Genomic DNA, 141,027 nt, shown 5'->3' with positions numbered 1-141,027 from the left:
CACACACACACACGGAACATACTGAGAAGTACTAAACCAGAATGTTAACGGTGTTGATGGTTGGGCGGTTTTAAGGGTGATTTTTATTTTATTGCTTTTCTGTATATTTTACATTTTCCAGATTGAACACATATTACTTTTTTAACCAGGGCAAAAAAGTGAATACACCTTCCTTTATAAAACTGTCCTCCCCATCTTGCGGATGAGTGAGACCAAGGTAACAGATGGGAAATGACTTGCCTCAGGTCCCACTATGACAAACGTGCAGGAAACTGGAACTTCTAGTTCCGCACCCTCACTTGGGTCTGAGTTCCCCAGTGTTGCAGACAAGAATCTCTTTGGGAATCTGACACGGTTTGAGGGGCCCAGCCCCACACTCTGCAGAAGGGCCCCCTCAGGAGCCCGGGATCACCGCCCGGGGCTCCTCTGCCGGGGCCGACTGCTGGGGTTTGGCAAGCAGAAGCCGGGACCCAGGTCTCAAGGGCCGACGGACGCGCTGTGCATGAGGTGCTGTCGGACCCCGGGCAGGGGCTGGCTGCGGGAGGAAGCCGCGGAGGTCAGCCAGCACAAGATCTTTTCAGTAGGGCTGCTGCTCACAGAGACAACAGGGGCCCCGCTGCATTTCTGCTCCTTTTATCCCCCCTAGCCCCAGCCCGGCCCGCTCCCTCCTGCAAAGGTGTCCGGGGGTGAGCAGGGTGGGGGGCGGGAGGTGAACGCACAGGACGACTCCTGCTCGTGTCTTCCACGTTTGCAGTAACGGAGTCTCTGTGACAACACCCCACTGAGGCGGCTCCTTTATTTCCCACTCCCAGGGGTCTGCGCGGCGGCCACCCCGCACTCGGATTCTCCCTGCTGCGCTTTCTCTTCCCCTGGGGCTCCTCTCGGCAGGTGTCCAGTCAGACCTCTGCTGTCCCCGACAGGCCAGGCACGCCCGCCGCTTTCTCCCCGCGCCATCCAACCCTTCCTCCTCCAAGGACCAAACCTCCTCTGGGCAGCACAGTGAATCTTCAGATGGTATCTTCAGGCCCTGGAGAACTCGCCTCCGGCAGAATTCTCCAGGCTCAGACTCTGGGCTGAGAGACGGAGAGCAGGGGAGGACTCAGCGCGGCAAGCAGCCGGCTGGCGCAGGTGACAGGCGCTGGGAGATGAACGCTGGCCCCTTCTACGCAGTTCTCCTCACTCTGAGCCAGGCTGGCCGCTTGCTTTACACCGTGATCTGATTTACTTTAATCCTCACAATGATCTTTATAAATCCAGCACTACGGCCCTCATTTTCACAGGGGGAAAGGGCACAAGTAACCTGCTCCAGCCCAGCCCGTCAAAACCCACAGGACGCTCTCCGCCAAGAGCGAACCCTAATGCCCACCTCAGACTTTGGGGGATCGTGACATGTGCCGTAGGGTCACTGACGATAACAGACGTCCCACTGTGGCGGCGGGGACGTGGTAGTGCAGGCTTTGCAAGGGGGAGGGGTGTCTATGGGAACTACTCTGCACTGTGTGCCCAATTTGGCTGTGAACCTAAAGCTGCTCTAAAATATAAAGTCTATTAAACACACACACACACACACACAAGTAAACAGCAGGCCCAGGAATCAAACCTAGGTCTGTCTCCTTGGGTGATGGTGAGTTACTGTCTTCAAAAACCTACTGAGCTCCACTGCATGGGTAGCAATAACAAGTGTGTGTGTGTGTGTGTGTGTGTGTGTGTGAGAGAGAGAGAGAGAGAGAGAGAGAGGAGAGAGGAGAGAGGAGAGAGGGAGAGAGGGAGAGAGGGAGAGAGGGAGAGAGGGAGAGAGGGAGAGAGAGAGCGTGAGAGCGAGCCATCCTACTGTAGATCACACTGGTGTGTCTCCATGTAGCAGCAACTGGGGATGGAGAAGAGAGAAAGAACTGGAAAGAAGACGTCTTAAACTGCATCCTGCCTCCATCACCTGGCAGCTGCAGGGTCCTGGCTTGGTCTCTTTGGTTTTAGTTTCCTCACCTGTAAATTGCAATGAGGTCACTGGGAAGGTCAAGTGAAATAAAGTGTGTATGGAGTACTCTGACATCATAAGCCACTCTCCCCACATTAGTTGTCCCCCCTCCACACACACACTCACACACACTCACATGTACACGTCCATGGGATTAAAGGGGTAACCAAGAACCCTGCCCTCCAACTCTCGAATTCCACCTTCACCCCTAAGCTGCCCGCTGTCTGTGAGATGAAGTGGTTGGACTGGTACTTCCATCTCAGTCTCTGAGCTCGGATTCCACACTCAGAGCTCCAGTCCAGCCCTTCCCCCGAGTCATGGGCTGAGCACGCAGCCCTCGTACCCCTTACATCTGTTTCCCGTGGCCCCCACCGGCCTCCACCCTCCCCACACCCCACCCCAAGTCCTGGGTGCTCTTGGGAACCACTCAGATTCTGGGCAGGTAGTGTAGTTTACAAGCCTGTAAAGGCCTCTGGACAATCACAAGTTATACAAAATGGTGTGGAGTTTTTCAAGTTTTGAAATGACATACTAGGGAAAAAAAAATAGGAAGAAGAAGGTGTAAAAAGCAAAGTCAAAATTATGGGTACTTGCCAGCAGAAGGAGGGAGGCTGGTGCACAGAGCCTCTCTGCCCACAGAGTTCCCCAGACAGTGAGTCTGAGTGTCACCGTCACAGGTCCCCAAGGGACTGGAGACACAGAGGGCAGGATGGGTGAGACAGGACCAGGGGGCTCCGGGGTCCTGCCAGCCTCACTTCCATCTGCTTTGTGGTAACTTCTGCACAGGATTCATTTGAGGAAAGACTCCCTTGCCTTGGAAAGTCTGGAAACCACTGATCTCTCTCCTATTACTAAGAAGAGATCTGCTATTACTCTTCCCTAAGTCACCAAGGGAGTGCCAGGCACATTTTAATCACAGAGGTGAGAGGTGAGAAGTGTTTCATACCAACACGAGGAGGCCCTGGTATTACTCACTCACTGAACAGTGAGTCACAGGTAAAATCCCCCTGCCCCGAATGCAAAAGAACACAGGGGAATTTTTCTCACCACAGCCAAGAGCATCCCCGGGCCTCGTGGGGAGTTCCCTTGAGAGCTCTGTGCCCTGAGCACCTATTTATGTCACATCAGGCTTTGCCTGTTGACCGTCCATCAGGAGGTGAGCGTCCAGGATGGGAACATCTAGTGTGTGATGGTCCCTGCCAAGCAAAGCTTTGAAAACATGAATTTTGATTTAGGATTCCGCTGTCCAGGATGGTAGCTACGGGCTAATTAAATGTAAATATATTAAGATTAAGCAAAATTTAAAATTCAGACTCTCAGTCACACTAGCCACACTTCATGCTCAATTCCTACACGTGGCCGACGGCTGCGGCGCTGAACAGTGAAGATGGAACTGTTCTGTCGGGCAGCACCGGAGTCACACAACCGAATTCTTAACTGTCCCTTTGCCTGGCTGGGCCCCTCATCTGACCCTGCCTGGTAGCTCTCTCCACAGACAGCCCCTCCCCCAAAAAAGCTTCCCTTTCCCACCCATCCTGGCCCTAAGATTCCCGGAGTAGTGAGTCCAGAAGTGGCTGAACTGATGTGCAAGTGAGCACAAGTGAGGTTTGAGCAAGCTCTGACGTCGGCCTTTGTTCTCACTTCTGCACCTTGTTTGTTGTCAAGCTGCCCTGCAGAGGTAACCAACAGGGGTGATTTTTCCTAAAAATCTTCTAATTACATCAATACTGCTTTAGGGATCCTTAACTTTTACATCCTAAAATTCAGACCTGGATCGGAGATATGATACTGTTCCACGGGAAGTGTTTAAACTCCACCACCTGAAACGCAAGTTAAAGGCGCGAGGGATCTTAGGGACCATCTCTGCCTTCTGCTCCGCTTTTCACGGAGGAGAAGGCACAACCAGGAGGAGCGCAGAGACTGCCTGAGGACACACAGCGACTCGGCACGGGGATCGCAGGTCCCGGGGTTCACTCGAGGGCTCCTCTCACTATTCGGCATTAAGGGGTCTTCTTCCTGCTGGACCCTCCGCGGCCCTACACCTCTTTGCTCCTCCTGCACAGCAAGACACCCCTCAGGGCCTCACCGCAGGCCCCCATTCCACGACCACCTTCACACTTGTCCTGAGTGTTTACTGATCTGTTAAGTTCAAGCATATTAAAAATATATACATATACTTCCCAAGAGGCGGTTTCCCCAAAAGTGTCCCTGGGCTTCCCCCTGCAGAAGTCACCCTCACAGGAAAGGGAAACAGAACTCTTTGCCATCTAGGCTGAAGAGCCCCCGCGACCTACAGTTTCAGTGTCACAGCCAAAGGTCAGAAGCACTCCTCACTGCAGCCCAGCTTTCCATGCAGTGTCTCACAAGGACACGCATTTTTATCTTATATCATACGATCCTTGCAGTAGGGGCTCGGCTGTCACCTCTCAAGTGGGAATAAGACTTCAGAGACCTGGCCTGGGAGCTTGGTCATGGTTGTGATAATGAGGACTCCAGATCCTCTTTCTGCTGAGAAACAGAAGTCGGTAGACTATGACCTGTGGGGCCAAACCTGGTCCGTTATGTTTTTGTAAATAAAGTTTTATTGGAATGCGGCCTCAGTCCTTTGTTTACGTATTACTGACAGCTGCTTTCAGTCTGCAACAGCAGAGCTGAGTCGTTGCCACAGAAGCTGCGTGGCCTACAAGGCTAAAAAATATTTACCCTCTGTCCCTTTACAGAGCAGGTTTGCTGAGCCCTGGTCCAGAGTCACAGCAGATAAACCGCTTTCCATATCCCACTTGCTACTTACTTCCAAATGATGCTTACGAGGAAAGGTCCAAATCCAGGAAGATGCTGGCAAAGCGAAACCATCATCACAGCCAGTTACAGCTGCTTCCTTTTAAAACCAACGTGCCTGTGAGTAGGGATTTGGGGGGGATACATTCAGGTGCTTTGCTCTTCTGCATTTCTTGCTCTGATTTCCCCTCTGCTCGGCCAGATGCATTCCTATTGTCTAAAGGATGATCGGGGCTGCTACAAACAGAGACGCGAGTTGATATTTTGCTTCTGACATCCAAAATAAGGGTTTCCAACCAGACAGTACTTTTGATAGCCAGGTATTGTCGAGAACGAGGATTTTCTAAATTTATTTCCTTTTTGAATTACTATCACAGAGTTCTACACAAGGCAAGTCCCAACCAAGCAAAGAGAAAGAAGACAAAGCCTACCGTTTCTGACCCCAGATCATTCGAACTACAGGACGAGGGAAAGCGAGCGAGGAGAATGTGGGTATTTGGACGCAGCTGCCGTCTCTGAGCCAAAACCACAGATAAGAGCACGACTCTGAATCCAGACGGCCTGGGTTCAAACCTTGGTTCCACCTTGGACAATTCAGCCTCTTTGTGCTTCTGCTTCCTCGTCTGTAAACAGGGGCAACGGTATCACCCCCCTTGCAGAATTATGAGAACTGAGCGCTGAGGGGCTGAGAACACTGCTTGTCACTTAGTAGCATTGTTTTGGGGGGGAGGGTGTTACCGCAGATTTTGGAACGACTGCTGAAAAGAGGGTGGGCTCTCTCTCTCTCATTCCCATCTTGGGGTCTGGAAGGAGATCACCTGAAAGGCTGCCCCTGCACCAACCTGGAGCAGCCTCAAAGCAAATTCTGCACCAGAAGTGGGGCTAAGCTTGCCCTTCTCCAGAGACCAGGACTGTGAGCCCAGTGCCTGGCGGGAGACATTCCGGAGGGGATCATCTTGGGGTGGGGGGACCACTGAGCTGGGACCACCAAGACAGGAACACATGCAAGTCACAGTCACAGCAGGTCTCAGGTGGTCCAGTCACCACCAGAGCCCAGATGGGCAGAGTCAAAGAGAGAGCCCACTGGGTCCCTAAGAGCAGAGAGAGGAGGACCATGAGTTATCTCGGCTACAGGCATCAGCCACCAATGCCAGCCTCTCTCTGAGCCACTAATGTGGGGGCAGCCCCACCGCCCCCAGCATCTCCATCACAGAAACCAGCAGAACAGAGAGGCCACAGGCTACATCAAAGAGCCACCACCAGCCCTGCAGCCAAGCATCTGGAAGCCACACCCCTCTCCCGTGCACCCAGGTGCCGCACTCGGGGGAGAGGGGTGGACACTGGGAAGACTGCACTCTGCCTAAACTGGACTGCTCACTACTTACACTAAATCCAACCACGTTTACAGACTGACATCTAGTCCTCATCCCGTTGTCCACCCTCCCTCTCACCACCTGCCCAGCAGGGTGGGGACTTAGGACACGAGGTCATTTAACAGAAGTAAATTGTCCTTTTATGGTTGCACACCTGAGGGTGGTGAGAGTCAATCTGGGACTCTGTTACCCTCTGGAGTTGGATTATGCCCCTTTAACAGCACCCCTCATGCCCAGAGGCACTCCCACACTCCGACCCCCACCTGCACAAGCTAGTATCTAAAACCAGCTTCAGGGACAAGCCAGAGGAGGCTTCGGCTGAAAGGCAAACGAGAAAGAAAACCCTTCCAAAAAAGACTCACTCCCAGTAGCTTTATTTTAAACGCAGGGAAAATGCAACTCCTTGCATAAACAGACTTGGAAGGTACGACTTTTTCCTGCTCTCTTTGTAGCTAATCAGGGGAGACAACGAGGGAGTCAAACAGCTCATCAATAAATATGTATTGTTCACACACTTTGTAGAATAAGGCTTATGCTTTGGGACTATTAAGTAAACTACTTTTTTTTTTTTTTTTAACCTTTTAGGGCAGAGGGAACGAAGGGGAGAGGAGGAATCCCCAAGCCTCCGTCCTGGAAATGCGCTGGAGGCTACCCACCCTCGGTGACTGGGGACCCACTCAGCTCCAGCGGCGGGAAGTCAGACGGCATTCATCCTCATGCGGTTTCTAAACTTCCTAAGATAAATCCACCAGGTTTCTCTGCCAATAGTAAAGCTCTCACTCAAAGCAGGCTGGGTGGCCTTCGGGTGGCTCCTCTGGGCTGGAGGGGCGTTGGATTCACCAGGGTAAACGATGCTGTCACCACCAACTCGAAAGGCCACCTATCAACATGCCACGTGCCACGGCCTGGAGCGCGTGCACATACATGCACGTGTGCACCCCTTCCCCCCAAGAGGCTGAGGCCAGGACGGCACCCACATCAGGTGGGTGAAGAGCAGGTCCGTCCTGCCCGCTGAGTGCCGTCTCCACCCACAGAGAGCGCAGAGACCAGACGCGGGCCTGGGCCACCGACGCTGGGAAGGCGCCCGGTGGCAGCGGGGCTGAAGCCGGAAGAGGGATCCTCGACCTTCAGGCGAGTTCTCTCTGGTGGGGGGGGAACGGGAGCAGAGGCCGGGTCGGGGAGAAGGAGGAGTGTCTGGGTCACTGGATAGGCCCCCTCCCCTCCTACTCCTTTCCGTTTCCCTGTCTGGGTCTCCGCTGGTTTTGAACTTTGTGAGAAGTGGCTTGTTCAGATGCCTCCCAGCCTCTGCTTCCTCTTGTCAGTCAGGAGCAAGTTACACCGGTGTTACCAGAAAATGATTTCACGTTCCGAACAGGGCTTCTCCCCAGACCCCAGCACCCATCTAAGAGCCGCGGCCCCAGTCCGGCCTGGGCACTGCGGGAGGAGGCGGTGGGAGGCGCTGGCCGGGCGAGTCGGGGCGCCGGGGCCGGTGCTCTGCGGCCCCGCGGCCCGAACAGTCAGCCTTGCGCGGGGATCACAGCGGTTGCGTGAGGAGCTTTCACAGGTAAACAACTGAAGGCTGGAGAAGGGCTTCTGAGATGGAGAGGTTTTCATCATGGAATCTATTCTTCAAGCAAAATCATAAGCAGCACCCCGTATATGCTCCAGACCAAAGGGGGGCTGCTGTGTGCTGGGCGGGGGGGGGGGCCTGGCGGAGCAGCCCCCCAGGCCCTCAGCCCCTGGGACACAACCAGGGAGGGTCCCCGGTGGCTCAGTCCAAACCACGGCTCTAGTAGGACCGCATCTCAGTGCCCTTTTCCTCCACTGTCATCCAGCCCCAAGCGTGGCCCTAGCCGGGTCTGCCGGCCCCTCGGCTGGAAGCACTCTTCCCCTCCGCTGGCTCCTTCCGACACACGCGGGCCTTGTCTGGAGTGTTACTGCCTTGGGGAGACCTTCCCTCCAGCCTCTGCGGGGAGACCTCTCCCCACGGGTCTCCACCCCCGCCACTGCTCACCACTGCTGGCTGCGGAGTGCTGCCAGCTCATTCCCTCGAGCTGATCCCTCGCAGCAGAATATACGCTCCTGAGGGCAGGACCGCCCTGTTCAGTCCCTGCCCAGTCCCCCAGGGCCAGGCGAGGCCCTGGTACACAGCGGTTCCTCAGAAAACACTCGTTAAGTGAGGGAGTTAAGGAAACCATGAACTGAGGGGGTGGATTACAGGCATCAATCAGGTCACAAAAGGGTCAGGACTCCAGCTGGGGGACACTCACTTTTCACTTGATCGGGTTCAGGCCGCCCCTGGACCCTCAGCAGCAAAGGGAAAAGCCCTGCTCACTTCCAGTCTCTGAGGGATGTTTCCGACGTGAGGACCATCCTGAGTTCAAATATCCTGAGCTACGGGCTCAGGGCTCGCATCTGAAGGGGGTTCAGAAGGAAAGAGGCAGGCCTGAGGAGGAGCCACCGCCAGGCCTCGACAGACGTCTCTGACAGGCGCCTGCAGGTCAAGGTTCCCGTCCCCCTTCACTACAAGGGTTACTCTCTCTCCTAATACACTCTTGCTCTGGAATCTTATTCACGCCTTCCTCTGGTCATTTATCTATGTGGTTGGTCAGAAGGTTATCCAGTAGCTTCCACAACTTCCTGTCCAGCTCTCTGGACCAAATTAAGTTCTGGACCTGGATCCTTTTTGTAAACGGAGACACTGTCATCTTCTGAGAAAGAGGTGAGCTTTGGTCAAGGACCTCGTGGCAGGATCCCCCACTCTCCTCACGTGACAGCTGCCACAGGAAATCCAGCAGAAAGACATACAAAGACCCTAGAATATTATGTATTGAATACGTATTCCTTCCTCCTCCATTCTGGGGGATGGTTTCCCCGAGGTGGGTCTACTCACTGCGGCTCAGCCGTTTCATCCGGGCATCCGGCGAACGTCCGCAGGTCCCTAACCACACAGCTCGCCCCACGCGCACCGGGCGTGCACAGGACACCGCACCTCCGGAGGTCAATGCAGGGGTGGGTCTCCTGCACAAGCCGAGGAACGCTGCTCTGGGCTGCAGCCCAAAGACTAACTCTTAAACCTGTAAACGTGCTATCTACATTTCCAACATAAACGTCCAAGAAGGACAGCCAGTAAGCAGATGAATGGTCTACTGTGCTCCATCCGAACACCTTCACATCCCGGTCCAAGTGGCGATGGCACAGTATTTAACCCAGGGCAACTCTCTTCGCCATAGAAATCCTGCTCTCCCCTTTGTAATCCTGAGTTTGGGGACTGCTTTTATGTTCAGTACTAGATTAACACCTACTGACCAGTCCCCCGTCACCAAAACAAACCAAACCAAAGGAAGAACAAATATTTACTGAGCTTCAGCACTCAATAAAGTGCCAAAGGAACCATGAAACCTGACCTTACACAGCTCGTAATTAAGTGAAAGAGATATACACAATGACCTACACTATAAAGCACCCATTTAGTTGAAACAGTGTTTCAAAACACATGGTACAATCGCCACCAAGTAGCAAAGGTACTACCGATGGCTGATGGCTTTTTACCATCATGATAATCTTTAGAATTTTAGTGTGTATTTACAAAAAATGTAACAAATCCATCAAACCTGCAACTTCAAAATTTTTACTGCTTAGGATGCAGCTAAAGTGAGTGAGTGCTAACACCTAAGGCAGACCTCGCGCACGACATGGGCGCACCCGAACGTGTCCGTCACTGCACCTGTCTCAGCTGTGCAGCAGCGCAGCGCGCTGGACGGAGTGGACCGCATGCGTGTGCGTCTGGGCACACTGCTGCGTTCTTCCCACTAAAACACTGAAATCCTGAACAAGGTACAGCTGAAGTTTGGAAAACTCAGATCTAAAAAACTTTAACTTAAGCCTCTACAATCTGTGTTGCAGGTGTTTTCTGAGGTCAAACACTGTGAGACTGGGATGGCTGGTGAGGGGACAGCTGTGTGTGAAAACAGGGCGCTTTGCTGGGCTCCCCCTACCCTGCCCAACAGACACAGCAGCCCGCCTTTAGCCTCCTTTATGCCAAGGAGCTGGCAGGAACGGCCCTCCCTGCTACCAGCTGGGGCGCGGCCTCCCTCCCTCCCCAGGCAGGTGGAGCCCTGCCGGCCAAGGCTGCTCCCTCCCAGGCTCTGGACTTCACTCGCTCCCCATCCTCCCCCTGCTCCCAGAGGCGGGGTGTAGGAAGGGTTGAGGAAATCCCTTTCCTCCTCTTCAGCCCGTCTTGCACCCCCACCCTGAAGTCTGGGGTCCAGGCCTCTTTCCAAGCTGCTTCCTGGACAGGGCTCTTCTCCTGCGGCGGGGGGGTCCCCCTAAACAGTCAGCCCTCCGCCCCCGGATGTGAAAGGAGACGGGAGATGGCCAGAGATGGTCTCCAGCAGGGGAGCTGGGACTTGCACATACCAGATGCAAATGCAGTGCAGAAGGGGTTAAGGACAGCGAGGCCCGGACAGGACGCACAGGGAGTGGAGGCAAAAGTGACTCATCAACAGGAGGGCTATAGAGAAAGTGCTCGGACGGATTCCAAACGGGAGTTCCAGAAAGCGATTTGGTAGCACGCATCAAGAGACTAAAAACAACCCAGTAACCTCACTTCTAGAATCGGTCTATGACAATTATCAGACAGGTGCTCAGATACGTGAGGGTGTCTACTGAAATACAACAAAAAATGGCGTGTCCGACAATGAAGGAACAGTGAAATACATTTCAGTACATTGTGAATGGACATCAGGGAATTTTTTTCAATATTTGGAAAGAATATTTAAAGGAATATCAAAATGCTAGCTATATCTTAAGTCAAAAAAGTGATTTATACAGAATGTTTATACAGAAGCGTGTAAACATGTATCCCAATTTCCTTTAAACATCATATAAACATGTGCACGAAAACTACTCACAAGAAATACACCCAGGTGATTTCTGGGTTATAAATATTTTTTCTCTTACTTTTATTTTTACTTTTTATTTCCTTTACACATTTTCCACCAACCCATATATTATATTTAGAATAGGAAAAAAAACCCCTGTAGTTTAAAAGAGAAAATCAGAGAAGCAGATGAGCCTATATGCAAATAAACAGATCGTGAATATGGGCCCAGCGGACATACACACACACACACACACATTTACTGCCTGCCTCTGACGACCGTGGGAACAACAGCTGACCAGTCCTCTGTGGAAGCAGGCTTCTCCTGTTAAGCGGCTGTCCCACTTCCAAGAAAACGTTTTACAGAGTATCTCAACTCTCGCTTTCGTATCTGCCTATGCTCCAAGAACAGACTTAGAAGCAAGGAATCCAGGGACAAACCTGCAGACCATCGAGTTTCTACACAGAGGGACAGTGTCAGACAAGCTGGGGGGTTGCACCCCTGATTTAGAGCCTCCTGCTGACAACTTCAGCGACATGTCCTACAACCACCCGACAAACGATATAAAAATCATGTGTATCAAGTGGAGAAATATAGAGGTGACAGCTAACTGGACAGACAAGACAGATGACAGGAAGACCTGGCATGACTTCCTGGAGGAGGCGGTCGCTGGGGGAACTCTGAAGCACGAGCAGGACTCTGACCGGTAGAGGACACTCTAGTGGTGGTGACAGTGTGAACAGAGGCTGGAAGCAGGAAACCGTAGGGCGTATCTGGGCAAAGATGAGCAGCCCAGTTTGTACAGCCCAGCAGGAGCGCTCGGGGGGCGCGGGGAGAGAGACAGCTATAAAGGAAGGTTGGAACCAGGTCGTGACGCTCCTTGAAGGCCGCGTGACTCTCCTCTGGGATGACCTGGCCAGTAACTGGAGGACGGTCTTTGCTCCACAGAAGCACCCGGGCTTCCAGGTGGAGGTCCTGAAAAGGGGTGGGCAAGGAATAAAAAGTGTGGCTGTGCCTCCCAAGACCGAACCCCCCTCCAAGAGCTGGGCTTTGAAATGGGACCCGGCGGGGCCGCTGGTCTAGTGGACCAAAGGCCTTGTTTCATGGAGAAAACTGAGATCCAGAGACAGGTGACGTTTAACTGGGCCTTAGAATCCTCACACACGACCTGCCCAAATCAGCCACCACGCCGGGCAGAGCAGCCGAGGGACAGCGGACAAGCTCCTCAGTACATGCTGTATCTGCTGACTAACCCACACACTCAGCGTGTGCAGAGTGAGAGGGCCTTCTGACCACGGGAAGCCACGGTCCTCCCAGCCACCAGTGGCCATGACTTGGCCTCTCGCGGAGGGGAACTGAGGCTCAGGGAGGCCAAGCACGGCACCCAGGGCGGGGGCGGCGGCGGCGGCCTACAGCCTACCGTCACCTGGGAGCTTGTCAGAAACGCAAATTCTCAGGCCCCACCCCAGAGCTACAGATCAGAGACCCTGGGGACGGGGCCCAGCAATCTGTATCTCGACATGTGTCTTGGTAATTCTGATGCAGAGAAAGTTTCAGAACCACTGCTTAGAGACACAGTTGATTGATGTGTGTTGGGGGCGGGGGGGGGGAGGGTGTGAGGCTCCCAGACTGGCCTCCCCTCTCCCAGGTAACCCTGGAAAAGCCAAGTGGTAGCCCTTGCCCCAGAGCTGGAGGAAGGGGCCAGGCAGGGATGGTGGCCAGGCCGGGGGGCCTGGGCTGGGGCAGATGCCGGGGAGGAGCTGCCTGTGACCTTCCGAGAGCACAAAGGATCTAAGCCGCACGGATCCAAAGTTCTTGTTTGGATACGGGCACCTCTGTGTTGTCACTGCTGCTGCCTGCCACATACTTGTGGGGATTTACACCCACTCTGACGAGAGGTGTTTTGGGGTTACTACCTCCTGGGAAAGAGGAGTGTGAGACAGGCCCACCCCACTGGGGGAGATTAAGTGTGATGAGAGCACCGGTGAGGATGGATGTCTCTCTCCTGTCATCAGCCCCGCCTCCCCTGGGATGGGGGGCAACCACGGGCGAGAGTGGGACCTGCCCACGGGCACCCCACACAGCTGCCCGCAGTGGGGGTGCCCGCTCCTTCTCTTAGGGGGGAAGAGCTCAGGGTCTTGGGGACAGGAGGAGGGAGGGCAGGGGTCAGTGCTGAAACACCAGCGGCGGCTGGGGGTGGGGGGTCCCGCAATCTGGAGCATCTCTGCAAAGAGCTGCGGTGTCCTGGGCGGGGAGCCCCCGGGCTGGGAGCTGGCCTGGCCCTGCAGGAGAATGGAAAACTCCTGGGCCTCTCCGAGGTGAACCTGTTTCCACAGCCTCCATCCAGGAACCAGGATGTTCACCCCCTGTGTAAGGGTCAGGCTCTGGTCTTTGTTTTGTGTGCCTGCCCTGTGCCCAGGCCCAGAGTCCAGGGACCTGGCCACTGCCCGGATACACATGTCCAATCCGTTTGCAGCTGGGCAGGTCTCATTCAGGCCACCGGGACCTCTCCCCTTCAGCAGCCGTTTCCTAGAAAAGCGGTCCCCAGCGTTGATTCCAGCCGCGCTCAGCCCCCCGGAGGGCAGGGCGGGCGGGGCTGGCAGAGCTGGACCTTGTGCCGCGCCCTGTCTGTCTCTGCCGCCCTGGTTTTCCCAGCAATCTACGTGATCTCACGCTCATCCACACCCCTTGTTGTCAACAGCCTTCAAGAGGGTGAGGGGTGGGAGTAGGGAACAGAACTCTTCCAAAACCCGTGACTGCTCTGGTTGCCACAACAGAGGTTCTGTGAACCAGATTCAGGGCAGCTCCAGGCAATCGCTGGATGGCCAAGGCCTTCAGGGCCCCACGGGGCCTCCAGGCTGCAGGCTCCGTGCTCTCTGGCCCTCAAGGAGCCCCTATAAAGGCTGAGATTTCCCTCCCACTTCCTGGTGGTCGTGGGCGTAGCCTGAAGAGGAGGCAGGTTGGGACGGACGGAGCCAAGGGAAGACGAGCTTTCTGCTCAGCGTTGTCCCCGGACCCAACAGTTCAGGACCACCTGTGCTGTCTCCACATGCATTTCATAGTAACAATGGCCAAAGGGGCCTGTCAGTGTAAGAGACGGGGGACAGAGAGGCAGAGAGACAGAGGAAAGCCCACTTACTGCTTTCCATTCCCCATGGGATCTGCAGTGTTTTCCCTCCTCCCTTGCCATCCTGATGTGACCTACTTATCTACTCCCTTTAAAGGGAGGGACCCTGGCAGGCATCCCAGCCCAGGGCAGTTCTGAGTCTCAGAGGCAAGCTCTTTAGCAAGAGAAATCCAGAAGCTGTAAAGTCGGGGACCCAGGCCATAGGGAGGTCGGGCGAGGCCGGGGAAGAATGGAGGAGGAGGTGGCGCCACGGGACAGAGCTCAGCGGTGTCAGGACTCAGGGGGAAGAGGTTCTGGCCCCCGAGCAGTGGTGGGAGCAGCAGACACTGACAGCTGGAGACAGGGCGCCAGCCCGAGCAGAAGCAAACACCCCAGCTCCCGCAGGTTCCCTCCCCACTTTCTGCCCCACGGTCCCTGAGCTGAGGTGGCTCATCTCGGAGCCCCCGTTTCCTGGCCTGCAAAAAGGGGATAATCATTTCTACCTCAGAAGACTGATGGAAAAATTAAATAACTGACCCCACTCTCTGCTCCCTCCTGAAGAAACGCTGAGGTCTCCGGGCAACGGCACACGACACGCTTAGGGAAAGAGCGACCACCTCTACCTATCTCGCAGGAGGGACTGGGGGCGCGGTTCAACCCGCTTAATTCCGTGAGGAGTCCCAAAGGCCCAGCGAGGAATCTGAGGCGCAGAGAAGTCAACACAGAGTCACACGGCATGTAGCAGGGCCAAGGTTCACAACCACGGCTGTCTGCTCCAGGCGCGTGCCCCTCAGCACCTCCTGGATTGTAACGTCACTGGCCTTAGTGAGGAAAGACTTGGCAAAACCCTTGTCCCCAGATCTTCAGTTAGTTTAGAATGCCGAGCCAGAGCGGGGCCGGAGGAATCGAAGTGCGAGTGGGTTGTCTATGGCTGTCCTTTTCGGCTCCTCCTGGCACTGGGGAGAGACTGTCTTGCAGCCTGAAGGCTGTAAATGCCTATCTGGTCTCGGGCCGCTCGGCGTCCAGTCTGGCCTCCCTCCAACCCATTCTCCTCACCGGAGCCACAGAGAACACTTTCCTGCTTTTATCAGTTGTTCGCAGCCACCCTCGGGATTATATCAAAACCCAGTGTGGCCAGGGCCTATCCAACCCTTAGCAGGCCCCAGGCTTGGGAGGTCCTACCCCATTTTTTTTTCCCCAAATGTACTAAGATACACCCAGATCATTCACTGCATATGAATTTTTCATGTAAAAAACGTGAAAGGATTTTTAACAATTTGAACATGGAGATGATTCATTTAAATATTCAATTTTCATACGTAGGGGCCAATGTATTTTTTTCAAGCCTCAAATATTTGGGGCCTTTGGAAAGCTCTTATGCACCAGGCACATGGTGCTTACGGATGAGACGGCCCTCCATGCAGACAGCCCCAGTCCACGTCCCCTGCCTGCTGGGCTTTTGGAACTACTGTCTCCTCCGCCTAGAATTTTGTTTCTCCTTCTGCAGCTCTAAGTGCTCACACCACTCTCCCCTCCCTCGCATCAGTGCCCTGCAGTTTATTCATCTTGACCTAAGTTCACAGATGCTTAACCTCTTCGTTTCTTTGTATGTAAAGTAGGAATAATAGTGATACCTACTTCAGAGGGTTTTTAAGAAGATAAGCTAATACATAGTGTATGATTCATGAACCATCACCTGCAAGCTTGTTAGAAAATGTAGAATCTCAGGCCCCACCCCAGATGTGCTGAGTCAGAATTAACAAGTTCCCATGTGATCCAAATGCACATTTACATTCCAGGGGCACTACGCTAAAGCTCTTACAGCCATGCTGTTACCTAAAACACGTGCAATAAATGACAGACATTTTGGTTACTGTCATAATCATCACTGAAGGTCATTATTAAGTCTTATTATTAAAGATCAAAGTTTTATAGTTGTCTCGTTTCTCCTCTTGACTTACTTTAAAAAAATTTTTTTTTAGTTTCTTTTTTTGTGGGGGAGGGAGGTAATCAGGTTTATTTACTTATTTATATATATTTTTAGAGGAGGTAATTGGGGAATCCAGGACCTCGTGACTATACTCTCCCCACCCCCTCTTGACTTACTTTTAACTTCCAAACTCTAGTTCAGTGGTTTTCCATTGGAGTTCCTAGGGAATGCTGGCATCCAGGGAGCTAGACCACGGCATTCCAGCTCAATGCCCAGGCTACTGTCAAGATGCCTTTTCTGCACTCAGGTAGCTTCCCTCTATCTGCAAAGGGAGAGAAGGAAAGGGGCGATTGCAGTAGGTGGTGTGATAAGGTCTACCAAGAAAAGGATGTAGAGGTGCTAAGGAGGCAGCTGACCCAGGCTTCTGGGGTCAAGGAAAGTGCTAGCTAATCTACGAGTTGAAAGATGAGCTGGTCACTCAAATTTCCCCCTCAAAAGTGGCAACGTGGTTCCAATTTTAAACAGTGAACTGACTGCTCCTGCAGTGTGAGAGGACCTGGATGGGCCCTCAACTCTGCTCTAGGGAGCAATGATCTCCCAAGTAGACTTAAATCTATGGTCCTTGCTGTCTGCTCCCCACGGCAAACAAGGGGGCCATGGGGGTTTGAGTCTGGACCCTACTTGGTATCCTGGTGTGAACCCCGTCACTTAGAGAAAGCTTAAAACTGTTAGTCTGGGCACCTTGGTTCCTCGTTTGCAGGCCGTGAACATACGTCCCTACAGCGTTCTTGTGAGGATCAAGTCAGAGGCCGGAGGTCAAGTCCCAGGCACACAGCAGCGCAGACCAAGGGGGTCCCCAGTTCTGGGCCGTGCAGCCGCACCTGCGCCCGCGGGCTGGACCTCTGAAGCTGCACACATTTCTTCCAGCACGTACTCGCGAAGCCCGCCCCCAGCGCGGGCTGCGGGGCTGCGGGGCTGCGACGCGCCGCAACTGCCCGTCGGAGGGCAGACAGGGTGGTCGCTGGGGTTGGCCGGGGTCGCTGGTTCTGGAGGGAGGAGAAGGCGCGCGGCTTCCCGCGCCGGGGCAGCCCCTGCGGGACGCTCTGAAGGCTCCAGAACAGACTCGGCCCAAGGCGGCCGCTGGAAGAGGCTCCCGTGGAGACGAGAGCGTTCTTCACGCCGAAGTGTCGGCGAAAGCCGGCCTTTCCCTCCCCACGCGCCGTGAGAGGCCGGCGGCGCCGGGACAACACACTGCGCGCCGCGCCGCCGCCGATTGGCTGCGAGGAGGCCCCGCCACCGCCGATTGGCTGCGAGGAGTCCCGCCGGACCACTCCGGCGGGTCGGGACAGCAAAAGCGAGGTCAGCTGACTCGGCCGAGCGGGCGGAGAGGAAGCCTCGGGCCGGGGCTGGGCAAGCGGTGGGCTTGGCCTTGAGCTTTTGTTACGTGGCTTTATCGCTTCCTTCCCCCGCCAAAGGCCGAGGCCCGTTCTGCCCTTTCTAGCGCCGAACACCCCTTCCTCACCCGGGGGCTCGGCCGAGGGCAGAGGGGCGGAGCGGGCGCAGACCGTGGGCGGAGCCGCCCGAGTCCTTGGCTTCCTGCTGACGTTCCCCGGGCTTCCCTGGCGTGGCTATGGCCACAGACACCGCTCTTCGAGCCCTTCCTGTGCATCAGGCAGGCTTTGTGCGTGGTTTGTTTTCCTGCTGTTTCAGGGCCACGCCGTGAGCATCACCAGCCCCCACTTAACAGATGAGAAAACATGCAGTTCGGGGAACTCAGTTTGCTGAATGTCCAGCTAGGGAGCGGTCCAGCGGGGATTGGCAGCAGGCGGCTCCTGCTGTCTGACTCCCACGTTGTGCTCTCCCCCTGCAGTGCCCTCTGGGTGAGTCAGCGCCGGGACCACGCCAGATTGTACCCTGGAGCCACGTTGTCTCCAAAGATATTTGGGGGGCCAGGCCAGGAAATAACCGCAGCTCTAGGGCATTATTAGAAAAGATTTTTCCCTAGAGCCTGTTTGTTTGGCACAGGGATGTAATCAAAGCTAGTGATCTGGAATTCCTTCCTGGCTTCTCCAGGAAGCATCCTGACTTGGGGCACATTCCTCGACTCATCCTTGAGCCCCTTCCCCACTCCTTGACCTTACAGAGAATGAAGGAGGCATTGCATTTCTCCACAGCGTCTCCAATCGGAACTCACCTGCAAATCAGGCATAAACATTATGAGTCTGAGAAAGGGAAAGTGAGACATAGGGAGCTTCAGTGCCATCAGCCTCCCGTGCTCAGAGGGCTTGCGAAGGACAACAGTCTCCCAGGTCCTATCCTGCGTGTCCCCACCGAACAGACACAGCTCACATCCCCGGAGAAACCTCTGCTTGGTGAGAGGGTAGGACTGTTTGGGAAAGTGTAAGTGGCAGGTTTGTAAAGCAGAGACATCCTAAGTGGAAGCCAGGGTTTTTGTTCTGATGAGACATCAGTAAGGCAGTGGCTGGTTTTTATTATTTAAAAATAGTACAAGCAAACTGCCAAGTAACTCCACCTGTAAACAGTTACATAAGAGAAAAGCCAGAAAATCACCTGGAGAACTCGTATCTTCAGGTCCCTAGACAAAGGGTATGCAAACAACTCACAAGGTGTCTCCTACCCCATCTCCCACCTACCGCGCCCATTCATCCAGTACTGAAGTTAGGAGCTGTCTGCAGCATTGGCGCCACGGAGGGGGTGGGGTGGGAATGGTTCTCCTTTTCCATACAAGTAAACAATATGAACACAACATTTAAAAATTAAAAAAATACAGAGAAATGGAGAGGAGTAGAGGTTACCAGGCACCTGAGATGAATTGATGGCTGTAGTTAAAGGCCCTGAAGCCATGGAGGGGGAGGTCTGAGCAGCCCACAGTGCTGTTCCTCCAGGTGTACTGTGTTAAAAACAACAACAAAAAACTGCACTTTCACTTTTCTCAGGCCAGAACCCTTCTTAAAGCCTCAGTCTCCACATTTGTAAAATAAAGACTTTGGTTAAGATGGTTCCTAAGCTGCCCCCCGGAGTTTGGAACCTCCTGATTCTGCGTAGCCTGGATATTTTCATTAAATGATGCTCAAGTCCGCCGTCTCAACAACGTGTTAATCGTCTGACCAACTGCTCAGCTTCCCTGCTTTATGAGGTCATCACCACCAGTTCCAAGTGCATTTGGCTGCCAGAGGGCAAGCATTCCACGTATGAACTGGGGGTACATGTTGTGATGATAGGGCTGGCAAATTTGAGGTGTGCTAGAGAGCACTAAACACAGTGCAGTCCTCAACACACTCTGTTGGAGGCTTGGGCCTAGGGCAAAGCCTCCTGCCTCACTTTTACATAGCGTTGGTCTTCATGCCTCCGGGCTTGGAGGAGCCAAGAATCAGAGTCCTAGAAATCTGACGCCTGCTGACGATCCTCAAAAAGTTATCAGGTCTACCCACCCCCCACCTGCCATCAGGTGGGGGTCTCTGTGCCTGGACCATCATCGGCCTTGTCTGTCAAGCTCACGTTCTACTCGGTAGGATCCACAGCCGGGGCTAAAACCGTCCTCAGGCGGAAAGTCTGCCGCAGAATCTATGTATATCACATGACTAAACACAGTCGTGGCGAATGTCATGATCTCTCGGTAACAACCGCACATAGTTTCCGGAAGGCATCAGTAGCTCCTTACAGGTACCACAAACCTTCAAATCTACAGATAAAGCCATAGGTGAGGGAGGGAAACAGGATTCTTTTTTCTTTTCAGTTAATTGTCTCACAGGGTTCTGAGTGCCATCACGGAGGCATACGACGGAGAAGGAAGGAAAGGGTGGGGAGGGGCACATTGTGGGACACCTCCCTCATAGTGGTGAAGCATCCAGGCTCTGGAGCTCGGCTGCTTGGGCTTGCATCCTGGGTCTTCCATTTCCATGCTGTGCTAACTGGCAAATTACTGAACCTCTCTGTGCCTCAGTTTCTTATAGGACTCTTCTGAGAGTGCAATGAACTAATTCATGTGAAGCACTAAGAGCAATGGATGCCCCACGTAAGGGCCGTATGAGCCTGATTATTATTGTGGCAAGTCCTCTGCTCACTGCCTTACACACATTATTTACTTAACACTAACAACAAGTCCTTTTGGAAAGGAAAATACAGGAAATCACTGAGTTCTCCACGAGTTATAACAATGTCTGTGACTGGGGGTCTACCCCAGATATTCTGACAAAGCCCTTGTTTCTTCTGTTAGTCCTTTCTGCATACAGGGGTTCATACTCTGCCTGATTGCTTTTTTTTTTTTTTGACACAGTAATATGAACTGGAAATCTCTCCATGTCAGAATATGCGGACGCATCTCATGCTTTTTTAACCACTGCCTAGTATTACATAATAAGGACATACAATAGACTATTTACATGTCTCCATGTATTTACTGTGCACCCACTGTTTATTGTGTCCAACAGGATGTGGGGCAAAGCAGCACAGAATATGTTCCCCAAGGAGCTTGTAATTTTGTGGAGGGATTCAGGGCTTAGATGAAACAATCAGAGACCAAGACAAGAAGATATGTAATAAAATATTCAGTGGAATTTTAAACTAAGTGCCAATGCTACTGATTTAATAGGAATAACAGATTGTATATAGCAGTGGAGCCCAGGGCCTGCCTCCTGGAAGGCCTGGCTGGGATAGAGAGGAAATTTACCCGTAAGTTCTTCCCGCCTCACTGAAAAATTACTCAAGACAAGAAGGACAAGTCTGCACTCCCTTGACAAGCTGCAACACAGCAGCACTGGTGCCCCAGCAGGAGGAGGAATGCAGCCAGCCTGGCTGTCTCCTGCAGCCCAGGAGGCTTGGAGGCAGCGCCCCCTTCTCACCTCCATCTTCCCGGAGGGGCCTAGCTGCTCGGCCTGAATCTCAGGCGATGCAGATCCCTCAAGACCCAGCAACTCTGTTCCAGGAGCCAGAGTGAGAACTGAGAACTCCCTTTTCTGAGGTCCTCAGCCCTTTGGCCCTGCTTCCTTGGGAAGAAGTCACTGGGCTGTGAGGGCGGTTGCCCCGTCGGCCCAGCTGGGGACACTCCGTGGGGAGGCAGGCACAAGCTTCTGCCAAGGCCGTACTTCTCTGACCCCACCCCTGCGCACGAATCACGACCTAAATCAGCAACACCTGGCTGCCTCAGAGAATTAGCTGGTGTCAAAGCCCACACTTGACATTCCTTCTGCAAGGCCCCTCCCAGCAGCACATGAATACCTCAGCTGGGGTAAATCTGCCTTAGCCTCCACCACTTACGCTCCCGCACGTGCCTCAGCATTGGCATGGTCGACAGTCGACGCACAGAAGAACGTTGACTAGGCTCTTACTATGCCTCAGCTCTGCACGAGGCATGGGGGTGGCGATGCTGGGGAGGGTGGGTCTAAGAAAAGTGAGACACGGCCCTGCCTGAGGGGCTTAAGACCTTGATACGCACGGGAAGGCCACACGTTAGGGCCTCCAGTGGTGGAGGCAGGTGGCGTGGACGGTACGTGCTGAGAGAGCCCAGAAGCAGCAGGAAGGGAGCGGAGGGCCCAGTAAGGAGCATCCATTCTCACCCCCAAAGAATGCACGTCAGCCCCACCGGGGAGTGAGTTCATTAAGACAGGATGACCTAGTGCCACATTCCCCTCACGGATTCACAGAAAGTCAGTGTTTCCCTGGGCATTTGAGTGGCTATCCCATTTTCCCCTCTAACTTCTAATTTTCCAATACAGAAAAGTGGAAAACACTTTGTACGATGAATGTCCTTAAACTCTTCACCTACATTCATCAATGTTGCCATATTTAGTCTCTATCTATAGACATACATTTCCCCCTTCACATGAAAGTCCGGTGCAGATACCATCCCTGAGTACTTCAGCATAGATGCTCTGAAAAAAAGTATTTTCCCAAAGAACCCAGTATCACGTGCACTCTGAAGACATTTAACATTGACATACAATTCATGTTCACTTTCCCCGACTGCCCGCACCATGGCCTCTGTAGCTTTTCTCTTTTTTGTTTCATTTATTTGTGAATTGAAGTACAGTCAGTTACAATGTGTCAATTTCTGGTGTACAGCATAATGTCCCAGTCATGCATGTATATACATATATTCGTCTCTTTGTTTTCAATTAAAATATAATCAAGGATTAGTCATGGCGTTTGGGTGTCCTGTCTCTCAAGCCTCTTTTAATCTGGAACAGGACCCTATTCCGCTTTTTTCTTTTTCATAGTCTTGACAGTTTTGAAGAGTGCAGATAGTCATTCTGAGAATGACCCACAATTTGGATTTATCTGATTGTTTCCTCATGACTGAATTTGGTTCTATTTCTTTTTCTTAAAACTTTGGTGGTAAAGTATCTGTACTACAAAACTCACCATTCTTTTAACTATACCTAAGTGTCAATTCAGTGGCATGAAGTACGTTCATAATATGGTACAACTATCACCACTATCTATTTCCAGGATGTTTTCATCATCTCGAACAGAAATTCCACACCCACTGAACAGTCGCCTCCCGCTTCCCACACCCCCAGCTCCTGACATCCACTAGTCTACTTCCTGCCTCTCTGAATTTGCTTGTTTTAGGTACCTCATTTAAGGAGAATCATACAGTACCTATCCTTTGTGACTGGCATTTCACTGGGCATAATGTTTTCAAGGTTCATCCCTGTTGTAGCATGGTCAGGATTTCCTTCCTTTTTTAAGGCTGAATAATATTCCATTGTATGGATGGACCGCACTTTATCCGTTCATCTGTCACCAGATAACTTGGGTTGTCTCCACCTTTGGGCTGTGGTGAATACTGTTGCTGTGAACACTGGGTTACAAGTACCTGAGTCCCTGTTTTCAGTTCTTCGGAGTGTACACCTGGCAATGGGATTGCTGGACCATATGGTAACTCTGTTTAACTTTCTGAGGAACTGCTGGACTCTTCCACAGCAGCTGCATCATTTTATATTCTGACCAGCTTCTGATTCTCAGGGGGCTTCCAATTTTTCCAGTGCTTAAAAAAATTTTTTTTTTTTTTTTTTAATAATAGTCATCCTAATGGGAAAGAGGTGGTATCCCATTGTGGTTTTGATTTGTATTTCCTTAATGACTGATCACGTTGAGTATCTTTTTATGTGCTTATTGGCCATTTGTACATCTTCTTTGGAGCTAAGTATCTGTTGAAGTCATTTGTCCACTTTTGAATCATGTTCTTTGTGTTTTGTTTTGCTTGTTTGTCTTCCTTTAAGGTAGAGGAGTTCTTTTCATATTCTAGGCATTAGTCCCTCATCAGAGGTAGAATTTTCTAGTATTTTCTCCCCTTCGGTGGGTTGTTCTTTCAGTCTCTTCATAGTGTCCTTTCGTGCAGAAAAGTTTTTAATTTTGATGAAGTTGAAATTACCTATTTTTCTTTTGTTTGTGCTTCTGTAGTCATATCTTAGAAATCATTGTCACAAAGATTTTCCTCTCTGTTTTCTTCATAGAGTTTTATAGTTTTAGCTCTTCAGTTTAGGTCTTTGATCCATTCTGAGTTAACGTTTGTATATGGTGTAAGATGAGGGTCCAGTTTCATTCCTTTGCATGTGGGGATATCCAGTTCTCCAGTTTGTTGAAAAGACCGCCCTTTCCCCATTGACTGGTCTTGGCACCTTTGTCAAAAATCAGTGATTTCCAGGCTCTCTATTCCATTGGTCTACATGCCTGCTTTGTTCCATTTTAAGAAGTATATGGTTTCCTCCAACCTCCTCCTCCTACTTGTACCCACAAAAAACTCACATTCATGGTGGCCTACGGTGTAGCTGGAGAGGCAGAGTATGCATGTGTACATATGTGTGTGACTTGATAAGTACTTGGAGATGGGAGACATGAAAACTGAAATCGTTGGCAAAAGCTCCAAAGGTAGGGCCTTTGGGGGATTGGTAAAGGGAAAGAGTACATTAAGATTCAGGGTTGAAAATGAAGAATCCTGGGTACTGAAACGCAAAGGCAGGGATGAGTGAGCTATCCGGGCACAGTGAGAAGGCCCCCCGGACCAGAGGAGCGGGCATGTGTGGGAACGTGCTGGTGGAGAGCTGGGGTGGGGCTAAATGAGGCAGGATTTCAAATAACCAGGCAAAGGAATGTGCACATGATTTATTAGACAGTAGGTCACCCTTAAAAGTTCTTAAATGATAGGATTAACTTTTTTAACAGAAGATGGGGCACTGCTTAGGTAGGGTGGTCCAGGAGGGGCCGGAGGTGGATGATGAGAGAGGAGGAACCGATCAGTTCTCATGGGACCTCCCTGGAAAGAAAAGCCGTAGGTCTTTGCCCCAAGTCAAGCACCAGGCTGCAGTGCACACACAACCCTCCTCATTGAAATCTGCTGTTAGAAGATGCACTGGATCTAAGATCCTGTGAGATCTTGCCCACAGTCAACCCAGCCCACTAACCTTTTGTGTTACTGGCATAAAATTTCCCCTCTCAGTTCTGGTTTGGTCGGGCGCTCTCCTCAGATTGCCTCATCGTGGTGCCATGGTTTCAAAGCTTCCAAGCTGCAGGTAGGGCTGTAGTTTTTGTTTCTTCATTTTTACAAAAGGTCAAGTTTCCTAAAGCTGTTAGTGGATCAGCTGGAATGTGTCTTGTGTCGAGAAGGTGCATGAAAGCTGGGGGACACGAAACTTGACCTCCAGAGCCTTCGCCCCGCTTCTTCCCCCCCGCGCCCCCCCCCCCACTCCCGAGATGCTAAGCCACAGCGGGAGTTAGTCCTTCCTCCTAACCCCCACGCTTTCCCACCACAGCTGAAAACTACCTGTGACACACACAGGGGTTCGAGCCACTCGGTCCCAGACAGGAGCGTTCAGCCTTGCCTGCTGATATGAGAGGCTAAGCAGGAAGTGTCCTGCGGGCTGGAATCAGGGAGATTCAAGGACATCAGTGCACATTCCAGAGCCCAGTCTGGACGACGGCCCCTGAGGAACCATGAGGCTGACTTCCCCTGTGGTCAGAGGCTGGCTGCATTTTTTTTACCCTCCCTTCTCTGCCTGAACACTCCCGACTCTGGAATTTCTTCAGATGGCTACCGTGTTTGGTTTTCAACCAGGACAAACAAAGAAGAGAGATTTGTTTTCCTGTCTGCTTTTGCTGAATGGAATCTCTGATTCTATTTACCGGTCATGCCTCAGACACCCTGGGGCTGCTGAGGACTTTAAACCCTGAGCACACACGACTCCGAGCTTCACTGAGTCCTTTTCCATGTCCCGAGCCTGGGACAGACTTCATCTTCCTCTTGCCCACAACGTCCCTTCACTCTGCGGTGAGTCTGCTGCCAGCTCCTGGCTACTATTTCACCCACAAACTGCGGTTTCAGCTGAACTCCCCCCAGCTTGAGCATCCTTACCAAATATGTTGGGCTTCCGCACAATGTAATTATCTTCAAATCTGCATGCCTTTCTGGTATAATTGTGAAGTGGTGAAAAAGTCTCCGCAAATTCTAAAGGGGGCACAGTAGGCTCAGCCCCCTGCGGGGTGCTGCAGGAATCTGGGGTTCTCCCCTACTCACGCCGCACTGCAGCCCTCCAGGAGCTTCGGACAAAATTTCCTAGAAACCTTTGTGTTTGGGAGTTATACTTTTTTCACGTCCTTTTCCCTCTAATTGAAAATGGGGCGAGGGGGCAGGAAAAGGGGCTGTGAATCCGAATGATGGAAAACAGCACACACAATGTGACAGGAGTCTTTACACTTCCCACTCCTGCTCCCGGGGGTCAGGAGGTAAAGGCAACTGTCAGGTAAGTAAATCTGCAGGCGCCCACGCACGTCCAGAACATTCCCCAAGGTCATTAGAGACTGGCCGGCGGGGGCGTGGGGGCCAGCCTTCTGTCTGGGGTTCTTCCAGAACTTTTGTCCCGAGAGCATCCTGTTCTGTTACAGACGTCCCCACTGCCGCCTCCAAATTGCCAGGCTGAGCCCAACGACACTCAAGGGCCTGGCCTCGGCTGAGAAACAGAACCTGAGCTGCAAGGCCCGGTCCCAGGCCTGAGACGGGAGCTGTCGCCGAGCCCTCCCCACAAGCCTGGCCTCCCTCCTTGTCCTCCAGACCCCGAGCTTCACCCCTTCCTCATGCAACACTCGAAGGCATTTTAAAATGGTTTCCAATGCACCCCTGATCCCTGCACGTGTTTGAGAGGAGCTCTTTCCCATCCAGAGCATCAGGCGTGAAGCTGACCCCCTTCGCTCTCCCCTCCTCACAGGCTGCCGCCGGCCCCCCGGGTCTCTGGGATGGGATCCCCCGCGCCGGCGCACGCCCTGAGCAAGGCAAGGTCAGCGTTCCACTATATGTAGAACCAGCTTCCTGCTTGCAGGGGGCAAATGGCCCTCTCTGGCTATAATTATGCCTGGAGAGTCACTCTCCTTCAAAAACTCTATTTTCAGATGTTTACCATTTTTTTTTTAAGTGGAACAAAACGTTGCCTCTCAGGCAGGTGGCTCCCAGTGCACTTGGTCTCCCAGGGAAGGAGCCATCTGGTCAAATTTCACTCTGCTGCCTTGATGTTACCCGAGGTCGGGGACCAAGGGCGTCCTGTAGCGACAGCGGGGACTAAAGAGTCTTATTTCCATCACCTCGACACGTGGACGGGCCGGGAAGATAGGATTCCTGGCCTGTGTTCCTACGTCTCCCTTTTCAGCCCCTGCTGCCCGCATGCAGGCTCCACAGCATCGCTGTGCTGCCCCTTAGCTCACACTGCCTCCTTGCGAACCCGGTTCTCTCCCCGGGCCCAGGCAGGCGAACAGCTCAGTCTTAGGAGGGCTTTTGTGATGTAGGCCCACAGGGAAAAGACCCAGAAGCTTTGGCTACTTCACATAAATGCTTGCCAGGACCAGGGAGACCCAAACAGTGCCCGGAACTGAGACTGTCCCGTCTCGAGGACAGACACCCATCCCCAGACACACCGGCCTCCGGCAGCCTCAGGGTCTCTCACCGTATCTGCCAAGTTAGAGCGACGGTCTGTCTGAGAACAGGGAACACTTCAGGCAAGAAAATTCCCACGCCCGTGCCAGGCGGGCCGAGTCTCTGAAGTTCAGTGAACAGCTTGCTCGCGTGCCATCGCTCACCCATCACGTCGCCTGTTTCCTTCCCATCCACCGACCCCCTGCTTTGTATAAGACGCTGCGAAGCACCGAGGATGCACACACATCTGGTTTCCTGCCCTCCATTTAATCAGGGAGACAGTTTGAGCGCTACACACCCACCCACAGGGGGCCGTGTGGTAACCGTGGTCACAGGAGCCTCCCACTGACTGCTCACCCCGTCCCTCTGTGCTAACTCGTGTTTTAATAGACTTTATCTCACTGAATCTTTACAACAAATCTGAACACAGTTTTCCCCACCTCACACATGGTGGGCAGAGCTCTGAGAGGCTACCCTGTGGCAGAGCTATGATGCAAGCCAAGGTTCGTCGGACCTCGGAGTCTGCTGTTCCCTGGAGAGACCCTGATACTCAGCACCAGCGAAACCAGAGGCCAGGTGGCTTCCGGCCGCTGACCAGAGCAGCTTGGTGGGAAAGGCTTCTGCAGAGTCTCCTCCAGATGAGTCTCCCCACGGCCGCCACCCAATCCTTCCTCTTCTTCTTTTTCTTTTCTTTTTTTTTTTTTAAAGTTTTTTCCCCCAAGCTAGCTTCCACAGAACTACCACATGAATCTAAGATATAGTTGTGATCATCATGAGCTCCTCTGCTCAGAAACCTTCAGTGATGTCCCTAAAAATCCCAAACTGCTCTTAAGCTTGACATTCAAGGTCCTCCAGGGCCAAGCCCACCCTCGCTGTCCGGCTTCCTCTTTCTGCTCCCTTCCCAGTGTTCCTGCCAAACAGAGCTTGCTTCCTTTTTTGAATGGAGGTACTGGGGATTGAACCCAGGACCACTGAGCTTCAACACCACCCCCGACCCAATAGAACTTACTGCCCTTCCACATGGGCCCCCGCCACTGCTGCCGAATCTCCTTTCAACCACTCCTTCCACCTAGAATGCCTTCCCTCCAGCGCTTACCCTCCCTTCTGTGTCCAGCTGAAACGTACATCACCCACTATGTGACAGTCACTAAGCTAGATTATACATGTGTATATTTTTAAACCTCGTATTTATTTATGCATTTTATCTCCTCCAGGAGACAGCAAGTCCTTAGAAGGCAGAATCCAAATCTCACTGACTCATACTTCCCACATCCTAATACATCTCCACGTCCCCATGCCTGCCATACTCTTGTCATCCTAAGCTAATTAGGGTTCCATAAATATTTACTGGATAAATTAATTTTTAAAACCAAAGAATAAAATAGTCAAGTGGGCAGAGCTGAATGCATAGGGCCCTCCGCTGCCAGTCTGCCTTCGAGGTGCGCATACTGTTACACAGCTTGCACAGGTAACTTGCACGGGTATCCAGACAACCAGACGTCTGGGGTCCTGGAAAGCCGAGAGGGACGTGACCCCAGCAGGGCAGGACTGTGGAAGGCAACGCATCATTTGCACAGTTCATCGCGGAGGAAAAGGACAGGATCCAGAATTCAGGGTATGGGGAGAGGAAGGGCTGCTACAGCAGTGAATTTCACTCTCTGAAATATGCCCAACATCCTGGTATTTGGGGAATTTATCTCCTTGCCTGGTGGGAGCTGTGGCTCCCTGGCCAGGCCTGGCAGCCCAGACTTGCCCCGGTGGACCTGCTGGTGTCCCCTGGCCCCTCCAGACCTCCTGCCCTCTCAGTCATCCCAGGGCACAGGATGCATATGAGCCGAGTCTAAGGATGGATGCCCTGAGCTCGAGCCCAAGCTGGGAAATGGCCACTGGGCTTTTCCATTCAGAGCGCTGTCTTGTGTGATGGGAAAAAGCCCTCCCTGCTTTTGGCTGGTTCCTTCGGGGCCTCGCAGTACTGACTGAGCAGGCTGAGTGGGCTGTCCCGGCAGGCAGGAGAGCCCAGAGCAGCTGTCTTCACACAGGACCCAGAGGGGAACGGACAGCTGCACTGGGAGGTGGGTGGGAGCTGGGGGTCCTTCCCAGCAATGAGACCTGCTTTTCACGTCAGGGACCACAGGGCTGCAGGCCCACAGGTTTTAAGATGGGGAGATTCTTGCCCCTCAGCTGGACTCTGCTCCTAAGCCCCTTTCTTGGCTCCACTCCCCTGGCACCAGCCACCCAGAGAGCCTGGCCCCCAGGTGAGGGCTGCAGGTGTCATACTGCCCTTAGGGCCTGCAGCCTGGGTCTGAGCGGTCTTCCAAGCCTAGGGAGCCTGTAGGGGCAGTTTGGGAAATGGGACACCTGGAGGTCCCATTCACAGCCCTGTGGGACTTCAGAGCTTAGAGCTGTGGAAAACAAAGAGAAGGTAAATCTAAACTTCTTTTTCTGTTGGAACTTTTTTCTTTTCTTTTTTCATTCTTTCTTTTTTTTTTTTTTTTTTTTTGATTAGCTGATTTACAATGCTGTGTTAAATTTAAATTTACTGAAAGCAGCCCACAGGAGAGCAGGATTCCCCACGGGTCCCTGAAGGCCCAGGGAGGTCCACGGAGACCTCAGGGGGCGGTGGACCCGCTGAAATAGTGTGTGGAAATCACACGTGTAGGTGTGGCTCCTTTTTTTTCTGGAACAAGAGTCTGTAACCTTTATCAGATTCTTAATGGGTCTGTGACCTCCCGAAAAGTTAAACAGAACAACACAAAGCATTTTCCTGGCGGATAAAGGTGGGGCCTGGGTGTTGGGGCCCCTAGGACATTCCAGCCCCGCCCACTGCCCACATGCGGCAAGCATGTGCGAGGCGGGAAACAATGGCAAACGCAGGGAAGTGACAGGTCACCGATTCCAGCAGGACTGCACACGGGTGGAATCCTCAGCCCTTCCCAGGTTTTCCTACGAAAGCTGTCCTTCCTCAAGTAACCCTACCCTTCTCACCTGTCCTCCCTGCCACTTTGTCTTCACCGCTGCAGGAGAGCCCATCCCAGACTCTGCTCTCTGTCCCCGGGGACTGAGGCTGGGCAGCGAGAGGGCTGCGTGGTCAGGATGGAGCAGGGGCCGGTCCAGGGAATGCTGAGTGTGCCTCCCATCTGATCCCGCAGGGGCCAAACTCTACAAGCTTGTGCCTCTTTAAAACTTCAGAAGCGCTCCTGGATTCCTCCAAGTCACCGTAACTGTACTGTTAGCGCCTGTGAATGAAAAACTACACGCTGAGAGAAAGCTACATGCATTCAATAATCCTTTTTAAATGTATTTTTTTAATTACAGCAGTAACAGCAGTCACTTTAAATGTTAATTATAAAAATTACAGCTGTGTGCTAGAGAAACAGCACAGCGCCTGCGCGTGAGGTGACTTCTTTATCTGGGCTAGAGGCAGCGTCTAGCATGCCTCTGGTTTTAAGGACCCCATGCTGTAACTGAGGACCCTCTGCCCTCCCGCAAAGTGGGAATCGCTGGTTGGATGTAAGCCCTTCACTTCACAAATGAGGAGGCTGTGGTCTAGAAAATGCAGCTCCTGGTGGGTGCTTCATCCCAGAACGCAGGTCGTCTCCCTCTGGGATCTTTGTAGGATGCTCTTGGGGCGTCCAGTCTCCCATTAGCGCCGGGACTGCCCCTCTCCCACACCCACACCCATCCTCTCTCTCACTATGGCGCCTCCAGAGGGCACCTGAAGGAAGGAATGACTTCATTATCACCTTCATTTTACACAAGAGGAGACTGCAGCTTGGAGAGCTAATGCCAAGGCCACACAGTCACTAATGGCCTCAGAGAGAAGATTCACAGCCAAGTCTGAATCCATACCCTGAGGTGGGGACTGCTTTGCAAAATCAGGCCCCAGGAGGCCAGCTGGGCTCAGGACGCTCGGGTCCACGTCAGGACGACATTCTTCTGCTAGCCCTGCACGCTAGGGGTCCCCGTAAACCCAGGCACAGCCCGGCAGTTAGGGTTAGCAGGAGCCCGGGAGCATCTTTGCCACACCTTCCAGGGACAACACTCCGCCCGTGAGGGCAGGGACACTTGTCCCTTCAAACTGGAGTCTAGCTTACAGCCTGAGTACCAAGGAGGCTGGAGAGGGTCAGTTCCTCTTCTCATTCCCTTCTCTGCCCAGCCGCTCTCCATCCTAACATGCTCCCGCCCCAACTCGCCTCCTAACCCAAGAGGACTCCCTTCAGGTAGGGCTCCCTTCTCCACGCCGCCCTCCCCAACCCAGCGGTTCCACACGGACTCTCCATTCCTTCCAAGCATCTCTTCTGTGGCCTCAAGCACAGCTTCTGCCTTGTCTCTTCCAACTCCCACGTGGGAGTCGTACACCCCCAGCAAGCAGGGGCCAATGAATCTCAGATGCTGTTGGTCCCCTCCACCCCAAGTGCCCGGCTCCAGGCTGGACTCGTCGTGGACTGCGAACAAGAACTTGTGAGTTAAATCCAATGGTCCTGAGAACAGGTGTCCTCCCTCCAGAACGAAATGTCATTCTCCCTCCAAAGACATTGTTGGCCCCCCTCCACTCCCTACCTGGACCCCGGTGGGGCTCATGAACAAGCTGGGGTTTGCATTTGCCCCCTCGTTGGAAAGAAGCCTGACTTTTCGGTGGACCTTTAGTCCATGGGGCCCACGTGACTCTGCCCAGAAGACATGAGACCTGATTTTCTGCACCGAGCAGGGCTCTCTAAGAGCTTGGCAGCTTGGGAGTCTGGGCTCGAGGCAAGAGACGAGGAAGGCGCGTTCTTCCCCACCCTATCACTTTCTCAAGGGCTCCCCTGAACCAAGTATGTTTGCCTTCTGCTCCCGGGAGGCTGAGAGCCTCTCTTCTCTGCAGACTGTGACGGAACGTCTGGGGTGAGAGGCAGTTCAGCTCCTGATCCAACACCACTGTCCCCCCAGAGCCCAGTGCTGTGACCGAGCAGGGCTTCAGGCCACAGCGCTGTCCCTCTGACTTTCTTGGGGTCAACCTAGACTGCGAACCCAAGCCTGCGGGAGTCTTGAGCAAGCCACACCCCGCCCTGAACCTCAGTTTCTCCATCTGTAAGATGGAGGGGTTGGGCCCCACTGAGCACTAAATTCCTTCCTGCAGGAATATTCTAGAGTCGAAGAATAGCACAGCCTTCTCAACGCTTCCCACCGCTACCCCCCCCCCCCCCCCGCCGCTGACTTCCCACAGGACTTGTAACCACGCTGCAGTCGTTGCCCCGCAGGGACTTCCTATGCCCGGGACAGGCCTGCTGACAGCAGAGGGGTGCCGCCCTCCAGCACCTTAGAAAACTGTGAGGTGGGGGGGGTGGGGGCCTTTACTCAGCGCAGCACTGAGTCAGTAAGTCAGATTCTCCCCAGTCACCTTTGGAAAATGCTTTATCCCTCAGGCTGCTGTTCACCGAATAATCTTAGTAACATTACCATCTAGGGGTGGGGGCCGCAGCTCAGTGGCAGAGCGTGTGCTCCGCGCTCGGTGCGCACGAGGCGTGGGCTCACTCCCCAGCGCCTCTGTTAAGGGGAAAGGAAAAATAAACAGGAAATAAAAAATAGAAACAAGTAACAGCTGAAATGTCCACCTCTTCCTCACAGTTTATGAAGTGCCTTTGCAGCTAACATCTCAATTTTAAATCCTCACGATAAGCCCGCGCAGAGGACGGGATTATTACTCCCATTTCACAAATCAGATCAATGGCAGGATTCACCTACACGACCCAGCCATGATGACGGAGCGGAGAAGGAATGTCCCGGATGGAAACCATGGAGACCTAGAAGCCGGGGGCAAAACACGCCCCGTGCTGAGGATGCTTCTTCCCACTCAGTGGAGCTTTTCGAGGAACCATCTCACTAATGTGTAAATCACATGCAAATCATATGCAAGCGTGGCTCTGGAGGTTTTGAAACAAGGGCCTGGAGGCGTTTTGCAAAGGGACGTGGTGGCTCCCACCCTGCTGCCTCTCACCCTACTCCCTCCCACAGGCCGGAGGCGGAGGCAGCAGAGGAGAGGATGGAGCAGAGGAGCAGAGGAGGAGGCAGTGAGAGGAGAGGATGTTGGCCATTTCTAGCAGCTTTGTTCTTTCTTCTGATAGTGGGAAAGGAGGGGGGTGGGAAGGGGGCAGGGATTTGGAAAAGAGAAGTGAGCTCCTGTGTGGGGTCCCTCCCCTTCCTTTTCTCATCCCGAAGCTCTGCCCTGAACTGGGCAGGACAAGATAAAGGAGGAGGCCCAGCTGTGCATTTCCATCCCTGAGGACGGCAGTGAGGGAGGGAGGCTCAGGCCACAACCCCCGCCCCACCCCGCCCCAAGCCCAGTTTTCTGATGCACTTGGGTCACGCCTCCTGGCCAGAAAGTGGCAGCGTCTAATTCTTCTCTCCAGAAAGGAAAAGACCTTGAAGACGGTGACCGACTTAAACTACCTAATCACTTAAACTGGGCAAAGGAAAACAAAGTGGTCCTTAAGAAGGTGAGGCCAGACCTTCAGGCCCTCAGCAGTCCTGTCTGGAGAGGCAAATCAGGTGAACTCGGGGCACTTCTGCACCTTTATACCCTGTCCCCTAGGCCCAGGCAGGAAAGGCGCGGGCCTTGGCTATCGGAGGAAGACTCACTGCCCGCCGTGCACAGGGTGAGCGCAGGGCTACAGTGGACACTGGCTCTCAGAAAAGAACCACGGTGCTCGCACTGACTGAAGGCTGGCCCTTTAAACGAACTACCTTATTTAATCCCTGCAGCATCTCTGCGAGGGAGGAACTGTTCTAGCCCTCATTTTATTGGGGTAAAGGTCAAGGTCGCTGACCCAGCACAGCACTGCCTCCCCATGGGAGGTCTGTGTGCAGGAGCCTCCTGACTGGCCACGCCCAGAGCTGAAGTGACCAGAGCCAGGGTAAGGCCGGGCTTGGTGGTGACCAAGGCCTCTCTCCGGCAGTGGCTGCAGATAAATTTGTGAAGCAGAAGCCCTTCCCTCGGCCCTGCGGCCCCACAGTAGTTGCCCAACCTCTGCAGCTCAACAGAGAGCCGAGATGAAGAAATCGGAACACCCTGGGGAGACAGCAGAGGACAGAGAACCCACCGGTGCCCCCGGGGCCGGGGACCCCGTGAGCCTCTGACTGCAGCCACCTCCTTGGAGACTCAGGGAGCTGTGAGAAAAAGCACAGGGGCCAGACGGGTCCTTTCATCCCAAGGAGCCTGAGAGCTTCACAGACAGCCCTTAACTACACACCCGGGGTGGGGTGGTGGGGGTGAACGGCGGTGCTTCGGCCGGGACACCCGCCCTGGCAGGTGAAGACAGGGCTGGAGCAGGGGGACTCTGGGTGGTGGGTGTGGAGAGGCAGTTGTTAGAGAGGGTTCCCCAGCTCGGGCTGGGGCTTTGACTTGGAAAGAAGGAGCCTGGGGAGCCTTTGCCAGGGACACGCCTGTCCCCAGCATCTTCGGACGCCACCTAGGCATGGACCAGTCTTCACGACAACCCTCCTAGGTTAGGGGGCCCAGGACAGCAGCAGGGCTGACCACACTCTTCATGGAATGCGGGCAGTTTTAGCGCTGCAAGTGCCAGAGACATGCTGCATTTATTTTGGTAAGCATCCGGGGCTTTTTCATCCTTCATTGGCATGACTAGGGGTTCTTATCTCCACAAAGGGGTCACAGAAGAGGCTGCTGTAAGGGAGGTATCCATTTTGGACAAATCTCAAAGGTATGAGGGAGGAGGGTACCATGCAGTTTCCTTACACTGTCCAGAAGTCTTGCTTCTAATCGAGAAGTCAGGAGAAAGGCCCACATCACAGCCAAGAAGCCCCTGATCTCAGCACCTTGGCCTCCTTCCTATTTGGAGACGGGATGGGGGTGGGTTTCCTGGTGAAATCGTAGCCCTGTCGTTGTCACTGGCCCTGAGACCAGAGCCTACATGGTCACCGTCCAGAAGAGAGCACGCACACGGATGACTTTCTGGAGTTCCGTCCCTGAAAACTTGGTGTTGCTGCCACCCAAGGCTGCAGACACGGGTCCTCTCAAGGTCAAGCCCTTGAACCGACACACAGCCCTCTTCTCTTTTATGCAATCCATAATTAATCAGCAGAACGCAAGGCGTCTGGAGGGAGGCTAGTACTGCACAGGCACACAGCCTGGTTGCTCAGTGCAGCCAGCAGAGCTGACCCCAGCCATCAGGGCATCGTCACTGCCCCTGTTTCCCACTTCCCTCCAGCTTCAGTTCCCGGAGGAGTTCAAGTCTGTTCCCAGAGCTACTCTCTCTGGAGAACTTCATCTCCCATTCCGGCAGGGCAACCACTCAGAATGGCAGCGTGCTTCGGGTTTCCACACCCAGAAATCCCCTTGAACCAATCCTTTTCCTTCCTGAGACCTTTCCTCTGCCCCCACGAAACCTCGTCAGCTTCTTCTGACCAGTCCACCTTTAGCCCATCCCCTGAAAAGAACTCTGCGGCCCTTCACCCTGGATACAGCCTGTGATGGACACCCGTCTCTCGGAGAGCCTGCCTCCCTTTCCAGTCCTTCCCCCCACACCACCTCCCAACCCGTATGCACTGCCCGCCAGCGGATCCTGAAACGCGCAGAGGAGGTCATGTGGGGCACGTTTTCTCTGCAGCCCGTGGGCTGTCTCCACGTGGCCCTCTGCAATACCCCATGGTACACGCTGTGCTGGCAGGTGAACCCAATGCTTCGGGGGGATTGAGAAAGAGGGATAAACTTAGCCCACGGGGCTGAGGAAGGCTTCCCAGTCGAGCTGGGCTTTGAAGGGTAAGAATTTCTTCAGGGAGAGTAAAGAACTGGAAACAGGTACAGCCTTTTCAAGGGTAGAGTCAGTCCTGTTAAAACATGATGCCTCTGGAGTGGGAGGTACAGACGAGTGGGTGTAAGACAGGCTCAAGGAGGTACTGTTCGACCTGGGGAAGACAGCCAGTGTTTTGTAATAACCGTAACTGGAAAGCAACCTTTCAAAATTGTATGAAAATTAAAAAAAAAATTTAAATCATGCTTCTTTTGATAAATACACGTTTGCATTTATCACTTTGACCCCTGAGAGTCCGACATGCCTTCCTGGTCTCCTTTGAGAATCACTCGTTTATCAGAAGAGAGCAACAACCACGGATCATCATCTCTATTATCGCGATGAAACCAGAAAGGGCTGCTTCCTCCATGCGCGCACACACACACACACACACACCCTCCTGCACAGCTGCTCACCCCTGACTCTTCAAAGAATCTCCCTGGAGCCCCTGCATGGCCCCGTGGTACCATCAGGGAGTGTGTGCTGCATGGCAGAGGTCAAGGCCCCAGGCTCAGGACCACAGCCTCCCCTAACCAGGCGGATTCCAGCCTTTGCAGGAGAGTGTTTGTTTTCCTGTGGGCGCTGACAGTGCCTGCCTCCCTCCCGCCGAGTGCCCAGCGTGTGAAGACACAGTCCTGCCCTCAGGCCGCTGGGAACCCGAGTGAGAGACACTCAGCTCTGGGTGCAAACTCAGCCCGAAAAGCAGGCAGGCTGGGCCCTGAGGTCTGAGGCCCGCTTCCTCCTCGGAGGAAGCAACGCGCTAACTCAAGGACTTCTCTGAAGAAGGCAGCCCTCGGGAGGGGTAAGCAAGATGCCCTCTGTTATGGATAAGAGGGAGGCAGAAATCCAGTCTGGGGTCTGGGCACTAAAGAAGCTCTGGGGGTGGAGGAGGTCGCGTGGCCGCGGGCGAGGGGGAGGCAGGCCTGAGGGAGGAAAGGCGGGGCAGGACCTCGAGGGAAGAGTGCCACCTGCTGAGCTGAGCCTCCCGGGGCACCTCCCTCCTCACCGCCCTGGCCCACAGCCCGGCCCTGGAGCATGTGCCCTTGGAGAAGGCTGGGAAGTAAAGGCAAAAAGATGGGGAGGGGTGGACTTCAGGAGGAGTACGATATGGCATCAGAGACCTGGGCTCTCCAGCCAGACCGGCGATGCCTGCCCTGGTCCCACCCTCACCGCCCGTGCATCTTGGGCCAGTTGCTGCTCATCCCTAACCACCCTTTCCTCTCCTGGAAAATGGGTTCTTGGAGGGTATAAATGGGACAGCACCTTGGAAAGTGCCATGCGCCAAGCCTGGCACGCAGTGGAGGCTCACTCGCTCCCCCTTCCGCAGAAGAAAAGCCATCTATGCTTTCAAATACAAGGTGAAATTACAAGTAGAGAGAGTGACCCGGAAACAAGAGAAGAGGGTCCGTCTGCCTTTTTCTCGGAGCCGCAGAAACGGCAGGCTTGACACAGCTGTCATGGGGCATTTGTTTGCCAGCAGGTGGGAGCTGCTCCTGGTGGCTCAGCACCCCAAGTCAGGCCAGCCAGGGGTGGCAGGGGAGAGGGGGTGAGGAGGAACCCTGGGGGGCCCAGGCCAGGGCCAGGGTCCCGTCTGGGCTCTGCCACCGGACTGCGTGGTGCTGGGTGCGTCACTAACTTCCATGACCACCTTTCGTCTCTTCCACCTCGATTCTGCAGTTCCATGAGGCCTGCCTGGTAACTCTTGGAAAGCCCATGGATTGGTTTGCTAGCGATCAGTCTATCCATCCGTTCAGTTCACCTCTGATGCGTCTATCATCACAGTGATGAAAGGATTGGGGGGCTGCATTGGCGCAGGTCCCCCCGGTTTATGAGGATGCACAGAGCTTTACAAGGATCAGAGGAGACTCAGCATTTTTGGTTACAGGTACAGAAATGAGCCTTAAGCACCTAAGCCCAGCAGAGGGGATTTATTACAGGGTGGCAGGGTGGCTCCTAGCAGCCGTGGGCAGGGTGGTCAGGGAGCCCACACAAAGGCCCGGAAGCAGGAACCAGGACGCCAGTGCCGACCCGGACAGCCCCCTGCCCTCTGCCTCTCCCGGGCCGCCTGGCCTGCCTCTCACGTCTGCTCCTGCGTGTGCGTCTTGGTTCGTGTAATCAGCATGGGCTGAAAAGCAACAGTGATCTCATTTCCAAAGCCAGGGGAGAGGGAATCTGACTGGTCCTGCCTGGATGGGATGCTGGCCCCGAGTCCGCTCAGCCACAGCCAGATGGGCTGGGCATCCTTAGGCCACTTGACAATCTCATAAATACAATCTCACTCACTTCCAGGGTGAGTGGAGCAGGGGGATCTCGGAGAAGGGGAACCTGTGACTGCCCTGACAGCCCAGAGGGGCCGTGTGAGTCAGGACACACGTTTGGCTGCTGTAACCAGACCCCAGAGAGTAAAGACTGAGGCAGGATGGTAGTTTCTCTCCACGTGTAGCAGTTTCGGTGCAAACAGAGCAGGAGGGACATGGTGGCTCCTGCGTGTTGGGGATCCAGGCTCTTTCGAGCTGCTGCTTCTCCCCAAGGATGTTGCCTTGTGCACGTGGTTAAAGATGACTCCTTACAACGTCCGCACTCCAGTCAAACGTGGAGTCAACAACTCCACCGCTCTGCAAGGCCAAGTAGATGTCAGGGGACAACGACCTACATGGAGCCATATGGCCTTGGTTCCTGGGGACTTACGGAGGCGTCTGTCTGTCTTGCCTGTGGCTTTGGAAGGTTATCACCGAGGAAGAGCTGTAGCAGGCCTGAGGGGAACGCGACGTGGGCACAGCTGAGGAAGACAGGCTGGGCCAGTTCACACCAGTGACAGCTGAAACCCCCTGCTCTCTGCCACCACATCCGGGAAGTGCCTCTTCCCCTCTCTGCACTCAGGGTGCAGAACAGGAAGTTCTTGAGACAGATTGCAGAAGTGAGCGTTATGACACCGAGTTCTCGAAAGGGGTGATTTTCAGGGCTGCGGTTCTTGGAGCCAAAGTGCAGGCTGCCAAAGAGGGGAGCTGACGTCATTTCCTTTGGCGCTGGACCCACGTGTGCCCCTGCCTAGCAACCCCGGCCCGGGGAGCAGCTAATCCAGCTGCAGCCAGCGTGGAGCACCGACTGCATGTGGCGCAGGAGCCCATGACGGGCTGTGCTCACTGATCCCTCCTCTCTGCCACTGGCTTGGCCTTATCTTCAGCCGCGGGCATCCGGCTCACCAGTAATTCCTTGCCAGTCAAGAGGCTTGGTTGGCGTCAGCGGATGGGGTAGTGAGTCACTGTGCAATGGCAGCTGTGGCTTTGCTGGAGGAGCACTCGCCACCGTCCCAGCACCACGCTTTGGGCAAGAAAGGAGCTGCCAGAGGGGCCAATGCCAGTCACTCAACAGCACTGACTCTGTGCCTTCCAGTGTTGGAATAGGGGAGGCAGGAGGGTATGTAAAATGACCGTGGGGAGTTAGAAACGCAAGGTGGACTTTGGAGCTGATGTCTAAGGTGAGGCAGGAGAGCTGGGAGCAGAAAGAGCTGAGCTAGGGGTCCACTGGGGCCTCAGACTCTTTGGCTACAACTGAACTGAGTGATCTTCCAGGTTCAAACAGCATTTCCCCCATTAAAAAAAAAAAAAAACAAACCAGGGTAATAGTGGCCTTGCTGAATTCTAAAGGGGACCGGGGACTCTATCGTGCAAATTATCAAAAGGCTGGGGTGCTTCTCTGATCACCTGCCGGGGCTGAGTGCGGTGCCGCACAATTGCTGGACAAGAGAGCAATGACCAGTAACTCCACGGACAGACGGACCTGGGATGATGGTCTTCCATCTGCACACACGAGGGCCGAGATGGGACACCGGCTTTCTACAAGCACATCTCCTCTTCCTTTAAACTTCCTTAAAACCCCAGCTTTTACTCAAACTTGCTCAGCGTTGGAAAGTCAACGGAACCCCCCACACAGAGAAGGTGGCTGCAAGTCAAAAGGCCTGGAGCCGGGAAAACTGTGCGAGAGGCAGCCTCGCTCCTGCCAAGAGTGGGCTGCGATTTCCTACCCCGACCCCCACAGGGGGCCCCCAGCCTCCTCCTGTTCCCATTCCCCTTCCGCTCCCCCCAACCCCCGGGTCCTATGGGCCACAGGTTCCTGTCTGAAAAAGCACTTAGGAGCTGCTCTCTCGGGCCACTTCCTCCCGCCCTGCTTCCTGAGAGCTGGGGCGGGCGCCTGCTCGGCTGAAAAGGCAGCGTTAGCTCAGCACCCCCACCCCACGCCGGCGTCACCCCGGGTGCTGAGTGTCTGTCACTCACTCACAGCCAACTGCCACACCTGAGAGGTGCTTTTCTCCCGTTTCCCATGTCGACACCTGGGCTGACTGACCTGACAGGTTCTGGGAGGACAGCTGAAACCCGTTCCCCCGTATAAACGTGCTTTCCACCTTTTCCGCTGTGTGCCTGTCTTTGCCGTTTGGTTCAGAGCCGCCATTTGCCACGATCCCAGGAACTCTTCCTGAGACCGTCATCCCAAAGTCCTCCCAGTTCTCCCCCATCACCACCACCAGCTATGGAGCAACCTACAGAGCACTCACTGTGGGCTCAGGGATTTCGCGCGTTGTCTTTGACCCACCCAGCGCCCAGCCTTGCGTGGCTCTCATGTCAGGACAGTGCTTCCCGGACGCAAGTGTGCATATCCACCGCCTGGGTTCTGCTTAAAATGCAGGTTCTGCTGAGTAGGTCTGGGCGGGGCCTGAGAGCCTGCATTTCTAGCAAGCTCCCAGGTGTTCCTGAAGCCACTGGTTCTAACTGTTTGAGGAGTGAAGGTACCAGGAGGAACAATCGGGTTGCAAGCGACTGAAATCCAATGTGAACTGGTTAAGCAGGAAGAGGAACTGATCACAAGGATGTCACACGTCTCACAAAGCCACTAAGAAACGGGCGTCAGGAGGAGTTAGAGCCAAGGAGGACCCTCCCGGTGTCTTGACTGCTTCCTCCTGCGCCTGTGTCACTGCTTCATTTTCCCTGCATCCCTTCTGCTCTTACTGGTGCCAAGCAACTCTCCCCACGGTGCTGAGGACCCCGTGCCCTCGTCTTCCCCGCTCTCCTCCTTGTTTAAGTCACGCTCATCTTCCAGGAACTTCCTAAGAAAGTGAGCAAAGCGAGCACAACTTCTGCTTCCTAAGGTGACTGAAAACGTCTTCACACTTCGTTGACGGGTTCCCCGAGGACAGAATTGGAGCTTCCAGGGTGGCTGTTGTGAAGTCCAAGGCCGTCTCAGTCCTCTGTCCTTTGTGTCCCACGTCTGAAGGTTTTCAGGTTCTTCTCTCTTTGACCTCCGGGGTTGTCAGAGTTCACAGTGAAGCGCCCTGGAGCGGGGCTCTCTCCCCACTCATTATCCTGGGCCCTGGATGAGCCCTTCAGACCCGGAAACTTACATCCTTCTGCTCTAGAAAATAATTTTTTTGATTATTTATTCAGTTATTTCTCCTGATGAGACCCTTCAGTCTTCTTTTCTTCTGTATCCAATCTCCCATCTCCATCCCTTTGTTTTACTTCCTGTGAGAGTTCATAAACTTCTTTTTCTAAGTTTTCAAGCTGAATTTTACATATTTATACATTTCTTTCCTAGGAGATTTGAACATGTGAAATAAGTTGGATTAAAAACCAAACACAACTCCTGAACTGCGATTGTGTGGGATTCAAAACCCTAAAGGTCAGTACATTTTGAGACTATATTCCGTTAAGTCAAGTTCCATGCTACAACTCCTTTCTGACCTCCTATCTTCCTTTTTAAAAAAATTTTTTATTTTTTATACAACTTTTAAAGAGGCAATATAGGGGTGGGGGAGTGAGAGGTACAAACTATTGACTGTAAGACAGGTTGTAAGGATGTACTTTACAACCCGGGGAATACAGCCAGTATTTTGTAATGACTGTAAATGCAGTGCAACCTTTAAAAATTGTATAAAAAATTAAAAACCTTTAAATATTTATATCTTTATTTCATATTTTATATTTCCAAATGTTCTCTTTTTTTGCTTTTGGAATATTCCTTTTCATTTTTTTTTAATTTTATTTTATTTTATTCTTTTAAAGTGAAAGCAAGTATGTTTAAGAGACACATACTCCATAGGCAGAGTGTGGGCCACCTCAGGAAGGCGAGAGGGAGAGAGACGGAGAGGTGTGGGGTGTTCAGCTTAAAGTAAAGTAAAAGTGCGGGCCGTCTCAGAAGGCAAGAGAGAGAGCCACCAAGAGGTGGGAGCTGGTGGGTTTCACGGGCTGGGTAACTTCATATGCTAATGAGGAGGAGGATTACTCCAACTCCTTTGGGGAAGGGGCAGGAATTTCCAGGAAACACCACCCTCCTGCCTGCTTTTTGGCCTTCTATGGCCAGCCTGGGAGCCGTCGTGGCGCCTGTGGGTGCGCCGCGCGGCTCAAGGTCTGCTGGAAGCCAACCTTCCGCCATCCTGGGATACGCCTTTTTAAAACAGGGTGCTGCTCCTCGTCGACGTAACAGCTTCTCTTCTGTCTCCAGGGATGTTCTTATTATTTTCCGTTTTTGAATTTTATTGTCTCTACATTCTTTTCCCTTTTCCTGTGTTTCTGATTTCCTTTTCATGGTCTATGTAACTTTCTATTTGTATTAAATAGAGGCCGAACAGCTCACTGGAAGAGGAACTAAGCAGTGACAGACAGAGAAGCTCTTCATTCTACCCTTTTGAATCTCATGGACTCTGAGTCACACTAGTGGGAAGCCTACTCGAAAGCCAAGAGTGTTTAAAGTTTATTTTAAGCTTGATGTGCACAGGTATATCTCGTCCACTGAAGATCTTCACTGTAGGGACACAGAGATGGGTACCAAGCAGCTTTTTCTAAGGGGGCTTCTAAATGTCAGTGTTTAAAAGTCTTCTCTCTGGGTTATCAAGTGTTTTCTGATGAGAATCTTCTAGACCCCTGCCTGGGGAAAAGTGTGGGGGGAGGGCATACACCTAGCTGACAGTTTTCTTGAACGAGGGTGGAAGGAAGGCTGGATATCCCACTGTTCAGAATGCAGATTTGCAGCCAGGGGCCTCAACCCTCTCCCAACTACACATACAACTGACCTGTCGGCCTCTAGAACATGCTTCTCAAATTATCTGTGCTGAAGGACCAGTTGTTAATCTTCCAATCATCAGGACCCACACAGAGTTCTACCACACATGACAGTACACGTGACCCACCTCTCGTGACTCATGGTAGGAGGTCAGACATCCAGACTGGCCCGTATCCGGTTCAGCAAGAAGAACCCACTGAGCATGCACCTGCATGCTGAGGCAATTTCCAGTTTCTCTAAAAATTCTAAACACTTGTTCTTACTTCTTGTACTTCCTGTATCTTACTGGGGCTAGTAACAAAGCTTATCAACCTAAACCAGTTCACAAACCTCTTTAAAGGCACTGCCCTAGAAAAGAACAAATCTCTAGTCTCTTGCCTTAAGGAGGAGCTGCCACCAGGCTTTCAGGGGGTCAATCTGGAGGGTCAAACTGCTCTGTCAATAGACTTTCAGCCCATCGCCCATCTCAGCTCTGCACCTCCCTCCCACTCTCCTTGGAACCCTGTGTTTCTAAATCCAGTGCCTTCCTGAACTGCTCACGCCCCATTATTGGGTCCTTTCTGCAGGCATCAGGACATAGTTTCTATCATTTGGCCGAGTTCTACCTGTTTCTTCTCCCATCTCTCTATCCTTGCAGTTTATACCTTTAAAAGCACCTTTACTGTTGTTAGGATGGCAATATGTCTCAAACTGATGAACAGATTTAATGAAAAGCCTATCAAAATCCCAGACTTCTTTGCAGAGGTGATCCTTAAATTCATATGGAATTTCAAAGGGGCCCAGAAGAGTAAAACTGATCTTGAAAATGAAAAAGAACAAGTATGGAGGACTCAAATCCCCCAATTTCAAAACTTTCCACAAAGCTACAGTAATCAAGTAATGAAGTGTAATAATGGCATAAGGGTGGCCATGCAGATGAGTGGAATAGAACTGAGAGCTCAGAAATAAACCCTCAGATCTGTAATCAACTGATCTTCAACAAGGGTGCCAAGACAGCTCAATGCAAGGGGCAGGGGGCAAGAAGAGTCTTTTCATCAAATGATGCTGGGACAACTGGATATCCACATGCAAAAGAATGATGCTGGACCCCTACCTCACACCATACACAAAACTTAACTCAAAATGGATTATAGACTTAAATGTAAGAGTTAAAATTTTAAAACTCTTAGAAGAAAATATAAGGGTAAAGCTTCATGAGGCAAAGCCTTCTTAGATATAATACCAAAAGCACAAGTAACAAAAGAAAAATAAATTGGGCTCATGAAAATTAAAAACTTTTGTTTATCAAATGACACCATCAAGAACATGAAAACAAAACCTACACATTGGGAGAAAATATATGCATATCATGTATTTGATATGAGACTTGTATCCAGAATATATATAAAAAAAGCCTTTTACAATCTATAATAAAAAGACACATTACTCAATATTTAAATGGGCAAAGGATCTAAATAGACATTTCTTTTTCCAAAGAAGATATACAACAAGCATATGAAAAGATGCTCAACATGACTAGCTATCAGGGAAATATAAATTTAAACCATAAAGAGGCACTACTCCATACTCACCTGGAGGCTATTATCAAAAGACAGACAGGAACAAGTGTTGTTAAGGATGTGGAGAAACTGGGACCACACATACTACTGGTAGAATGTAAAATGGTGCAGCCACTTTGGAAAACAGTCTCATAGTTCCTCAAAAAGTTAAACATAGACCATATGACCCAGCAATTCCACGTCTAGGCACATCCATTCACACAATGTATCTGTGGGAGGAGGTGAGCTTTGGGTCCTTCTATTCCGCCATATTGAAGCCCCTCCTACATTTACACAATGAGACTGTCCAAAGCAAAGTTACTCATAATAACTAAAAAAAGTGGAAACAACTCAAATGTTCATCAACCTAAGAACAGATAAGCAAAATGTAGTATCGCCATACAGTGGACTATTATTAAATGATAAAAAAAGAAATAAAGCAAGGATGCACGCTACAACATGAATGAATTTTGAAAACATTATGCCAAGCAGAAGTCACAATGGATCACTTTTGTATGAGTCCATTTATATAAAATGTCTGGAATAGGGAAATCTATACAGATAGAAAGCAGGTTAGTGGTTGCCTAGGCTGGGGCCTTGTGGGGAGGAAGAAATGGGTGTGGGGTTTCTTTTAGGGGTGACGAAAATGTTCTAAAATTGATTGTGGTGATGGCTGTCCAACTCTGCAAATATACTAAAAGCCACTGAATTGCACACTTTCAACAGGGGAATTGTATGGTATGTGAACTGCATCTCCACAAAGCTGACACAACGGAGTGTCTGGACTCGGCCCACCGTGTCTAACTGCAGGTCTCTAATGCCGTCTGCCTGGACTGTGGGCAGGTCCAGCGTGCCTTGTGCACAGGGCTTCTCTCTTCCCACTGCATTGAGGGGTCGCATCTGAGGTCACACGTTTGTAATATAATGGCAACTTAGGAGATTGCTATTGGCTTCATTAGGGGATGTACCTAAAAATAGTATTTATTGAGTCAGACAGATGAATAAACTGTGCCTGACTTACTCTCTTATTATACAGAAAATGGTTTCTTTTATTTTTTTAATCTCCTTTAAAAATTTTTAAAATTACGTAAATATTAGAATAACACGAACAGAAATGGAAGAAAAAAAAATTTACAACAATTCTGCCAACGGCCCCCCTCCCCGCCCCAGCCAATCTAATTTCAAACCTTTTCTTTTCCAGTTTTTAAAGCTTCTAGCTCCATTTCCCCCAAAGCTCTGGCCACCTTCATTGCATGTCTCTCAGACGACCCAGTTCAGAGAACCTCCCAAGACTCACTTCGAGAAGTTCAGACCTGAGGCACTGAAGCCTGGTGGTAGCCAAGACCCCCAGGGTGCTCAGAAGGCGGGTGGGGGTGGGGGAGAGTAAAGGACTAAATGTAAATCCCAGTGACAGTTTTCCTCTGGGCAGACCCCTCGGGACTCAGAAACCAGGCAGCAGAGGCCACAGGACAGGTGGCGGGGCCCTGAGGGCCACCACGCAGCCCCCTCGGGTGGCACAGGGTTCCCAGCGCCCAGCTCTGCAGGGACAAGTGCCTGCCTCACAGGAAGCTCGAGGGTGGGAGACGCGCTGGAAATCCTGGCACAGCCTCGGTTCTCGGGGAACAGCAGCCTGCTCTGTGTCTAGGACACCCACCCTGCTCTCAGGGGCTGTGACCTCCCCACTTTTCTAGGAGTTCGCGTTGTTACTCTCACCACTTGGTGGGTAGAATTTTTTTTTTAAATCTTAAAAGGCTTATTTTATAATAGGACTACAAAGAAATACATACTTATTACAGAATCTTTGAAGTTTTCAGAGAAACAACACAAAATCCAAGAAGTCTATAATCTGACCACTCAGAAATACCCACAGTTGACCCTTTCACGTAGAGGCTCCCAGACTTTCGTTCCATGTGCGTAGGATCACACAGTACACACCTTTAGTGCCCTGCCTTGTGCCCCAGTGAAATGACTTGAATGTTACCCATGTCATCGTAACTCTTACATACTAGCATTTAAAATACTAATACCCACAGTGTGAGTACAGCACAATTATTTAACCAACCCAGCACCGTTAGTTATGCCCAGTTTTCACTGTTACAAGTAGTCCCATCGAGAACATGCCTAAAGCCAAATCCTTGCACGCATCTCTGATTATTTTTCCAGGATAAATTTCTCCAGTGGAACGACCACCTCCGGCTTTGGAGACCCACTCACGAATTAACTGGGGAGGAAGTACTTTTGGGTTTTATCTATTTAATACTCTCTCTTCTTCTGCTTATAAAAGAAATACATTCTTGTCCAAAAAATTCAAAAATTGTAGAAATACACCAGAAATTGACACAACATTGTGAACTGACTATAGTTTGATAAAAAAAGAATGCAAAAAACTTGGAGAAATATGTATTTTCAAGGACTTAAATTTTCCCTTAATTCTTCTGTCCAGGGATCATTGCTATTAACAACTTGTATACGTCAGGAGTATCTCAAATGATGGCAAGTGGTTAGAGTCGATCGATGGCCATGTGTTGAACGTCTCCCTCCTTTTCTCCACATTTCTCACAAGCCGATTCTGTCACAAATGGGTTCCTTCTTTGAAGGTGGCCTGTGGCCAGGTCAGCACCATTCGCGTGCTCAGCACAGCCCAGGCTGGTATCATGGACCAGCTCCGGCAGCCACCACAGCCCCGCTCTGGAATCCACGGCCAGTCCTCTCCCGGGCAGAGGCAGAGACGGGGCACCAGAATGGAGCAGTGGGGAGAGCCACCAGGGACACGTGCCACTGAGCTATCCCCTCCCCACTAAAGTCCACATTTTTATCCATTGTAGATTCATGGAAAAGCCACCAAGAATGCAAACAAGATATGCATTTGGCATGAGGGAGGGTACAGCTCAGAGGCAGAGCACGTGCTTAGCATGCACAAGGTCCTGGGTTCAATCCCCAGTCCCTCCATTAAAAATAAATACATAAAATAAACTAAAAATCAAAAGATAAGCATTTGGCTACAGCCTGGCCTAGGCTTAGATAGTTGGAGGGATGAACAGAGCAGGAGGGACGAGGGATGACTTGGTAAAAATGGGGAGGGGTGCTCTCTCTCTGCTCGCACACCACACCTGCTGCTAGCCAGTCCACTCTTTCAGGGGGCTTTCCTGTAAAAATGGGGCCCAGAGCCTGCCCCTCCCACCCTGGGCTTCAGAGGCAGATCCCAGGAAGCTTGGCAGACCCCCAGCTCAGCCGCAGGATAAGATGAGACATGCAGAGGGACCTGGGGAAAGAAGCCAGCCTGGTGATGCCCAGCTGCTCCCCCAGTGACGTCGGTCCACAGCAGACACCATCCCTCCGGGCACTCGGTGCTCAGCCAGCAGCTCCGTGGAGCTCTGATGGCACTGCCATTCCAGAGGTTTCTGCAGTCAGAACTGCCCCCACCTCCGGCCAAGGCAGCAGACGAGCTGACCTGCCACCTGGGCAGGCGGTCTTAGCAGCAGTGGCTGAGAGCGCGAAGGGACCTTGCACTGGGAGAGGCAGCACCCGGACTGCTGACGTGTGCGGGGCTGGCATGCTGGGACCTTGGTGGGGGCTGGGCACCGACAGCCTGTGGGACCTGAAGCTGCTTCACTGTTGGGTCACACGACCACGGGAGGGTGAGCGGCCCCGACAACCCTGACACCCAGACAAGAGCCAGAGAACCTGGGGACCCTCACAGCACCCCCTGCAATCCGGGTTGCGATGCGCTTACCCCTTGGTTGGGAGTGGCGCTGCCCGGCTGCGGACTCTGGCCCCTGACAGGCCGCCGGGGCCCCGGCGCAGCTGCCCTACCCGACCGCGGTCATCGACGCCGGCAGGCAGGTGCGCGTGACGGCTGAGGGCCCGGCTCTGCCCGGAGCCCGTTCCTGGAACGCGGTTCACGAGCTGGCTCCTACTGGGGCTGCAACGCCGAGGGCAGGATTCCAGGCTGAATTCCGAGGGGTTGCTGCCCAACCAGAAGCACAGGGGCCTCCTTGCCCCCTCCCCCTCCCTCCACATCCATCATGCAGCAAGCCCCCAGATCCACTTCCTTCCCCTCTCTGTGGGGGTCCCACTTCCATCCCTGCCTCCCCCACCGCGTCTCCCTGGACTCCCGACTCTCCCCCTCCAGTCCATCTTAGTGAAGCCTCAGGTGATCCTTCTAAAATGCTGCTGTCAGGGTGTCACTGCTCCCCAGGGCTCTCAGGATAAAGTCTAAGCACCTGATCAGATCCCTGATCTGCCCCACGCCCCACCTCTCCAGCCTCACCTCCAACCTGCCACCTTCCAGCCACGTCCAAGGACCCCTTCGGTCCTGAGCTCTGAGCCTACTGCGCTCTCTCTGGGAGTCTGTCCCAGCAGCCCCTCCTCCACCCCAGGAGACCTGAGCCCGAGCGGCTTCTCCCCTGCACCTTCCACGCCTAAGGCTCCCACCAGAAGCCACATGTGATTCCCCCGTTAGAGGAGAAGCTCCTTGAGGGCAGGAGCCGTGTGTATCAGTCTCTGCAACCCCCACACCTGGCCTCAGTGCCTGGGACTCAGCAGGTAGCCTGGCACACGCTTACTGAGTAAACGAATGACTAGGCGAGGGTGTGGCTTTTCTAGTTATCATGTATTTCACTTAATCTTTAATGTGTTTTTCCTGATTATAAAAGGATGATGTTCAGGTGTTCTTCCCCTTTTGTTGAGATGCTGTTGGAGGCTCTATCGTCAGGCAGAGAAGGAGCAAGTGAATTCACCCCATTGGCGGTGTGTTGTCTGCCAAGCACAACCATTTACTGAGTGCCTGCTGTGTTCACGGCTTAGACCCTAAGCCAAGTGCTGGAGATAACATCTCTGATTTCACAGAAGTCAGTTTCACTCGAACTTAAGTAGAAATGCATCAACGACTTACACTCTTGTTAAGATAGAATTTAGACAATTTAAATAAGATTCAGCCATCAACATCGGTTAAACCCTTGTAGACACCCTGGGAATGGCCAGTTTGCACTTCACATGCGGTACGCAGTCCTCAAGGGGTGAGGTTTTCCTGCTTTCTGGCTGTTGTCATGCCTAGGCCAGTCCTGTGCTGTGGCCTCCAAGCAGCAAGCCTATCATTTTCATCAACCACTTTTTATTCTGTAACAAAACGCTGCCTTGCTTGGCTGTTACTTACTGCCTCTGTGCTCGTCTAAAACAAAGCATGGCCCAAAAAAGGCGTGAGTGGTCAAAAATTCAAGTTGGGAAAACACAGAGTTTAGAAAGGGAAAGTCCTCGTTGTGATATGAACTCCTTCCATATTTCTACCCTGCACTGAGATAACGCACAGGAACACAAAACAGACCCTCTGAACACTTCCAGTTTCTATGAACAGAGGGCCATAGCACATTCATTATGGCTTTTCCCCTATGAAATGCATCTCATATTACATCGTATGTATCTTCCCACGTCTGTGCAGAGGAGCTACCTCGGTCTTTTAAAAGACACACATAGCTGACTTACAGGCTTCCTCCCCACCCCTGCGGTTCTAGGTCCAAACTGCGCCGTGGGAAACCCTATTAAGAACCCGGACACCTGCAAAGCCCTGTAGTCTGCAAGCCACTGTCACGAACTTTCTTCTCAAAGTGTCAAGACAAATACTCGAATACTAACTGTGGGGTTGCTATGCTAACATTTTCTCTTTCCCTTGTATATTCCTTGAGGGAAAATTAGGAAATACAAATAAAGCCAAAGGAATAAGGACACCTCAAATCCTAGGGCCCAGAGATGACGCTATCAACATTTCAGTCTGTATCTCATTGGATTTATCTACGCACATAATACATATCTCTCACCAGCTTTTTTTTCTTTCTGGTATCACATAGGAAACAGTGTTAACTCTCCCAGACACTCCGCTCCACGTGCCCTGTCTGTGTTTATTCCTGCAATTAGTGAAGGAAAACCACACTTACTCTTTTTTAATGGAGGGACTGGGGATTGAACCCATGACCCCATGCACACTAACCACCGAGCTATACCCTCCCCCCAAAATATATATCTTTCAAAGCAGGAAAACATGGTCACTGCTTTGTAATCTCATTAATCCCATTTTTATAGGAGGGTAACAGAGGTCGCAGGTCACACAGCTGCTGAGGGCAGTGCTGGGGCCTGACTCCGGGTGCCCTTACTGCGGGGCCAGGGCACATGTCCCTGAACCCCACTGCTGCTCAAATTCCAAGGGCAATGACGGGACTGGTGGCTGTGGGAAGGAAGCCCCGGCAAGGAAGGGTTTGCTGGGACTGGACTTTGGGGAAAGGACCCCGAAACTGCTGGGGTGTCCCACAGTTTAGCACGGGCGGGGCCGGGCCAGGCTGGGATGAGTTCCCACCTCCATAAAACTGGACTTTGCCTTGCAGTAAACAGTCACAGGGTGGCGGCGGTCAGCTGTCAGGCAGGGGCCCGGAGGAAGCGGCTGCCAGGTGGCGGGACCGGGCTGCACAGGACTGACCCCAGGGAGCAACTGGACATCTGTTTGGTGGCCTTGGAGTGCTCTTCTCTTTGCATTTTTAGAAAAAGGAGTGAGGGCACAGCCGTAACCCAGCAGGCGCCTGGCTGCCCGGGGCACGGCCCTGGGTGGTAGAAAGTGCCTCCAGCCTGGGTCGGGGCCCCAGGCTAAGGGCTGGACCAGCCTGCCTGCCCAACTCCTCCCTCCCTTCCCTCTCTCCCTCCTTCCTTCCTTCCTGAGCTGGCCAGATGCTGTGTTAGGCACGAGAGGAAGGATTTCCTCAGAGCCCCGGCCTTCCACGAAGGTGGCAAAGGAACAGGAGCTGACCAGAGGCCTGCAGAACAGCGGTTAAGGGTTGGAGCTCTGAACTCACGCAGACCCGGGTTCAAATCTTGACTCCCCTGTCTAGCTGTGTGACCTCAGGCCAGTTACTCTACCTCTCTAAACCTACATGTCCTTTCTTAAAGTGCCTAGAAGTAAGATCAGGCACAAACACACTTAGGAGTGCCTGGAACATGGTAAGTGCTGGGTAAACGCAGTTGTCGAAAGAGAGGCATGTTCCGCATCCACAGGGAGTCTGGTTCCAGAGGACGCCTAGCGGTTCAGGTTAGAACAGTCCTGGGGCCTTCTCGGCGCTTTAGAGGAGGGTCTGGCAGCGGCTCCTCCCTCCCTTTCGCGTGTATAGACCAGACCACACACCAGCTCCTCGCGACGAGGGAGGGGGCTGGCATCCTCTCGTTTTGACAAAGGGGAGGTGAGAAGCAGCGGGGGCACGTGAGCTGCCCGCGGTCACCGAGGGAAGAAATGGCAGCTGCTGGGTTCAGATCCCTTGACTCCAAGCTCGGAGCCACCCGCTCCCTAACCTTCCCTCCCCAGACCCCGGCCCAGACACAACACCAGAGGGTTCAGGAGTGGGGGCTGGAATCCCAAAGCTGGAAGGGAGAGCCCGGTGGGATCTGCTGGGCCTGGCGGGGGAGCCAGTGACCCCCAGGGCTGGGGCGGCAGCAATTCTGGCCGGCGGGCTCTGGCCGAGGCCTCCTGGGACTGGCTGAAGCTAGCAGGGGCCATCTGTCTCAGGGCTGGCCGACCTTAAGGGCTGTCTACACCCTGGCTCTGATCCCTGGGACCCAGGGTCCCAGGGACACCTCACTATCTTGATCTCACCTGCCCTGGAGCGGCCCTGGGGCCTCTCCAGGTCAGAACAGCATCCTTCCTCCTCTGCAGCCTGCCTGTCTACGCAGGCCCTCGGCACGCCAACCCCCGGGACACACATGCATGCAGGCACATACTGTGTGCTGTACTGAGGGCCACACCAGGAGTGGAAGTGCCCAGGAAAGACAGTCATCTCCTGCACCCCCAGAGGGCTCCACGTAAGAGGCCCATGGAGCACAGCTCATGGTGGTCCTGCCTCCCCAGCCCCTTCTGAACGAACGTCCCAGTTCACTCGCTCAGCACTCCAGGCTGGGTGCCAGGCTCTGGGATATGTAGTGAACAAGGCAAAGTCCTTGTTCCCATGAAGCTTATCTACAGGGTGGGACTGAAAAGGTCTTTTTATCTCCTATATGCTTTCCCTTTATGCACTTGATTCTCTGCTAAGCCTGTCACTGGAGGGGATTAGGGGATGTGGACGTGGGGAAGGCGGGGATCTCTGCTGTATGGTAGATGCCCAGCTCACGATCGGAGCTGAACACACAGAGGATCCTGGCAGGCTCCCGGCTCGGCTGGGTGGGGTGGGAAATTCACCGCCTTCCCTTTTCCCATCCCTGCGTCAGATACGCTCTACCGATGAGGTCTACGCACCTGGACTCTAGCCAGGGACTGTGGGCACAACTTACTGCTTCTTACTCCCAGGGCCTGAAACTCCAAGGAAGCAATTCTCGCCTTCTCGCAGACGTGTAATTCAGGGGGACTTACTAAACTCACACACACCGTCGTGTGGAATGCTGATGTTTTGCTTGACGATTAATTGAGTCATTTGCACTTACCTGCATCTAGGCCTCCCCTCTGGATTCCAGCTCCACCGCAAAGCCTAAGGTTCTGCAAAACCAAGAAAGGCTCAGTAAACGTCTGAGTGAAGCACGAAGAGGATCTAAGGATGGACGCATCAGAGCCTGTACACAGACGCACGGCGGGCAGCTCCAGGCACTGGAGTGTGCCAGGTGCTGGTGCCAAACACAGGCTCTGATTTACTTGCTGCTCAGGGGGCGATCTGGATGGATCACCTCTGCATCCTTCAGACCAGTGTCCACCTCTGGGGGTTTCCACCACCTGCCCCTCCAGGGACCACACGTGGTAGTGGTTAAGGACTCAGGCCCCAGAGCCTGGCTAGGTTCAAATACTGACTAATATTAATGGCAGGATGATCCTGGGCAAAGTAGTGAGCTGTTCTGAGCCTCGTCTGTCTCATCTGTAAAATAAGTGTGGCCAACAGAATTCAGTGATGGAAAGGGCCCAGTGCAGATCTGAGACGGTAAACACGGGGCAGCGTCCACCACAAGTAATCTGGCAGTGTGGTGCAGACCAAGGGCCCTCACATTTGCAGTGCCTCAGAACCCCCTGAGGGCTTGTTAAAACGCACATTGCTGGGCTCCACCCCGAGTTTCTGAGTCAGCAGGTCTGGGGTGGAATCTGAGAATCTGCATTTCCAACAAGCCCCCAAGTTGCTGCTGCTTCAGGGACCACACTTTGAGAACCACCGGTACCCAGAGGAAAGAAGACAGGTGTAGGATCTGGACACTGGGACCATCCCTTAGTATCTGGTGACCCTGGGCCATTAATCTCTTTGTGCCTCAGTATTTTCACCTGTAAGAAGGGAGTCAACCCCCACTTCACCGGGGCTGGGCCTGGCATGCAGCATTCTCAGTATTGAATTCTTACTGTGTAAATTTTGGCTCCATTTACCAGCCCTTGAAGGATGGGTAGAATTACAAAGAGCAGAGACGGGTCAGGCGGGCTTGGGGTTGCTGCGGAGAACCCCGAAGCCTGGAGCGAAGTGCCAAGCATTTGGAAGGCCCAGAGCAACGTGCTAATTCGGAAAGAACTCCTGTTCCAATTCTTTGTAAGTTTCTACGTGCCAAATCCATGATTAACTTTGGGCCCCGCCTGAGATTGACCGACAAGGTGACCTCCGGCAGGGGAGGTGGAAAATGCGTCCTAAAAAAGTCAGTCGGCCCCACGGGGTTCCTATCGCAGCCCCCATGCCTTCCTGTCCCTCCCTGCACCCTCTCCCCGCACCCCCACCCCCGTGTCTATAGAGAAACCCTGTCACCCGCTGGGCTCACGAAGGGATTAAGGAGACCTCGGGCTCCGGGCCAGGCTGAGCGGCCCCAGGGCCGCCGCAGGGTCCTGGCGCCCCCTGGCGGACGAGGGGCGCCGCACGCCTGCGGGGCGGCCCCTCCACGCGCCCGGGCGTTGCGGGCCGCGCGCACCCGGGGGAGGGCCGGCGCCTGGCGGCCAGGCTGCGCACGGGGCTCAGGGCGCGGATGCCGTCCGGGCCAGCGGCGCGTTATTACGGGAACAGCACGCGGACGGCCCGCCCGCGCTGGATGAGAGGCTGTTGACTTTTCAGGGCGAGACCCACTGCTCCTGGCACCCGGAGGGCTGCCGGCGCAGCGCTGGCCCCAGACGCAGGCCTCGGGCCCGGGCCTCTGCAGGCTTTGGCCTGAGGACCAGTGGCAGCGTCCAGCCTGAGTCATTCCTTCCCTGCGGCGCACACCAGGGAAGGAAGGGCTATCTCTGGGCCAGGGGCTTCTAGTTTAAAGGCAAAGCTTCACTGTCCAAACACCACGTCCCTCACCCAGCCATCTTGGGCCTAGAATCTCACCCTTGGAGATCCGTTCTTTTGCCTTTGTTGAAAATACTCCTGGAAGTAACTCATATAAAAAATTCAATGCTGTCATCATTCATCGAGCACGTAATGTGGGCAAGTCACTGAGCCGGGGACCGTGGGGACCAGGAATATGGAAGATTCCCTGCAGGAAAGCAGGCACCTGGAGGGGCCACCTGGAGAGGTCTGAACGCAGCCCAGGGTCTAGAAGGGAGGGCAGGCCTCCAGGGGCGGGGGGCACTGCGGAGAAAGGCCTTTAGTCCTGGAGGGGGCAGGAGTTGTCGGAAGGGTGGGGTGTGTTCAGGGAACAGTGAGTCACGTGCTGCGGCCCAGGAAGGAGGGTGAACTCTCTGCCCTTGAGTGGAGGCTGGAGGCAGGTGGAAGCCCGCTGAGGGGTCTGCACAGCAGAGATGGTGGGGACCCGGGTAGGTGGGCTGGTCTGAGGCTCTCCCTCCCTGAGAGATGGCCCTGGAGCACCTGGAAGGGAGCATCCCCCAGGGCAGGGAGGAAAGAGGTTCCCCACTGAGCAGAGAAGCATTTCAAAGACCAGGGGAGGCTGCTGAGAAGACACACAGGGCTCTTGAGGAACTTGGGGCTGGGTCAGAACCCAGTACTTACAACGCCTCTAGGCCCACAGGTGGGAGGGTGGTCCTGACTGGGAGAGACTTCTCTTTCATCTCATCCTCATTCTAAGACCTCACGGTTTTCAAAACGTTCCCCCTCATTACCCGCCCGACCACTTTTAACAGCCCTCTGTGCTAAGCAAGGTCTGCTGTTCCCAGTTCACGCACAGAGAGGCTAAGGCCTGGGCGAGAGGAAGTACGCATTCTGCTTTCTATTAACCACTGGTCTTTTAGGGTGCGTATTTGTTTCTGTTTAAAAAAAAATTTTTTTTAATTTTTTTTTAGATAGTTCAAACACTCACAGGGGTCAAAATTCAAAATGTCCGGATGAAAATCTCTCTTTGAGCCCTACTCTCTCAGCTGCCCAGATCACCTGTTACCAGTTTGAACTCAAGCCTTTTGACTATGGGTCCAGGGCCCTTTCTGCCATGGCCAGGCAGGGGCTCAGGGACACAGCACCTGGCAGATTCAGGAAAGCCCAAGGCCAGTGTCACCCCGGCAGGGGTGTTACACCTCCTCTTAGCAAGTCTGCTGTCTTCTTTCATCTTAGGCACATAAGTTTATCTTTAGATCCCAAACTCCTTGGGGGCAGGGAGTATGTCTTCAACTTCTAGGAGGTAGCAGAGTAGGGGTTAAAATGATAGGCTACTGTGCTGTGTGACCCTGAGCAAGTTCCTTAGGCTCTCTGAGCTTCCACTTTTTCAACCAGATTAACAAGGCCCTCACCAACCGCACAGAGCTGTGTGGGGACTGGATATCTTATGACTCACGTCCCGTGTTCAGCCCTGTGCCAGGGCAGGGCCTGGACTCTGGAAGTGGGAACTGCTGTCACTCCCAGTGTCCTGAGGCCACTGTGTGTGTCCACAGCATGACAGACAGGGCACCTTTTAAATGGAATCCTGATGGAGGGTTAGGGGTCTCAGGCACCTAATTAAAGGCAAATTTCCATAGTGGGTCACCCAAATCCATATATTTGAACAAACTGCTCTCCGTGGACTGGTTCCACCCTTCCCTTTTGTGAAACCAGCCCTTTCGAGGCCAGGCCATTCACTGTCCCCTCTTCAGGTGGTTTTTCTGGAGCACCGGGCATTTTGAGGCCAAAAGAAGGGCTGATTTTGTCTGATGCTGTGAGTCTGAGTGATACACAGGGAAAACGCCACATGACTTCTCTCAGGGTGGATAGGCTGACTCACAGGATGGTCACCCCTGCCCTGGGGCTGCCTAGGGCAAATGACTCACGGCCTCTACCCCTGGCCTGGTCCATAGCCGCCTGACCTCTGCCCCTCGGAGGGTACGTCCTCCGCCCTGAGACTCTTCACCACTCCAACTCTGGGTTGGAAGGGAGCCCAGCATCAGGAATAGGCTCACACATCAGGGTTTGTACCTGGCTCCAGTGCCTTCCGCGGTTCCCTCCTGGCTGCCGCGAACTTCCCCCTCCCAGCCTTCTAACAGGCCTACTCCCTCCCACGGGCCCTCCCTCCTGCCTTGGGCCCCAGGTGAATGCTCTGTGCGGTGGATTCCAAGGCTCTTCGATGGGACAGTTACTTACACCTTCGAGAGAACATCTCTGTAATCCTGTTTCCATGAAAGGGCAGAATGATCTGGTGGAGCTGGTGGTCCCCATCCACCTTACTGTCAATAAACAATGTACAACTTTGTTTACTTTTCTGTTAAAAGAGGCATTCCTTCCCTCTCCAACTCAAGTTTTGTAAAGAGACAGATATATAGGCCAGCAAGGATTACGGGGTAAATGACTGTCCGGCGGAACAATGGTGCAATCCCCGACGTCCAGCGATAGAATCACACCAGCAAGAGAGCCAGGGAACAGGGAGGTCTGAGCTGGACCCAGCGCAGGGCGCGGAGGAGGGAGGGCGGAGCTTGCTGGGGGGCAGGCCCAGGCGCAGGGCAACCGGGGGACACTGGGAGGGCTCTGTGCTGTCCCCTCAGCCCCTGGGGTCGTCCCACCGCAATCTCCAGACCCACGTCCTCTTGGTGCCCAGAACCTCGAGCCCCAGCTTCCCATCAACCAGAACCCTGCGTCTGCGGCTCGGCTGCCGCTGGTTGGCAGGGTTGGGGGGCTGCCTTTCCCAGGTGCTCGCGTCGCAAACAGGGTCTCAGGCGTGGAGACCCGCTGTCCTGGGGTGGGGTGGGCTAAGACACAGGTGCCCAGGGAGGGGGGTCACTGGGAGACAGACCACGGGCTGGGAAACGGGGAGGCTCGGAGCGCTCTTTCCTGTGGGGGAGGGGCCGGCTCACCCCGTGTCCTCCCGCGCTGTGGAAACTGAGGCCCCAAGTGGGAAGCCCAGAGGCGCAGCCAGTCCGGAGCCAGGGGTCCCAGCCCCCAGCCCCCGCTCGGAGGAGCCGGGCGACCGCAGGGGCCGAGGCAGGCCCGCGCCCCCCACTGCGCCCGCGCGCGCCCGCCCCTCCGCAGACCCCCGGGGGGGGCGGGCCCCGCAGAGCCCGGGGGGCGGGGCCGCGAGGAGGAGAAGTGACTCAGGCCCGTGCTCGCGGTCCGGCCCTTTGTTCCCGGCGCTGCCCGGCCTTAAAGGGCCAGCGCCCGACGCAGGAGCGGACGCCCCGCTGTCGCACATCCCGCCCGGACCCCCACCCCTTCTGGGGGTGCTCCTGGTCTCCGGGCTCTGGGCCAAAGGGGGGCATCCTGCAGGATTTAGGGGTTCATCCAACCGAATTCTCAGGTCATTTCAACTACCCCACTGTCTCTGGGCAGGGCTGAACCTCAACTGGCCCAGAGGGATTGAGAAAACCTGCTCTTTAAGGATGCTCCCACGGGGGACCCCTTTCAAGGCAACTTCTTCCAGGGCCTCACAGCCATCTGCCTTCTAACTATAGTCCCCACCCTGCAGGTTGTGCTGGAGGGCCTCCCGGTGTGTCCCACCGCTCACCCTGGCCCCATGTCAGGACTGGTTTGTTTGAACCCTCATTTGAACCCGTTTGGTGGGATTTTAGGTCAGCCTATGCAGACCCTTGAACAGGCTCTCGCTCTGGGCCTCCGTGGGGTCAGGGTTTCACTCCGATCCTGTCCCGTCAGTGGAGTCCTCCAGGAGAAACGTGACCCGCCACCCCCCAGCCCCGCTCGGCCCGTACAAAAGTGACTCCCGCGGGCCGTGCGCCACCACGTGGACACTGGAGAACGTGCCCGCAGGGACTTGGAGGGGTCCCTGCAGACCTGCCCACCACCGGGCCAGCTCTGAAAAGGCATTTTCAGTTACAAAGCAGCCCCGAATTGGCACAAATTAAAATAAAAGCAGGAAGAAAATTATGGAAGAAAGGGTGGGCCTGCCCAGTTCCTGTGCTCCCTGAGAATCCCTGTTCTCTGTAAAACCATGCCCTGAGATGGACTTAGCAGCAAAAGTCCATAGCTCTCCTAAAACTCACAAACAACAGTCTTTTCTTCGAGGCTCGGGGAGATCTGTGCCCCCAGTACCCACCTCTTCTACCCCTGCCCCCCACAATGGTTGATGCTCAGAACACACCACTGGAGGTTTGGGTTCATGGTTTTGCCCACTGTTAACACGAAATTTTTCACAGAAGGGGGTCTCACCCTGAAGATTTCATAGTAACTTCACAGTTTATCAGACCTGGACTGAGAGTGGGGTTTGGAAGGAGACAGAGCAAAGCTTGTTGCTTCGGAGCAATCAATCGGGAGGGTAGGGTGGGGAACGGGGGGGGGGGGGCGCGTGGCCAAGGGGGGAACTGAGGGCCAGGGAGTCTCAGCTCACAGTTGTGCCTGGGCAGAGGCACCTGGAGTGGGGAGAGAGCTGGGGGCAGCCCCAAGGACTCTCTCGCCTCATGAATGCTGTTTGTACCCAGGACAGACCTTTCCCAGGTAAGCTGGGACCACAGGTTGCAGCCTTGGGGCGGACAGGAACTGTGTGGCCTTTGTGGGGTACTGGCCCTGGAACTGCTTCCTCCTCTCTCCTCCCTGGTGTGCGGGCTGATGGGCACTTCCCACAGCCTCTGGGAGAGCCCCTGAAAGAGGGACGACAGTAGGTGCCCTCCTTCCCACCCTCAGCATCAGAATGAAGACGTGCTATTTCACCCAATTCATCTCGGTCTGGAGTCCCGAGCTCAGGCTGCTAACCTTTCTCTTAGCAGCCTCTCCTGCACCTAAGGCGCGTCTACCTGAGGCCGAGTCCACCCAGCTCAAGGACTGGTTCTGACTCCACCCCATTCCTTTCCTTTCTGTAGAATGGAATGATTTCTAACTCGAAAAGTTTCTGCAGCTCCACTGAGTCCATCTTTATGTCTTGAGTTGTAAAGGCTGAAGCATCTGCGTCCTGGAAGGGGCTCAAAGAGCATCCCCCATGCCTGGAGGTAGAAAAGGCTTTTAAGTCACTCCCTCTCCTCTGGGTCCTGTTCTGAGTCCAGTCTCCTGGCGCCAGTGCCTTGGCCTATCACCATCTGCTGCCTCTGTGGTGGATTAGTCAGTTCTGGACTAACGTGTGTAGGCAGGATCCTTTAAGGACCTACTACAAGCTACTCCATCTTTCACAGTAGCACCTTCTCTTGGGCATGTGTTTAAGGAATACAAACTAATTTAATTTCAGTCTCTGCCTAGACCAAACATGACTGGGACGGTGTATTTGTATTTGTAAAGCAGCAACAGGGCACCTCCAGCTCAATCAGAAATGATTTTTAGATTGTCTGCTCTTTTACAATAAGCCACATCTCAGCTTCCCTCCACCGTTCACCAAACCATGCTGTGTCCACCAGCCTTTCTCAACTGAAACCAGCCTCCATGAATCTACTGCAAATGCTTCTCAGACAGGAACCACGTCAGCCCCTTCCTGAGTGAACCACAGCCCAGGGAAGGACGCCCCCCACAGCTGATGAAGGGTGGAGGGTGGTGTGGAGGGGCCCTGGCTTGTCTCTCTGAGGCCTGACACCTGCGGAAGCTGACATGAGCCCTGGGCCCTCAGCCCACCCCTCTTCCACCTTGAGGGGCCAAAGGAAAACACAAGAGCATTTTGTTTTCTGAGAAGATGCTGTGTTGAATGCTTTCCCCCCCACCCCACACATTTCCCTACAGAGTAGGGGGCCATGCCAGGCCCTCCCAGTTAAGGCAGACGGTGTGGAGGTAACAAACATCAAACACAAGGCACTGGCTGGGGCAGAGCGGGTCGGGGGCTGGGCAGGGGAGGGAAGAAGGGGAGGAATGAAGCCTTCCGGGGCGATGCCCAGGGATGGGAGTGGCCCCAGGAAGAGATCTGACATCGCAGCCAGCCAACGGCAGCCCTCTCTCCTCCCTACGGCCTCCCCTGCGCAGGGACCATGAGAAGCCACAGCCCGAGGGCAGGCATGGCATCCATGAGCCACGATCTATTAACTGAAAAGTCTGTGTCCTTCCTGATCCCGTAAGGAGGCAGGGAGTCTCGTCAACCTCCAGAAGGTTCTCGAGGGGCTTCACTCTCCCATATGCCAAATCTATGCTCTTGGTGAACGCAGGGCCCACCAGGTGACATGCACCCTGTCACCGCATGGACCCCGGGCCCAGCCGCCTGGCCTCCTGGGCCCTGCTGCAGCCCCAGAAGCCCTTCGTCACAGCAGGGGCACGTGCTCCCCGCCCTCCACACACACTGGGGTTCAGGACGCCGCGTCCACACGCTGCCGGTGAGTCAGTGGCAGCCGAAGAAAAGCCGCCAGCCGCAAAGGCACCTGGGGTTATTAGTGCAAGACAGGTGTGTGAGCATCAGGTGACAGAAAGGGTGCCCAGACCACTAAGGCCAAGGGCTAGGTTCCCTGAAATGACTTCACTTTTCAGCCCCCCAGCCCTGCTCCCCTCCATGTGGGGGAGGTACCTCAGGGCAATACCCTCACATCCCCAAACCTTCCTTCCTGGTCCCTGTTTCCCAGTTCAGAGTGTGGTCCAGCCCCTTCTCTTCTTCCCCTCAGGGCAGGAGAGCTGGGCTGCGAGGACCCAAGCTTTCCTCCTCCCTTCCCATCCTCTCCTGCTGGGCCCCACCCTCGTCCCCTCCCCCTCTGCTTGTCTGGTCCCTGAGGCTGGGCTCACTCGCAGTTCTGCTCCGCCTATTTGCCCAGCCCGGGGTCTGAGGAGCACCGCCCACCCCTGGGGCACAGGAAGGGCTGCCAGTTCTGTGCTTCTGGTCTGGGCGGTCGGGTTTAGCACTGCCCGGAGGGTGAGGTTAATGCCCTGATTGGTGGTTGGGGGGCTTCCTGGGAGAGGTGTGCGTGTCCTGGAGGCATGGGCCTGAGAACTACCCGATGCGGGGCCAGCTCTGGGGCTGTAAATCAGCTGCCCGGTCAGGGACTGGGGGACACCCCTGTACCAGGGAGCGGGTCTGAGGTATGCAAGGGGGACCCTCGCTAAATGCACAACTCCACTCCCTCACAGTCAATGCTGGGTCTGGACAGTTTTGGTTTCTGTTAAAAAAAAATAAAACACAGTAAAATATGTCCAATAGAAGAGTTTCTAGTCCATGGTCACTGCCCCAGAGGGGCACCGGGTGGATACTGGAATCCACCTCCCGGTTCAGGCTGGTGTTGACCAAGCAGGTCTCTGCTTCCTTGACCTGGTTCGGCCATCCTTCCCGGGAGCCGTCCCGTCTCTGTCCCATCTCCTGGCATCCTCCCAAGGTCCTCCCTTCGGAGGCCCAGGGGTGGAGGGGCCTTGGCCTTGCCCCACGGAGGACAGCTGCTGGTGCGGGGTGTCGGCTCGGAGGCCCCGTGGGCCCCCCGTGGCTCCGGCTCCCCTCGCTCTCTTCCTGCCGCAGTGAGTGGGTGCGGCCAGGGCCACCGCGGTCCAGGGGCGGGGAGTGGTTGGTCCAGCGGGCCACCCGTCGGATCACGGCATCTTCATCTGGCGGCGGTTCCACATGCCTCTCTTGGAATGGAAGTGATGGAAGAAATTCCGGAGGGAGAGACGTTCCACTTCCAGGCCTGCTTGGAGGATTCTGAAGCGGAGGGAGCAAGATGAGCAGGAGAAGCACGCCCTCCCCCCCCCCCCCCCCGCTGTCACCCTCCGGCCACTCCCCATGGGGCAGCGGAGGGGTGTGGGGCAGAGAGAGCCAACAGCCTGGGCTGGAGGCCCAGCTCCACTCTGTGGGGCACGCTTCCTTCCGGGCCTCTATCTCTAGAAAGGACGACAGTGAGATGGACACAGCGCAGGGAGGCGGGAGGGGCCAGGGATGGTCCCTGCTGCGACCTCCTCTTCCCGTCCACTTGCCCGCCCGCCAGGCAGCTTGGCCGGTCTCTCCTTCTCCTTCTACCACTGACCCTCTCCCCTGCCCCGACCTCCTTTCTCCTGGGCTTCTGGGGATCCAGGACCTCCTGAATACCCTGTTGTCCTTCAATGGTCCACACTGGCTGTTTTGCTGGACCCCAGATTCTCTCCTGACTCTTTTCTGGGTCTCTTACCCACCCGCCCAGCCTCAGCGCCCCCCCCCCCCGGCTGTGCGCTCCTGGCTGAGAGCATTACCACTCACACTGGCACAGCTCAGGGTCTGTGCTTTTACCCTGACGGTCTGCCAAGCACCCTCCACACCTGCCCAGCGACACGGGCAGAGGCAGCGCCACCCCTCCAATAGCTGCGGACTCTCAAAAGTCTCAGTGAGGGAAGTAACTTGACCCCCAGGAAGCGGCAGAGTCCAGTGTCAGACTAGGGGGCCTGGGCCTGGGTGATCGAGCCCTGCTTCAGCCCCCAGCTCTCCCTGGAGAGGCCCCCAGGCATCTCAGGCGCCCTCCAACCGAGTCACCTGTCCAGCAGCTCCCAGTCCTCTCCGCCCCAGCGGTCTCTGAACTCCTTGGTGTTCATGCCCCCGATCCTGTCCAGGTCTGACTTGTAGATGCCGAGCAGCCCAAACCCGTTCACCTCCCAGTAGCCTGCGGACGGACAAGAAGCCCCAGAGGCACTGAGCCAGGGCCAGGAGGGCATGTCCGCATCCCCAGGGCCTCTTCTGAGAGACGGAGGACGGGGCTGGCCGAGGCTGAGAACGCTCACTGGAACAAGCCCCTCGCCGGTTGGCAGGGAGGCCCCCGTGAGCTAAGGCTCAGGGTCCAATAAAGGCAGCAGCCCCACCAGGGAGGGACCAAGGGCTGAGGACGGCCCACAGGAGGCTCTGACAGCAGCAGCCCGCAGGGCAGAGCCTGGCCCGTTCCCTCTCTAGGCTGGGGAAACCTCCTCCCAGCTCTGCGTCCTCACAGGGCAGTCTGGCACACAGTAAGTGCTTAATAAATATCTGATGAGTGAATGAAGGGGGAGGCGAGGCGGGAAGTGCTCCTCGCTGCTGCGCAGCTGGGGGCCTGGGGCCGTCTCTGCAGTCTGCCCAGGTGAGCGGAGGAGTGGAAGGGAGGGTGGGGAGGGGAGCTGCCCTTGCCGACATGGCTGTTTCCAGCTCTGGGGTTACGAGCCAAGGCAGGCTCACCCTCTGGCCACTGGGGAGTGGCCCCGCAGTGCAGCCTCATCACCATGGGGGCGAAGGCCATCTTGCCCTCCACACAGTGCTTCCGGATGGCGTCGATGACTCCGTCTGGGAAGTGGATGTGGAGGTCGCAGAGGAAGATGATGCTGTGTGGGTCCTGGGGACAGAGGTGGGAGGGTCAGCAGACCCTACAGCCTGGGGTGAGGGGCCAGGCCGCTCTTTGGGACCATCCTCAGGCTCTTTCCCATTCAGTAACTGAGAAACTTGCACGAAACAAACGGTCAGACTGACTCCACGGTTCTGGGCATCAGGGTGCAGTTCTCACAATCAGAGAGGGAGTTCTGACTCCTCCCCACTCTTCACGGACTCCGAGGACTCTGGACAAAAGTCCCACCGTCTTGTGCTGACTCCCACCCTAGCCCTGGCCCCCATGTCCTCGTCCCTTCCTCCCAAGGAGCCGGCCGTCTGAGCACCTCTCCACCCACCTTTAGTCGCGTCTCCCATGCCCCTCCCGGGCTGGTTACCTTCACCAGGTCCACGCCAGCCTGGAGTCCAGCCGAGCGCTCGAAGTTCCCACTTAGCTTCATGTACTGGTAGCTGCGGGGGGAGCAGAAAGGGGGGCTGAGCGCTGGGACCCGGCGGTGGCAGTCCCTGGAGGAAGCTGGCAGACAGACTAGACATGATGAGGGCTCCCGGGGTGGGACTACGGGCGGTGAGCCCTCTGGGAAAAGCCAGAGACTGGGAATCAGGGAACTGGTGGGACTTCCGACTCTGCCCTGGGCTCAGCAGCCCTGGGACTTCAGGAAGGAGGCGGCTCAGGCTGTGCCTCGCCGGGAACACCCTCACCTCCTCAGCTTGGACCTTTTCAGGGCCATCTCGACATCCATGTCCTCACTGCTGAAGTCGGTGATGATGACGCTGAAGTGGGGGTCGCCCGTGACCCGGAACAGCGTCTCCATGTCTCTGATGAATTGCTGTACCCAGCGTGCCTGGTTCTTCACTGCCCGGCGGGGCGGGTGGGGAGGAAAAAGCAGAGGTAACGCAAGAGGGGCACTTCCACTCCCGGTTCCTGCGCAGTCAGGAATCCCGTCAGACCCTTGCTTGGGGTAACGTAACCACAGGAAAGGCCAGCAGAGCAGTAGGGGATGGAGGGCAGAGGGTGAGCTCAGTTGCTGGGCCTCTCCACCCGCTCCCTGCTCACACGGCCTCCCAGGCAGGTAGGCCTTGGGCTGCGGCCCGTCACCAGCCCCACGTGGTCACCCTCCTGGGCTCTGACACTCAAACCCTCCAGCTGTGCGTCTCACCACGCCCTTCAGGCCCGTCCGACCCCGCGGTCACACTCCCGTCTGTGGCGGGCTCCACTCTCTTGTTATGGACACCGCCCTGCGGACCCCTCCCTGTCTCACGTCCCCAGGCCAGCTGTGGGGTGAACCCCAGTGCAGCAGCCCCCGCTGACCTTCACCCCCGCCCCCCAAACGCTTATCCAACAGGAAGGCGCTGGCCCTGCGTCAGCACCGTCCCTGCTCTGGCACCTACTGCCCCACGAACCTCAGACCAATTACTTTTCTCCTGTAAGCCTCAGTTTCCCCAGCTGCAAAGTGGCCTCTCTCACAGGCTCTAATGAGATCAAATCAGGACGCAGAGACCCGGGTGCTCACGATCATGCGAGGCCCCTGCTCCATGGACGCCACCTGCCGTGGAGGCTCACCTGGCACGACGAAGTGGACCACGGCTCGGTGATTCCAGGAGAAGCCCTGGGGCCAGCACAGCTTGGGCTCTGGGGCGCGGACGCTCAGGATGCGCCTCCGGCTGCTCTGTGGGCTCCCAGCCAGGCCCTGCGGGTTCTGGGCCTCGGCCTCCTCCCCGCCGGCCGCCTCCACGCCCTGCCAGCCTCGCGTGGACACGAACTCAGAGAGCCGCACCCGGCGCTGGCCCCGCTCCAGCAGCTCCAGCTCCAGGAGGTAGCGGCCCCCACGCAGGTGGTCCTGGCGCTTCTCCACATTCACGATGCGCTGCAGCTGGTACCTCCTGTGGCAGAAAGGGTGGGGGCTGGGGTGACCCCGCCCCTCACGGCGGGCAGCATGGGTGGCAGAAGCCGGCAAGGCCGGCTGTCGGGAGACCTCGGTCTCCACCCCAGCGTCGCCGTGGGTGAGACGCCCACGCGATGCTTACCCGCTCCAGTGATCGCTGTTCTCCGTCTTTAAAAAGGTACCTACTGAGCTGGACAATGTCTAGTCTTTTAAAGCTCTAAGATCCTCAGTACATAAGGGGAACGAGGGAGTCGCAGTGAAGAGTTTCCGTCAGAGACTGGCCCTCAGTGCACGACTCCGTTCAGTCAACAGTGACTGAGACACAGCGGATCATCAGGGGACGCTGACTGGTTGGCACAACACCCCTGTTCACCCAGAAGCGCAAAGCGAAGCCACGGTGTGGCCCCACTTCGCACCCTTCGGGGGGGTGATGCCAAAAGAAGGGAAAATAACAGGATCTGAGGGAGATGTGGAGAAGCTGGGACCTTCCCACGCCTCTGATGGGAATGGAAAATGGTGCAGACGATTTTGGAAGAGAGATTGGCAGCTCAAAAATGTTAAACATAGGGGGAGGGTGCAGCTCAGTGGTAGTGGTAATTAAAAAAGTAAACCTAACTACCCCCCTCAAAAAAAACCTGAAAAAAATATGAAAAAAATGTTTTTTGATTGGAAAAAAGTGATGAAAACATTCTGGATTCAGATAGTGGTGTTGATTGCACAACGTTACAAATATACTTAGAAACCACTAAGAATTAAACGGTATGTGCATTTTATCTCCATCAAAAGACGTTGGCGGGTTGAATGGACCCATGAAGAAACAAGTGCTCAGCCTTGCCTCCTGCCCGAGCCCTTCCATCCTGCGGCCGGGTCTGTGTGTCGTTCCAGCCTCAGTGAGGCCTGCTCTGTCTCTATGCTAGCTCCTCCGCGGGGAGGGGACCGCCTCTGTGCAGCCTTCCCGTGCTCAGCACGTGTCCTGGGCCAGCCCTGGCCCCGGAGGACACCGTCTCCCCAGGCGCCCGTGGCCGGGGCCCCTGCAGCGCCCCTGCCCTCCCCGCCCGGCCCAGGAGAGCCCTTTACCTTACCCCCGGCTCCTCTGGTTGAGCTTCTTCAGGAAGACCCGCACGACCTCGAGAGCCTCCTGCTCTGGAAGCAGCAGGTTGCCAGACGTGTTACAGTTCAGGTCGATCCAGTCGGTCCGCAGGGCTTGGAGGTCAAGGTTGCGGGCACTGAAGGTCTGGTCCCAGTTCACCACCGGGTCAAACATGGACAGGTACTCCAACACCTCACTCACCTCCTCCTCCTCCTCCTCCTCCTCCCCCTCCTCGTCCTCTCCCTCCACCTGTCCTTCCTGGCCTGCAGTGGTGACCTCCTCCTCCTTCCCCGGCCGACCCCTCCCAGGGCCCGGAGGCTCCATCCTGTCTCCCCTTCTCTGCTCTGCGATGTACGACTCGACCTGATTCAGCCACTGGGACTGTGCCAGCGTCCTCCTGGGGCTGTCCCCGGTGGGCCTGGGCCTCTTCACTTGAGGTGGGGGCCCTGCTGGGTGCCCCGGGGGCCCCTTGTCAGGACGACGGGGATCCTGGCGGGGCTGGGGGCTGGGTTTCCTCGCTCTCTTCTCCGCCGGTTGGGCCGGCCTGTCGCTGGTCCTCGCTGGGAAGCGGGCTGTGGAGTTCCGCCTGGAAGAGGAGGCTGGTGGAGAGTCCCGAGGCTGAGCCAGGACTCTCCGCAGGCTTCGGAGGCTGCGGTTGGTGGCGGCTGGCCCGGGGGCGGTGGGCGGCCCTTGTTTCCCCTCTGGTGTCCTGTCCTGGTCCTCGGGGGCAGGGGTGTCCTCTGCCGCTTCTCCATACTGGGACTCTTCCAGGAGCCCTTCCTCGAAAGCTGCTGCTGGTAACAACCGTGCCTCGCGTCAGTGTTTTCCACCTCTCCCCAACAAGGCACACAGACGGCTGCTGACCATGCAGGTGAGATGCTGGGGGTCCCATACCGGGCCTGCATTGGGCTTTGTCACTGACTGGCTGTGTGACCCAGGGCGAGTGACTCGACCTCAGCTAAGCCCAGGTCTCCGCTGGCATAAAGGGAACAGCAGCCCATCTTCCGCAGGGCTGTTGTGAAGACCGAGAAGCACGGAAAGTGCTGGCAGGAGCCTGGCTCCGGCAGGGACTCAACAGACGGCCCCAGCCAGGCCCTAAGCCTGCAAGGAGAGAGGCCACGGGAAGACTGCTTCTCAGGGCAGCCCTTCCCCCAGGGTGTGCCGGGCAGCGAGGCCCTCTAGCAGCCCAGTAACGTCCTCCGGGGCCCTAATCTCCCCCTGCTGACCAGCAGGCTGTGAGAAACAGTCCATATGTGCCTTGAAAAGGAACGGATGCGGGGAGAGGGGCTGTTCCCCACTCCCTTGGGCTTGTGGGGACAGGGCTGTGGGGTTTGGATTCTAAGCTCCTTGGGGGCAGGACTAGGGGGGCATGGTCTAGACTTTCCCTAGAAACACCGTCATCCTGCAGCCTGGCCTGGACACTCAGCTGTCACTCTGTACCTGGCTGCTCCGGCCCCTGCTTCTCTGGCTGGTCAATCTTGATGTAGTCCTGGAAGCCGAACCTGTAGGAGGGATGGGACGAGACTGGCATCCGAGCCCTGCAGGCCACGTGGGAGGCTCTGGAGCCACGCCCAGCTGGGAGGGCAGGGAGGAGGCCGCGTGTGCGTGTGCGTATGAATCACCCAGAAGAGCCAAGGCCCCTGGTGGCCCCTGCAGTCCGGGCAGCTCTCGGGGCTCCTGCAGGGCCTCCGTCAGGCCGTCCTCCTGCCCCACGTGGTGCTGCTCACCTGTCCGGGTAATAGGTATTCTCCTGGTAGAAGCACTTGTTCTGGGTCTCCATGTGGCTCAGACGGGTGTAGTCGTTGGGGTAGACAAAGGACAGGTGAACCTGGGGGTGGAAAAATAGGGGGTGGGGAGAGCAGGGCTGCTGCGGATCCAGGGCCACTCTCTACGCCTCCTCCCGGGGGCCCTGGACCCCGGGGGCCCTGGACCCCGCAGACCCCTGAGTCAAGCCCCGAGTGCACACACACGTCCTTCCTCTCCTGGCCTGGCTCATTCTCCGCAGCTGCACCCCTCCTCTCCTGCCTGCACCTTCCCCTCTCCTGCCACAGGCCACAGCCCCAGGACAACCCCTGTTACTCCTGCACTGCTTTTTGCCCCCTTCAGACAGAACACCACCACCAAAACCTTCCCAATCCTGCCCGCCCACTCCGACCCACGGCTGACTCCTGGCCTCTCTCCCACCTCCCATGCTGCCCGCAGCTCCCGCTCTCATCCCTGGACTGGGTGCACGGTGTCACTCTGCCTCCCGTTTCCACATGGGCTCCAGGTTCTCTAAAGCTAGCCCTTCCACAGGTCACTTCCCCAGCACCTTGTCCATAAGTTTAAGAAACACTGCAGCTGATCGTCTGGTAGGACTGACCCAGGCGGGACAGGGCCGTGGGGCCCTCGGGGCAGGTGGCAGGAGGCCTCAGGCCAGCCCACCTCGCAGCAGCGCTGGGCAGGGCTGGTGTGGGACTTGCTACCGTGGGGCACGCTCAGGCTTTGCAGGGCAGTCCATCTGGGCCGAGGCACCGTAAAAGGCCAGTTCTCCCAGCCTAGGGACCCATGAGGCCATCCCACCGGCTGGTGTGTGGCATGGGGACCCCCTCAGCAACCCCCCAGCCACAGGCAGCAAGCCCTCCCTCACTCCAGCCCCCACTGCCCGGCCTGAGACTTACAAACCGGAGTCCCTGGTAGCGCTGCAGAGGGATCCCATCCACCAGGTAGCTAGGTTTGTAGGGACAGTCCGGCAGGACGTGGCGGACATGAGACTTGGGGATGAGAGTCTCTGGGGACAGAAGGGAAGCAGGATGAGGCGGGAGTGGGAGCCCGAAGGTTCACAGCCACGAAGGCTCCGGCGGAGGGGCAAGGGCTGGAGTCTGCTGCCCCTGAATCGCACATCTTCCTGGTCACTCGTGACGGCTGTGTCCACGAGCAGCAGCTGAGGCCACAAACCGAGATGGAGCCACTCTTGGGGGTGGGGGTGGGATTCAGGGCACAGTGTGGCGCTGGGGTCGCCGCAGGGCCAGCCTCAAAACAGGTTTAGGAGCTTCCGGGCCACAAAGCCTCACCCGAGTGCAGGGCCACTAACTGAACTTCCTTCCAGTTGCCGGGCTGGAGGGGGACAGGACACTCTGTCATCTTGTAAGATGGAAACACTCCCAAGAGTTTCAGGCTCCAGCGCCTTAGTGGGGACAGAATCCTCTCACTGGGTGACAAGAGCAGGAACCCAGTAAGAGCCGTGACGTCTGTGACTGCAGAGGGACGCACTGGGCACGTGTGGGCTCTAGTTCTATTTCTGCAATGGTTTGTACAATTGCAAAGTTGCGCATCTATATTTGTGAACTTTTCTGTCCACGTTTACAGTTATACACGTAAGAGAAAAGAGTCTCCGACTTGGGGATGTCGTGGGAGAACAAGCGTCCTGAGTCGCCCCCTGGCGTCCCTGGACCAGGCAGCGCCTCCCCCAGCAGAAGGGCAGGCACCCGGCGGGGCCCTACCTCGGTAGAGGGTGTCCCGAGGGTCAGGCCGCAGCATGTCGACGGTGGGCTGCTCCTCGCCAGGCACAGTGGCTGGGGAGCCTGCATGGCTGGCGGCTGTCTGCGGGATGTGGCCCACCTCGTCCATCCTTAGGACTGTCTCGTCTGGGCAGGGAGGACAGGACAGAGGGCAGCCGTGACTCCCAGAGCAAACCTAGCTCACGAGCAGTTCCCTGCCTCCTTGAGGAGCCAGGAAGGGGCCGAGTCAAGGCTCCTGTACGCCCTCCCCTGCCACAGTTGGGATGTGCTTGTATATGAAAAATGTCACCTGTCGTATCAATAAACAAAGGATGCTGCAGCTCTCAGCCACTGCAGCCACCCTCAGTGGTGCCCCCAAGGGGACTCAGGATGGGACAGCACAGGGCACTGGCCCTCGACAGCTGAGGTGCACATCAAAGGGATGATTTCAACAAGCCCAGACTCTTGCATCCTGTACGTAGAAAAGCGCTGAATTCATTAACTTGAGATGTCTGGTTTTCTCTACTTAACAGTCATCTTTTGATGTTCTGACTCCCTGGTCTTTGCTGCAAAAACTCCTATACATTCTGGCTCCTCCCTGACCTCTTTGGAGCGGTCCTTTAGAGCAATCTCAGAAGCCCCCTCCCCAGCTCGAGTCCTCAGAAAGCCCACCGAACAAAACATAGCTCTCAGCTTTCAGGTTGTGCATTTACTGTCGACGTGCTGGCTCCCTCTTGTCCCGGCCCCGCTCCCACAACTTGTGGCTTCAGCTCTTTATCTCCCTTGGTCCCCCTCCACCAGCCCCACGACTAGCACACACACCCCAATTTTGTGTGAGGTGGAAAAAGACACCTCAAACTGCTTTTCTGCTACCTGCTGGGAGTCTGCCATGAGAAGCGTGCCTCACTCATGTAACAAGCACGCGTAGAGCACTTCCTGAACAATGAGCCAGGTGCCGTTCCCAGCATCTTACCAGCATCAGCCCGTTTAATCCTCATAAGCACCGTGGCTTAGACACCATTGTCATCATTCCTATTTTACAGACAAGGGACTTGGGCAGAGGGAAGCTGAGTCGCGTGCCTGAGATCACAACCTAGATGGCAAAGCTGAGTTTGAGGCCGTCTCAGCGTCTCGGGCAGACACGCGCACGCCCACGGGGGCAGGGCGCCCCTCCCGGCAGCGCTCCCCACCCGCTCCGGCAGCCTCACCTCCAAGCCCACCACCCCTGCGCGTGTCTCATCTCACCAGCCCTGGGGCCAGCTGCTGGTCTTCGCCCTGACTCCTGGGCCCATCCCTCTTGGCCCCAGATGGAGCTGGCCTTCTCCGCCTGAGGCCAGTGACTCCTGGTCTCCTACCCGATTTGCTGCGGGCTTTTCCCTTGGCTCACACACAATCTATGCGTTCCAACTCTCCCTTCTTGTCGCACCAGCCGGGCAGCCCACAACTAGCCCTTCCGCCCTGACCCTGCAGCCTCCTGCTTTGGTCACCAGCCGCTCCCCCAACCCACCTTGCCCCTTCCTCCCTGCCACCCTCTCCTGTGAGCCCAGACCCCCTAACCGTGTCCATCCTGTGCTCCACACACACACCCACTTCCCACGTCTCCCGTCCCCTCCAAGCTCGCCGTCCCTTCCTCCCACACCTGGGCCCACACGGCCCACCTGCCAGTGGCGATTTCTCAGTGGGGCCTCAGACGGGGGTCTCGCTTAGAAAATCACAAGCGATGAGAAGGATCACCGGAGGGTTCACTGACTGCCGAAGGAGAGCAGGTGAGGACAGTTTCTCTCCTCTGGCCACGGCTATGTAAGAACCACGGCACCTCATTGCAAAATAGGGGCCTGGCCTCCCGCAGAGGTTTCTCCTCTGGAGTGAGCCTCCTGGTCTCGGGAGTCCCTTGAAATGGTGCATAGGACACTGCGTGCGGGCGGACGGGGCATTTCTCCGAGGCCAGGGCTGGGAGAGTTTCCAGCAGGTTCTCATGGGGTCACTGGCCCCGAGAGCTAAGGCCCTCTGATCCTGATATCCTTTAGGCCTTGCTCCTTGTTCCGGACCCCCCCCCCCATCCCGGGACCAGCTCCCCAGTGGGCTGAGCCCCGCAGGCTTGCCCCTTGCCTGTCCGCAGTCCCCAAGATGGGGCAGGACACTCACTTGTGAAGAGGGACAGGGACGTGGAGTCGATAATGGTGAACTTGGCTCCGGGGTAATTCCGCCGCCACTGGATGAGGAGAGAGGGGGTGGTGGCGGGTTGGGGGTGGCTGGGTTTTGAACAGGGTTTGGGGGGCGGGGGGGGCAGGCGGGGGGGTGGCCAGAGGTCGGGTAGAGGGTCTCACCGCGACTTCCACATGGTCAGTGCCCTCGCTGTTCTGCTTGTGCAGCACCTCGAAGTAGTACCTGCGGGCGGCCGACAGGCTGCGGGAGAGCAGGGGCGAGGCTGCCTTCATTACCGGGGCCCCACTCCCAGCACCACGCACTCTCGCCCCCCTCCCCCTGCCTGCGTCCTGGGCACCTGCCATCTGGTGTCCCGTCAGAATCCCCATTCACCACTCACTGACAGGGCAGCCCCAGTTTTCCCTTCCGTGGGATGGGGATAGTACCAGTACTAACTTCCCGGGATACTCCGGAGAGTCACGTGAAATAACGGTCACTAACCCTTGGAGAGCCGTTCCTCTGCATAGGCTCTGTTCCACGGGCTTTATACACACAGGCTCACTTAATTCCTGTCTTATTACCATCAACTTCAATACCGCGACCATCAAGCCAAGATGTTCTCACAAGTGTGTGTGTGTGTGTGTGTGTGTGTGTGCGCGCGCGCGTGTGTGCGTGCAGGCCAGCAGGTGGCGCTCTGAGGCCGGGCTAGTTACCCATTCCAGCCCCTGCGGCCTCCCCTCCAGCCCAACAAGGGATCCCTGCCATGCAGGGCTCTCTGCAGCACAGGCAGAGCAGCGGGGGTCCGGGCTGCGCAGTGGAGGACCTCTCCAGGGATGGAGGAAGCAGGCAGGCCAGGATGGGGAGGAGGGGGACCTATTCTGTTTTCCAGTCCTAAGTGTCGCTGAATAGCTGTGTGGCCCTCATGGAGTCACAGCCCTCTCTGGGCTCCAGTTTCCTCACCTGTGAAGTGAGGACGGATGGGCCAGGTGGTGTCTACTCAAAGACTCCGTTTACCAGAACCCACGGGGCCCTCTGTGATAAGGGGGTGGGTGGCAGGGGTGCCGGGGCCCTGGCTCTGAGCTGGTCTCAGCTCTCGAGGGAGGCTGGGGTCACGCTGCTCCCTCCTTACCTCACTGGCTTGGAAATTTGGCTCCGAAATTTCCCGAACTCTCCAGGGGCAGTCCACTCTTTTCCAGTCTAGAGGTGTGGGGGAGGGGGAAGAGAAAGGAAGAGAAAAAGATAAAACACGGAGGGCGGGAGGCGGTGAGTGAGGAGACAAGGGCAGCCCCCTCCCTCGAAGGGCCCTCGGCACCAGGCCACGGACCAGGGCACCCAAGGCGGGCGTGGCCAGTCACGAGTCCTCCGGGGTCTGCTCCCGCCCACACCCTGTCCGTCCCTCTGCCACCCTGGGGGAGAATGTGCTTCTCACCCCTCTTCCCCAGCTGTCACGCAGAGATGCTAATGGTAACGAGGGTGACCTGACGGAGGCAGGTGCCTCTTGGACAACCTGGCTCCTGGGGCGGTGGGAGGGCCGGGGGCTGTACCTTGCCCACACTGGCCAGCAGCTGCAGGCCTGAGACCCGGTCGTCACGGCTCAGCCAGAACTCGGCGTTGTCATCAGCGGCGATGGCAAACTGGATCTCCCCTGGGCAAGGGGGCGTTTCCCGGTGAGAGCAGGAAGGGCTTTCACCCAGGGGCTGTCACGTCTCAGGGACTGACTTTCCTTCAGGGGCTTGGTGCTGTGACTTCCCTCTTTGCAGAGTGGGGGTCTCTACGCCCTGGAGACGGAGACTCACGGGGAGAGACAAGCTAGCTCCAGACTCTGCAGATCAGGGCACAGAGGCCTCCCCACGTCCGAACTCTCCTCTCTCCCGATGAGTTAACAGGGCCCCGTCAGCCCAGTGCAGACCTATTTCTCAGCTCAGGTATGGTCTCTGGGCACCATAAGAACTCTGGGGCAGGAAGGAGAGGGGAGGGACATGGGGGCTGGCCTCACCGTCAGTGAAGGGGTGCAGATAGCCAAAGATGCGGAGGCCATAATTGGTCCACTTGGGGGACACGGCCAGCTTCCTCAGGGTTGTGCGGATCTGTGGCAGGAAAGGAGACGGAAACTGTTACAGAAGGAAGAGGAAACTGAAGAGCCTAGCCCGCTCAGGGCTGCTGGGAAGACGAGGAGGGGGTGAGCTGGGTGCAGCATAGTGAAGTGAGTGCAGGTGAGACTTCCACTCCCACTCGCTTCTTTGTCCAGGTGACCTTGTACAGTGCACAGCCGGCACAACTGTACGTAGTGGCCCCAGGTAAACCGTGTTGTGAGCCAACAAGATGGCAGGGAAATCGAAGGAATCCCTGGGAAGGGAACAAGGGAGTTTTGTGGGCAGAGGGAGAGGGTCCGTGGGATAAAGGAAAGAAAATGAACCAGAGAAAAGGCAAGGGAAGAGGAGGAAGACAGAAGTTAGGGGGAGCAGAGACGGGAGGCGGCGTGCACTCACGTGGGGGTACAGCGGGAAGTGCAGGTTCCTCCGCAGCTGCTGGATGGAGCTGCCGCACCAGTCTTCAAACACATGCAGGTTGACGCGGCCTCGGAACTGCAGGGCCAGGGAAGCAAGCGTGGGTGCGAGTGTGAGCACCCCGCCCCGGCCCTGCGGTGCCGAGGCTCGACGAGCCCGGTGGGGACAGAGCCCCAGCCCAAGCTCCTCTTGCTGGCGAAGGTCACGGCCCACGTCAGCCCCATTCCCATCCTTGGCGCCCACAGCTGCTTTTGGGAACTTCATCCCCGTGGCCCGGCCTTGAGGCCTGGGTCTGTTCTTCTGGCCTTACTCGCGTTCACATGTACACACATACACACACGCACCCACACACACTCCCGGCCATTTCGGTGCAGGAAGGGGGCTGGTCCGCACCCCCCGGGCAAGGGGGAGTGACAGCCATGACCTAGCAGCGGGGGTGACAGAGGGATGGAAGGAGGCGCCTGGCTGGGGTTTCAGCTGCACCCGATCTCCCCTCCCCTAACGCCTAACAAGGGCGAGCAGCACAGGTGTCCACCTGTGGTGGTCGCCCCACCAGCTCCCTGCAGCTGGGAGAGCTAAAGGAGGCTGGGGGCCCATGGCAGAAGGGCCCTGATGGCTGTCCGAGGAGCCCAGAGCCTTTCGCTGCCCAAGCCTCTCCTGGGATGACCACCAGGTACCTGTGGCTTCAGGGCAGCCCTGGGCAGGTCCCTCCCTCCCCTCCCGGCTGTGGTGCTGGTGAGCAGAGGCCCCCCTTGGAGGAAGGGCAGGGAGTGGGAGAGGGGAGGGAAGCTCAGGGTACTGCCCCGAACTGTCCTGACCAAGAGGTTCAGATTACTGCACCTCAGCTCTCCCCCACCCCTCCCTGGAGCTTAACCTTCAGGAGGTGGGAGGTGGGCCTCCATCCGGCTGCACAGATAGGCCCTGCCTGTCCCGCTCTGGGGCCCCCCAGATAGCAAAGTCTGAGCCTCCCTAGGAAGACGGGAGGAAGGGACACTCAGGCTGGAAGCCTGGATAGAAGGTCTTCAGCAAGAGGTCTGGAGGGAGGGAGGTGGGGAGAGGAGAAGGTGCTGGGAGAGCTCCCCGACAGGAATGCCCAGGTGAGACGGGCAGGGTGCCCCGGCCCCAAACGGAGAGCCTGTCACCCCTGTCCCTTCAGCAACATGGCACTTCCTGGGCACACCGGCCTGTGGGGACTTGGGTCACAGCCATCATTCCCTGGAATATGAGTGGGGGCTGGGTCTGTGGTGGGCAGCCTAAGGCTTCTTGGAAGGAAAGAATGGGGACATTGTGCCACTTCTGGGGAAATTCCTTAAGTCCCATTTACAAGACTCAGTTGTCTCCTCCACACGGCCTCCCCACTGCCGCTTCCTGGGAGACCTTCAGGTCCCTAGCAAACTGCGGGGGTGGGGGGACATGCCTCCAGAAGTCGGCTGTGTTCAGCCAGGAGGCCAGAGGCCCCAGGGGCTTGGGCAGGGGAAGGGGGGAAGGGGTCAGAAGCCCAGCCCAGGCGGTGAGTACGGCCCCTCCGCCGCCCCTCGCTGCTGCTCAGTCAGATTCACGCTCGCGGGACCACGTGAGCTCCACCCAGCAGGACCAAGAGGTCACCGGGTCCTGTGCAGTTTCTAGCCCTCAAGCGACTCTTGATTCCTTGCACACACCTGCCCTCTGTGGGGGATCCCCTGGGAATCCAGTGGGTCCCAGCTCCCTGAAGACAAGAGGTGGCTCTGGATTTTGAGGAAAGGGGCAGAGCCCATCTGCTAAAATCCTAATGGAAGAAACTATCCCCACTTGAATAGATGGTTCTCGGTGAACCGAGAAGCCACTTCCATCTCCCCTGGTGACCAGCATGTGTGTGACGACGGCTCAGGGCTCTGGAAAAAAGGGAGTCTGATCCGCACAGAAACTCGGACACAGATGTTCACAGTGGCATTACTCCCAAGAGCCAAAAAGCAGAAACAACCCAAATACCCATCTACTGAGGACAAGAAACTGCAATCCAAACACAGAGTGGAATATTATTCAGCAGGAAAAAAGGAACGATGCTCTGATACACATGCAGGTGCAAAAGGCCACAGAGGGTACGATTCCCTTTATCTGAAGTGTCCAGAGCAGGCAGGGCTAGAGACACAGAGGTCAGTGATCACCCAGGGCTGGGGGCTGCAGGTAGTGAGGGTGACAGCTAACAGGTCAGGGGTTTCTCTTTGTGACAATGAAAATGTACTGAAGGTGTACAAACATGTACTAATAGTGATGGATGCACAGCTCTACGAATCTATTAAAAGCCGTCGAGTTGTATACTCTAAATGGGTGGATTATATGGTATATGAACTATATCTCAATAAAACCGTTAGGAAATTCTGGGGGGAGTGCCCTGCGTGGTAGACAGTGTTTGGGCAGTGGTGTGTACTGACTGGGAAGTGAATGGACAGGCACTGAGGTTTGTTAATTAGTGGGAGTTGCTAATCAGTGTCTTGTGATTTGGGCTGACAGGGACTAGCGTTTGAAGGCGGTGGTGACCCCATGAAGTCCAGCCCGCCAGCCGTCCTCCACTCACGGTCTGACACACACAGCAGAATGCCTGGGCCTGACCTGTGGCCTCCAAGGCCCGGAGCTGCCGGCCAAAGGCTGGGGCAGGGAGACGTTCAGGAAGAGGCCATTAGCTTTCTCATATCCCGTCCACGCTCACCCTCGGGGCAGCTGCACCAGCCATGCCACCTTGGGGGTGAGCGAGTTAACCCCTCCCTGAGCCATCTTCCGGAACGGGGCCCTGACAGCACAACCTGACAGCCCCTGACAGCTGGCAGATGCTGGATAAGTGATATATGTCATTAACCTGAGCATTTCCTGCTGAAACCGCATGTCAAAGGGCAGGAGAGGGGAACAGAGAGGTCCCCACGATGGGCGGGAGGAGGTGGTACCACCGCGCAGCTGGTGCCTGCATGTGGGTTACTTAAGCTCTCAGAGTCTTATCACCCTTGTTGTTAAAAGAAGATTGGATCTTCAGTGATGCTCTGAAGATCCATGGAGACCGTAATGAGGACATTGTGAGCTACTTTTAATATTAAGGGAACAAAGTCTGTGGATACTGGGCATTTGCCGCCAAAAGTCTAAACACACTTACCAAAAGAGCAACTATTTCTTTAAAAAGTTAATCCTATTTTAACCATTATTTGCTGTTTGGGTTCACTGTTTTCATTTCATATATGTATTTATCCTTGATTGGCCAAAAAAAGTGGAGAAATGAGTGATTAATAAATGCAGGATATTACATAGTTATAACCTTTCAAAATAATTGGTTCATTAAGAAAAACGATCCAAACTGTCCTCAAAGGAAAGAAGGCTGGATCACTGTGGGAGGGTGTAGCTCAGAGGTAGAGCACATGCTTAGCACACACGAGGTCCTGGGTTCAATCTCCAGTATCTCCATTAAAAATTAAAATAAATAAAATTCACAAACCTAATTACCTCCCCTTCCAAAAAGGAAATCAGCATTATTTAAAAAAAAAAAAAAAAGAAGGCTGGATCACTGGACCGATGGTTTTGAAATCACCTGCTTTTCGAAATGCTGTCTGCAGGTGGGGTGGGGCCTAATTACCTGATGGTGTCACTCTGTACGGGTGTGCAGTGTGATCCACCCTCTCTCAGGGGTTACGCAGAGACAATTTCACAAGGCGGGTAACCTAACATGACATTTCGCACGAGACTGCCTCCTTCACTCCTGCCCCGCAGCAAACGGGTGGGTTGGAAATAAAATTGCCCAGGCTGAAGAGATCAGTGTGACAGGTGTGGACGAAGACCGTGGGCTGGCCAGCACCACCCGGCCAAGAGAGGCTTGGACAAGTTGTATGATATGAAACCCAAAGTTAGAGTTTTCGCCCCCAGAGCACCATGCTGCTATGGAGTCTCGGTGCAAGCACTCACTCGAGGTAATCTTGTGCGTGTTAATTCACCTCCCCAGCCACAGTATCTTCACTAAAAGAAAAAGAATCGGTCAAATCCTATGTAAATAAAAGGTATTGTGACGGTTATGACAATGTTTATTCACATGTCTAACCGCTTCTTATAAAAATTGTCTAAAGCAGAGCTTCCTCGTATATGTTCCTTAGAACCCTGGTTTCATAGAGTGTTAACAGATGTTTCACAGGAAAAAAGGCAGTTCAGGAAGCAAACAGTTTGGGGCACGCTGAGCTAAACCAAGCCAAACGGATTACCGCAGAATCCAGAACCTTCCGTGTGTACTTCCAAGGAGTGAATGGCCATAGATTTTAAACCTTGCTTAACAATGGACTCCTTTCTGCCTGGAATATCTGACAGGACTGAACGGTCCGAGAAAGGCGGTTTGGGAAACTGAACTTTACGACTGGGGATTGGCATGGACATGAAAGTCCTGCAGCTTTCTTGAGCTTTGCTTTTCTCACCCATAAAATGAGGGCACTGTGCTTTCCTGCAGGCTCGTGAAGTGGGTTTGAGACGGTGCAGAACGCCTGGCACACAGTAGGCCCGCAGCAAACATTGACTCTTCCCTAAACGAAGAAAATCCAGCAAGCCTCGAACCCTTTCCTTTTTTTTCTTTAACTTGGGTGAAAAAATACTTTTTAAATATTTATTTGTTATCGTATTACTTTACTATCTGGGGAGGGGTAACTAGGTTAATTTATTTTTAGAGGCGGGGTTAGGGGTTGAACCCAGGACTTGTGCATGCTAAGCACGTGCTCTACCACTTGAGCTATAGCCTCCCCCTAAATTTTTAATAATAAATGCCAGAAGGAGATTTTCTGTGGTCGCTGGAACTACCTGTACACACTACTTCCTAACCCTTCAAAGAGCTGCCTCACCTCGGAGAGCCAGGGGACCGGCTTATTCCACGTCAGGTAGCTGCTGCTACCGCTCCCGCCTCGCGCAGACTCTTGGTCCTGGAGGAATAGCAGAGAACGAACTTGGTAGGAGCGTCAGGGTGACAATAGGACTGGGGCTCCGTGAAAGTCCCTGTGGGTCAGGAGTCAGCCCTGCCATGTCAACTTAAGGGACACTCCCATTTTCTTCTTTTTTTTTAATTGACGTATAGTCGGTTTACAATGTTGTGTTAATTTCTGGTGTGCAGCGTGGTGATTCAATTATACATTCCTTTGCACATCCTTCTTCATTATAGGTTATTATAGGATATTGACTATAGTTCTCTGTGCTGTACAGCAGGACCTTGTTGTTGATATATTTTACGTACAGTAGTTTGCATCTGCCAATCCCAAACTCCCAATTTATCCCTGCCTCGTCCCTTCCCCCACCACAGGAACAGTAAGTTTGTTTTCTAGGTCTGTGAGTCCCTTTTTGTTTTGTAAATAAGCTCATTTGTATCATTTTTTAAGATTCCACATGTAAATGTTGTCATATGGTATTTGTCTTTCTCTGTCCGACTTCACTTAATATGATAATCTCTAGGTCTGTCCATGTTGTTGCAAATGGCATTATTTTATTCTTTTTTATCACTGAGTAATACTCCACTGTGTGTGTGTGTGTGTGTGTGTGTGTGTGTGTGTGTGTGTGTGTGTTTTATATATATATACACATACCGCAACTTCTTTATCCAGCCATCTGCTGGTGGACATTTAGGTTGCTTCCATGTCTTAGCTACTGTAAACAGTTCTGCTGTGAACATTGGGGAGGCTGTGTCTTTTCAAATTGTTAGAGTTTCTCCAGATATATGCCCAGGATTGGGATTGCTGGATCATACGGTAGCTCTATTGAGCATCCTTTCATGTGCCTCTTGGCCATCTTTGGAGAAATGTCTATTTAAGTCTTTTGCTCATTTTTTGATTGGGTTGTTTGGTTTTTGTTATCGAGTTATATCAGCTGTTTGCATATTCTGGAAATTAAGCCCTTGTCAGTCATATTATTTGCAAATATTTCCTCCAGGTCCACAGGTTGTCTTAGGGGCACCCCCATTTCTGATTCACACTATATCCCTCAGGAATATACCTCCTCACAGTTTCATCAATGCATACTCCTGAGATTCTTCTGCTTTCCTGAATTTTCTCAGTCTTCTCATATGGAAATTCTTTTCTAATTAGAACAGGCTCTCCTGAGGGCAGGGACCTTGCCTCCTTCTTCCTCTACATCCCCTCAAGGCTCTGCCCAGATTTGCCCCAACAATTGGGAGCCCCCTTGGGGACACCCCAACTCTTCTCTTCGAGCAGGTCCACAGGTTCAGTTTGGTTCCTGGTCCAGCCTCAGGGATCCGGGTCTGTTCTTGGCTCAGAGGCTCAACCTTAGGGCTGCCAACTGAATTGGACCTCACACTCCCTAATCCCCACCCAGGGCTGCTCCTGCCCTGCTTGGGACCATTAACCCAAGAAACTACAAGGAAAACGCCCCACTAAATCTGTCTCCCAGCTACCTGCCGGGAGAGGTGTCTACGCACCACATCATCTCTGACTCTTGGCAGCAAGCACCTGGGGTTGTCCCTCAAGTACCAGCCTAGTCCTCATGCCAGCAAGGGACAAGACGTTGGCCCTGCCTCCAGCCCTCTGCTGCTTTTGGGGATGGGGACCACGTGCCTGGAGTGGATCAGAGAGGGGCATCTTGAGCTACGTGACAAAGGCTTTGAGGAGGGCAGGATGGACATCTCTCCCCAAGAAACCGGGAGAGCCGGTGATGCCAGACTGCCCTCTAGGGGCTCTTTGTGCCCTGCGTCTCCCACCAGGACAGTGGAAGGTGTCCTTAAGGCTCCAAGGACAGGGCCAGCGAGGACCCCTGGTGATGCACAGCAGGGAGGCTTGGGCTGACCCTGCCACGTACCTTGAGGCCCAGCTTCTGGGGAAGGAAGAACTGGAGATTTGGATCCACAGCCGGAATGTTCCTGCTGGCCAGAGCCTTGGCCAGTTCCCTCCAGCTGCCGTACCCTGTGGAAGGGGAAGAAGGGGAGGAACCAGGTCAACACAAGCTGAAGACCTCATCAGTCCATGCAGCCACAGAGGTAAGGGCCTTCCTCCAGCTGCTCCTCACCCCTCCTCACCCTCAGCGGTGGGCACATGGTGGGGCTGGGAGACAGTCACACCCTGGCCCAGGTCAACAGGGCAGAGAGAGGATGTGAGCTCATATCCCGTCAGGACTTGCTGTCTTTCCTAAATCAAGGAAGGAGCCAGGCCAGGTGGAATGGAGCCCTGTCCTGCCATGGTGACCAGCGCCCCAGGCCATTTCTCCCCCCGCTGCCTCAAGGCCTGTTTCTCCCAAAAGCTGCTGTGGGGAACCAACCAGTCGTGCAAGGCGGTGGAGCTCAGCTTTCCCCTCACAGCTTCCCTTCCTCCAAGCCAGGAGACAGCGGGTGGCCTGGCCGGGGAGGCCCTCCCACTGCCCACGGTTAGTCGCTGGGCTGCTGGACGGAACCAGGGCTGGGGCGGCAGGAAAGGGTGGGCCAGGACCTGGTGTTTGCCAGTCAAATTTATAAACAGCAGGAGAGCACACTCGAGGCCCCGCTCTTCCTGGGTCGACCTGCAGGCTGTGTGCGGCGGCTGATGTCTGCACCCCGACGGCTCACACACAACTGGGAAGGCCAACAGCCGAACCACGGTGGGAGAGAGGGGGGCACGTGTGCCATCAAAGCCACGCAAAGAGGCAAGGGGTGCGCTGAGGGGGAGGGAGAACCAGAGCTCGGTGGTCGGCACTGCTGACCACGGGGGCCAGGGCTGCCCTCAGGTCAGGGGGATGCTTTGACGTGTGGAACCATAAGCCAGAGTCACGGGCCGTCAGGAGCTGGGAGGGGGTTTCAGGACCATCTAGTCCTCACTGCAGATGAGGAAAACGGAACCCGGCTGGTCAATGACTGATCCAGGCTCACTTAGCAAACATAGTCAACCCCCTTGTCTGCTGGCATTGCATTCATGGCCCCCTGGGGATGCCTGAAACAGTGAGGGATTAACAACAACTAAAAATAAAATAGAACAATTGCAACAACATACCGTAATAACAGTTTTGTGAATGAGTCTTCCTCAAAATACTTTAATGTACAAATCTAATGCCTTTTCCATCTTAACTGAGTACTTATCACACACCATGGCTGTCACTTTTGCAGTTTGAGGAACAACAGCAAAACCAGCACGAATTTCTTTTCCCTTCTTCACAATTTCACGAATAGAAGATTCATTCTTGCCATAGATCTTAGCAAGCTCCGTATACAATTTTTTTTTTTTTTTTGGTTTTCCTATTATGTTGAGACCTTTCACCTTTTCACTTTAAAAAAGTGCTCTGTGGCTTCTCCTTGGCGAATGTGAACAGCCAGCCTCACTGCTCTTGTGCTTTGGGGACCGTATTGTTTACAATAAGGGTCACTTGAACACAGCGCTGCGATGCCAGGATGGCCCCTCTCATAACTCAGATGGCTGCAAAGTGACCAACAGTGAGACGTGCCGGACAAAGGGGTGACTCACGTCCCGCGTGTGACAGAGTGGGCTGGTGCGAGACTTCACTACGCTGATCAGAACAGCATGCAATTTAAAGCTTATGAATTGCTTATTTCTGGAATATTCCATTTAATGTTTTCAGGTCGTGGTTGACCCTGGCTAATGGGAACCACAGAAAGAGAAACCACGAACAAGGCGGGATGCCTGTAGTGACAAGGCTGAGGCTGGAACCCAGTGTCAGACCCACTGGGCTGCAAAGGTGCAGAAAACTCTGCGGCATCTTCATCACGATGCCCCCAGGAGCCTGCAGAGGGCACTGCACAGGAGTTAGACCCACACTGCTGGCCACTGGGAGTGTCTGAGGACCCCCACACGAGCACCAGTAGAGACACAGAGCAAAGAGCACAGCCCACAGGCACGGGCCACGGAAGGTGGATGTCAGCACTTTGCACGAGGGGGTGTGTGGGTGGCTTTTTTTACCCAGTGATGTCCCATGTGGCCCTTCAGAGCACCCCCAGGCATGATCTCATCAGAGCCTTGCAGAATCTTGGGAGACGGGCCAGTCTGATTAGCCCCACTTTACAGATGGGAAAGAGGAGCCCAGAGCTGAAGACTGGTCTCGAAGCCAGGATCCGAACAGGGAGCCTCTCTGTCTCGCAAGCCGGTTTCCTCATCCCACCTTCATTTTCTCCCATGGACGCTGTTCGGCCTGGACTTTGAGGAATCCTGGGGGCAGAGGCCTCCCCCGGAGACCTGTGCCTCTGGGTTTCTGTGCAGACATTCAACCCGGCTCATGTTATGTTTAGAGGGACTTCTGCATCAAGGTCTCTCCTGTCTCCATGGCTCTAGCCGACATGGCTGATGTCAGAAACGGGTCAGACCAGCTCAGGGCAGAGGGCTGTCCTGGGGCCAGTGGCTGAGGTGAGGATAGCGAATGAGGCAGAAGGAGAATCAGTGTTCCCAGACCCATTCCTAGGTTCCTGGACGAGCTCCGGGGGAAGCCGCCTGCTCCTCCGTGAACCCAGCGCAGACACAGCCAAGGGGCCCAGCCGCTCTCAAGCCCAAGGAGCTGCTGGTTAGCAGTAGGGGCTTGGGGGCCCGGGTGACAGGTGAGCCACACTGTGGGAGGGGCAGGCAGGCACTGCCTTGCTTCTGCCTGGAACCACTGGGTCCCCTCTTCCTTGACTTTGCTCTGCTACAGGTAAATTAAGTGATACCAAACATGCTGTCTGTCCTATCAGTGGGAGCTCTGGTGTGTCTCAGATGCACATTCTTCCCCGTGGACTAGTGGTCACTTCCAGCCAAATTCTTGGACTCCTGGAAGCCACAGCTCACCTCAACAAACTCTCACCATGGGTCAAATGCGTGCTGGTCCTGGCATCTGCTGGGAGGTGACAGGGGACTCTCGCCTTCACCAAACTCTAGACAGGCTCCTTTGAGCCCTCTTTTCTTTTTTTTTTTTATTTTTCAATTTTTTGGGGGGAGTGGAGGTAATTAAGTTAATTTATTTTTAAATTTATTCTAATGGAGGTACTGGGGATTGAACCCAGGACCTCCTGCTTGCCAGGCACGCTCTCTACCACTGAGCTATACCCCACCCCCCAGCCCTCTTTTCGATGAGGCATTGTCCTGGGGTCCTGTCCTTGGCCTGCCTGGAGCAGGGACCCTGTTAGGCCAGTCTAGCAAGAATCCCCCTACCCTGATGTCTCTCCTGGTAACTTTCCATCCGCTGACCACCCCCTGCTGTCTGTGCTGTCTTTGGAACTGCACTCAGCTCCATTCTGAAGTCTCTTTCCCACAATGCAATTGCACTGAATTACATCTATTCCCTTTAACTTGCGTCTGGCTCTGTTTCTCTTTAAAAGACGGTAAGAGGTGGCTTTCCCAGTGAACAAGGACAAACCCACTGCGGGGAGCGGGAGTCAGTGGTTAAACCTGACCAGGCCCTGCCCGGGTCCCAGGTGAGTCTGGGCGGCTTCGAAATACTTGGAGCAGGACAGCCCAGCCTCTAGCAACTTAAGGAGCAGGGAACGTCCTCTGCAGACTTCACGGTGTGGAAAAGACAAGCAAGGCTTTGGAGTCAGAAAGATCTACCTGGATCTCCACTCTCATAAACAGTGACGGCTTGAGCAAGTAATTTAATCTCTTTGGCCCTGGTTTCTCCTCCAGATGGAGGGGGATCAGGACTGCCATGAGGATTAAATGATGCACATCAGACTCGGAGGGGGTCAGACACAGTGAGCGTCCCCTTCAACGTCTCAGTCTGGGGTTCTGGACTCAGGACTCAGAAGATGCGAGTCCTGGCAAGTGGCCAGGAGCCGGCTCTCTCCCGACCATGCAGAGAAGCCAGCTTCGTGGCCCCAGCAGCTCAGTGGTGGTGGGGTAACAGGTGGCACTGCCTCTCTGTTGCCAGGGGTTGCTCTCTGCACCTCTGGGCCCTCCCGTTAACAGTCACTGAGCGCAGGTACCAAGCAGGGCTTCACATTTCCTCTTGCCCTGCTTTTCCTCTGTGACCCCCGCCCCACGCTGCCTGGGCCCTGCTCAGCCTCCCGGGGGAACGAGGAGGTAGGAATCGTGCTGACTGAACTGCTGACGCTTGTCCCCTGCCCTCGGGTGGGTGAGCTACTCCTGCTCCTGGCCAGGCCTCTCCTCCCAGCGTGCCAGCTGCCAGGGCCTGCTCCCCCGTAACAGGTGTCACATCTGTGCCAGGAGACAGACACCCCGATCTCAGGTGACAGACGAAGCACCGCCAGGGGTCTCACATTCCGCCCTCACAAGGCCGGGCTATCAAGTTCACCAGCGGCCGGAGCTCTGCCAACACCCCTCCTCGTGCGGTGCGGGCTCCTCAAGGGCCCGGGGTGGTCTAGTTGGCTGTTTGGTGAAAATACGCAAACAGAGATCCCTTGGTGCTTTTTCTCAAAAATTCTCACCTATGTCACTGCCTCCTCCCCACCTCCCTGTGAACTGCCGTCATCTTTAGAGATGAAGCAACAGAGAAGTGAGGCCACCACCCTAAGGTCACACAGGGAGCGAGGCAGCCCATGGAGAGGACTTAGTGCCCAGAACACGGTGAGGAACTCACACGCCGAGCCGATGACTTCACGATTGGCGGTGCAGATCCGAAACCTGCATTTGTGTCTCCTGATCTCTGATCCAAGTCTCCCGCTATGTCACGTGGTCCATGGGGACAGTCACACGAGGGGACAGTCACACGGGGGAGAAAGGAAGCCCTGGCTGCTCAGATTTTTGGACAGATTTGAAGGTACAGCGGATGGACTGGACAGGGGAGAGGATGATTCATTCAAGGATCCAGATTCATTCCTGATTCAGTTTTGATTCTGGAGTGGCTGGAAGACTTCTGACCCTGCAGTCGGAAGGCTGGGGTTGCTGTCACCAGGATGAGGAGGGTGGGTGTCGGGGGAGAGGTGCAGCTGAGGGAGATGCCTGAAAGGGAAGTGGAGGCGTGGGGCAAGGGGGCGGGTGGCATCTGGCAGGCGGAGCCTTGGACGCTCCATCTGCAGCCTTGGGCAGGGCTCCACTGGAAGGGCTGCACCTTCCCTGAGCTTCAACACAATGTGCAGGATGGGAAGGCCTGAGCCCTTGAGGGAAGGTAGGGTTGAAGGAGGAGCCGGGCAGGGGGCACACTGGTCCCACAGGCTCCGAGGATATAAAGGACCCAAAGATCCAGGGTGAATGCAGACAGTTCGCTGAGCAGCCCAGTGTCTGCAGAGGGAAAAGGTGATGAACCCAGAGGAGCTGGACAGAGATGGGCCCCTGCTCCACCAGAGGACAGCGGGCTGTCCAGGGGACAGGAGGCCATGGCACCCGGGCATGGTCCCAGCACTGCGTCTGGGGACGAGACGCAAGGCTGGCGCTGACCTTGGAGTGCACCTGAGGGCCGGTCACATGGCCGCCACAGAGCAAAGCTACTGTGGCCAGACGCCAGCAGGGCCTGGACGCCACCAGGAACCTGAGCTGACGCAGACACGCAGGGATGAGGCCAGGGGCTGGCACCTGGGAAGGAGTCTCTAAGGCAAACCCAAATCTCTGACGGCAAAGACATGGCCTTTCTTCTCCAGCCGTGACACCCCAGGGAACCTGATGCAAGAGGAACTGTTATCAGCGTAACCTTGACACTTAACATTTGTGCGTCAGGCATACATACGTGTATTTATAGCAAATGAAATACAGATGACTTTCAGCACAACGATCCTACAGGAAAACAAGGCTTAGAGGGTCGAAATCTCACTGAAAGTCAGAGAGGGCACATGACAGAGACCAGGATATGAACCCAGTGTCCTCAGTTCCATTCCTGTCTATTGAATATACTCAATGTTCTACTGAGGGTCTGGCCCACCTCTGCCACCAGCACCGTATCACCAGGTGCCAGGTGCTCATTAGTCACCGGCCTGTCCCTCCCTCCCCAGGCACCTCCTGCTCACCCACCCACCCACATATCCCACAGGTTATTTCCTTCCTCCCTCTAATTTGGCCAATAACCTCTCCACATAAGCCAAAGAAAAGCAAAAGGGAGTGTGGAGACACAAATATCCCAGAACAGCTGGAAAACTGGGCAGAAAGCGTCCGTGTGTAGGCCTGCTACCTCCTCCTGGTCTCTGCCTCTTCCTCTCAACACGAGGGCAGAGCAGGGGGCCGCGGGTCACTGAGCAGGGTCGGCCCAGAGCGGGTCTGAGCGAGGGTTCAGCCTCCCCTCCCTCCTACCTTGGCACAGGTGTGTGGGTGGGGACGAGGGCGGCTCAGGCAGGAGACAGATGGGGCCCTGAGGTCTCCCCAGCCCCTCTGCAAACTAATGAGCAGAGACACGGAAAGGGCCCCTTTTTTCCCACTCAGCCCCCGAGATGCTCGGCTTAGAGCAGAACCAGACGAGCAGCTGGCTGCTCCTGGCTCCCGGCCAGGCCCCACCCGAGCTGGGGTGAAGGTTGTGGCTGCTGGCAGGCCGAGGTTTGCCAGTGACACGCAAGGGACTGTACCCACTGCCCTGTGGGTGCCGCCCAAATGGGGCCCGAAAGGGGGCATCAGAGCTGTGCCAGGCCCTCCAGCCCTGCTGCCCATGCATCCTGCTCACCCAGACGTCCACAGCCAAGGATAAGACCTTAAGGGGGTGGACGGGGCAAGGAGATGGGGAGTGGGGCAGGGCCCTTTCTCTTCTGCAGCCACTGCTCCCGGAGTGCCCAGCCCGGGAACTTTCCACTCCCCGAGCCGCAGTGGTCCCAGAAGCATCCGCAGAGGTCCCAGAAGGTCTGGCCAGGCCCCAGGACACCTCCAGGGCACCGCCATCATCACCATCACCATGACAAAGAACAAAACAAAACCCACAACGTTTAAAGCCCCACGCACCAGCAACAGGACAATCATAGCCACAAACACAGCTCTGTCCCAGGGCAATTCTGACGGGAGACCCTTGATGAAATGCGATGGTTTCAGGAAAATCTAGAGGTAACTGGGCCCAGGATCTCTAAAACTGGCCCACACCCACAGAAGGGGTGCTTTAATCCCCTAGTGGACTTAGACGAGGACCCTTAGGCCAGACTGTCCTGTCCAGTTGTCCCTCTGGCCTGGGACACAGACAAGTGTCTGAACAAGAAGCAACAGTGAGACCATCCTTTCCCCCTGGCATCTTTCATAGAGGGTTTAGTGGTGGTCAAGGGTGAGCTATTGGCAGGCTGGGAAGAGTGAATACGGGACTCAATGAACTGACCAATCCCCATGCATTTAGCGAGCGCCTGTTGCGTACTGCAAGCTCTGCTAATGGATGTGATGGATGGAAAGGTACAAATGGAGATGCTCAGCTCCATCCACTCCCAGTGCCCCTGGGGTAGACATCACGGTAAACGGAAGGACTGAAGTGTCTGTGGCCCCATGCACTTGCTCTGGACTCGCACCATGCCCCACGCAGGGCGTGCACAGGCCAGTCCTGCTTTAGGGAACCGGCCAGCGCACGTCAGGCAGCCGGGCTAACCGGACACGGACAGTGTGACGCTGTGATGATTCTCCTGACATCCTTGAGGGAACCTCAGTCGAAGTGCTCTGCAAACGTCTCCGGGATCCCAGAGCTCAAGAGAAGCAACACAGACAGGAGGAGACCCTGGTCCTGGAAGACGGCACTGGAGTCGTGCCAGTGGGAAGGTCACCAGGCCCCACCTGAAGACCTGACGCTGCCCATGGAAGCTCGGAGGGTTTGCAGCCACAGCGGACAGCGGCCAAGCAGCAGTCGAAAGCTGACGCCCTTTCTCCCCTTCTTTTCAGGTGGAAGGAGGGAGCAGGGGAGGCCCGAGACCCCAGAACTCCCTCCTGACAGGGTGGGGGTGGTGGTGGTAGGGCGCTTCTGGGGTTATAGTTCTTGGAAGACCTTCCGGGACAGAGGTGATACCAAAAGACAGAGTATGAACCAGGGGGAAAAACCGAACCCTGGAAACAAGACTGGAGGTGGGGAGAGTGGGGACCAGGGAACGCAGCTTGAGAAGAGAGAGCATCATCAGCCACTGAGAGACTCGGGAGGGGGCGTGGGGAATGGGAGATGGACGCTCATCACGGAGACTAGGGGGTGACCGCAGCCAAGTGCCCGGGAGGGGAATGGCGCTGTTTACAGAGCCCTCCTCCATCCGTGCCCCGGCCCAGCGCACCACAGGCTCGTCCTTGAGTGTGTGACAGGACGACCACAACAGCCAACACCCGTGCACCTGTCCAGGGCCATCAGTGCCACACACGTGACAGGCACTGTAGCCTCTAGTCTGCATGGTAATCCTTCCAGGGAGGTGTTAATATGATTCCCATTTTACAGGTGAGAAAACTGAGGCCGTGGGCAGTCAGGGTACAATCTGCCCCAGACCTCAAAGCCTTTAGAAAACAGCTGGGATTTTCAAACCCAGGGCAGCTGATTCATTAAAAAAATGTGTATTTCTTAACAAGTTGCTTATACAGACTCTTTTGTTTGCTGAGTGGAAAACACAATGGAAGCCAAAGGAGGTAGGAAGGGAGGAGCCCCGAGGCCAAGAAAGTTTTCTGGAGCCTCACTGGGACGAGGTTTGGGACCAGGAGCCGCCGCCTCCCAGGCCTCTCTCCCCTGAGGTTTCCTCTTAGAACAATGAACCCTTTCAAGCCTCTGGTTGAACCTTCTCTCTTCGACATCAGCCTTGCGAACAAGGAAGACGCGTGGTCTGACCTGAAGGGCTGCGGCTGCGAGTCTGTGAGGTCTGACGGAGGGGGCCTGCCAAAGCCAAGCCGAGGTTGTCGTTGTCGGAACGTGTTCTGGGAAGGAGGGTGACGAGTGGGGCGGGGGCACAGCGCGGCAGGAGCTCTGGTCTCCAGCAGGAGCTGGGCCCTGCTCTCCTCCGCGCCCCGGGTTCTCACCCTAACGGACGCTCACGGGTGGGACCACGCCAAGCACAGGGGCTGAGGTCACGTGTCAGCCCCCAGCCCTGAGTCCATCCCATCAGTCAGTGCATCCAAGGTGCTCATCAGAGCTCTCTCCTACATGTTCATCCCAAATCCCATGAGCCACATCCACTTTGCTGATGGAGACACGGAGATCCACAGATGAGTTAACGAACTTGTCTAACGTCAAAGGGGAGTGGGGTCAAGGCCAGGCTAGAGCCCGTGGCTCCCCTGTGGCTGCTGGACCCCGTCTGGGGCAGGGGTGGAGATCAGTGCCGCGCTGGCAGGAACCGGGTTGTCACAGCCCCACCGTATAAATCAGCTGGAATTAGAACCACCACTCAACTTCCCGCCTCCGTGAATCTGACTTCTGGATGCTTCATACGAGCAGAGCCTGTGTGTCTGGCTTCTTGCACTTTGTGTTTTCCAGGTTCATCCATGGGGTAGCAGGCGTTAGAGTTTCCTTCCTTTTTAAGGCTGAACCATATTCCACTGTGTGGAGGGACCACATTTTGTTTTTCCATTCATCAGCTAATGGACATTTTGGGTCATGTCTACCCTTGGTCACTGTGAATAATGCCGTGACCATGGAGGTACACGTGTCTGTTCAAATCCCTGTTTTCATTTCTTCTGGTGGGTAGGGTGCTCTCTCCCCTTTAAACTGCTAAAAGCATTGTCCATTCTTCCAGAGATAGGCTGAGGGGCCAGGCTGCCACCTGCGTGGCAGAGACACGGTGGCAACCCTCGTGCAGGACTGAGACAGCAGGGAGTCTGGGGAGAGCGGATGGGCAGGGTGGAGCCCTCCACAGGGACAGTGGTGTCCTGGTCCACTAGCCCATGTGGCATTAGTGGTGTCAACACACCCCAGCTTCAGACAGAGGCCAAGTTACCTGGGCCCCTAGAAACTCCATCCCAGTGCCAATACCCGTCCACAAACTGGGTCACCCGTCCTCGAGGAGGCAGGAAGAGAAACTTGGAGGGAGTGCTTGGAGCCTTTCCGTGCAACCTGACACTCCTGCAGCATTGACACGGGACAGCGCGGTGTGGGCCGTTTGGACGTCTTGATGGTGAGGCGCACGCTGGTAACGTGTAGTGTGACCATGCTGGTGACAGGCTGGGAAACCAAAATCAAAAACTGGAAAACCCGGTCCTTCACTAAAGATAGTTTGTTCAGTTTGCATCAGGGGCCTGCCTGCCTGTCTTCCTTCCGAGCTCAGGTGGAGGACAATTTGGGGAAGGATGACAGAGTGGCTCAGAACCAGCCCGTACCACACAGCCGGGCTCCAGAAAGGCCAAGGCCCAGCGGCTGCTCCAAACACCTGTGTGTCTCTGCTCAGAGTTCAGATTCCCAGGGAAGAGTCCGAGTGGCCTTCGCGTCACCAGGGGTCCCTGTGGCGGTGAGACCCCAGCAGCCCCGCCAGGAGAACAGGTAGAGGAGGGCGCGTCTTATCCTGGGGACTTTCTGAATCTTCCACGTCAAGATAGCTTAACTCACTACGTGCTTGTTCTCCCGAAAATGCAAGTGGGCCTTGTCGGAGAGTCATTTTCTCTTCTACGCAAAGGCACATACACTGCAGGTAGAGCTGAAAGTAGGAGAGACACCGGCACACGGAGTTGGTCCTCGAGGACTTAAAAGACTTCACAGAACATGTGGAAGATGGGAGAGCTGATTACTCAGCACATCCTCAGGAAAAGCAAGTTCCAGGCTCACCCAGACAACGTTCAGAACACATCTTTTGGGAAGAGAGGTGAAACCATCACCTGTCAGAGCCTTTGAAAGTAATACTCCATCCATTCATTTTAACCTCAGTTACAAAAAAAGAAGAAAGAAAGAAAACGTAAGCGCTGCAGTGGAGAGGCGCTTGGGAACCATCCGTGCAGGCCCCACACTCTGTGTACAGAACACTGAAGGCCTGAAGTCCGAGGTCGCTGTCTGAGGTCACAAAGCGAGTTGGAGGCAGACCCGGGATGAGAACCCAGGTCTCCTCTCTTCGGGGTCTGGATCGCCAGTCCAGACCACAGGACTAACCTGCTCATGTGTCCCCGGGTTGTGGGCCTGTGACATACGTGTGACGCCGCAGGATATGGAGCAGTGACAGCACATGGCGTCTTTGGTCTTAGGACTGAGCACGGCCCCTCTCGTGGTCTCAGGCAGCCTGGAGAGCACGTTTCTCTGGGCATTGAGAGCCTGCCTGGCCGGGTCCTGACCGGTTCTAAATGTAGACGCTGTGCCTGTGGAAAGCAAAGCCATGGACTCTGCAGGAGCAGAGGCTGAGTCACATGAACCTCTGACCCTCTCCAGCCACGGCTTTAAATACAGAAGATGTTCAATAAACGACAAACGGATTTCACTGAGTCAATCAATTTCATGTGTTGTTTTTACTATATTTTGTTCTCTAAGCATCTTTATTCAAAAATATCTAATCTACGAATCCAGAAATATCCACAAGCACGTTAAATACTCCTTCGCTATGCTATTAACATTCGACATGGGAGGAAAGAAAAACACCCTTTTCTCTGGGTTAACAACCACTTTTAAAAATAAATGAATGGGTGGGGAGGGTTTAGCTCAGTGGTAGAGTGCGTGCTTAGCATACACGAGGCCCTGGGTTCAACCCCCAGTCCTGCCACTAAAAAATAATTAAATAAATAAACTTAATTACTTCCCCCCAACAACAACAAAAAAAGCTTAAAAACTTTGTTAAATAAATAAATGAACGAATGTAAGGATCCTTGAGAACAGGGAGGAATTTAGACTCAGTGGGGAAAGAGTTAAGCAGGAGAACCAATGGTCGGTTTGGTTAATGTTATTTGATTTCTGCCTTCACAAATAAGAATCCACTCATCGGACTACAGTGTAACTGTTGAAATATCTACGTTAGCTCCAGAACTGCTGAGCTAAGTGCCATAAGATCATCTCGATTTGCAGATACTAACTAGTGTATATAAAACAGAAAAACAACAAGCTCCTACTGTAGAGCACAGGGAACTACATTCAATATCTCGTAGTGACCTATAATGAAAAAGAATATGAAAATGAACATATGTGTGTATATGGATGCCTGAAACACGCTATACACCAGGAATTGACACAACATTGTAAACTGACTCTACTTCAGTAAAAAATGTGGGGAAAAAAAATCTCCACCAGTCTGCTCTTTACAAATGCAAGAAAACATTGACCTCTAGGACGGCTGATTAAATTATTAGTATAAGGTTTTTATATCCCAAATGGTCAAAACCCCAGCTCTGTATCTACAGGGAAAAGCTATAAATAGAAAAGCAAAAATCTGATAAAGTCAGCTGGTCATCTGGCGTGTCAGTGACCATGTTTTCTGAATCCAGAGTCAGGCTGTGTGGTCTGACCAAGGCAACAGAATGTCAGAAACAGTACATCTTTCCTGGAAACCCAGGCCAAAGAGTCACACTGTTCATCTGACACTAAATTATCGGTTTCACAAGCCTCTGTTGCCCCTAGCCTCACCAAACTGGCTAAATGTGCTGGGGGGATGACAAGACAGGACTGAGCTGCACAACTCTATCCGGCCTATTTATAGCTGGGCCAACAGGATTGCTGGCCCAGGGGGTACAGCAGCTGGAGAGGACGAGCGTTCGCTCCTAGACCCTCTGCCCCATGCCGTGCCCTCGGCCCCCGCGCCCCAGGGACTTCCTCCAGCACTCTTTCCCGTGAGCCACAGGCCACCCCGGTCTGCCGCCATGCTGGACAGAAGGGACAGCTGGCCCAAGCCATGCCCAGAAGTGGGGGCAGCACAGAATCACTGCTGGCTCAGATTTATTTAAAAATTCCCCCGTGGAGAGGACACGGGGAGAGGGTGTGAAGCCAAGAATGTGAAAGTCACTCACCTGGCAAATCAAAGAAGACCTTCAGGGTGAGCGCCCCTACTATTGGCCACGGGCAACAGTAAAGGTGCAGGGAGTCGTTCAACTCTACCCGCTTTTTGTTGAGACTGAGCTAGGAAGCACGGTCACTCCACCCGAATCTGTGTGCCCGATTTGTCTTTTTTTATTATTGTTTTATTTTGAACCAATTATAGATTCACAGTAAGTTTAAAAAGAGGCACAAAGAGGTCCCATGTACTCTTCACCCAGTTTCCCCCAGTGGTAACGTCTCAGTAACTATGACAGAGCCAGGACGTCGACACTGGCACGATCCACCAGCCTTACTCAGATCTTGCCAGTTTCACGTGCACTTGTGTGCGCCTGAAGTTCTGTGCAATTTTATCACGTGTAGATTTGCACATCACCTCCACAATCAAGACCCAGACCTGCTCCATCACCACAGATACCAATTTGCCTCAAAGCACCTGAGAGAACCAACAAATCAATGAGGTCTGGCGGGAACCAAACAGGAATGCGTCGATTCCTGCCCGAAATCGGACAAACGACGCCGATCCTTCGCAAAAAAGGAGAAAGTGAGACAGACTGCTGTGGAGGGGCCAGCGCTACAAAAAAGTTCCAAAGCCGAGGAGGGGGCGCCTCGCGCCCGCGGAGCCGCGCGCCGCTCACGGGTGGAGACCTCAGCCTTCCCGTCCCCGCGGCACTCTCTCACCTGCGCGGTGCCTGAACGGCTCCTGGAGGGCTCCCCTCCTTGGGGGGCTTGTGAAGGCAGGCAAGGCACAGAGAACTTGGGTGACTTTTTGGCTTCCTGCGCACGAACTTTGATATTTAATGACCCGCGCCAGCAGTCGGTACCCTAGTAATGCAGAAGACCCCTGGGAATCTAGTAGCTGGTTAGTGATCCCAGGTCTCAGGGGATATGCTTTCCGTCTTTCAAAGAGCCTGTTGTGGGCAATTTGAGGGGTAAGATGAAAATATCCCCTCGAGTGGGCTGAGCACCGAGCTGGGTTTCCCCGGAGCTCGCAGCGCACACAAACAGACGCGGGCTCCTCACAAAGGCTGCACAGTCTTGCTGTTTGTTTTGAGCTGGCTTCTTGGATCAGCTTCTTAGAGCTGTGACGGCTGCACTAAATGGCTTGTAGTGGGAAGGAAGCTTTAAAAGAGACCTGAGGGATGAACGCAGACGCTGCAGGGCGGTCCGTGAGCTGGATTCACTGAGCGTCCAGGATGTACATGCAGCCCCTCCGCCCGGCTCTGTGTTCAGAGCCATTTGGGGAGCTGGGAAGATCTGGACTCCAACCCCAGCCCTGCCCCTTCCAGCTGTGTGACTTTTGGAAAGTTCCTTAACCTCTCAGGGTCTCAGCTGACTCTTCCCCCCTCCCCACCATCATTCACTTAGGAAGGTGAATCAGGTCCGTGAGTGGATTAAACCAACATCTGTCCCTCAGGCGGCTCCCACAGCATTCCCGGCACAGGCTGCTGCTTACTGACTGTTTGCCCCTCCAGGCGTTTGTCATCCGTTAATTTACAACGCTCACTAACCCCGTAAGGTAAATATGTCTCTCCCCATTCTCCCAATAAAAAAAAAAAAATGAGGTTTAAAGAGTTTACACGGTTTGCTCAAGATCCTGTAAGTGACCGAACTGGGATTCAAACTAGTCCTGTTTGATTCCAAAGTTCACAGTCGTCCCACCACCACTGAGTCAATCCTTGAGGAAGCTGAGGCCTGTGTTATGGAGGCCCACGGACGAGAAGGAAATGTGAGAAGTCACAGGCGGTGCCGCTAACACACGGCTGGCTCCATTTCTACGCTCAGGTCTGATCCCAGCTCCGCTTCACACACGCAGGGTGGGCTCAGTGCGCAACACAGCACCCAGTTAGGCCTCTGGAACTCAGAGAGGAGGATCCTGATGGTCAGGGAAGACCTCCTGGGGAAGGAGGTCTAGAGCAGGCGTTTGGGGAAGCAGGTGGAGTGGCTGGGCCCAGGAAGGGAAGTGAGCTCTTACAGGGCCCCCTGGCACGTTCGACCCTCCCCAACCCCCAGCCAGGCACCTGCTTTGGTGCCCTGCCTGGAACACAGAGCTTTTTACTAAAATGAAAGTAGCGAGTGCACAGCACCCTCCCCGGGTTTCAGAGGACAGAAGCTCACGGAGCAGCAGTAGGGATTCCCGTACGCCCACTCCCCTCCCTCCCTCCCTCCGGGCCACCGCCCAGCCCTTCTGCTAATAACGCTCCTCACTGCTCCTACCTTCTCAGCCGGATCGTCTGCACCGGGCTCAGGCTGGGCTCCTCCCCATCTGCCCGACCGGGCTCTAACCTCGTCTGCTCCTTGGGAAGACCTCTGCACTTCCCTGCCCACTCCCCGAGACCCACGTTTGTATTCCTAGTTCACGTGTCCACTCTTCGCTTGGAGATCTGCAAGGATGAGTCTGAAACCAAATGCCTGATTTGTCCTGCAAACCAGCTCCTCTCTGCCCTCCCCGTTTTAGAAACGGCAATTCCAGCCTCCCAACTGCCCAGTCAAAAATCTGTGAATCACTCCTGATTCCCCTCCCCACATCCACCCCATCAGCTAGTCCTGTCAGCTGTACCTTCAGAAGCCACCCAAACCCGCCTTGTCCCAACTCCCCCACCTCGTCCTGCCACCACCTCTCATCCGCTCTGTGCCCCACCCTCACACCCTACTGTCCAGCGGCCGGAGTGACCCCACTAAGCGCAAGTCAGGCTGCGGTGACCTCCTGCTTAAAACCCTCCTACGCCTTCCCAGCTCACTCAGAATATGACCCGAGGTCCTTCGGGCCCTAAGAGTGCAGCTTGCTGGGGGCAGACCCAGTTTACCCTGTCCGTCCCCGCAGCACCCGCTTTCCCCACCCAAAGCATCCCACAGACGACGCGGTCATCCAGCTGAGGACGCCTTTTGGATGAACCCCCTGCCCAGCCTCGTCTCCTAACCCCGTGCCATCACCCCACACCGTCCCCCCCACCACCAGGCACACCGTACCTCGGGGTCTTTGCACGTCTCGTATCTACACGCTGCGTCTTCCCTCAGAGCGCTTCCCCGGGCATCCTATCCACCAGCTGGCTCCGCCCCCAGTCATCACCCTCCTACCGTGCCTAGTCTTAATAGCACTTATCACCCCAACATGATGGGCAGGTGTGTGAAGTCTGCCTTCTCCCACACCTGTTCTGTTCATCATGCCCGGTACACAGTAGGCACCTGCTGCGTGGGCGACGTCACTGTCACTTGTATCCATCCAGCTCCACACAAGGGCTAGGAGGAGCTCCAGTCAGGTGCTGTGCCATGTAGCTATGTGATCTTAATCCCTAAGCCCTGGTTCCCTTCTCTACAGGAATGACATTAGTAGGATTTACCTTATGGGGTTATTGGTTATGAGGATCGAATGAGAGTGGCAGATAGTAAGTGCTGGAGATAGTAATAGAAACAATAAGAGTTAATACCCTCATCATTTACTCCGTGCCAGGCCGTGTGCTGAACACTTCATAAACATGATCTCATCTAATTCTCCAAAAATACGCTTTGAGGTGGGTACAATCATTATCTCCATTTGACAGATGAAGAAATTGAACTTCAGAGAGGTTAAGAAACTTGCCTAAAGCCACACAGCTGGTAAGTGGCTGAGCCGGGATTTGAACCCAAGGTCTCTGGTTCCAGCATCTGTTCTTATCCACTTTTCTGCTTTGCTTACAAACACTTCCTACGTGTGGTTCCTTTTGCTCCCTAAAAATTCCAAGTGTTCATCACAGCCAGAGAACCAAGGCGAGCACACAGGTTTGAGCTGTGAGGGTCCACTTGAGTTCGATTTTTGTCCATAGTAAATACTGCAGGACTACATGATCTGGAGTTGGTTGAATCCGCGTACGTGGAAGCCGCAGATGCATGAAGAAGGAACCACAGAAAAGGGGGAAGAACAGACACAGAAGACTGGATGTAAGTCGCACTCGGATCTTCGACTGTGCGGAGGGTCAGCGCCACAACCCCTGCGCAGCTCCAGGGTCACCTGCATGTTTTCCTAAGTGTCTCCGCTCCTTCGATCTCTCCCCGCTGTCACCAAAGTTAACGGCCAGGCAAACTTCCACACCTCTGCACCTGCTCACACACTAATGGATTCTCAGGTTTTTATTTTAAAAGACAGGTTCCTATTATATGTGTATTACTCTGGAACTTGCATTCCTCACTCACATCACGGACACTTCTCTAGGTCAAAACATAATCCATTTTTTAAAAACAGCTGCAGTAATATTTCATAGTATGGCTACAGCACAGCTTAGCAGGCGGTTTTCCTACTGACAAGACATTCAGTTATTTCCAAACGATACCCAGCTCGTGTGGCTGCCAGGATTTCTATAGATCAAGAGCCAAAGCAAGACTACGAGGTACAACGTATTTTTTAAACTTTAGTAATTGACATATTACTTGCCAAAATGGTTTGAAAACAATCCATGTTGTCACCAGCATTATTTTTTCTTAATTGAAGTTTAGCTGATTTACAATGTTGTGCTGGTTTCTGGTATACAACACAGTGATTCAATCATATGTATGTATACATTCTTCTTCAGATTCTTTTCCATTATAGGTTATTATAAGATATTGAATGTAGTTCCCTGTGCTCTACAGTAGGACCTTGTTTATCCAACTTACACACAGTGGTCTGCATCTGCCAATCTCAAACCCCTAGTTCACCCCTCCCCCCTCCCAGCAATCATACGTTTGTTTTCTATGTCTGTCTCTTTCTGTTTTGTAAATAAATTTATTTGTATCATTTTTTTTAGATTCTTGTAAGTGATATTATATATTTGTCTTTCTCTGGCTTAATTCCCTTAGTATAATAATCTCTAGGTCCATCCATGTTGCTAAAAATGGCATTACTTCATTCTTTTTTATGGCTGAGTAGTATTCCATTGTGTGTGTGTGTGTGTGTGTGTGTGTGTGTGTGTGTGTGTGCCACAACTTTTTAAAAAAAAATTTTATTGAAGTGTAGTTGATTTACAACATTAGTTTCAGGTGTAACACCACAACTTCTTTATCCAGTCATCTGTCAATGGACACTTAGGTTGCTTCCATGTCTTGACTGTTGTAAATAGTGCCGCTATGAACACCGGGGGCATGTATCTTTTTGAATTAGAGTTTTCCCAGGATATATGCCCAAGAGTGGGATTGCTGGATCATAGGGTAAGTCTATTTTTTAGTTTTTTAAGGAATCTCCATACTGCTTTCCATAGTGGCTGCACCAAACTGCATTCCCACCAGCAGTGTAAGAGGGTCCGTTTTCTCCACAGCCTCTCCAGCATTTATTATGTGTCAGCAGCATTATTTCAAAGTGTCTGTATCCAGGCAACTTCATCAGCACTGCACATTAATCTTTAAAAGTTTTGCCAGTCTGATGGGAGTGTGTGTTCTTAACACACAGGTGGGCTTATTCTACACAAATTTTCCTGCAACTTGCCTTGTCCCTCAACGGTAATTACCACGGACATCTCTTCTCACCTGGGACAGCTGCTCTATGAGTGAGAGGGAGATGACAATGCTGTCCTACCTTAGTTGGCAAGAGAAGGCAGAAATTGTTTTAAAGCAAGTACAGAATCACTTCACACCCACTGGGATAGCTGTCCTGACCTTGAGAAGTGCTGGCGAGGAGGCGGAAGAAACCGAAACCCTCGAACACTGCTGGTAAGAATGTAAAATGGTGCAGCCACTTTAGAAGTCAGCCTGGCAGTTCCTCGAAAGGTTCACCGTAGATACCATAACCCTGCTCCGTGGTGTGCACCCAGGAGAAACGAAAACATCGTAGCAGCGTCATTCAGAACCGCCAAAAAGTGGACACCACCCAAGATCCCACTCGTGGTGAGTGGACCAACAAAACGCAGTCGTGAAGCCACACTATGGGGTTATTATTCAGCAATAAAACGACATGCTGATCCCTGCTACCGTGTGAACAAGCCTTGAAAGCATGATGCTGTGTAAAAGCCAGACACAAAAGGCCACGTATTGTACGATCCCATTTCTACGTGACGTCCAGAAGAGGCAAATCCACGGGGGCAGAAAGCAGATTGAGGCTGCAGTGCTGGGAGTGAGGGCGACTGGGAGGGACTGCTAAACGGGTGTTGGGTTTCTTTTGAAAATGATGAAAATGCTCTGGAATAGTGTTGACTGGTTGCACAACTTTGTGAGTATAGAAAAGCACTGAATTGTGTACTTGAATGAGCAAACACGTCCACGTGCCCTCTGCTCCTCTCTCCACCCAACATCTGGGGCTCCCGGCCCCCCTCCCCACGCATCTCCACCACCAGCTCAATGACCCTGATCCCCAGAGGGCAGGCAACAGGTTTCTTTTCCAAGCTGCCCCTCCCCCTCCCTTCAGGCCCAACCCCCTCCTCTTTGTTCCCAGATCGTTTACTTATTAAACCAATTAGATTAAATGACTCGCGCTGCACCCTTGGGCAGGAGGTGGGTAAACAGCTCACAAAGGAGTTTGTCTTGCTCTTGAAAGGGCTTGTTTCCCTCTCAGCCTAGACTCTCCTCACCAGCCCCTCCCTCTGCCAGCCACGCCACCACAAAGCTCTCAGATGGCAGGGAGAAACCTGATGGTCCAGGGGGAGCTGCTACCCCCTACCCCCTGTGCTGTCTCACCCCCAAGGAATCCCACGCCAAGCCCTCAAAGAGCTGCTACATCTCTTGTTTCCACTGCTTGTGAAGCCAGCAGGCGCCCAGCTCAGCACCTGGGCAGATGCAGGCAGAATTCTTGGTTCTTCAAAGGCTTGTCCTTGCGCATCTCGGCTACCCTTTGCTGCCACATCTTAGCCCCACACAGGGCACCTGTCTTCCGGTGCTCTGTCCCTGTCAAACCTTGCTTGGGTTGGATGCCTTGGAGGAGACCTGCAGTTAACTCGCTGAAGCAAGCGTAACCCATCGCTCCTCTCACCTGAACAACAAGGGTCAGGGCCTGGATGACTTCTCCAGGCTCTAAGCCTGGTGACTGTTCAGTTCCATAGACACTGACTGAATTCAGCAGGTCCTGGAGGGAACAGTCGTCACAAGGTCTCCATCCTCACTAGTAGGGGAAGGGAGGGCTGACTCCCAAGGAGATGCTCTCAGGACACCGCAGAGGCGCTCTGGGAGTGTGGAGGAGAGCTGCCTGGGTCCCCTCTCCTCCCGGATTCCACCACCCCACAGTGCCCTCCTCTGCCCTGCCGCCCAGGGCGCTGGTCGGGGACACTCATCGCAGAGGCCACCGTTGGAACCTCCCAGTTCCGCTCTCACCCTGTCGAAGGCACCCCTCCTGACAGCTTGGAATCCAGGAGGGAGGTGTGATTTGAGTCAGATCCTGTCCTGGAATGGAACCACATCCTCTTGCCACCCCCAGTCCAGGCATTTCCGCCTTTGTGTATTTATAAGACTCTTAAAATAGGTCCCAGCAAACAGGAGCAGAGATCTGATTTGGGTCGAGAGTAAAGACTCCTGAGGACAAAGTTGCTGCTTTTCCTCCCATTCCATATCCCGGTTCCAGCATCACCCAAATCTCCCAGGAAGGCTCCCCTCCTCCCATTCAGTGCTGCTCCCCAAGTTCCTCCTGCCCCGGGGGCCTCCCCTCTCCTGTCCTCTCAGTGCAGATGAGTTTCCTACAGCACCGGGCGGGGCCACCCTCTAATGCTCATTTATTGTTAAGCAATTGCATTTTGAAAAGAACTTCTAGGCTGTCAGTCTTTTGCTCAGCAACCCCATCCATCCACACCTAAATGGGGTCTGAGCTCTACAGGGGGAGATCAACGGGAGGCCAGCAGGTGCAATGTCCTCGGCCCCCAGTGGCCTCAGGACAAGCTGTCCATCATCTGTCAAGGGCTGGAAAGTAGGCAGTGATGAGGAAAGCAGTGTTCCCCACGTCCCCATCCCAGCCTGGACCAAGTCTGCCTCGAACACCTGCTGGGACCTGGCAGAGGTTCCCCATCAGGTAAGAAAAACCAGTGTGGTCTCCACCTTTCCCGGTGGAGCGGCCCCACTGTTTCATTTTATTTATCTTTTATTTATATTTTATTTTATTTAGCAGAGACTGGTCCTCTGCCCCCCGTGGGTCACGCGCAGTCCTGTCAGCCTCCCTGGGCTGCGTGGGAGGGAAGGACCCCCCCCCCCGCCTTCTGAGAAACGACTTATTCTGTTTCGCAGTGTGGGCAGCCGGCTGGGGGGCTTGGTGGAAGAAGACAAAGACGGTTGTCTGTTTCTTCCCTTACTTGGGTTTAAGTCCCAAGCCGGAGAAGGTCAGCCCTAAAAGAAGTCCGTCTGCAATCCCTGGCTGGGGGCAGAACGGGGGCAGCTCTGCTACGGGGGCCTGTGAAAGGAAAGGTCATAGGTCAGAGGGAAGGCCAGGGCTGAGGCGGTGAGCGTGGCGGTGCACGTAAGGGGATGGTTTAAGGCTGATCAGAGGCTGTGAAGTTCCACGGGCCATCCTCAGGGGAAGAAATCTCAGTGAAACAGGTGAAATCCCAAACAAAAGTTGTTTCAAAATACGTGCAGGCCCTTCCGAGGCGCCAGAGACCATGTGACAGATCTGGAAGCTTCCATCAACCAGTATGAACAGGATGTCCACCCGAGGTCCCGCCTGGGGCTGAGGGGAAGAGAGGCAAGGCCGAGAGAGGAGACATTCTACCCCACTGCGGGGACCTGGGCTACGTAATGTTTCAGCTCTTTTCCAGCAATCATTGATAATCACCAGAAATTCCTTTCACAGGTTAATACCAACCTTCCCCTCAAGCTCTCGGACAGGTGGCCACCAGGCTGCTGCTGGAAACACCTGGCGCATGTGGTCCCCGCCCTCTCCTTCTGAAGGACCTCCCAGGGCAAGCCCAACCCTCACACAGGAACGTGCCGACCAGCGGTGCAGACCCTCACTCACACCCGTGGGCGCAGGGTGAGGGCGGGGTGCCCTGGCACTGCAGACTCCGGGTTCCTTTCTCAGAGCCCCGTCAGTCCACTGACATCCTGGTCCTCCGCCGCCCATGGTGTCCAGACTCTGAGGTGGCAGGAAGTGTCCGACTCATGAGACAGCACGGAGGCCCCGTGACACTTCCAGGCGGGGCCGCCGACCCAGGGTGGTTTAGAAAGTGTGCAAAGGGGAGGGCATAGCTCAAGTGGTAGAGTGCATGCTTAGCATGCATGGAGTAAAATAAATAAAATAACAAACAATAAATATAAAAAATAAACAAACCTAATCACCCCCCCCACCAACAATAACAAAGAAGCGTGGAAGGCCTCACTCACAAACCCAGAAAGATGTTCCCATCAGAGTTGTGTGGGGGAAAAGTTGCCATAAATATCACAAAAGTGCAGTGAGCAAAAAAGATATTTACATCTGTCACAGCCTAAGGAGACACGGTGACTAAAAGCCATGGAGTGATATGGATGGGACCCTGGAACAGAAAAGGGGCCTCGGAAAGGAAATCAGAATGAAGTATGCACTTCAGCTGGAATCATAATAAGTAGCAGGTTACTAATCATGACACACGTGCCCTCACAACTGACGGAGACGTTAGCCCCAGAGGGGGCCAGCTGTGAGCCACACGGCAGCCCCTCACCCCACCTGTATGATTTCTGGTAAATCTAAAACTATTCTAAAATAAAAGGTTTACTGAAAAGTGCACTTTTGTCTCTAAATACAGGGGTTCATCTAGGCACAGACAAAACTGAGAAGGCATGGTCAGACTTCTGGGGTGGTTGCCTCTGGGGAGACACTGCATTCCATGCTTTTGAATTAAAAAAAAATTTTTTTAAGCAGAAGAAAAGGGAAGGAAATAAAAATAGAGCGGAATCAAAATTGGAAAACTGTGCCATTGCCCTGTGATGGGAAGGGCACTGGGGCAGTTGTCAGGAGGCTGGGGTGTGAGTCCTCCCACTCTGTGACCTCTCTGACCCTCAGTTTTCTTCTCTATCAAACGATGACATTTAAGGATGTTCCAAATGTTACCTCCTGTAATTTGATGATTAACACACACAAATGGAAACTTCACGTTGCTGGCAGATTCATCATGGGGTCCTTTAAATAATAAAGCCCCCCATCCCTAAATAATATTTAAAATGTTTCATTGGCTAAAAAAAAAATTCTGAACTTAACAGAATTTTTCAGGGACACTGTACCTGGGCAGTTTTAGAGGCTAAAAAAATGAGAGAGAAATTGGGTTACAGTTTGATTTATAAGAAGAGGACTGGCTGGTGCTTAACTGGCTCAAATCTATGCAAATGAAAGAAGACAACAAAAGGTGGATGGGGTTGCAAATGGCAGTCCTCCCACCAGGCACCGCAGGAGGGCTCTTCACAGGAGATGTTCCAGCTCCCCACCCACCTCCCCCAACTCCTGTCAACTCCAGATGCCCAGGCGACTTGAGAGGCAGACCCATTCAACCCCTGTCTCTCCGAAGATAGTAATCCTGGACCTGGTTAATGTGAAACACGGGTCTTCACGGTTCCGGCCCCCACGACAATGAAGCGGGGCGGGAGACAGGCTCTCCTCCAGGGGGGACGTTCTGAAAATGGGGCGAGACAGCGTGAGAAAGGCCAGACATGGCAAAAGCCCAACCCAAGGATGGGGACAAGTTTCTCCCCCGGGGAAATTTCAGCAAGAGCCGATGCTTAATCGATTTGGGGTTTATCCAAAGAAATTCTGCAATCCAAGAAGAATGGGGGTGAGAGGACACTGTAGGTGTGCCCTCCCGTCCCCGGCTGGGCTCTCGGGCTCCGAGGTTGGAGGCTGCAGCGGGAACAACAGGAAAGGATGCTGGTGCCGGGCCCCTGGGCGAGGGCAGCGTGGGGTCGCCTGCCCTCCCCTCTATTCTCTCCCCAACGTTAATTTATTCTAGAAGAGTCAAAGCCAGGCTACCAGATACCCCAGCTAGTTCACTGCTTACACAGCACAGAGCGTCTGCGAAACCCCGTGGTGAATACGAAGGGCAAAGATCAGTCTTTTCCAAAAGCACCAACAGATACAAATTAATACAGTACCACCTGGCACGTCCTCCGTGGGCTCGGAACGACGGAGCGGCCAGAACTGACCAGAGTCAACCCGCGGCGGCCCCTTGGAGGCAGTAAATCTAAGCCCAGCTACCCACGCCCACGCCGTGGCCGCGCCAGCCCTGGCGCTCAAGGCAGACAGAGCCTTGGATCTAGAAATCAGACCTAGATTTTCACCCCGGTTCTGGTGCTCACCCTTCAGCGGAGAGCCACTTTCTGTTTAAGTTTTGTGTTCTAGAGTAATAACTCCTGCCCTTTCCAGAATGTCACAAGAATCAATGAAAACAAAACAAACCCCATCAAATACATATATATATATAAAACTCATGCTCTGAGGTCCACGGTCTGGGGGCAAAGGCGCCAAGATCAACTCACACCAGCCCTGCCTGCGAGTTCCCGACATGAAGTAAACGCGATTTCGGGCATAACCGAACGCAACAGCGGTCTTCGTTACAAGGTCTACGCTTCCTTGCGGCCCGTGCTCGTTGGTGTGCGTGGTAATTCCGTCAATGACCCGCTGCCTGGCACAAAGCGGGGGATAGCCCAGCGCAACCAGGACACCAGTTCTGCCCACTGTCTCAGCTGCTTCTCCCTTATCTGCACAGGGCGCCCCGTCCCCGGGCCCTCCCCATCCTTGGCCCAGATTCTACAGCTGTGCCTGGACATCCCCTGCTTGCCTCCTTCTCCTAAAACTCACGGCCTCCTGGCAGCTTTTGGATTTCAAGGCTCTGGGCAGTGTGGCCCGTCGTCTGTCTGCACTCCTGGCTTTTCTCTGCTCCTCTCCTTCCCAGCTCATCCCTCCTTCTCTAGTGGCCTTTCTCCAGCTTTCCTTCTCTCCCTGGGGCAGCACGGGACACTGAGCTGGGGACCTGAGGGAGGGCGAGGAAGGAGGGCAGTGCTGGGGGTGACGGCGTGGCTGCGTCCTTGTCTTCGGCCGCTGGGCGGCAGGTTCATCCCCCTGCACGCTGGGGGCAGGCAGGGATGCTAAAACCTCACGGTCTAAGGGCTGTGCGCCCGGCCTGAGGCTGTAAGGCCGCTGACAGTACAAGGCAGGCTTAGATGTCCCCTTGGCCGAGCATCCTGGGACACAAAGCTCCGGCAGAGCAGAACCGAAAGAAGACTCCCAGGGGAGGCACCGAGCCAGGCTGTGTGCTCTGAGCTGAGGACCACAGCGCATCAGTGGCCCATGAAGTCAAGTGAGTGGGACACAAACAAGGTCTTCAGAGTGACGACAGAGACAAGTCAGGTGCCCCTGCGGCTGGAGGGAGTGCTGTGGGGTGAGCCTGTCCCCGTTATGTCTAAAGGTAAGTGTGTGCATCTGTACTGGCCACGCAACATGCGTCTTTTTTGAGGATCACGGTGAAAACAGTTTGAGTCCCTGACACAGAAGGATCGGCTAAGATCTGGGGAAGAGGTGGCAGGCGATGTCAGAGAGCTGTTTTGCACGGAACGTCCTGTCTGAATCTGTAAACGTTGGCCTGACGCTCACTCATCACCCTTCCCAAACCACCGGCCCCACCACCACACCCACTCCCCGAGCTCTCTTCCCTCTGACTCGCACTCAGCTCCACTGGGTGGGGCACGGCCACATCATCCCAGCCCAACCACAAGCTCTCCGTGGGCAGCGGGCAAACTCTCACCCCTTTCTTAGCAGCTGGCAGCCCAGGCCCTGCACTGGGGGAGCTCAGCCGTAGGGGGCAGGCCCAGGTTTGTGGAGGAAGTAGGGCAACGGGGCCCCTTTAGAATCTGACCCGGCAGTGTTTACTGAAGGCTCCCGGTGTGTGTGCCAGGCACGGGGCTGGCGCTGTCACAAGCACTGTATTTACTTTTCCCGATTTTAAGGGTGAAGTTGAGCTTTGCCCAACAGGGAAGCAGCAGCGAACTGAATGCGAGTCCACTTTCCTTATTAACTAAGTCGTTCCCGCCTCCATTTACTCTTCCAACCGACACCCAACAGAGGCCGGCCACAGGCCTGGCCTTGCGCCCAGCAGTGAAGACACACCGAGATGGGCAGTCCCTGACCTCGGGTGAGAGCGGACAGACACATAGCATGTGAATCCGGTAAGTGCTCAGAGAAGGGCTGGAGAGACGGGGGCTGGATTTGAGACGCGTCTCGTGATTATACGGGAGAGGCCGGAGGACTAGTGATTTTTATATTTTACTTAAATTCAAGTCTACAGTGTTGGGTTTTCTCTTTCTGTCATTTCCTTTTTTTAAACAGTGAGCGGGTACACGTTACTTTTATCATTTTGAAAAGGATGCCGTGGCTGGCGGCGCCAGATGCTGCGAAGGTAAGCAGGATGAGGCTGGAGAACAGGGGTCTGCTGACCATCGGGGGCCGGTCGGTCTGCGTGGCAGGCGGTGAGGAAGGGGGCAGGGCTGCTGGGGGGCAGTGCACAGAAGCCGAGTCTGGCCAACCTTCCATCTGACAAGCTCCAAGCTCTTTACAGACGTTCATTCACGGCTCCGAGCAGCAAGGAGGAGTGAGCAGTGACCTGAGGCTCACTTTACAGATCAGAAATCTGAGACACAGGCAGGAAAACACTTTGTGCAAGAGCCAAGGAGGATCTGACCACCAACCGCAGCGAAGTCCCGGCTCCCGGGGAGGCAGTCGCAGGGAGGAGGCGGGCGCCGGCCGCAGTCTGGGGCTGGAAGGCTGGGAGGCAGGGCGGAGGACGCTGAGATGGCGGGGTGTGCCCCTGGGTAGGCGGTGGTAGGTGTGTAGGGGAGAGAGCAAGGTGGGCCAGGCCACGGTCTGTGAGTCACCCCACACTCCCTCCAACCCCAGGATCTCACTGCTGGGAACCAGGCAAAGCCCAGACCGCCCCAGCACCCGCCTCATTGAGTCACTGCCTCAGTTGAGGACTTGCTACTCAGGAACCTGTTTAAACAAAAAGGAAAGATGTCACCCCTCCTGAAATAATGGGAAGGACTGTCACACTCTCCATGTCTGGCTGGGAACACCCCTCACCTCTCCACCGCCTCCCCGGACTCGATCTCCCTCCCCGGCTCTGTCCCAGCCTCTCTTCCTGAGGCTTTTTGGTCACTTCCTCTCCTTCTCCCACTGGTTTCTCCCCCTCCTGCTGACCCCTTGCACCCATGTCTTGGCCTCGTACCCTGATGCCATCTTCCAAGTCACTGGGAGCAGAGCCCCAGGGCTGGGCCACCATGTCCTCCATGTGAGGGAGGCCCCGCGCTGCAGCTCCGGTGCGTGAGGGTGGCTGCAGGCAGAGGGGCAGGACAGGGGCCTGCCAGCGACAGCTGCTGCGGCCAGAGCCCTGACGAGGACAGGGCAGGGGTGCTGGGGGCCCGCTCAGGACGCAGGCAGCCCCGTGGACAGGTGGCTTACACAGGGCGGGCCAGCTGGGCCCGTGCCCTGAGGGCATGTGATGGCCATAAACAGGTTCATCTGCCCGGACCGGATCTCCCCTCCTGGAAGGACACCCAAGCCTCACCCTGTGTGTCTGGTTTATCCTGAAACCCAGCAAGATGCTCAGGTTCCTCCTCTCCTTGGCCTTTGCTCTCGGCCTCTGGGGAGGCCTCAGTCCCTCCTGGGGTGGGACAAGGTGTGTGACCGAGGCAGCAAGGAACCCCAGCCGGCTGAGGACTACTTGCCGGCTCCCTCTGCCCTTGGTCAATCCTCACACCCACACAGTGTGCCTCTGCCCTGTGACCTGCTTCCTTGACTCAAGTCACCTGCTTGGACCTTAACTTTTTAGCCTCCCCACACCTGAGCTAAACATACAAGGGTCAGAAAGACCACAGCCAGGCAGGCAACTCCCATGACGCCGGCCCCACCAACTCGAGCCTCCTGGAGGGAGAACACCAGTCCCAGCCCCCAAAACGTCCTGTCCTCAGATTTCACATTGTTGGGGTCTCGGGGCTCTGATCAGAGCACCCCTACCAGATTCTGCGTCTTCTCACCACATCAAAGCTCTGTTGCTGGGTCCCTGGATTCACTGACTTGCCATTTATTTGTGTCCCCAGCTCCGCTGTCCAGGGGACACCACTGCTGAGGTGCCGCACAGGCAGGGCAACACGCGCCCGGCCGTCCAGCGGCTGGGAGGGGCCTCTTCAAGGACGGACTTGGGAACATCCAGGCAGTTTTAAGTGTTGCCTACACTGCTGTTTGGGATCTTCTAACCCAGCCCCACACACTCGCCTTCCCTCGGTTTGTTATTTCAATCAGGAAATTTTCTTCTTCCATCAGTGCCACCGCAGCCACGCCTGCCTCTCCACCCCACCCCGGCCTGCGGTCTCACACGTGTAGGGAACCTTGCTTCCTGAGAGCCCATCAAAAACCAGCAACAGGAGTGTGGACAGAACAAGAACAAAACACGAGGACTTGGGGGGAGGGCCTAGCTCAAGTGGTAGAGCTGCATGCTTAGCACGCACGAGGTCCTGGGTTCAATCCCCAGTGCTGCCTCTAAATATAATAAATAAATAATAAGCCTAATAACTTCCTCCCTCCAAAAAACAGGGACTGTATCAAGAACAAAATAAAATCAGGAAGTCAGCGTTAAGTGGGGCCACAGATGCAGCTATTAAAGTTCACCACGGCCCGAGTGCGTGTGTGCCGGGGAGAGGCACTGGTTTGGAGCCTCAGCAGAGTGTGGCCTCGTAGTGACCTGCAGTCTGCAGTGTCTAGTCTTTGGGTGGCAGTTGGACTTGGGTGGAAAGGGCGGCGGGGGAGCTGGGGAGGACAGTGGCTCATTCAAACCCACCTGTCAGTGTGAGCAGCGTAACGGCCGGAACCAGAAGAGCCATCAAACAGGAGGAAAAGCGATCTCTCTCCGGGTCAGCTGAGGGGCACCGCCAAGGTGTTAACAAGCCCAGGAAGAAGCTCCGAGGACTCGACCGGTGGCCAGGGTGGGGGGCGGGGGGCACGCACAACACTGGAGGAGGAGAGGCAGGCCTGCTCATTGTTTGGTCGCTGCCCAGGAAACCTGGGGTGGGCGCCCAGGTGGAGGGGGCAGGCGGGAAGGGACGAAGAAGCCCAGCGCCCAGGGTGGTGGTGGGGCTGAGGATCACAGGGACTGGACGGTAGGAAGCGCTTGGGGCAGGAACCGCAGACACTGCAGATGGCTGCCCTGCTGAGCCCGAGCGGAGCGACAGGGGATGCCGGGCAAGCTCTACCAAGAACAGCTCGGCAAGACACTGGCCTTGGGAACGCTCGAGATGAGAACAGGAAGAATAAAAGGTCTGCTTCCCAGTGTGGGGACCAGGGGAGATGTGAGGATGGAGGTGGGAGGCCAAGTGTGGGAGGCCAAGCATGGCACGAAGAGGCCACAGCCGGGCTCTGGGCTCTGGGCTCGAGGAGAATGAACAGACGCGGTTCCTCGAAAGAAAAGAGAGTTACCATGTGACCCAGCAATTCCACTCGCAGGCGTACACCCAAGAGAACTGGGAACAGGGGTCAAGACAAGTATTTCTGCCCCGACGTTCACAGCAGCACGGGAGACAACAGCCCCAGGCGGATGCAGCCCAAGTGTGTCCACAGATGGACAGACAAACAACTCGTGGTCTGTCCCATAGGATGGAATATTATTCAGCCACAGAAAGGAACAGAGCGCTGATAACACGCTACAATGTGGACGAATCTTGAAACCGTTACGCTCAGTGAAACAAGCCAGTCGTAAAAGGTCACACAGTCCCTGAATCTGTTTATACAAACGATCCACAGTAGGTAAGTCCACTGAGACAGAAGCAGATTAGAGGCCAACAGGGCCGGGGGTAAGAGGAACAGAGGGTGACTACCTGAGGGATGCAGAGCCTCCTTTGGGAGCAATGAACTGTTCTGGGATTGGATAGAGGTGATGGTTGCACAACACTGCGGATGTACTAAATGTCACTGAACTGTACATTTAAAAAGGTCAGTGTTATATGAATTCACCTCAATTAAAAGGAAAATGAATGAAGGCAGTCATGGAGTCTCAGGAACAAGGCCAAGAGACACCAGAAGAAAAGACAGGAACCAGAGGTGGTCAAGGGGCCAAGTTACCACTGTTTGCTTTCCGGGTCCACCGCCTGAGAGCCTTTTCTCTGCCACAGTCCTGGACAGGTGACGTGTGACATCCACGGGCACAAGAGCTCTCAAGGAGCCAACAAACTCCCACCTTTCCTCCACACCTCAGGGAAGCGCACTGGAACACCAGCAAGGGAAAAGGCCACGATCCGGCTTTAACTTACAGGTACACATATAAACAAAGTATACGCTGCCAGTCAAGTGTGACAATGTATTCATGATTTTAAAATACACATCTTCATGAACATTGATATTTTTGTGATTCTTAGTAACCGAGCAGCCCCGGCTTCCATCATTTCATGGGAATACAACTCAGAAAAGATAAGGAAATTCCCCAAAGGCAAGACTTAGCCCCCAGCCGCTCTAGCAGTCAGGACCACCATTAGCCTACCCGGTGCCTTTGTGCCCTTCCTCCAGGCGTGCAGCTTGCTAAGTGGAGCTCACGCTAGATTTTGGTCTCCACTCACTCCCCGGAAGGGAAGCATTTGTGCAGTATACCACCTGCACAACTGTACACAACACCCCCGAGCACAGATTGAAATACAGTGCGTACTTCCCAGAGCTGACATTAGAGGTGATCCCATGTCACCGAAGGCACGTTTCAGGTCTAGGTGACTCTTCAGTTCCTTATTTCAGCTGGTGCATTTGGGGAGGGTGCACCGGTCAACCGAACCAGGTTAGCCACGAAAGTGAAGGTGATTAAGGCAAAGTCCCAGGAATTCGGGAGGAAATGAGGAACCCCAAAGAGGGTGGCTGGAAGCCTCCCCAGTAAGGTGAGCACCTAAGCCAAAACCACTTCAGAAGAGCAGTACATTAAAGTAACTAGGAGCGCGGATCCTGAAGTCAGGCAGACCTGGATCCAAAGCCTGACTGTTAACAGTCGGCCTGTGAACTCGGGGCAAGGCACTGAACCTTTCTGAACCTCAGTTTACTCATCTGTAAAAGAAAAATAATACCCACTTCACAAGGGGGCTTTCAAGATTTAAATGAGGGGAGGGGCAAGGTAGGGGCAGGGGATTAAGAAGTACGAATGTCTGTGCATAAAATAAATCAGCCGCAAGGGTGTAGGGCACGGACAGGGAACGGAGCCAATGCTTCATCTTAAGTATGAAAGGAGCATAACCTTTACAAATTGTGAATTGCTATGTTGTACACCTGAAACATATAATCTGGTACAGCAACTATACCTCAGTTAAAAAAAAAGTCTTAGACATCAAGAGACAAAAGACAGAACAACGGGGGGATGTTGTAAATGAGCTATTGCACAGAAAATGCTTCACAAACGGCATTTCCTACCAGCCGTCCGGCACCGCGCTTCTGCCCGCGCCTGGAGCTAACACTCCAGGTCTCCCAGTCCACCCCCGATCCCCTAAGCCCTAACCAAAGGGGCGGGGGGGGGGCACTTTCACAGTAGTCCCAAACTAAGTGAAGTCCGGGTCTACATCCTGTAAGTGCTCTGGTTAACGACTCTCGCTTATGGAAGGAACAGACACCCCAGGCCGCCCAACACCAGGCTGCAGCCTCTGTTCCAGTTCAGGGTCCCACACCTGCCCTCAGGGGCCAGCTGCAGCTTTCGGTGTTGGTGCCACTTGCTCATTGACGTGGCTGGTGACCAGGGACCGATTTGTGGCGCTTCCTTTCTCCCTGTCTTCCTGCCTCAGCTTCCAATACTACTCATGGGTTTCTGAGGCCAGGAAAGCCACAGCCCTCAAGCCGTCCAGGTCACACCGGCATGTTGGCCTCCAAGCCCTGAGCTGTGGTCCCTTCCAGTCCCGCAGGGCTGCTATGGAGCAGTGGGAAATGGGAGGCAGGGAGACGCAGAGCCCAAGGACTCCTGAACCCCCGGCTCTCAAATGAACGCAGCCCTTGAATGCAAAGGGCTGGCTGTTCGGAAGGCTGGAGCCGCCGTGTGAGCCCGCTGACTGACGGCGCTAAGGTTCCTCCCGCTTTCAAGTAGGAACAGTAGGCCCTTTCCTAGAGATGACCCTGCCCACAGGCGGAGTGACCGGTGGAGAAGTGCAGTCCAGCTGCCCGACACGGGCGCTGCGGCGGCAGGGCCGGCGGTTCCCGGAGATGCAGAAGGCCCGCCTCCCACCTCTACCGCCACTGCTACTTTTACTGTTTTTTAAACTTCTTCCAAATCTTGACGACTCAAGTTTTAACGAGATAGAAAATGCACTCGAGGCGATGTTAAAAGCTCAAAGAGAAAGGCAGGAAACACTAAGGAAAGTGGCTGAGATAATGACACAGTTTTTAAAGTCTTGACAGACAGAGTGCAGAATTACTGAAAGCTTTCCCTCCATGATCAAAACAACATCGCATCTCAACGTTGCACTGAAGGTCTTAGCAACCACAGTAAATCAGGGAAAAAAAAACAGGCACAATGACAGGAAAGGAATGAATAAAACTGCCCGTATTCTTAATTCAAAGATTATGCCCTTAGAAAACCTAAAGCAATTGACAAGCCATTAGAATTAATGAATTAATCAGCAGGGCTGCAAGATACAGGGTCAAAATACAAAAATCAACCTTATTTTCTACATACTATCAATAAACAATAAGAAATTGAAAATAAAATTTAAAATAGCAATATTTACAGAGCATCATAAAACCTCTAATATATTGGATTAAATTTAATGAAGTATGTACATGGACTTGACATTGAAAACCACAAACCACTGTTGAGAGAAATTAAAGAAGGCCTACACAACTGAGAGAAATATTCCATTTTTATGACTTGGAAGACTCAGTAGTGGGGGGTGTCCATTCTCCCCAATTTCATTTCATTCAAAATCCCAGCAGACTTTTTCTAGAACGTAATGAGCTAAAATGATTCTAAAAATGTTTGGAAGGCGAAAGGGCCGTAAATTGCCAGGACAATCACAGAGAAGAAGGGAGCTAGAAGGCTTACTTACACTGTAAGATCTCATAATTCACAGTAAAGCAACAGCAACTAAGACAGCGTGATCTGGGCACCACATTTGGACTGTCTGAATAGTCCAGCAGAGAGTCTGGAAACACACACACACAACTGATCTTCAATAAAGACTCGATGCAATTCAACTGGGAAAGGAAAATAAGGAAATCCTTTCAACAGTTAGAACACGTAGATATTTGCATGGAAAAAATTAACCTTAATCCATATCTCACACCATATAAAAAAATTAATTCAAAATAGATCACAGACCTAAAGTGAAAAACTAACTTTCTAGAAGAAAATATACCCAGAAGATTATTTCTTCATAACCTTGGGATAGGCAAAGACTTACTACACGAGACGTAAAGGGCACTACTGATAAAAGAAGAACAATTAATTGGACCTCATCAAAACTAAAAACTGCTCATTAAAACACAAAGAAAAAGCCTGACAGTGTGGGGAAAATGTGTTCGACAAAGGACTCACATCCAGAATATAAAAAAATTCCTACAAGTCAGTAAGAAGACAACTCAATTTAAAAATGACCTAAGATTTAAATAATTCATGAAGATATAGGAAGAGCCAACAAGCAAACAGCAAGCTCCTCACCTCACTGGTCACCCAGGAAATGCAAAATAAAAGCATGAGATACCACCTCCTACCCACTTGAATTATTAAAATTAAAAGACTGGTAACACCAAATGTCGCAAGGATGCGGATGAACTGTGACGCTTACACCTTGGTAGTGAGAACATAAAACGACACAGGGGAGGGTGTAGCTCAGTGGTACAGTGTGTGCTTAGCATGCACGAGGCCCTGGGTTCAACCCCCAGTGCCTCTCTGTGTATAAAAATAAATCTGGCTACCTCTCCCCTCCTGCCCTGCACACCCCGCTGCCCCGGCCGAAGAAGTAAAATGATACAGATACTATGAAAACAGCTTGGTAGTTTCTTACAAAAGGTAAACACATACCTACCCTATGACTCAGCAATCTGCTCTTACATACCCAAGAGAAACGAAAGCCTATGTGTATACAAAGTGTTGTACAAGAAAGTTTATAGCAGTTTGACTCATAATAGGCTAAACTGGAAAGAACCCAAACTCCCATCAAGAGAAGAATGGATAAATAAATTGAGGCTTAGCCAAAATACAGAATACTACTCATCAATTAAAAAAAAACAAAAACAAACTTTGATGTAAGTGCACAAATCTGAAAGCCATTTCTAGTGAAAGGGCCCAGACACAAGAGTCCATTACCGTATGACTCTATTCATATGCAGATCTTGATGGGGTCATGTCTTGATAAACCCGTGGTAAGTTGAAAATATCATAAATCAAAGATGCATTTAACACACCTGACCTACCACATATTATAGCTTAGCCTAGTCTACCTTAAACTCAGTGCTCAGAACACTTACATCAGCCTACAGTTGGGCAAAATCATCCACCACAAAGCCTATTTTTTAATAGTGTTGACTATCTCATGCAATTTATTGGGGACTGTACTGACAGTGAGAAACAATGATCGTCTGGTCCAGGATGGTTCTAAGTGTATCAGCTGTTCATCCTCGTGATCTCGGAGCTGCCCAGCATCACGAGAGAGGCTTGGAGTACATATCGCTACCCTTGGAAAAGATCAAAATTCAAAGTATGGTTTCTACTGAATATCTATCACTTTTGCACCATCATGAAGTCAAAAAATTAAGTCAAACCATCATAAGTCTGGAACGTCTGCATGAAGTTCAAGGACAGGCAAAGCGCATCTGTTAGAGAAATCAGGATAGTGGTTGCCTGGGAGGAACTGACTGAAAAAGGGCTTTATTCACTGCCCTAAAACTCCTCTGCGCTCTGCTTACTCATGCCTCCCTCTGCCCTAACCCCTGGCAATTACCGAATTGTTTTTACTGTCTCCACAATTTCACCTTTTCCAGAATGTCAAATAGTTGGAATCATACAGCATGTGGCCTTTTCAGACTGGCTCCCTTCACTTAACAATTCACATTTAAGGTTCCTCCATGTCTTTCACAGCTTGACAGCTCACTGCTTCTTAGTACACTGCCTGGATGCACCAGTGTACTGACCTATTCACCTGCTGAAGGACATTTGATTGCTTCCAAGTTTTGGTAATTACAAATAAAGCTGCTATAAAAAGCTGTGTGCAGTTTTTGGTGTGGACACAATTTTTCAGCTCCTTTGGGTAAATACCAAGGAGAAGGATTGCTGGAGTAGATAGTAAGAGTATGTTTAGTTTTGTAAGAAACAGCCAAACTGTCTTCCAAAGTGGCTCTTCTATTTTGCATTCCCACCAGCAATGAATGAGAGTTTCTGCTGCTCCACATGCTCACCAGCATTTGGTGTTCTCAGTGTTTTGTGATTTTGGCTATTCTTACAGGCATGTAGTGGTATCTCACTGTCGTGTTAACTTGCGATTCCCTAACATCATATGATGTTGAACATATTTTTCATATGCTTACTTGTCATCTGGATGTCTTCTTTGATGAGGTGTCTCTTTGGGTCTTTTGCCCATTTTTAATCAGGCTATTCTTTCTCTTACTGTTGATGAATTACAGTCCAATGTCAGGTGTCTCTTGCAAACATCTTCTCCCAGTCTGTGGCTTGTCTTCGCATTCTGTCGACCCCGATTTTTTGCAGAGCAGAAAATTTCAACTGCACTGAAGTCAAGTTTATCAGTTCTTTCTGCCTTTGGTGTTACATCTGAAGCCACCGCTGCACCCACGGTGAGACGGTTTTCTCCTATGTTATGTCCCAGGAGGTTCATAGCTTTGTGTTTTGGATTTTGTGATCCATGTTGAGCTGATTTCTGTGAAAGGTGTAAGGTCTGTCCTAGATTCGTGTTTTTGTTTTGTTTTTTTTTCTTGCACGCGGATGTCCAGTTGTTCCAGCACCATTTGTTGAAAAGACTATCTTTGCTCCATTGTGTTAGCTCTGCTCCTTTGTCAAAGACCAGTTGACTAAATGTGGTTCTGTTTCTGGGCTCTCTGTTCTCTTCTTTTGATTTATTTGGTGACTTCTTTGTCGATACCACATTTTCTCGATTACTACTGTAGACTGACAGTAAGTCTTGAAGTTGGGTAGTGTCAGTCCTCCAACTTCACTCTTCTCCTTTAACACTGAGTTGATTATTATGAGTTTTTTGCTTCTCCATATAAACTTCATTTTTTTTTTTTTGGTGGGGGGAGGTAATTAGGGTTATTTATTTATTTATTTTTAGAGGAGGTACCAGGGATTGAACCCAGGACCTCGTGCATGCTAAGCATGCACTCTACCGCTTGAGCTATACCCCCCCACCTCGCCTCTCCATATAAACTTTAGAATCTTGTTAATTTCCATAAAATAACTTGCTGAGATTTTTCACTGGGATTGCATTGAATCTATACATCAAGTTGGGAAGAGCTGACATCTTGACAGTCCTGAGCCTTTCTATCCATGAACTTGGAATCGCTCGCCATTTATTTAGTTCTTCTTTGATGTATTTCATCAGTTTTGTAGTTTCCCTCGTAATTCTTGCACATATTTTATTAGACACAAGTATTTCATTTGGGTGGAGTGTTTTAATATAAATGGTAATGTGTTTTTAATTTCTTTTCTTTCTTTTTTCTTTTTTTCTTTCTTAGCAGGGGAAGGTAATTAAGTTTATTTGTTTTCAGAGGAGGTACTGGGGATTGAACCCAGGACCTCGTGCATGTTAGGCAAGTGCTCTACCACTGAGCTATATCCTCCCCGCAATGTGTTTTTAATTCCAAATTCCTTGTTCATTACTGGTATATGGGAAAGAGGCTGAACTTTTGTGTATTAATCTTGTACCCTGTAACATTGCTATACTTGCTTGTTAGTTCCAGTTTTGGGGGATTTGTTCATTTTTGTCAATTCTTTCACATTTTCTACATAGGTGGCCTTATCACCTGTGAACAAAGATGGTTCTGTTTCTTTCTTCCCCACCTGTGAACCTTTTATTTCCTTTTCTTATCCTATTGCATTAGCTATGACTTGCAGTATAACGTTATCTGTGAAACATAAGAGATTTTATTTTACTTTCATGTATTCATTCTCCAGTGCTCTGCCTTTCTTTATATAGATCTAAGTTTCTGACCTATATAGTTTTCCTTCTCTCTGAAGAAATTCTTTTAACATTTTTTGCAAGTATACTGGTAATAAATTGCCTTAATTTTTGTTTGTCTGAGAAAGCTTTTCTTTCTTACTTTTGAAGGATAATTTCACAGGGTACAGAATTCTAGGTTGGTGATTTTATCCTCTAAACACTTTAAATACTTCACTCTCTTCTTACTGGCATGGTTTCTGAGATGTCAGATGTATTTCTTATCTTTGCTTCTCTTTAAGTGAGATGTTTCCCAACCTGTCACCCCCAGCTTCTTTCAGGGTTTTTTCTTTAATTTTTTTAAGTTTAAATCTGACTGAGAGAAGGGGATTTATCTTGCTTGGTGTTGTCCGAGCTTCCTGGATCTGCAGTTTGATTTCTGACATTAATTTGGGGAAATTCTCAGTCATTATTGCTTCAAATATCTCTTCTGTTCCTTCCTCTCTTTACACGTTATACCTTTTGCAGTTGTCCCACAGTTTTTGGGTAGTCTGCTCTGGTTCCTCCCTGCCTCGTCTTTCAGTTTTGGAAGTTTCTATCACCATCTCCTCAAGCTCAGAGATTCTTTCCTTGGCATGTCCAGGTTACTAACGAGCCCACCAAAGGCAGTCGTCATGTCTGTTGCTATGGTTTTAATCTCCACCATTTTTTTAATTCTTAGAATTTCCATCTCTCTCCTTACATTATCCATATGTTTTTGCATGCTGTCTACTTTTTCTGTTAAAGCTCTTAGCCTATTAATCACAGATTTAAAGTTTCCTGGTCTGGTAACTCCAACATTTCCACCATTGTCTGACTCTGGTTGTGATAGTCAGTCTCCTCCAACCGTGTTTTACGTCTGGTAAACCTCTACTGAAAGGCAGACAGGATATGCTGGGTAGACGTGCTGCACTGCAGTAAGAGGTCTTTAGGGATGGGACAGTGAGGTGCGGGGGAGGGGAGTGTTCTCCAGTCCCACGACGAGGTCTCAGTCCACTGGTGAGCTGCTGCCTGGGACCCCTACTTCACCGTGCTTCGCACTCCCTGCCCTTTGGTGGACAGCATGGCTAGAGTGGGCTGGAGTTGGGTATCTCCCTTCCCCCAGGTAGGCCAGGCTCTGGTAAAACAGCTCCTCCTAGGGCAGACCTTGTTAAGATGAACAGAGGGTACAGCTTAGCATGCATGAGGTCCTGGGTTCAATCCCCAGTACCACCATTTAAAAAAAATTTATATATATATAAATAAACCTATAAATATACATATATATATATATACCTAATTACTCACCCACCCCCCCAAAAAAGAACAAAATGCTCTGGCACATTTCAAAGTGAGTCCTTTCCCTTCCCCCTGCCAGAAGCATGAGGGAATTTCCCCAGTATTCACTGTAGGCGAATGAGGACCTGGTAGAGCTCCGGGAGGTAAAAACTCACGGAAGTGTAAGGCTCCCCTCCATCCCACCCCCCCCCATGACTGGGCCCCCTGAAGATTTTGGTTTTTTGTTTTGTTTTACTGAGATGTAATTGGCATAATTAAAGTCTACAGCATGTTGATCTGACGCATTTACGTAGTGCAATAGCATTACCACCATAGTGTTAGCCAACACCTCTACCACGTCATACAACTATCATTTCTTTTTTTGCGGTGGGAGCAATTATGATCTAGTCTCTCAACAACTTTGATGTTTATAACTCACTATTGTTGACCATAATCACGGCGCTACACATCAGGACTCCCCCCTGAAGTTTTCAGCCCTCAGACGTGTCCACACCGAGCCTCACGGGTTACGTTGTCCCACCCTGATGCTGGTTCCCATGGAGGCTTCTGCTCCAGTGCGCTTTGTTTTCAAATTAACTCTATTTAAGTATAATTTATATACAATAAAATGGACCAATTTAAGTAAACAGTTCCATGAGTGCTGACAAAGGCATACGCTTGCATAACCTCCATCCTTTGCCTCAGTTATTAAGCTTCCTGGATGATCCAGCTTGAAGCCAGGGCTGGGAACCACTGTTCTGCTGTTCTCAGTTGCCAGCTGAGGGCTTTGGGACTGCAATTCTGAAGTTATTCATTCATTTCTGGGTCTTGGTTTCTTCATATCTCTTGTGCCTGGACAGAATAGCTGTGAACACCACCCCAACACAAGACTCCCAATTTGCTGATTCCTCATATTACAGAATCAGGCTCAAAGTGGAGACAGAAAATTTACTTAAATGGTCATTTCACCTACCCTTCACATACCTGTTGAGCAGCTACCCACTGCCCAGAGCTGGCTCCTCCCTCCCCGTCTCTCAACTTTAGCTGCCCTGGGACTGCAAGGACCTCTTTTCTCTCCTTGCCCCTCCCAGGGAAAGCAGCGGCTCCTCTCCCATCAGGGCGTGATGGAGAGCCTGGCCGGGGCCTCTGTCTTCATCCTCCCTCCCCTCCACTCGTCTAAGTTCTCTGCATCATTTCAGTCCCAGTTCAAACCCCGCCTCCACCACAAAGCCTTCCTCCCCCAGCTAGATTTCACCTCTCTTACTTCTCCCAGGCACCTGAGCACATGATCACGCTCCAGGTGCCCGGAGCACTCACCTTCCTCTAGTTTCAAACAGTCGAACTCAATTAAATATGGAACCAGTTGAAGGCTTTCTTTGAAGGAGGCATAGTGCTAGGCTGTGGGCAACAGCACAATGGTGACTAAGACACAAAACACATGGTCCCTGCCCTCACGTGACAGACTCTAAACCAGTGTAATAAGCTTTACCCAAGGTGAGAGGGTTTCTGGGTGCTGGGGAGAACGTGTCAAGGGGAGGCACTATTTCTGTTGTGCACATCCACCTGTGCAAGAACACAGACATAGCCCTTGGAATGCCAACTGCATGGAGTTCACACTGCCTTGTGTCCCCTGCATTTCCCCCACACACAGCATGAGCAACTCTTCACTGGCTGGACCCGAACTCATAGAACAGGTACCACTGCACAGCTATGGGGCCATTACAGGGGCAATAATTTAGCATCCCCCAACACCAAGCTGCTTTTTTTTTTTTTTTTTTTTTTCATTTTCTCTCCTTTCCTGTTCCTTGTCCCATTTCCGGTCTTCCCTGGCCTAATCCTGGACTGGCCTGGGGCCCGGGGCAGTCTGGTCCCTGCTCAGCTGTGGACTCCCTTTCCTCTTCACCACCCTTTGTTTCTTAGCTCATCCTGTCTGGAGAGAAAGGACAGACCTAAGGTGGCCTGCCTTGGCTACCTGTTGGAATCACCTGGGAAGCAGGCGGTTTCCCCGCCCCACAAATCTAGTTGATTGACTTGAAGCCAGGTCTTGGGATGGACAGCTCTTCAAGCTCCCCAGGTGATTCAAACGTGCAGCTAGATGGAAAACCACTGGGACAGACTAAGGATTTCAAAGCCTCCACCTTCTCAGCTGAGGGGGATGGTCCCCAGAGATAACCACCAGACCTGGCCCGGGGTCAACAGGATGGCATGGCTCGCGCTCGGGGTGGGCCAAGGATTGGGACCTCCTATCTGTAGCATCTCGGCTCTGGAGTGGATGCCAGGACAAAGTTGAAGCCAGCCTCCTGGAGCAGGCGGGGAGACGAGCGGCTGGTTAACGAGGAAAGCTGAGAGCAAGGAGACAGACTGCCGGTGAAACAGGGGTCGCGCGCTCTCGGTGGGGTGGGGGGAAGATCAGGGGAGGCGCCAACCGACGCAGTGTTAGTTCTCAACAAGTGTCAGCTTTCACACTCAAATCCGCTGCATGAAAAGGAGCAGCAAGTAAAAAGAGTTCCACTCTCCAGACTGGGAAGCAGAAGTTCGCATAAGTTTAGCGAGACGAAGTGCCTTTCCTGCCCTTCACCTCCCACCCCCCACCCCACGGGCCAGCTGCCTGTGAAATCAGCTCGTGGAATGACAAGGATGTCCACACTCAGACTGACTGCAGAGGTGAAACCCCGAACGAGGCAAGCAACCCCTTGAACTTCGGTTTTCTCACCTGTAAAGTGGAAACTATATAAAGGCTTCTTCCCCCGACAGAGGCATTGTGCAGACAAAACGAGCGTGCTGCGAAGGACACAGGAGGCTGTGATTATGGCGGCTCGGCCTTAGCACGTCTCCCCTGTCACGGATAACTCATCTACTTGTCTCTCGCCTCCTTACCTACCAGCCCAGGCCATTTTCCTCTAGTTTGTAAACTCCCTGTATTTTTCAGTTACTTTTTAAAAGAATCAGATCGTACATACACAGGAATATATGCAAATGGTTTAAAGACTAACACCTGTGCCCCATCCGTCAGCCCAAGGAGCAGGCACAACCAGCTCCTCTGAAGCCCCTTGTGCCTCCGTCCAGTCACCCTCCATCCCTCTCCCCAAATAACTGCTTCCTGAACTTTGTTTCCTTGATTTTCTTTTTATCAAAAACAGACGAGCCCTGGCAACTACTTTTTCATCTCTGTATCTTCGGAATAGTGAACTTTACAGGTAGCAACGGTTGGATAAATGAAGGAGTGACTGTCCTAGCAGGACTAGAACTGTTAACCCTTGGGCCAGTTTCTCCGGTCCTCAGTTTCCTCAATTGTAAAAGGAGGGACACGCTCGATGGGTCCCCTTCCAGCACATCTACGGTTAACCCAGGAGGTTTCCCTAGGGCAAGGACTCGGCTGGAGAGCCATATCACAGCTGACAACCAGCATGCCCTGGCCCACGAGTGGGCTTCACACGGTAACACAGGTGCCAAGTACCGACCCCTTGAGTTCCTGGGGCAGCAGAACCCTAGGGCTGGCTGCATCCAACCACAAATACACTTAACTCTTTACCCCCATAAGTGATGCAAATATCTTCTCTTGTTGTTTTCTATGTGTGCCAACAGGAAAAAGGTTGGAGAAGCACTATATTCGACTATTAGCTTGGTGGCGAGTGGGAGCTGGATTTGGACCCAGGACAGTGTGGGGATTCTCTCTCCTCCCTGCCGCCCCGTTCAAAGGTCCGCTGGCCCACTATCCAGGTGCCATACCGGTAGTTTCTGACATATAGGGCCACCTAGAGAGATGCAAGACTGAAACATCCTGAAGCAGGAGGAGAAGGGAAGGCTTGGAGGAAGTGGCGGCTTCGAGGCCCCACCCCTGTGCAGAGGGACCCCTGTCCCAGGTCCTCCCTGCAGCTGGGACAGAGGCAGGAATGCGTCCTGAGAGCAGACCTGCAGGGCCGGGGCCGGGGCTCCCCGCAGGCGGCCCAGCCCAGCTGCCGGGCCAGCCACAGCTGTTGGCAGGGAGTCTCCAGGTCTAAAATTAGCCTCCAGCTCTCCACCCAGGCAGTTCCACCACGCACTCTGGCAGACGGGCCCTGCGGTGAGGTAATGACTGGGCGCCTGTGTGCCTCGGGGCAACGGGGGTAAAGGAGGCAGCACCCGTGAGGGTCAGCCTGGGGCTGGGACGGGGACGGAAGCAGGAGCTCGTGTGTGTGGAGCCTGCGTCCTGCTTTGCGTCTGCGTCCCGTGGGGACACCCTGTCCTGTGCTCCAGGCACAGCGCGGAAGGGGACACAAACTTCTCCTGAGAACTTCAGATGTGCCAGGTTCTCAGTCTGCCACCACAGCCCCGTGGGGTCAGCAACATCACTCCCCTCGCACAGAAGCCACGGGGATGCTCCCCAAGTCAGGGGCCCTGGGAGGGCATGCTTTCAGAGGGGCAGCCTCCCCCTGGAGGGGCAGCTCTGGAGGCAGAGCCCAAGCCCGTGACTCACTGACCCCTACCTCCAGATCCCTCCGCTTCTGATGGTCTGGTCAGGAAGCCAGTGGCCAGAGCTGCCAAAATAGGCGGCCAACCCCGTGGCCAACCCCGGGCAGAAGTCTCTCCTCCCCTGGGCTGAGCACACTGAGGTATTTATGTGAGGGCTGCCCGCAGGCAGGGAGGGGCTGGGGGTGAGGCTCCAAGGTGGGGACTTTGCAGTGGCGAGTCGGAGGGCTCCAGAAAGAGGAGCATGGTCACCGGGCCTGCAGAAGGGACCCCAAGGCCACTCAGCCCCTCCGAGCCCATCTCCCCAAGGACCACGGCCCAGGGCTCATCCGACCTCACCCTCCCTCCCTGCCCCTGCCTGTGGAACCCATCCTCCCAGTCCCAGGTGAGGGGGAAGCGGAGAATGAAAGACAGAACCCCAGCGCTGGTGCAAATACCGCTCTCTTTGGGAATAATGTCAGAGCCAGAGGGAAGCCCACGCCCCAAGGAGCCGAGATGCCTCCACTTGCAGAGGAGGAAAGTCAGGCCCAGAGCGCAGGACTGACTTGCTCAGCCTCAGAGCCAGTTCTTAACCAGAACCAAGACCAGAACTCAGGTCCCCGACTCCAGCCCAGGGTTCTCACCCCTGAGGAAGTGCTTAAAAGGAAAGGCCATCCGAGTTCTCCTCTAGGCCTGGTTCTGTGACACGGCTTCCCCTCTCCTTCCGCTAAGACAGGTCTCAGTCCATCGCACAACAGATCATGCAAGCCACCAGTGACCTCCTGCTCCTCTGCCGGACGTGCCAGGTCTCCCCTTCGGAACCTCTCATCTGCACCTGACAGCTGCTTCCCTTTTGCTTGTCAAGACCCCGTAGCAGGCTGACCCCTCCCCGTATCTCCCTCACTGGCTAGTTCAAGGCGGCCCAAACCCCCCGCCCCCAGATGTATCCCCTTCTGGGGTGACCAGGCTCCACGTCTCGCTCCCCCACCCCAGCTCTGGCAGTCCAGGCAGCATCAGCTGGTCGAGGGGAGGGCTCTGGGCAGGACAGGACAGTGGCACCATCAAAGCACAGCCATGAAACCAAAGGCCCCGAGCAGAGGTTGCATGGCCCGGCGACAGTCTGGACCACATACCGTGGCCCGCTGGGCTCCTGAACCACCCCCATCTCCCACCTGTCCTGAGCATCAGAACCCTTCAGCGGGCCTCCCACCTCATCGGTGGGCTGCATGGGTTTGTCTGTGCCAGGCACCTCTTGCCTTCCTCTCTCCTCTAATACAGGAGCAGCAGGCCGTACAGGCTGTCTTCCCCGTGAACTCCAGGATCCAGCCCCTGCGGCCCCACCCCCGCCGGCCACAGCAGAGGACACCTTCCCAAGCAGGAGGAAAGGACCGACCCTCCTCTGGGAGAAGGAGCGACCTCTGACCCTAAAGTGCGCCTGCCGCCCAGGCTGCTCCAAGCTCCAGTGGGGGGGGGGGGTGTCCTGGGTGGAACAGGGACCATTTTTCTGTCTGACCGTCCACTCCCTCCCTCACATGACTGGTTCCTGGAGGCCCTGCCAGCTGGGGAAAGGGTTCACCATCCTGGAGCTTTCCAAACCTTCTCAGAGATCTAAAGGAGCAGAGAAGTATAGAAAAACCACTCTTTCTGGAGGATTTTTTTCCCCCCTTGGTTTTAGAAGAAACAACTTTGGGGTTTTTTCCTGCCTCTCAGGCCTTCTAACATCTAAATATACCAAGCATAATCATTTCGAGCAAACCAAGTTATGTATAATATATGTTTATCTTGCTTAACTAACAGAAAACTACTTTACGGGTGCTAAAAATATTTCATGATTGTTTTCCTAAAAATATTACAGAACATTTTCATTTCCCAGAAACTGACCCCCCCAATTTTTGTATCAACAAGCACCTTAGGCCATTTATGCGCATTTCTTTTCCTCAAAGCGGTAAACATCAGGTTGCAACTGAATAGCTCTTGCTTCTGTAAACGTTCCCCCCCCCCCCCAACAGTCGGGTGGCTTTTCTTGAGGAAAACAAGTAAAGCTTCACCATTGTAGACTGTTCCTACGCAAATATTTTTCCAATTTTCGTGCATCGGAGCAAAGTTGAATTCTTATTTGCCCTGCTAAATCAAGCTTGAATATTATTATTTTTTCACCTCCTCTCTGAGCTCTTCCCCAAACATGTTCCGAACCCACTTGTTGCTACCTACCTGCAACTTTTCTTCAGTTTGTCGTCCATTTCGTCTCTTACCCCCTCACAAAGAATTGCCAGTGATGGCCTTCCATAACCCAAGGGCCGGGGTTATGAAAATACCCGCCCTCGACAGCTTGTACCTTTCCGCAGAGATGAGGATAAAGGAGAAGATGACATGTTTTCAAATTTTGTTTGTATTTTTCTGTCAAAGGGTTTCATGATTCACGTGATCCAGGATTCTTCTGATTTAAAATCAGCTTCATCTATTCCCATTCCCCAGCCCTCCTCAACTCAAGGAGGTGAGAGGAAATCATAATTCCACTTGCTTTAGCAGAATGGGGTCTGTTCTGAGGGTGGGAGGGTGCGGGGTCAGGGGGTGCGAAGGGACCTGCCGGATGAGGAATGTCACATCTTGACTGCCCTTTGCAATATGAGGATTCAACATCCACAAGGGCTTCCTTACAGGTGACCTTCAGATACCAGCACCAGTGCAGCGTATCGCTGGAGGATTTCGGAAAACCCACAGATCGCCCCCAGCAGCAGCTGAGCTGGGCACATGGTCCACTCCCAGCTAAGCGGCAACAACTTCAGCTAGTTCATTGGCAAGAAAAGATAAACAGATCTGAGCACCAGTCCTCTACGTACTTGGTGCACACCAGGAGAAAACACTTCACAAAACTCACACATTAAAAGGAAGCTTCTCAGCAAACACAAAGGCACGGTGAGAGCACGCCCAGGGACCAGGAGTTCCGGCCCCAGCCCCGCTCCCGGGTGGCTTGCTTAAAACACTCTCGGCCTCAAATTCTTTACTGGTAAAATCAGAAGGCTGGGCAAACACTACCCTTTAAGAGGCAACTCCAATCAATCTGTAGTGACAGCCTGGCGAGCTGCGTTGAGAAAGACTGGGAGACTGTGCCGGGGCTCAGGGAAAGAATTTCCTCTTCTACTGGAGATGCCTGTCACCGACCTGGAAACAGAGGTGCAGGCATTTTCCATCTCAGAATTTAAAAATCCCTGTCCTGAGGTTCTTTGTGATGTGTAAAAGAAAACATCCCAAAATTAATCAAAAGAGAGACAAAGGAGCTTTCAAAGCTGACAAAGTGGTAATAAATAATCACAGCTAACGTTTATTCGACATTATGTGTCAGGAGCGGTTCTTGCTGCTGTCTATGTGTTATTTCACTTAAGCGTCACAACCAAACCCGACGAGGGGAGTGACACTACTGCTAACATTCCCATTTTACAGATGAGGACCTGGGGTGCACCGAGGTTCAGTAATCTGCTCACGGAGGCACAGTTTACTAAGCATAGGAGCCGGGATCCAAACTTAGGCAGTCTGACTTCAGAGACCTGCTCTCAGTCAGATGCCAGGAAGGAAGGGAGAAAAGGAGGCGCAAAGACACTGGCAGATGGTGGGCAGGACACCACGGCCACCTCAGAGGTCGAGGCAGAAACGGTGGCGGTGTCCACACAGGGGAAGCGTGGGCACGACCAAGGCCGTGTCGGCCGAATTCTCAGTTAACCACCTGCTCCTCCGAGCGCCGGTGCTCGTGGGGAGGGGGAAGCCAGTGCCGTGAGCAGGCTCTTCGTGAGCAGGCTCTTCGGAGCCATCCCCGGCTTCTCCAACAACCTCACTGGAGGGCCCAAAGCCAACCCAGACGGAGTGGGAACAGAAGGAAACGTCAGCTGGGAGCTTCAGATAACTGAAGCTCGACAGCAGCTCCAAAAAGGGTGAAGAAACAGAGGGAGGCTTCGGGGGAAGATGGACTGAAAGGGCGGGCAGCGGTGGGCACGGCACGCAGAAGGAAGCCTGCGGAGCAGCCCTGCGGAGTCCGAGAGAGGACCCGCCCGAGGGAGGGGGACCCCAACTCTGGTGCTCCAGGGCCAGAGGCCACACTCTCGGGATGCGGACCCCCAGACCTTACACACGCTCTCTGCATCTCCCAGCAATGGGACTGCTTCTTGGCTCTCTTTCTCCCCACTGACTTCTGTCCCTGCATCTAAAGAAAAGGATTTAATCAGGCGGAACCCAGTTAACTGTCCACAAGTCAACCAAACGCTGACAACCTACCACATCCAGGCATCGGGCAAAGCACTCAGGCAGAGTTCCCGACCAGGGATCCCTGGAGAGGTGTCGGGGGCCTGTGTACTCCCACAAATAGCACACAAACTATGAGGGGGCAGCCACATTTCTGGGGAGAGGGTCCTCAGTTTCTTCATCGGCTTTTACAAATGTGTACAAGCCACAAAGGGTTAAGTGCATCTGCCAGGGAGACCAAGGGAAGGGGCCCAGGTCTGGCACCCGAGAAATTCAGTCTCATGGGGGAAGACAGACGGACAGAAATAACTCCGAGGCAAGACAGCCCCTGATAAGCATGCTAGCCGAGGACAAAAGGTGGAGCGGGGGAGGGGAGCAGAGGTTCATTCCTGCGGGGGTGGGGGTGGGGGTGGGGGGCTGTTGATAGGATGTCCTCCCCTCCCGACCCTGGTTTGGAATCCATGTTGGCGAAGAGGAGAAACCCCAGGCCCAGAAAGCGCCCCTGCCAGCGCCCCTCGCCCACGTTCCCCCAGCAGGAACCCAGAGTCGGGGACTGCCTCCATGCCCGCCGGGGAGCAGGGACAGAGGACGCTGTCCCAGGGCAAGGGCAGGTGGCAGGACGATGAAGGTGAGCACTGACCGGGTCTGCGCTTTCCCCCTCTGCCGGCTCCCGTCTTCCGAATTCCTGGGGTGCTTGTGACACTTGCCCCCGGGAGCCCCCCACTCTCCGGGCTTCTCTTCTCCCACCTCCATCCAGAAACTCTGTCCTCACCTGTTTCATTCTCTTCCAAGAACTCGTCGCCACCTGAAATTCTTCTCTCTTTGTCTGTGTGTTTATTATCTGTCTTTTCCTCCAGAAACATCAGCTCCAGGACAGCACAGCCTTTAAATGCCTGGTTCCCTCCCACGTCCCTAACATCTACAGCGCTGCCTGGCACATTTGGTAAACGAGCGTCTGTTCCCCGTCCCTTTGTGCGTGTTCTTCTGCAAGACTAGCACAGCGTCCAGGCCCCAGAGAGCAGAGTGTAAGAAGAAAGTGGAGGCACTTACTTCTCCTGAGACCACTGTTTGAGATGCTGTGTGTGCAAGGCAGCCTTAAGTTAAAATGATCACGGGAGGAGGGTGTAGGTCAGTGGTAGAGTGCATGCTGAGCATGCACAAAGTCCTGGGTTCAACCCCCAGTACCTCCATTAAAGTAAAGAACAAACCTGATTACCTCCCCCACCAAAAAAGAAAAAAGAAAAAAAGATCACAGCAGAGTGTAGGCAGAGAACCATGTGTGCAACCCAGAACTTTCATATCTCCTACCACCTTCTGCGTCAACAGTACCGACAAACTGTCACGTGTTTCTTTGACAAGTCGCAGCCTTCCCATCACCGTCCTGAGCCACAGGTCATCGCCCACACCCCACATCACCACAGTGGCCATCTGGGTGGCCTCGGTCACCAAGATGTCCTGCAAACTTCTGGGAGCTTCATCTCCCAATAGTCATGCTCCTAGGACATGAAATGTGTTCCCTAACTGTCTGAAGAACTAAAGCAAGAAGCAGTGGGTAAGAATAAGAAACACCGCCGCCATCATATCCAGTCCCTGCTTTCAGAAATCTACGTCACTCTCGAGTCGAAACCCAGTGGCCTGGAGCTCAGGACTGTGCCACCAGGTCACAACCACCTTTCCAGACTCGTCTCCTCCATCCCGTGGGAGCCTCTGCCTTCAGGATCAGCGCTGCCCACACTTTGACTCAGTCTGTGCCAGACTCCCCAGGTGGAAACAGCCACCTTTATCAGACACGCTCAAACTCCAACAGCAACGAAAACCCCAACAGAGCTGGAAGAGGTCTTAAAAATTCAGGCCAAAGGACTTCCTTTTGAGAAATACAGCAAAATGCTAAGAAATGCTGCATAAAATGGGACAAACTTCTTATTTACATAGCTAAGCTCTCCATAAATCAGGGCAATCTCCAGGGGCCACAGCATGAAGATGTGAGCTCTGGTGCACTCCCCTCTCAGTCTGGGGCAACCGACCGCTTCAGATAAGAGATTAGGTAAAACAAATTCTGGAGTATTAAACACAGAGAACGGGGGAAGGACACAGCTCGGCGGTAGAGCGCGTGCCTAGCGTGCACAGGGCCCTGGGTTCAATCCCCAGTATCTATGTTAAAAAGAAAGAGAGAGAAAGAGAGAAATGAGAATATATCTTAAGACTCTGTCCTGGGTTCATGAGGAACCCTCAGCGTCCTCACTCCCGCTGCCCACCTCCGACGCAGAGGTGGCGGTGAGCGGTCTGGGGACCAGCCGGTGGGCGAGGGGAGGGCGTGCGTGTCCACTTGCCCACACACGTCCATTTGAACCCTGCTTGGCAGGAAGGGTGGAAAGGAGGGGATCAGAGGATTTGTAAGAAGATCTCAGCAGGGAGGCCTTTAATCTCTGAAGCAACTGCTTGCATGGGGACCATGTTGTCAAGGGTGACCTTGGAGGCCAAGGAGCCAGAGGCCCTGGCGAACTGCCACCTCTCATCAGGCAACGGAGTCCTGAAAGACCAGAAAGAAGGCCAAAGACTGACCCAGGAGAGGTTCCAAACCTGCCCCTGAAAGGAACATCCCAGTCTAGAGATTACGGAACTGAAGCTCTCAAAGGAAGAAAGGCTTGCCTGAGCACCCGCTGTAAGTCAGCTTCAAAGCTGGGATTTAAACAGAGGTACGGCCCAGTGCTCCTGCCGGCCGGTCCCGGAAGCCCTCCCAAGTGTACCCGGGGTGGGTGCCGCTCCCCAGCCGCTGAGCTTTGGTGCCAGGTACGTCCCCCGAACAGCTCTTGCTCTCAGCAAAACCCTTAACTTCCAACTTACCCCCCCCATCAACGCGGATCTCTGCCGGGGTACACGTGGAAAGACGGAAGCAGTGCTGAACATCATGGAAAAAAGAGTGGCTGAAGAATGTGCGTTCGGTGGCAGGTGTGGACACGGATGGCTGAGGGCCTGGGCACAGCTGTGTCACGGGCCGAGAAGCTGAAGGCAAAAGGGCCAGCTGAGGAATGTGTCCACACACTAGGAGGAGTCTCTCATTCCTACCAGATCATAAACTCTGCAGGGGAAGAGACAGAGGCCGACATTCTCTGAGCTCCTAACATGTGCTAGGCTTATGTTCAATCTAATCAGGCACCTAACATGTGCGAGGCTCACTAAATCTTACCTAATCAGAAGAAGAGCTCCACGGGGAGGTCACAGAACCCCAGCCCCCCGACGAAGCATCTGAGCCTTGAAAAGGAACACACACCTTACATAAGGTCCTGGAACTGGGGAGTCACAAGACTTGGATTTGAACCCCACCCTGCCTCCAATTTCCATAATTTTTTCCAGGAACCATCGATGCTTTTCATCTCACTCAGTCCCCCACAAAAAAAGTAAATACTCACTAAACATTTTACTTAAGTTTTAAAATGAATCACCTCTGCAGCCATTCAAGATTGGCAAAAAGAAGTCAAGACTGAAAACTGCACATCACTCAGTTTCCTGGGCATTTATACACGCAGACCTCACTTTTCTGCACAGATACTGCATTTTTTTTACAAACTGAAGATTTGTGGCAACCCTGCGTGGAGCAGGTCCACAGGCACCATTTTTCCAACAGCATTTGATCGCCTGGGGTCTCTGCCACATTTTGGTAATTCTGGCAATATTTCAAACCTTTTCATTATTATTCTGTTTGTTATGGTGATCTGCGGTCAGTGGTCTTTGACGCTACTATTACAAAAATACTATGATTCACCGAAGACTCAGATGACTGAGCATTTTCTACCAATAAAGTATTTTTAATTAAGGTATGTACGTTGTTTTAGACACAAGACTACTGCACATTTACTAGACTGCAGTGTAGTGTAAACGTAACTGTTATGTAACATCAGTGTGCCTCACTTTATTGCAATGTTCACTTTATGGCAGTGGTCTGGAACTGAGCTCACAGGATCTCTGAGATCTATCTGCGAAAATCCTTGGTCTGTCTGGACTGTCATTTCTCCGCTCCCACCCCCGCCCTTCTTTCTCCTTTTCCCATCCGTGGGCCCTCTTCTCAGGTCCTGTGCCATGAAGCACAATTCCACCAGCCAAGGAGCGGGGTACAGGCACAGCCCCTGCCAGGCACCACAGGAATGCAGCCTGGAAGAAGAGAAGTGGGCGGGAGGCAGGCAGCACCTGTGCCCTGGGCTTCCCTGCTTTCTCACCTGTCAGTGAAGGGGCCAGACCTCTGATGTTCGTGACTTTATGCTCCCAGAAGCCACAGCTCTTCATGCTCATGGTCCCTGCGCTGGCCTGGGAGGGTGAGGAGCCCAAAGGACAAACCTGAGGTTCCTGGCCTCCCTGGCCAGCCCTCTCGGTTAATCAGTACTGTCGGGAGTCCCACGCGTCATTACATTTCCCTTATAGTTATGTCCTTGTTTTCAATGACAGTCCCTCAGACCCCAGCGTCTGTCAGTAAATTCCAAGGTTTCGATATTCTTTTCACACATAAGGAGGTGAGAATTTATTTTGGAATGTCATTCAATGTTTCAACACTTCAATAAACTAAAGAAATCAGGAAAATTATTTTTCAGCTCTTTAGAATTCTTGTTTTAACGTATTCCAGGATCCACCTGGTTATCACAGCTAACACACTTTTTTTCTTTTCGGTAATCTCTAGGTCAGAGCAGTGAGGTTACGGGTGACTGTTAATTTCTTCTTCATACTTGTGAACACACCACAGAACTTTTACTGATTTCTTTGTGCCTTGACCTGATCCAGAAAAAAATCAAAGTGGCTTGCAAGCACCGCAGAACATAAAATGACATAAATTAGAAGTAGTCGTGGGTAAAAATGAAAAAGATACAGGCAAAAAATTGAAACCAAAATGCAGATCATAAAATCTTTTACACTTTTCCCCCAATGAATCAAAAACTGAATTCTAAAGCTTTCTAGGAACCAACACAAAGGGAGAAAACAGAATGGTTATACCAATTCACGTGGCCGATAAAAATTAAAACGGACAGACTGCTCAGGAGAAGCACAACCAGTTCTAACGTCAGGGCAGAAGAAAGTTCTCATCACAAGGAGAAAAGATGCAATTACACCTAGCTTAGTTAACTAGACTTAACTAGTTAACTAGACTTACTGTGGTGATCATTCTGTAATACATACGTGTATCAGATCATTCTGTTGTACACTTTCAAATAATATGCCAGTTATCTCTCTAAAAGTGGGGGAAAAAATAAAGGCCAGAAGAAACATTTCTGGAGCGCTCTCGTACACAGAATAGGCAGTGGTCCCTAGTCCTCCCTTGGAGACTGTCGCAGGACTGCGTCTTATGGCCCTTGGGGCCCTGGTCTTCCTGGGCCACTCCTTAAGTTACTGAGTCAGCTGTGCTGGGGTGTCTAAAGCACAGAAAGGGAGTTTTACAGGGGTGGGTGTGGCCCAGAGACACCGCCATTACCTGGTATAATGAACATGTGTTATTTTTATAATCACAAAGAAATACTGCTTTTAAAATAAATCACATACTGTGTGATTCCATCTCCACAAAGTATAAAAATAGACTAAATTAGTCTATGTGGATGGTAGTGACTGAAAGTGCCGGTAATGTGTTCCTTCACTGGGCTGCTGGGTGCAAGCGTCTGCTCAGTCCGCGGGGATTCACCAGGCTAGACATCTGCACCTGCACCTTCCTGTGCCTGTAACATACTTCCATGAAAAGTTAAAAAAAAAACAAGCCCACGAGGACAATTTGCATGCTTATTTTCTAAAATAAAAAAAAGCTGGTCCATAGTTAAGAAATTTTAAAATTTAGCATAAAAAATAGCAGGGGAGGGTATAGCTCTGTGGTAGAGTGCGTGTCTAGCATGCACAAGGTCCTGGGTTCTATCCCCAGTATTTCCATTAAAAATAAGTAAATAGAAACCTAATTACCTCCCCCAGCAAAAAAACAATTTAGTATAAAAAAAAGTTACATATTAAAATAGCAGAGATAAAAAGAACATTCATTTCTGCTTAGCTCGCGGATACGTCTACCGTGAAAGCAGCACTTGTTGGAACCTGGTCTGTAAAAATTTAAAGATCTGTCCATCATGCTTTGCTCACAATGCATAACTTACTCAGCCCGGCACCCTTTATAACCCTTTCCAAATTAGCCTCATGCCTTCCAGGAGCGCCTTCTATTCTGGAAAACACAGAAACCCGTTCACTGTGGATCACAAGGTCAGAGGAGGACTGTCTGAAAGCTGGGACCGTGTGGCCGGCCTCGCTGAGACCTCCTCATCCTCGGACAGGAGGAAACGTGCTCTAGGAAATGGAAAGGGCAGGTCTGGGGACCGGTGGAAGCTCAGCGGCCAAGCAGACAGTGAGCGCAGCTTGGAGTGGCCTCCAGGCCCCCTCCCAGAGCAAGCTCGGCCCTGGCGGTGGCCGCTCCGCTCCATAAAGCCCAGCACCAGAGGGCGAGACCGGCTCCAAGGCCTGGAAAACTACCACAGGGCACGGCCAACTGCTCCGAAAACCAGCACGGAAGGGGCTGCTCCAAAGATCTCGTGCCACAGAGCAGTTAGGACCGTGCGGGTGTCTGAACAGCTCCCGGGCCCAGCAGGAGCCTGGGGCCTGGGCCCAGACCATAGCCCCGGGGTTCCGGGGTCCCGGGGTTCCGGGGTGGCGGCGGGATGGCTGTGGCTCTGCCAGCCGCGTCAGGGAGGCGCACAGACCAGGGAGGGAGAGGCCAGGGCTGGGTGAGGGGTCCTGTCCTCATACACTTTGGCCCAGTTGCAGACAACGCTGGTCTGGGGGCAACATACTTTTCGTTAAAAAACACAGATGGCTTAATTCTTACCCTTTGCCTTTGTGCTTAAAGGCTACTGTTGTTTATATGTATCATGGAACATGGAACAAGAATTCCTAGGTTCTATTCTTGGACCCGTCACTGATAAACAACGCATCTGCCAGTGGAAAATATCAGGTGCTTGGAAATTCAGAGCTTACCATCTGAAACCAGAAGGTATTCAAGTGCCTCGTGTGTGCCGTGCATTGAACACTGATTCGAAGTTACACGCAGCATTAGCCAGGCGACCAGAACAGCAGCATAAAGAGAGGCAAGGAGGACACAGGAAAAGGAGCCAGAGATTCGGTGGGAAAGCGGGGCAGCGTGGCCAGGGCGCATGTGCTGGGGACCCAGCCACCGGGAGCACACGGAGCAGCTGTGCCTCCCTCCCCGGCCTCCGCCCTGGGTTTCAGCTCTAAGCCACCCCATCCCCTCTGCCCACACATCCGCCTCATCTGTTTCTCCCTCTCTCTCCCGCCGGAGTCTCAGATTACTGTTCTGCCCTGGGCTACCTGTTACCGGAGGGTTTGCATCCTTTCCAGGTCAGAATGGCTGTGGTGACCCTGGGAGCCGCGGGGCCACCTGACATCTGCAGGTGTGCCTCCTCCACCCACTCACAAGGGCCAACCAGAGAGAGACATGTTACAGGTTTCAGGCGTCGAAGGCCACCTCATCCCGGAGCTTGAGAAAACACTGGAGTTCAGCAGGCAGGCTGGGCACTTGCATGGGGACATTCCAGACCCAAGCCTGCAAGATCCAGAAAGGGGCTAGAGCACCTGCCCCGCAGCCCAGGCCCTGGGCCAGATATGCTGCCTCGGCTCCAGCACCAAGTTGGTCCCAGCAAGTTGGTCAATTACAGAGCAAAGAACCTAGAAACCGTTTTAGTCCAGACCTCTGCCCTCAGGCAGTTCATAGCTAATCCAATCTGGACACATGGGTAGAGCTTGTTAAAACCTGCCAGAATGGAGTCTTTAACTTCCGATCGATAGTCTGTTCCCCAGGGCTGCTTTTAGCCAGTCCACACAAGTCAGTTATCAAAATGTTGGAATGATTAAATGAAGGCTTTGGTACACAGGGACTGCCCCAGGCCCTTTGAACGTCCCACTAGAGCCCTGATCTGTCCCCAGGAGAGCTCCAGGACCCAGCAGCTAAAGGAATCTTCGACCTCCACCCCAGCACCCACATCCACACCACAGAACAGCCTTGTTAACCAGTCTTACTATTACCCTGGCCTCTAGGACACTACCCTTTTCTAAAACCTTCACCTGCTTTCTCTTACCTACTGAATAAATGTCCCTCTTTAGGGCTGTGATCCAAAGTCTTGCCTAATACAGCCCCACCCCACATTCTCCTTCACACTCACTGCTTCACCAAATCCAGAGGCTCAACATTCCCAAACACGAACTCTCCCTTGACTCTGGGTCTTCGGGGCTATGCTCTCTCCGCCTGGAATAGCCTTCTCTTTCTGTGTCCATTGAAGTCTCACCAACTCCCCAAGAGCTCCTGAAATGTCACCACTTCCATGAAATATTAGTTGAAAGAGCCATGTCCCCGTTCCAGAAGTGTCACAGCAGTGTGTAAGTTCCACATATACAAAACTTAATGGCTGTGGAGAAAACTCTAGTTCAAAAAGACACCTGCACCCCAGTGTTCACAGCAGCACTATATACAGTAGCCAAGACATGGAAGCAGCCTAAGTGTCCATCGACAGAGGAATGGATAAAGAAGATGCGGGTGTACACACACACACACACAGACACACACACAATGGAATGCTATTCAGCTGTAAAAAAGAATGAAATAATGCCATCTGCAGCAATATGGATGGACCTAGAGATAATCATACTAAGTGAAGTAAGTCAGACAGAGAGACAAATACCATATGGTGTCACTCATATGTGGAATCTAAATAAATGATACATAGAAAACAAACTTATGGTTACCCAAAGGGGAAAAGTCATGGAAGAATAAATCAGAAGTTTGGGATTAACAGATACACACTACGTATATAATAGATAAACAACAAGGACCTACTATACAGCACAGGGAACTATATTCATTACCTTGTAATAACCTATAATGAAAAAGTATATGAAAAAATATACATACAAACACCTGAATCACTTTGCTGTACACCTGAAACAAACACAACCTTGGAAATCAACTATGCTTCAATTTTTTTTAAAAATGGGGGAAAAAATGAAAAACACTTAATGGTTGTTTCATTTTGTGATGATTTTCACACATGCACCTGAACACCCCTCCTAGAGAGAAACCGTAACGGAGTCCTCATTCCAAGTGACCCAGCGCAACGCCCTGCTCGAGGTATGTGCTGAGCAAATATTTGTTTAAATGAATGAGTGAACAGCTCTCATTTTTTTGTCCAAGGGACCCATTTTTCTATCCGTTAACGATTCTGGTGGCTTCTCTCTGAAGTTACTCCAACTGTGGTTGTATCTTTTTCTACATGTGGAACCCAAATTGCACATCCCCGGTATCAAACTACTGGGTTATTCCATGGAGGGAGGAGGTACGCTCCCCTGTCATTGCTTCGCCACCCTGGAGTTTGTAACTGCCCTCCCTCCATACACTTGTCCCAGCGTCAGATGAGTGCACCAGTCACACAGGGACAGCAAATGAAAGGTTCTTGATGGCAGAGGCTGGCCTTACGGATGACAGGAAGGCTGGCGGTGGACTGGGTTGGCAGGGATTGCTAGAGAGAGAAAGGCAGGGTGGCTCGCTGGGAAGCGGGGCCAAGAGGGGGCTCCAGCTGCTGCAGTCTCCAGGGAGTAGAGGAGGGAACACTAGCAAGCCCCTCCCCACTTCTAGTCTGGCTCCCCTGCTCCCCATCCTGAAAAAGAGCTGGGAGGAAGACTATAAGACAAGAGAGGACTCTGACGGGTGATGTCTACGCTTCTTAAAATCAAAGAAGGATGGGAGACAAGGGGCCAGAAACCACAGCCACTGTCTAAATCTCACCGTGAAAGGAAATCAAGAGTGGAACACGACACGACAGCCCAGCACGAGGAGCTGCCTGACAGCAGGTGGGCTTCAGGGCTCTAGGAGGCTGAGAAGAAGGTACCCGTGCTCCATCAGTGCCCAGGCTTGGTCCCCCGTTACAAACGAGGTTCAGGGAAACAGAAATTCAATTCTGGAATAGGAAGCTGGGAAAATTCTTCTGGAGAAGGGTCAGTTTGGAAAAGGAAACAAAGAATAATGAAACCCAGTCAGAGAGTTAAGATTCATCTAGAAGAGAAAACAAACAGACCCAAGAACTGACGGCTAAGGACGAGACACCAACAGGAGCCAGAGGCCGGGAGCCAGGGTGCGGGGTTGTGACCGTGGCAAGCTGGTTCTGGGCTCTGAGGGGAAATGCTCGGAGGGAAAGGAAAGGAAAAGTATGTGCTGGGCGCGGGAAGGAGGAAGGGGAGCCACTCATTTCAGGCTCACAAAGCAGCTGCTTTCCTCTGTTTTTAATCTGTGCAGAGGGTCCACTGGCTACCCATGAACAAGATGGCCGGCGTCCCAGCGGGGAGAGAAGGGAGACCCCCCAGGGCCTCCTGCCCACCACGTCCATCGGGGCTTGCCCGCTTGGGACTCTGCGTGGCCGTGCTATGGCAGAGTAGGTTCACGTGCTTTCAGAGGACAAACAAGACCGGGGACAGCAGGACAGCTGTGGGAAGGCAGACTGGTCCTCAGAAGGCAGAGCCCTCCTCCTTAGAGCTGTGGGCTGACTGGGCAGAGCCCCACTCTCAGCGTGCCGAGCTCTCGGACCCCGGAGATGCTCCGGCAGAGGAGACCACCAATCTCCCTGCCCGTGTTGTAGGGAACCTCGGAGATCATTTAGTCCAACCTCCTCCTTCCACCTGAGAAGCCGTCATTTCCCCCTGGACTCCCCGGCCAGTTAGCAGCAGATCCAGGAATGGAACCCCTGTCTCCTGACGCACAGCCAAAATGATTTCAACTGCCACAGCGTGAGAGGATCCGCCATAAATAACTCTCTCTTCCCTGAACCAGCTCAATTACTGACCCGAGTAACTCCCTGTCTTTGGCCACAAGAGGAGGCAGAGCGCCACACCCAGTCCTGGCAGGGCAGCTGACACAAGAACTTAGAGCATCTTCGCACTGGAGTCCCGTCAGGCACTCCTTCAGCGTCCTGAACGGGGAAGGTTTATTACACCAGACAATGTGCTGTAATTATAAAGCCCCACCTCCCAGGCTTGGGAAGGGCACCTGGCAGTTCTGGGAGCTTCTCCCCACCCCCAAATATTACAGTGACTGTTTACACAGTCCCTGACACTTCGGGAGTTCTCCTTGACTCCGTCAGTAGGAAACTGAAAATCACCTCAGACAGCCATGCCTGCCGGAGCGAAGAAAGCTGGCCACCCCCTCCAGTTCTCCCAGGAGGAAACTGAGGCACAGAAAAATCAAGCGGCTCTGGCTCAGTCGAAAAGAGAAGTAGGAACCTCTCCCCACTGCCTGGCCCACGGAGCTGCCCTCTGCCCTCTGAGAGGGTCTGGGGGTTCAGCCCATTCCGCAGGCTTCCCGAGGGGGGCGGCAGACAACCTGGTGGGGCGGGGTGGGGGTGACCAGGGCCAGGAGCGGGGACCGCTCAGGGAGGAGGAGGGAGACTCGCAGGAAGAGGAAGGGGCTAGGAGGGGAGTGGCGTGTGGAAGAGGGGGAGACGAGTGGCCCCCGGAGGTGCTGTTAAAATGAAGGACCCCAGAAAACGCAGCCGGGGAGCAGAAGGAGCGAGCCGCGGGGAAGGCGGGGAGCAGTTCGGGCAGCGCGGCCCTGAGCGCGCGGCTCGGGTGGAGGCGGCCAAGGGCACCTCGGACACGGACCCCAGCCCGCCCGGGGTGCCCAGGTCCCGGCCGGCGTGCCCCCAGCCCCACGCCGGCGCTCGGCTCCGCGGCTCCCTCGCCGTCCCTCGGGCGCGGGCGCCCGGCACCTGGAGCCCACGAGAGGCGGAGCGCGGGTCTCCGCTGGGGGGCGGTCCCCCGACGCGGCAGCCGCGGCCCCGGCGCTACTTACTCCGGTTCAGGGGGTTCCCGCCGACCTGGGCCGACGCCGCCAGCTCCAGATAGAGAGTCCAGAGCCCGAGGGACACCAGGGCGAGCAGCAGCAGCAGCCGGAAGCGCCTCCGCAGTAGCTTGAGCGGGCGCTGGAGCAGCAGGAGCCGGGCAGCCCGGGGGCCCCCCATGGCGCTGCGCCCCCGGCCCAGCGCCGCGCCCCGGCCGCCTCCCCCGGCCGCTCCGCCGTGGGGCGCCGGCTTATGCCCCGCGCAGGCCCCGGGCTCTCGGCGCAGCCCGGCGCCTCCCGAGGTCCCGCGCCTCTCGCGCCCACGGCCGGTGCAGGCTCGCCGCCTCGCCGCCTCGCCGCTCGCCGCCTCGCCGCCTCGCCGCTCGCCGCCTCGCCGCCTCGCCGCTCGCCGCCTCGCCGCTCGCCGCCTCGCCGCTCGCCGCCTCGCCGCTCGCCGCCCGCCGCTCGCCGCCTCGCCGCTCGCCGCCTCGCCGCTCGCGTCTGCCCACGAGGAGGCTCCCCAGGTGCGCCCGCCCCTCCCCGCGCCTCCGCCCACCGCCCACCTGCCCCGCCCCCGACCCCGCCCCGCCCCCGGGCACAGGTGGGCCCCGCCCCCGGGCAGCCCTGGGGCGGGGAGAGAACCGCGAAAGGTCTCCCG

General features: G+C 53.7%; 1 protein-coding gene, 3 long non-coding RNA genes and 2 other non-coding genes across 11 annotated transcripts in view; 2 read left to right on the top strand and 4 right to left on the bottom strand.

Moving 5' to 3' along the window:
• Positions 1-7,403, top strand: part of LOC106728927 — a 10,220-nt gene extending 2,817 nt beyond the window's left edge. For 2 of the 4 annotated variants that reach the window (XR_004317061.1, XR_004317060.1), the window contains exons 2-4: positions 4,696-4,873; positions 5,131-5,241; positions 6,712-7,118. This is a non-coding gene — a long non-coding RNA (uncharacterized LOC106728927). Of the gene's footprint in view, positions 1-4,695; positions 4,874-5,130; positions 5,242-6,711; positions 7,119-7,160 lie in introns of those variants that run through there. The other 2 variants (XR_004317062.1, XR_001365201.2) reach the window with 2 other exon arrangements.
• LOC106728928 overlaps positions 1-57,709 on the bottom strand; it is a 66,121-nt gene extending 8,412 nt beyond the window's left edge. Inside the window, exons 1-4 of one of the 2 annotated variants that reach the window (XR_004317059.1) lie at positions 57,515-57,709; positions 56,808-56,890; positions 52,795-52,846; positions 16,222-16,367 (exon numbers count right to left, since the gene is read on the bottom strand). This is a non-coding gene — a long non-coding RNA (uncharacterized LOC106728928). The remainder of the gene's footprint in view (positions 1-16,221; positions 16,368-52,794; positions 52,847-56,807; positions 56,891-57,514) is intronic. The other variant, XR_004317058.1, reaches the window with a different exon arrangement.
• Positions 36,015-44,133, top strand: LOC116661250. Its single transcript, XR_004317063.1, has 3 exons — positions 36,015-36,557; positions 41,345-41,428; positions 42,367-44,133. It is a non-coding gene; the product is annotated as an uncharacterized LOC116661250 (long non-coding RNA).
• A 3,926-nt stretch (positions 57,710-61,635) lies between the features above and the next one.
• B4GALNT3 (beta-1,4-N-acetyl-galactosaminyltransferase 3) lies at positions 61,636-140,754 on the bottom strand. 2 transcript variants are annotated; one of them, XM_032473481.1, is made up of 20 exons: positions 140,382-140,753; positions 81,701-81,804; positions 79,744-79,821; positions 74,891-74,986; positions 74,398-74,488; positions 73,946-74,046; positions 73,531-73,598; positions 72,584-72,662; positions 72,402-72,468; positions 70,260-70,403; positions 69,438-69,547; positions 68,505-68,605; positions 68,218-68,279; positions 66,770-67,568; positions 65,366-65,685; positions 64,504-64,657; positions 64,182-64,254; positions 63,661-63,814; positions 62,992-63,118; positions 61,636-62,190 (listed from the first exon to the last, which is right to left on the bottom strand). In XM_032473481.1, exons 1-20 carry the CDS (start codon positions 140,548-140,550, stop codon positions 62,082-62,084), a joined length of 3,006 nt encoding a protein of 1,001 aa, XP_032329372.1. In that variant the 5' UTR covers positions 140,551-140,753; the 3' UTR covers positions 61,636-62,081. The 2 variants fall into 2 exon arrangements, with proteins under 2 accessions (XP_032329372.1, XP_032329373.1); XM_032473482.1 differs by lacking the exon at positions 79,744-79,821 and having other exon boundaries at positions 140,382-140,754.
• Positions 84,827-84,898, bottom strand: TRNAA-GGC. Its single transcript has one exon. It is a non-coding gene; the product is annotated as a tRNA-Ala (tRNA).
• TRNAV-AAC lies at positions 118,179-118,251 on the bottom strand. Its single transcript has one exon. It is a non-coding gene; the product is annotated as a tRNA-Val (tRNA).
• Positions 140,755-141,027: the final 273 nt, after the last annotated feature.

The sequence above is a fragment of the Camelus ferus genome, chromosome 34 (assembly GCF_009834535.1).
Source record: "Camelus ferus isolate YT-003-E chromosome 34, BCGSAC_Cfer_1.0, whole genome shotgun sequence".
NCBI lineage: Eukaryota > Metazoa > Chordata > Mammalia > Artiodactyla > Camelidae > Camelus > Camelus ferus.
Note: the sequence above shows the minus strand (reverse complement) of the source record. Positions and strands in the feature narration are given on the sequence as shown.

What these genes read in the sequence shown, in the direction of transcription:
- B4GALNT3 (XM_032473481.1), bottom strand. Translation starts at nt 140,550, where the DNA reads ATGGGGGGCCCCCGGGCTGCCCGGCTCCTGCTGCTCCAGCGCCCGCTC. An exon ending in CAAATTTCCAAGCCAGTGAG is followed by an intron (nt 72,663 to 73,530) that starts GTAAGGAGGGAG and finishes GCTCTCCCGCAG; the next exon opens with CCTGTCGGCCGCCCGCAGGT. An exon ending in CACTCCCCAGTGGCCAGAGG is followed by an intron (nt 63,119 to 63,660) that starts GTGAGCCTGCCT and finishes GTCCGTCCGCAG; the next exon opens with GCTACTGGGAGGTGAACGGG.